The following is a 144,179-nucleotide window of genomic DNA, read 5'->3' on the forward strand; positions in this document are numbered from 1 at the left end:
AAAATAAATAATAAATAATTCTAGAATTACCAACGTTATGCTTCTTAGGCGGGCGCTTTACCCACTAGTCTATTGCTTCTTACGAAAGAGATAGGCAGATTTTCTAATCTTGAAGCCTGCTGTGCTAACTGCACTTCACTTCATTGCTACGGAGCCACTACATCCCGAGAGAGCAGAGCTGACCTTGTCGTGTGGATTACTTTGGACCTGGAGGGGTATTTTTGGGATTAATAAAGGGGTGAACCAGGGTTGTTTTTTTGTCTTTTATTCCAAATAAAGGATTTTTCGCGGTGTGTGTTTCTTTACTTTCACTTACAGTTTAATCATGGAAGGTATCTCGGGGAGACGCCTGCCATGATTAAACTCATTATTACCCCAATTGCCACTGCACCAGGGCAATTTGGGATGAGCTGGGTAGAGTCCCAGGACTGTCGCACCTAATGGATGCGGCAATTGTGGGCGGTGATATTGTTAGGGTGGTGGGCTCCCCATACCATGGCGCTCTCCATCCTGACAATACCAGCCTCCAGCCCATGCGGCTTTATCCTGGCTGGTATCAAATATGGGGGAAACCGCATTTTTTTTTTATTTATTTATTTATTTTAATGCACGATATAGACCCGACCACCGGCGGCTGTGATTGGTTGCAGTGAGACAGCTGTCACTCAGCTTGGGGACGTGTCTGACTGCAACCAATCATAAGCGCCGGTGGGCTGGGAAAGCACGGAATAACTAATTGACTAATGAAGCGGCAGCCATTTTCTAAAGAGGAAAATACGCCGCAGATTTCTGACAGCCGGGGAGCGAGACGCCCGTGATCGGTGAGTAGGAAAGAGAGAGGGATTGTGCTGGGGACGCAGGACACATGCAGATAGCAACATGTGCACATAGCCTTACTGTGAAAAGCCACATTTATAGTGATAGAACCGTTCTCGAACGTAACTCGAGCTGCCGAACTTTTAGCAAAAAGCTCGAGTTCGAGTTCTAACTAGAACACCCCCCAAAATCACTTGAACCGCGAACTGGAGAACCGCAAACAACGAACCGCGCTCAACTCTAGTCTTAGCACAGATTCCTACAGTACCCCTCTGGTGGCTATATCCCTTTTAGAGAATGTACCATTTAAAATGACTCTATTTCTTGTCTCTTCCTTACTAAGGCTGTTATGTGATAGAGTATCAAACACCTTTGCAATATCCAGATAAATCACATCAATTGCATTACCAACTTCCAGATTTGTACTTACCTCTTCATAGAACCCCAACATGTTGATTAGACCCAACCTGTTTTTCATGAATCCATGCTTGCTGTCAGTTACTTTATTATTCTCCGTCATCTCTTATAATGTCCTCAAAAATATTGCACACCACACCACTGACGGCAGTTGCCTGGATCCACCTTCTTAACTTTCTTAAATATCGGTACTACATCAACCATTCTCCAATCTTGTGTCACCAACCCTGCTACAAGAAAGTCTAAGAAGATGAGATACAGCGGTCTGTCAATTACAGAGCTCAATTCCCTCAATATTCGTGGATGAATGCCATCTGGCCAGGGAGAATTGTCAATGGTTAATTTGCACAAACGCATAATACTTTTTATGTTAGTTATATAATGTGGTGAACTTTGATTTTTGCCTTGGAACAGTCAGTTCATTAGTGAACACTAATGAAAAGTTCCTGTTTATCAGCCTTTAATTATCTTGTCTTTTAAGGGCTGATACCTTACATTATTTTTTTCTTGGCATTCATGTATTTAAAAAAAAAACAAACCTGGGATTAATTTGAATGTCTCTGGCAATTTGGTTTTCAGTAGCTAAACTTTGTACTGTCTTTATGTCATGATTGACTCCTGGCTCAGCTGCAGCTGAGCCTTTTTTTTAGTTTCACTCCTGATGCAAGTCATGTTAGGGGTTAATCCTTTCTGCCTCGTTCTGGAGGTCAGGCTGCTTTATTAGGGCACTGTTTCTCTTGGACTTCGCCAGTGATACTTCTGGCTCTGCTGTGTTCTGCTCTTGAGTGACCTGTTGTCTGCCCTGCCCCCTCCTGACCTCCGTGTTCACCTGACCTGTTAACCTCCTCTGTTGTCTGTTTCCATCAGTGTCTCTCCCGCTGTCTCCCTGTTTGTTCCTTATCTGTTTACCTTTATTCTGTCCCACTCCCCCTCGCTTCTAGGCTCTGATTTCCCGGCTACTAACTATTTGCTTCCCTCTGACTATGTTTAGACTTTGCCCTTGTGTACTTACAAGACCTCATGTTGTGACACGGCTTTCTGACGATTCTACTGCTATCTGGTGAGCTTGACTAGTATTACCTCTGCTAGGGAATTCCCTGCTCATACGTTTCCTCCACTTTTACGCCCCCTAGTGGTTTACCAGCTAACTACCTTCTCAGATAGTTTCAGGAATCCTCTCAGTCCCACATTACTGCGCTGTACTGCTATTGTACATCTTAGAGTACAGCGTGACACTTTATTTATTCATAGTGATTTATTTTTATTCTAGGACATTTTGTTACCATCCAGTATAAGTTTCTACAGGATTCTTGTAGTGTATCCTTAACCATGCCCCATTTATGTCTGGTATCACCAGTTACCATGATATGGTGCCAGTCTACATGATTCCCTTAATTTGTTGAAATCAGCTTAGCTAAAGTTTCAGATTTTTGCATTTCCCCTTTCAATTTTATTGAATACTAGCTGTAGTACCCAGCATTCTCCGGGATAGTAAGTAAGTGTCTCTCTCACTCTCCCTCTCTGTCTGTCTCCCTCTCTGTCTGTCTGCCCTTCTGTGTGTGTTTCTCTGTGTGTGTCTCTGTCTGTCTGTCTTTCTGTGTCTCTGTATGTCTGTGTCTGTGTGTGTCTCTGAGTGTGTCTCAGTGTCTCTGTCTCTGTGTATGTCTGTGTCTGATGGTTTCTGTCTGTGTGTGTCTCTGTGTGTTTCTGTCTGTGTGTGTATGTGTCTGTCTCTGTGTGTCTGTGTGTGTGTCTCTGTGTGGTTTTGTATGTATGTCTGTCTTCTGTGTGTGTCTCTGTTTGTGTGTGTCTCTGTTTGTGTCTCTGTGTGTCTGTGTCCCTGTGTGTCTTTGTCTCTGAGTGTGTCTCTGTGTCTCTGTGTGTTTCTGTCTGTCTGTGTGTCTGTCTCTGTATGTGTCTCTGTGCATTTCTGGGTGTGTGTCTCTGTGTGTGTGTCTATGTGTGTTTCTGTCTCTATGTGTGTCTCTGTTTATGTCTGTCTCTGTCTGTCTGTTTGTGTGTCTCTGTGTGTCTCCAACTCTGTGTGCCTGTGTGTCACTGTGTGTCTATGTCTCTGTGTGTCTGTTTGTGTCTGTCTCTGTGTCTCTATGTGTTCCTGTCTATGTGAGTGCCTGCCTCTGTGTGTGTCTGTCTCTGTGTGTATCTTTCTCTGTGTCCCTTTGTCTCTGTGTGTCTGTCTTTGTGTCTGTCTCTGTGTGTCTTGCTCTCTGTGTATCTGTATGTATCTGTCTCAGTCTCTGTGTGTCTCAGTCTCTGTGCATGACTGTCTCTGTGCGTGTCTGTCTCTGTGCGTGTCTGTCTCTGTGTGTGTCTGTCTCTGTGTGTGTCTTTCTCTGTTTCTCTGTGTCCAAAGACACCTACAATATATGGCTGGAAAGGAAACTGCTAATGAAGAATTAACCCCTTCCCCCTGGCCGATTTTCTGCTTTTTGTTTTTTTTCGCTCTTCTTCTTCAGAGGGCCGTAACTTTTTTATTTTTCAGTCACTCTTGCCATGTGAGGGTTTGTTTTTTGTGGAACAAGTAGTACGTTTAAATGAAACCATGAGTTTTACCATATAGTGTACTGGAAAATGGCAAAAAAATTCCAAATGCAGGAAAATTGCAAAAAAAAGTGTGTTTGCTTGATTGTTTTTGAGATATTTTATTCACTGTGTTCACTATATGGTAAAACTGATGTGTCATTGTGATGCCTCAGGTTGGTGTGAGTTCGTCAACATCAAATATGTATAGGTTTACTTTTATCTAAGGGGTTAAATAAAATCAGAAGTTTGTCCAAAAAAAGTGGTGTACATTTTGCACCATTTTCTGTGACCTATAGCATTCTCATTTTTCGGGATCTATGGCTCAGTGATGGCTTATTTTTTTGCGTCTCGAGCTGACATTTAATGGTTCCATTTTTGCACAGATGCTATGTTTTGATCGCCTGTTATTGCATTTTGCGCAAAATTTGCAGCGACCAAAAAACGTAATTTTGGTGTTTGGATTTTTTTTGCTACTACGCTGTTTACTGATCAGATTAATTGATTTTATATTTTCATAGATCAGGAATTTCTGAATGCAGCGATACCAAATGTGTGTATATATTTTTTTATTTTATTTTTTTTCTAACCCTTTAATTTTCAATGGGGCGAAAGGGGGGTAACTTGAACTTTTAGGTTTTTTATTTTTTTTTAATTTTTTAAAACTTTTTTAAACTTTTTTTTTTATTTTACCAGTCCCTTTTAGGGGGCTATAAGGATTAGCAATCTAATTGCTCATTCTTTTCTTCTGATCAGAGCAGCATCGCTCAGATCGGGAGAAATAATCATATCTTGTAACCTGCAGTACTCGGCTGCTTGTTACAGGACCTACAGCCCACATCAGCCGGTGGGGATTAATACTATCACCACAGGGATGTAATATTACTGCCTGCGGTCGCTAAGGGGTTAAATCACATTAGAAAGTTAGGAAATGCCAACAATCTTTTTCTTAGATTATAGCGTCATACCTTCTGATTGAGCACTCCTGCTCTTCAGCCTTATGCAATTTTAATTCTTCATTTGTAGGTTCCTATACACCCATATATTGTAAGGTTTTTAACCCAAAGAGAGGCATTAGAGTTTGATAGGGACCCAACAATTAGAGGTCACCTTGGCATTGACTTTTGGCTTCACATAAAATTGGCCATTTTTATCTGTTAAGTATCTCAATTTTTATATGGTTTTCATAACAGTAATGCATATATTCCTATATTCATTGTTACACATATCTTAGCACTAAAAAGTGCAACTGTCTCTTTTTTGTTAATATGTTTCATGCTCAGTATGCACCTGTTCACATTAGAAAGTTAGAAAGTGCCATCAGTCTTTTTTTTTTATTTCTTAGGTGATTGACCACAGGTCTTAATTTACTTTCAATGAAAATACACACCCCTCCACCTTGTTTGTCTTTCTTGTCCTTTCTGAATGTGGTTTAACCTCTACGTTTGTCACCCAGTCATGGCTCTCATCCAGCCCGGTTTTCCTAATGCCGACCACATTGTAGTCCGTGGCTGACATAAAAGTCTCCTAATGTATTATTTTGTTTTCAAAATTTCTTGCGTTTGCCAGCAGACATTTAATATTAACACTTTTATAACTGCTATAAAACTCCCTACTTTCCTTGCATTTCTCAGCCTCCCTAAATCCTCTTTAACCCCTACTGTCTCTCTCTTTGTTTACTCTAGGTATGACCTTTGTCACAACTACTGCTTTTCCCCTCTGATCCCAGTTTAAAAGCTCCTCCATTCATCTGACCAATTTCTTCCCCAACAAAGCTGTACCCTTCACATTTAGGTGCAGTCCATCCCTACCACAGAGCCTGTAGCTGACAGAGTAGTCAGCCCATTTCTCCATGAACCCAAACCTTCCTTACTGCATCAATTTCTAAGCCACTTATTTATCTCCCTGAGCTCTTCACCTTCTCTCCTAGTTCCCTGTAACCATTTTTAAAGGGGTTTTCCACTTCTTTTTCACCCCCTTGCCATATACTGTATAATAGCTCTTCAAAACAATACCTTTTATAATATACTTGTATTGGATGTATAGTTTCTATGAGCGCATCTCAGCAAGGATCACATATTACTGGATTGTTATGCAGATTCTCCATCCTTGTCTGTTATTACTGATACTTCTTTTTCCGGCACAAAAATCTGATCAAATGAAAGGAATTTGTCACTGGGCTCCTGATGGTGGGTGTAGACGTTTTGGAGTGAATCACAATTAGTCTGCCTCATGGCCTCACAAGCTCTCAAATGACAGTTTAATTCAGCAGTAACAGCAGGGGCCGACACCTTTTATTTTGAAATGCAGATCGTAGCACTTCACTAGCAAAGGGTTTAGGTAATCCAATCACTGAGGTGGACAGCTGAAAAGCGGCAACATTTATATAACAAACACAGTGACAGGCCTGTACTAACAATTTGGCGATGGCTAGATGGGCTGGTACCTACCCTGCGCTGTTCTGGCACTTGATATCTCCTAATATCTCCAGCAGCACAGGGTGGAGAAGGGAGGGGGTGAGCTAAGTGCCGGATCACAGGCCACTGCAATGCATGATGTAACTTGTCCAACACCTGCATAATGAACGTTCTTGTAGATTTGAATGGAGCAGACATGTAATAGTAATAATAATAATAATAATAATATTTATTCATTTATATAGCGCTATTAATTCCATAGCGCTTTACAAACATTGGCAACACTGTCCTCATTGGGGCTCACAATCTAGATTCCCTATCAGTATGTTTTTGGAGTGTGGGAGGAAACCGGAGAACCCGGAGGAAACCCACGCAAGCACGGAGAGAACATACAAACATGTAACACTCTTTCAATCATTTAAAAGCCTCAATAGCTTTCAGTGACCAAATCTTAAGATCCACTCCCTTACGTGTGAGGTCAGTAAGAGGCTTCATAATCTCAATCTAAGAAACACCGCTAATGAATTTTCATTTCATTTCTATATTATTGAAGGAAATTATTATTATTGTTATTATTAGCCTGTGAGAAAAAGATTATCATTGAAATTTAGCTCAGAAGGATACAAATAAAGAAAGAGGCATAAGATTTTTATTTTACTTTATCTAAGAAATGAATACAACAGATGTGACTTTTATTTGATATTTCTTTTCACATATGTTTACAGTATTAAACTTTGCTTAATCCATATTCAATGTTTAAGCAAAATTTGAGTTTGTTTCCAAATGAAAACATTCATCGTTATACTTGATGAGAAGGAAAATCTTCCTAAATTGTAGAATTTTTTTTTCAGTTAATATCACAGTTTGTCCCTGACTTTGTCCAAGTTTTTAAGTTTGGCCCATTGTGTATGAGTTTGACTGAGTGTGTAGCTGAGAACAAAGGGATTTTCAAGGATTTTGCCTCTTCTGTCTGTTTCTTGTATGTCAGCGGAGATTGATGGTCCCAGTAGAATACATAAATACTCAAAGCAACAGAAAAAAATGTATTTTATTCCATATTAAACGAACAAACTCAGTTACAGAGTAAAAATGTAGAACATATTAATAAATTTGCAATTATTCTAGCTTAAATGGGTATAAAGTATTTGTGAGCTGAACATAATTATTGAAGGTTTTCTCATCTTTGTAAGGTATTTGGAAAGCTCTAGTCACTTATTTTAGACTTAGTCATTCTAACTATTTTAGTTCGATTTATTCGTAACAAATCCGAAAGCTTCAAGAAAAATGCTCTGGTTCCCCATTGACTTTCATTAGGTTCAGTATTCGCGACAAATAACAAAATAGTACTTTGGGATTCGTTGCAAATAATCCAAATCCGAATAATTAGTATTCGCTCATCACTAGATATAATGTATTGTACTGAATAAGCAAATATTGGGATATGATGAACAAAGGTTCCTAGACAGAAAATGTAAACTTCACCATATACTATTTTTTTTTTTCAATGTCCCTCTGTACAGGAAAGTGTAGTAGGCTACAATAATCAATATGATGAAAAAAAGGTGAACAATGTGAACTGAGCTTTAGCAGTGAATGAGAGCACTCTTATTTTCACAGGCCTCATCCTGCGAGAACCTTTCATTACTTTTTACATGGTAAACTGGCTACATTATCATAAAAGGGGCTGAAGAGCTAAATAAAACTTACTTTTCATTTATTTATTTCTCACCACTGTTGAAGAGATATTTGCTAATTTCCAACTCACCCAGGGGGAGGGTAACAGAAATTCTCCTCTGGGGGAATTTTCTTTTTCTTCTGCCCATACCATACACATACCACAGTCAGTTGTGATAATGTGGCACCCTGTGTCTGAGTTGCCACAAAGAACGGCTGCATGTATATTACAATGTACACTGTGTGCAGAATTATTAGGCAAATGAGTATTTTGAGCACATGATAATTTTTATACATGTTGTCCTACTCCAAGCTGTATAGGCTTTACAGCCAACTACCAATTAAGTAATTCAGGTGATGTGTATCTGTGTAAGGAGGAGGGGTGTGGTGTAATGACATCAACACCCTATATAAGGTGTGCTTAATTATTAGGCAACTTCCTTTAGTTCGGCAAAATGGGTCAGAAGAGAGATTTGACGGGCTATGAAAAGTCCAAAATTGTGAGATGTTTTGCAGAAGGATGCAGCAGTCTTGAAATTGCCAAACATTTGTAGCATGATCCCCAATCAATCAAGCGTTTCATGGCAAATAGCCAACAGGGTCACAAGAAGCGTGTTGGGCAAAAAAGGTGCAAAATAACTGCCCATGAATTGAGGAAAATCAAGTGTGAAGCTGCCAAGATGCCATTTGCCACCAGTCTGGCCATATTTCAGAGCTGCAACGTTACTGGAGTATCAAAAAGCACAAGATGTGCCATACTCCAGGACATTAAATCGTATAGACCTGGCTCACTAATATGTATTCGGGTGCTCTGGAGAAACAACCAACTGTAATCCAAAAATATCTCCGGCACTCCAATAAGAAAGGAAACAATGTCTGGGTATCTTTGATGTTTTTTTATTGTGTAATAGTCTTATCTCAACGTTTCGGTCACACCTTGACCTTTATCAAGAGAATATATCAGACTATGAGGCAAAGGAATCAATATATGAATAGTACCCAAAAGGAGCGATACGGGTCACCACTTAAATGGAGAGAGAATGGTTGGTGCGTGTGAGCACTGTGACTAAATGATTGAAAATCGGGGTCAGCCAGTCAGTGTCTTAAAGGAATCATATAATAGTATTCTACCGGGGTAGGAGGCCACATGTCAAAGCTGTCCAATAGAGGTAAAGAATTTCAGTGGCTACTATATAGGTAAGGCGCCAATCTCATCCAGGAGGGGACCGCCTGTCAAACGGCATGGAAAGGTGCACAAGATATAATGCGTATCCGGAAACTGGTGGAACCAGTCTGGAATTGGCACAAATTGTCTAGTAGGTAGTTCAAGTCTCCTATACTTGCTTTAAAACATATAGCCCCAAAATGGCAAGGGTTAATATTAATCTGTAAACAGCTTTGAGGAAGAACAATCGTATAGGAGTCCTTGCTAAAGGAGGTAATGGGGTAGCAGGAGTTATCCTGATTGCCAGTACCAGTGTCCTATATTCATTGCGGACTCTAAAATGGAACAGCTAGTGTGAGGACAATGCCCTGTGCGGTAGGTTATTCCCAAAGGGATTACTTGGAAATGGAGCGGTCAAGGAGACCCATGAGGAGCAAAGGGAACCTGTGTTCAGTAGGAATAGTGGCTGGCTGCTGCGCTCTTAATACTTAATTAATTAATTCTTAATTAATACTCCAGGACATGGCCAAGGTAAGGAAGGCTGAAAAACAATCACATTTGAACAAGAAACATAAGATAAAACGTCAAGACTGGGCCAAGAAATATCTTAAGACTGATTTTTCAAAGGTTTTATGGACTGATGAAGTGAGAGTGACTCTTGATGGGCCAGATGGATGGGCCAGTGGCTGGATCAGTAAGGGCAGAGAGCTCCACTCCGACTCATACGCCAGCAAGGTAGAGGTGGGGTACTGGTATGGACTGGTATAATCAAAGATGAACTTGTGGGACCTTTTCGGGTTGAGGATGGAGTGAAGCTCAACTCCCAGACCTACTGCCAGTTTCTGGAAGACAACTTCTTCAAGCAGTGGTACAGGAAGAAGTCAGTATCGTTCAAGAAAAACATGATTTTCATGCAGGACAATGCTCCATCACATGCATCCAACTACTCCACAGAGTGGCTGAGCAGTAAAGGTCTAAAAGATGAAAAAATAATGACATGGCCCACTTGTTCACCTGATCTGAACCCCATAGAAAACCTGTGGTCCCTCATAAAATGTGAGATCTACAGGGAGGGAAAACAGTACACCTCTCGGAACAGTGTCTGGGAGGCTGTGGTGGTTTCTACAGATCAATTAACTGACAGAATCTATGGATGGTAGACTGTTGAGTGTCATCATAAAGAAAGGTGGCTATATTGGTCACTATTTTGGGGGGATTTTGTTTTTGCATGTCAGAAATGTTTATTTCTAAATTTTGTGCAGTTATATTGGTTTACCTGGTGACAATAAACAAGTGGGATGGGAATATATTTGGTTTTTATTAAGTTGCCTAATAATTCTGCACAGTAATAGTTACCTGCACAAACAGATATCCTCCTAAGATAGCCAAATCTAAAAAAAAACCCACTCCAACTTCCAAAAATATTAAGCTTTGATATTTATGAGTCTTTTGGGTTCATTGAGAACGTAGTTGTTGATCAATAATAAAAAAAAATCCTCTAAAATCCAACTTGTCTAATAATTCTGCACACGGTGTAAGAAGGTAGCATGACACAGAAAAAAAGAAAGGAAAACGAGAAATTTAGAACTAGCTCTCTGATTGTGATATGATAAGACTGTTGTGTCTAGTCAGGTTACACTTAGATCTCACTGTCGGGACTAAGGCGGGCTTTGCACATTGCAACATCGCAAGCCGATGCTGCGATATCGCACGCGATAGTCCCCGCCCCCGTCGCAGCAGCTATATTTTGTGATTCCTGGCATAGCGAACATTATCGCTACGCCAGCTTCACATGCACTCACCCGTCCTGCGACGTCGCTGTGGCCGGCATCCCGCCTTCTTCCTAAGGGGGTGGGTCGTGCGACGTCACACGGCAGGCGGCCAATCAAAGCGGAGTGGCGGAGATGAGCAGGATGTAAACATCCCACCCACCTTCTTCCTTCCGTATAGCCACCGGCGGCAGGTAAAGTGATGTTCCTCGCTCCTGCGGCTTCACACACAGCGATGTGTGCTGCCGCAGGAACGAGGAACAACATTGTACCTGTCGCGGCAATGTAATTATGAAAGCTTTCACTGATGATACGATAACGACGCTTTTGCGCTCGTTCATCGTATCATCTAGAATTTACACACTACGATGTCGAAAATGACACCGGACGTGCCTCACTTTCGATTTGACCCCACCGACATCACACGTGCGATGTTGCAACATGCAAAGCCGCCCTTACTTAGTGACAGCATTGGTACGAGGGGCTGCTGATAAGTCTTTGGCTTTGTGATTTTTTTTGTTTCTATGGTAACAAAAGTTACCTCACATGAAAGCCTTATGTGTATAATATATGTTTTCAAATACTGTGCTTGTTGCTTCTAGCAACAGTGTTCTTCGCACCCGGGAAAACAAAATGTTTAATGCGATATTCACAGCAACTGAGAGCAGAAGAGTGATAAAATTCTTATATCTGCAAGGAAAGTCTGCGAAGGATATTCATAGTGATATATCGCAGACATTGGGATATCAATGCCCTTCATATTCCACAGTTAAGAACTGGGTTGCCAAATTTAAAACGGACCACTTCAACACCAATGATAATAATAATAATAATAATAATAATTTTATTTCTATAACGCCAACATATTCCGCAGCGCTTTACAATGATGAGGAATGTCCTAGACGACCGAGAATGGTTGTTGTTGCGGAGATCGTCAATGCTGTGCACAACCTCATACTGGAGAATTGATGAATTTCAGCTAAAGCAATAGCAGACATCATGGGGATTTCCTGTGAATGTGTTTGTGTCATTATCCATGAACATTTGGACATGAGGAAGCTATCTGCAAAGTGTGTCCCCAAATGTTTAATAACAGATCAAGCATGCGAGTGAAAACTTCCCGGTCCAATTGTCAGTGTTTTTGGACTGATAAGAACTTCCTGGATCAACTGGTCACTATGGATGAGACCTGGATTTATTTGTATGACCGTGAAAACAAGGAGCAGTCAAAAGAGTAGAGGCACAATAGTTATCCTCGCCCAAAGACGTTCAGGGTGCAAAATCAGCTACTAAGGTGATGGCGTCTGTGTTCTGGGAGGGTCTGTGGACTACATTCAAAAGGGTTCCACCATCAATGCAAGGTATTACATTGAACTTTTGGACCAATTGAAGGCAGCTCTGAAGGCCAAAAGGTGCGGCAAGCTATCCAAAGGAATCTTGTTCCTGCAAGACAACAGCTCTGCTCACACTGCACAAGCCACCACGGCAAAACTGGCAGAGCTGGGCTTCCAGCTGGTTGACCACTCACCTTATTCACCAGATATAGCTCCCTGTTACTATCATCTGTTTCCAAACCTGAAGAAACACCTCAGGGGTATCAAATTTCACACCATTTCTGATGCCATGGATGCTACTTATGCCTGGTTTGAGGCACAACCAAAATCCTTCTTTTTGCTAGGCTTACAGAACTTGGAATATCGATGTAAGAAGTGTGTTGACATCAGTGGAGAGTATGTGGAATAAATGTAAAGTTTCATCATCCTATCTCGTTTCTTTCTGGGTAAAGCCAAAGACTTATCAGCAGCCCCTCGTATAGGGTGAGGTGAACAGCTGCACTGAGAGTCATTACATAAAATGCTCTGCTCTACATCTATCCCAGGCATCAGGGAATAAAGTACTGATATCTGGCTTTGATCCAAAGCAGTGTAAGTGACATCTTGCTCTCACAATGCTGCTCTCCTTTATTATTACATCATGACTCCGGAATGTCTGACTGAAGGCCTGTGACCTTCCCCAACAACACCCTACCCCCTAGGGTTCTTATCTAAAATAAACACAAACACTGTGTGACGTTGGAATATAAAGGCCACAGCAGCCCCATTTATTCATAACATAAACATCAGCCATGTAACAATACAACTCTTCATTGAAGAACCCGAAAAGGAAGGGGGGGGGTACCTGAAGGTTAACCAAAATGTTCTTTGCAACATCAGCCTGTCTCCTGACCCTCAGCCGCAACACACCGACTCGAGAGCCCAAGCCAGATGTTGCCCCCACTACGTCCCGCTGAGACTCAACCCAGCAAGGACCCGTTTACCAAACAATTGCACCGCTAGAGGTAACCCGCTCCGGCACTGGGTTCCGTCCTCTCCTCTGTGCAAACCCCCACCTTCAGACACCCCCCTCCTTTCCGCCGCTGCGACAAATACGATCTTCCTTCTTTTCTTCATCGATGTCGAATCCACAATTAGGGCGGGCGGGCGGGAACGATTCCAGTCACGTCCAGGTAGGAATGGCCCACCCCCCTCTGACCTGCCCTATATACGACCCCCTATAGCCACCACCCCCTGACCAATCACACTGACCCCTGATCCTAACTGCCCCTTAGCACCACCCCCAAATTTCGCGCCCAAACTGACTTTCTCCATTAACCCCTTATTAACCCTATGGCCTGGCATCCCTCCTAGTCATGTAGCCCTCCCTTAAGCCCCTTCGGGTCAGCAGTCCGGGCTCTTCCTTGACTCCGGAATGTCTGACTGAAGGCCTGTGACCTTCCCCAACAACACCCTACCCCCTAGGGTTCTTATCTAAAATAAACACAAACACTGTGTGACGTTGGAATATAAAGGCCACAGCAGCCCCATTTATTCATAACATAAACATCAGCCATGTAACAATACAACTCTTCATTGAAGAACCCGAAAAGGAAGGGGGGGGTACCTGAAGGTTAACCAAAATGTTCTTTGCAACATCAGCCTGTCTCCTGACCCTCAGCCGCAACACACCGACTCGAGAGCCCAAGCCAGATGTTGCCCCCACTACGTCCCGCTGAGACTCAACCCAGCAAGGACCCGTTTACCAAACAATTGCACCGCTAGAGGTAACCCGCTCCGGCACTGGGTTCCGTCCTCTCCTCTGTGCAAACCCCCACCTTCAGACACCCCCCTCCTTTCCGCCACCGCGAGCTCGCATGACCCCTTGTGCGCGCGAGTCCTCCCACACCAACAAAGCCTTCTCAAGCCCCTCCATCAGCCCTAAGGCCCAAATATCATTTCCCACCGAATTTAAATGGACCCCGTCCCGGCGCAACAAGTCGGCGGACGCCGCTTCCAACTCCGGGTGCCGAACAGAGACACCCCCAACCCGGGAAATGAACCGCCCAATCTCCCGATTCACTTTACTTCGCGCCCTGTTTACTGCCTCCACCGACCTGGCGTGCCGCCATGTCAGCCGCGCAACCATATCCGACCAGACAATTACTAGACCCGGGTGGGAAGACAGGAGCCGCAGGCAGTCACATTTTATGTCTTGTATCAGGTCCCTGGAAGCCCGGAGACCCAGGTCATTCCCACCCGCGTGTAGCAATACCACGTCCGGTGCTCTGTCCAGCTGCGAATGGTGGCGCCAGGTAGGCAACACCTCACTCCACAGCATGCCCCTGACCCCGATCCATCGCACAGTAGCCTTTTCTCTGGGAACCCCCAACTGGCGGCCGTCCGGTCGTATTCCCGCACGGAACGCCCCCCAATACACGTATGAGTGGCCGAGCACCCACACCAACAATGGGAAACCTACAAAACAAAAGGTGACAACACAACAGGGGAGAGGGGGGGGGGGGGGCACAAGGAAGAAAATGGGTAATGATTACCAAACCAATACAGCCCCCGACCCCCCCCCCCCCTCCCCACCCATAGCTCACAACAAGTTCGGCCGGACGTAAGATCGAAACCTGGCCGAGTCCCATCGTCCAATCTTACGGAGAGCCTGCGCGCCCAGACCCCAACGAGCCGCCTGAGTCGCAGCCCCAATCCGAAAGGAGTGCGACGCGAACTCAGCCTCGTTGAGACCGCAACACTGCAGGCACCTCCGAAAGATGCAGACAAATTGGTAACTCGACAAGGCTGACCCGTCCTGGTGGGACAAAAGGGACCCCGGGCGAGCTCCCCTCACCTCTAAAAACGCCGACAGCCATCTGACAGGGCACTCCGCTAAACCAGGTACACCCCATAGTTCCACCATCCGACCTCTACCCAGCTGGTCCGTCTTTGACCGTCTCAAGCAACACCGCACCACATCCATACCGCATTCCACGTCCTCCAGCAACAAACCTCCGTGACTCCTTGTGTTTCTGCTCACCAGTTCACTAATTCTAAACGCCCCAAAGAAGGCCAAAACAAAAGCGGTCCCGAACAACTGGCATTCATACTCCGAACAGCACACCCGAGGCAACACCGACAACAGCTTGCCCAGCAGCTCAAAAGATACCGGGCGCCGAAGGTCTCGGCGCGCCCCCGCCCTCCGGTAACCCTTCATCACCTGGCGCACCCAGAAATCCTTCGTAACGTCCTTCCAGCCCAATAACTTGAAAAAGAAGGAAATGCCCGCTAACCTGCCCGCCACGGCCGACCACGAAAGGCCTTCTTCCTTAGCCCTGCCCAACATGAACAAAACTAAATAAACTCTGTCACCTTCAGATACATGACCTCCCACCTCATCAACCAACTCGAGCCAACGGTCCCACGCTGAATTATAGCTGCGCCACGTACTGGGTGCCACCGAATGTCGGATCAATTCCCAGGCCGGCTGCAAACCAGGTCCCACAACCAGACGGGCCATACGGTCTCCTGCTGCTCCGCGTCCGGCGCCAGCATTCGAAAGCGGTCCCACTGGAAGCGAGATAAAGCATCAGCCACAGAATTCAGCACCCCCGGCACATGTACAGCGCAGACCCACAAGTTCAACTCCAGACATTTCAGCACCAAGTGACGCAAGAGGTCCACTACCGGGGGGGAATCAGCTGTCAACTTGTTAACACACTGAACCACCCCCAGGTTGTCACACATGAAACGCACCTTCCTGTCTTTCAAATCCTGTCCCCAAACCTCTAAGGCCACGACAATAGGGAAAAGTTCCAACAGGGCCAAATTCCTAGTCAGACCGCAAACCCGCCACGAATCAGGCCACCTGCCGACACACCATCTCCCCCCAAAATATGCGCCAAATCCACTGGATCCCGCCGCGTCCGTATACAGCACCAACTCCTCATTTGACACCACCTCACGAAGCCACAATGACCGTCCATTGTACAGCTGCAAAAAACGGGACCACACTCTCAGGTCCGCCTTATGCTCCACCTTCAAACGCACAAAATGCAAAGGGTGCAACACACCGGTGGTGGCTTGAGCCAAGCGACGGGAAAAAACTCTCCCCATCGGCAATATTCTACACGCAAAATTCAACATCCCCAACAGGGACTGCAAGTCCCGTAAACGAATCTTCTTGGCCTCAATGGCCCCTTGAACACAACGCCTCAAATCCACCAGCTTGTCCTCCGGCAAGCGGCACTCCATGGCAACCGTATCCAGCTCGATACCCAGGAATTTCAAAACCGTAACCGGACCCTCCGTCTTCTCCGGCGCCAACGGAACGCCAAACCGGCGAGCAACCTGCTCCACTGTCCGAAGCAAAAGGGAACACTGCGAGGATCCCGCAGGCCCCATGCACAAGAAGTCGTCCAAGTAATGCAACACTGAATCTAGACCCGCCTCCTCCTTAATTACCCATTCCAAGAAACAACTAAACTTCTCAAAATAAGAACATGAAATTGAACAGCCCATAGGCAAACAACAATCTACATAAAACTTGTCCTCCCACCAACACCCCAACAGGTGAAAACTGTCCGGGTGCACCGGCAACAGGCGGAAGGCCGCTTCTATATCCGTTTTCGCCAACCGCGAACCACAGCCCAACTTCCTTAACCATTCCACAGCCTTATCAAAACGGACATACGAAACCGAAACCAGCTCAGGATCAATACCATCGTTCACCGACCGGCCAGTAGGATAGGACAAATGGTGGATGAGCCGGAACTTGTTAGGTTCCTTTTTTGGGACCAACCCCAACGGGGACACAACCAAGTCCGGCAATGGAGGGGCATCGAAAGGCCCCGCCATCCGTCCTAGCTCCACCTCCTTCCGTAACTTATCCGCAACAACCTCACCATGTAGGCGCGTCGACTGCAAATTTTTTAAACGAATCTCTCCCGTCTTAACCACTGACGGTATCTTGAAACCAAAACTAAAACCGTCACTCAACAATTCCGCCGATCCCCGGTCCGGGTATCTACTTAGAAACGGCGCCATCCGATCTACCCTCACCGGGGTCCTCCCTTTTTGACGAAGACTCCGCGGCCTTTCCTTTTCCCTTCCGGAAGCACTTAAGGTGACTGTGGGCGCCACCACAGCCCGAACACTCGTGCTTGAATCGGCAGGAAGACCCAAACCGGCATTCCTTCTCATTAAACTGCCAGCAAACGCCCTTTTTGGGCCCCGACGAGGTGCCAAATGATCCCCCGCCGGTGCCCCCTGGAAAGGACTGTGATGCCGACTTCGGCGCAGCCATCAGCCGCATCCATAGACTAATTTCTTTGTGGTCCCACCGTAAACTGGGTCTGACCGCCTTCCTCTGGCGAAACTGCTCGTCATATCTTAGCCAAGCAGTCCCCCCATAGGTCCTATACGCCTCACAGATAGAATCCAGATAACAGAAAAGCGCTGTACAGTTATCCGGAGCCTTTTCCCCCACCACACCGGCCAGTATCACAAAGGCCTGCAACCAGTTCTGAAAAGTGCGGGGAATAAGGCGATAACGCCGCCGTTCTTCCTCGTCCTTTTTGCTCTCATCCGGTTTAACCCGATCCAGATTAAACTTTTCCAACGGAAGCAATGAGAATATTTCAACATATTCATCCTTCCATATTTTTTCCCTGGTCTCCTGCTTCAGATGCGCCCCCAACGGGCCATCAAAGCAAACATACACTTCCCCTCTCGCCTTGTCATCCAATCGAACAATGTCCACTGCAGCCGCAGCTGCGGCAGCGGGAGCCGCAGCTGCGGCAGCAGGAGCCGCAGCTGGGGCCGCGGGAGCCGCCACCACCGGCTCACCAACCGCATTGCCACTAGCAACCCCTCCAACCGCAGGAGTCGCAACCTCCTGCCCCGTCGCTCCCTGCCACACCAAGCTAGGGCCCCCCACAGGGGCAAACAAACCCCTAACCAACCTCAACAACTCGGATGCCACACTGCCGTCACCCGTCACCACATTCACGACCCGCCCGCCACTCGGGCCACCAAGTAAACCACCCGTACCACCAACCACATTCACGCCCTGCACGCCATCCGTATCACCAGACACCCCATCCATAGCCAAACCAGGTGCACGAGAAATAGAAGAAACCGTGGTCTTACCAGGCTGACTCCGAGAAGATCCCGAAACAGCCGTCACATGTTCTCCGCGTCGCACTCCAGCCGCCTCGCCGACCTCCACGATCTGGTCCCCGTTGCCGTCCTCCGCGACGTCCTCCTCCAGGGTTGCCTCCTCGTCCTCACTGGACCCAGGCCCAGGGAGCCCGCCGTCCGGCAGACTCGACCTTAGGCCCCGTCCGCCCGCAGCACCATCCATCCTCCGCGACGATCCAGACGCTGGCTCCGCCACATAAACGCCGCCTGGGGCATGCCGTCCGGCATCCCCGCGTGCTCCAGCTGATCCCGACGCCGTCCCATCGTTGTCCCTCCGCTGCGATCCCAGGCCGGGCCCCGCTGATCCGGGCCGTCTCCGTACGGACTCCCCCGCCGCCACTGGGACCCCATGCTCCTGCATGGGCCCCGCTCTGCTCCTAGACCTTGCCGCCGCCGCCACTGTGGCCTCATCTGCGCCCCGCGATCCCGCTGGCCCACGCAACCCAGCTGGCCCCCATGACCCCGCTGGCTCACACGACCCCGCCGACCCACGCGACCCCGCCGACCCACGCGACCGCGCCGGCCCACGTGACCGCGGCGGGTCAGGTGACCGCACCGGGTCAGGCGAGCCTGCCGGATCGCGAGGACGCGGCGGGACGGGTGAGCACGCGGGGTCACATGACCGCGCACGGTCAGGTGACAGCGCCCGGTCAGGTGACATCGCCGCCCCACGTGACCACGCTGCCCCACGTGATCGCGCCGCCCCACGTGACCGCGCCGCCCCACGTGACCGCGCCGCCCCACGTGACCGCGGCGGGTCAGGTGAGCGCGCTCGGTCAGGTGAGGCCGCCGGAGCACAGGGGGACGCCGGGTCACGCGAGCGCAGCGGGCCCCGTGACCGCGCCGGGTCAGGTGACCGCGCCGGGTCAGGTGACCGCGCCGGGTCAGGTGACCGCGCCGGGTCACGCGGCCGCGACGCGCGCGTCACTGCCGTGCGCCGCGACCCGGAAGAGGAGGGGAGGCCGGCCGTGTCGCTCACCGCCCCGTTGCCTTGGCGCCCGCGGCCCGACTTCCGGCCGGGGCCTCGCGACGTCCCGGCTCCCGGATCCACCGCCGCACATCCACTCGGGCTCCGTCTCCGCCGCCGGCTCCTCGGCGTCATCTCCGGGCTGAGGCGCTCTGGGGGCCGGGTTCTTCGCTGCCGCTTCGGAGGCAGAGGGGTCCCATCTTCCTCGCCGACGCCGGACCATCGCTGGAGCTGCTCGTCCATCCAACGCTGTCCACGCTGCTCCGCCATCCTCTTCATCTGTGCCATGAAGTCCTCCATCTTCGGGATCCAGCCACAACGATTCCAGTCACGTCCAGGTAGGAATGGCCCACCCCCCTCTGACCTGCCCTATATACGACCCCCTATAGCCACCACCCCCTGACCAATCACACTGACCCCTGATCCTAACTGCCCCTTAGCACCACCCCCAAATTTCGCGCCCAAACTGACTTTCTCCATTAACCCCTTATTAACCCTATGGCCTGGCATCCCTCCTAGTCATGTAGCCCTCCCTTAAGCCCCTTCGGGTCAGCAGTCCGGGCTCTTCCTTTATTGACAGGACAGAGGAGAGCAGCGATGTACCAGCAGTTTGTCACATAATTTGCTATAAATCTATGCCAGATGCGGGGGGGCATTATTTCTAGATGCCTGGAAAAGATGCAGAGAATTGTATGTAATGACACATAGTACAGGTTTCCTCCTGTCCTTACTCTTGTACTGTCAGTAAGCATTAGTAATGAGATCTCAGTGTGACCTGGTTAACAGTATGAGTCTTACCACATCAAAGGGACAAAGCCAGTTCTGACCCTCTCTAAAGATGTTCCCATGTTTACCCTGTATGACTCTACCTTATTGTAATTGGGTAATGTAATACAGAGGGAAAATTAAACACGCCCAGAGACAAATCTCTAAATTTTACAAGTTAATACCTCAATAACGGAGATGAAAAAGTAAAATATAAAACTATATTTTATTCTGCTTTCTAATTTTCTATCATGATGTTGTCAGTTTAGCATCGAAAAATTCGTGAAAGGTCGTTTTAAGAAGTGGCTATTACTAATCACTCCAGTCTAGGAAATACTTTGTGAGAAAACAGCCTGAACACCAGACACACATTATTTCACAAGGTCTTTGCATCTGCTGCTCATCTACTGCACAGAAGATCTAGACTAGGCTGAACTCTATCTATTTCTCACCTGCTAGCTTGTGTAGGTAATAACGGCTTCACTACCTCTGAATGTAATTCCAGTGGCTTCGTTCACTGATGGCAAACATTGTAAAAATAATAAGGAGCTTCTGATTATGCAAACATTGGGTACCAAAACCTTTGTGAAACTTTACGAATAAGAAACAGAAGTTATCAAGCAGAAGGTTCCCAGAAGGAAGAGTTGGGCTGTTGCCATTCTTCTCCCATAATCCATCTTAGGTGAAATTCTTTGAAATACTCCAGACGATGACTACAAAAAACACATTGATAAATAGTTACCGTAAATATATACAGAGAAACAGATAAAAATAATATAAAAACCTATTCCTGCTTGTAAAATTCAGATTCTGTTTGGGATTTACCATTCAGATTCTTCCTTTTGCCCATTCTCCTGCCTCTTTCCCTCAAGCATTATATTGCTTCCAGTATCAGAGACCAGTCTATGAATATGGTACACTTTATGGTTATTCATCATGGTGGAAGATAATATGGTAACTTCCAAAGATAGAAAGATGATGCACAAAACTTGGCCTCATAACTCTGATCATATTACAGATGTGTTTGGAGCCAGAACAAGGCGGCTAAGGAAGTGCAATGGGGAATTCGTAGCTTCCAATCTAAATTAAAGGGATTGTCCGGTCATTTTTAATGTTACAAACTGGCCCACAACAGTCTAAAAATAAAACAAAAAAACCCTTCCATCATCTATCCATCTTCCATATCGCTGTCCAGGTCCCCCAGCGCTTTCCTCTTGTCTAGAGTTGAGTGGATCGGTCATAGTTTGGATCCGATCCAGAATCCGCGGCCATATAAATCAATGGGGAATGAGATCCGGAACAAGAGAGAGAGAGAGAGAGAGAGGATCGTGCACCCCGGATCCCGGGTACTGGTCGGACTCGGATCGGACCCTCGAACCATGCGGATCCGGATTTTTCAGATCCGGGTCTGCTCAACACTACTCTTGTCCTTTTTTTGGCAGGATCGGGGCAAGACCACTGTAGCTAATCAGTATATTTTTTAGTAGACTACGCTGGGCCTATTGTAACATGAAACAGATTCCTCTGAGCTGTGTGCTCTTGAAAAGAAAGAGTTAAAACAACATTCTAATGAGGTTAACGAGCCCATTAGTAGATTCACCTGTCTCCAGGGTTTCAGTGTTCTTAACCTTTTTTTAATTATTTGCAGAGCTCACAGCTTACAGGGAACACATTTTAACAACTTTAAAGAGGATTTCTATCAATTAATCAGACGTTAAGGTAATATTGAGAATGCAATGATCATGTTTTAGCTTTTATTTTATTTTCCATTTCGATATTGTAATCATCTTTGCAGAAGTGACAACAGGAAGTGCAGCCATATTGATTGTCACGTTTAAATGAACTTCTCAGCAAGCAATGGTTCATTCTATCTTTGCTAATGAGGTAACAAGCTGAGAAAGTGACAAGTCGCCATTCGTTTCCAAGAATTACTTAAAAGCTCTTTGCTGCACATTGAAGATGTAAAACCTTTTCCGCTACTTTATTTTTGTCTATTATTGATAGGCGTTCTATTGCTACTGCTGCTTTACTCCATGTTTCCCACGACCTCAGTAATGTGCACATACTACTAACGTGAATGGTGTTCGGTATTAAGATTGACATTAATATTGTATCTTTTGTAAATATCAAACATGAACTACTTGCTCTGTTACCCATTTCTATAGCCTTCTTTGTGGCATAGAATAAGTCTTGCTGCACAACTTGCAAGCAGTTCTTTGTAGACATGGCAATGAAAAGCAACTCTATGTAAAGCATCTTTAATAGAGAGAGAACAAATTACTAGCAAGCTCGATCAAAGGCCTGCAACAGTGACAAGAGGCACCCTCTGTCTATTGGAAAGAGAGTTGTATCATAATCACAGATGCAGATTATTTACTGTAAGAGCAGTGAGATTAAGGCCCTCTCTGCAAAATGAAGTTGCCATGGTTGATTAACTACAAAACTTCAAGAAGGGACTGGATGCCTCTTTTGAAAAATGAATTACAGTTTATGGTTTTCTAGATTCTGTGATGGGATATTGATCCAGGGAACTAGGCTGATTGCTGTATACAGAGTCAGGAAGGAGTTTTTCCCATAGTATGGATTAATTAGCATCCTCCTACCTCTGGATCAAAATGTTAGGTTATAGGTTGAACTCTAAAGGGTACTTTACACGCTGCGATATCAGTACCGATATCGCTAGCGAAGGTACCTGCCCCCGTCGGTTGTGCATCACGGGCAAATCATTGCCCGTGGTGCACAGCATCGTTAACACCTGTCACATTGTCTTACCTTCCGTGCGACGTCGCTCTGGCCGGTGATCCGCCTCCTTTCTAAGGGGGCGGTTCGTGCGGCGTCACAGCGACGTCACACAGCAGACGTCCAATAGCAGAGGAAGGGTGGAGATGAGCGGCCGGAACATCCCGCCCACCTCCTTCCTTCCTCATTGCCGGTGGACGCAGGTAAGGAGATGTTCGTCGTTCCTGTGGTGTCACACATAGCGATGTGTGCTGCCGCAGGAACGACAAACAACATCGTACCTGCAGAAGCAACAATATTTGGGAAAGGAGCAAAGTGTCAACGAGCAACGATTTTTCACGTTTATGCGCTCGTTGATCATCACTCCTTGGTGTCACACGCTGCAATGTCGCTAACGGCGCCAGATGTGCGTCACTAACGACGTAACCCCGACAATATATCGTTAGCAATGTCGCAGCGTGTAAAGCACCCTTAAGAATGTTTATCTACCTTTCACCTTAAATACTATGAAACCCTACAAGTAAATAAAGTAGTCACAAAGAGTCTAATTGTAAAATGTGGGATACACCTGACAGCGAGTGTTGAAAAGGAACCCTGTCACCAGAATTTTAGTGTGTGAACCAATGCCACCATCTTTCCAAGTGCCTGTAGTGCTTTACACCACTGCATTCATCATACGCTAATACCCACCTAGTATACCACCAAAAATACCTTTTTATTTTCTCCCACACTGTATATGTAAATGCTTTTGATTCGGTCTAAAGGGCATCATTTCCTCCCCCCATTGAAGCCCACGTGAAACCCACGTAGGGGTCTTGGAGAGACAGAACCTTTCATATCTTCGGGTATTATGGGTGAGTGTTGATAATTTTCTATGAGCCCAGCACCTTATCTGTTTTAGGCACATGCATATTACATTTTGCAATTGGGTCTGGACTTCATATTGGGTACCTTCTGCTGCTACTATGCACATGCACTTTATATGCACCCCATATTGACATTGATCTGCAACACTGTAATCTCCCCACTTGTTTTCCTCATTGTGCACCTGATGTTGTATTATATAGTTTGGTTTCTTTTTTATGATATGTCTCTAATAAATTAATTGATTCTATTTATATTGGTGGATTTATGACTCTCTTAATTTATAGGTTGGTATTGCTTTTTAGTAACTACCTAATACCTTTCATAGTCCTATGCTTCTTCAACTTTTTGGGTGCCTGGACCCAATTAGTGGGTCACCATTACAGCCCTTTCCTTTTGTTCAGATGTTGCTGACAAAATATCAAGAAGGGACTGGATGACTTTTTTGAAAAAAATATTACAGTTTATGGTTTGCTAGATTCTGTGATTGGATGTCGATCCAGGGAACTAGTCTGATTGTTGTATATAGAGGCATATAGAGTCAGGAAGGCGTTTTTCCCATAGTATGGATCAATTAGCATCCCCCTACCTCTGGATCAACATGTTAGGTCATAGGTTGAACTCTAAGGACGTTTGTCTACCTTCAACCTTAAATACTATGAAAACCTACATGTAAACACAGTAGTCACAAAGTGTCTCTAGCTGTAAAATATGGGATACACCTGACAGCGAGTGTTTAAATGGAACCCTGTCACCAGAATTTTAATGTGTGAACCATCTTTCCGAGTGCCTGTAGTGCTTTACACAAATGCGTGCATCATACGCTAAGACCCACCTAGTATACCACCAAAAATACCTTTTTATTTTCTCCCACACTGTATGTAAATGCTTTTGTTCCAGTCTAATTGGCACAATTTCCTCTGTGTTTGTGCTGCCTCATCCAATATAGCCAAAAGAAATCTCGATCCTGTGCATTAACATGCGTCCCATCCACATCTTTCCAGCTTCTTTTGTACTGGAACCAATTCGGGAATGATCTGTCCCGGGTGCATGCTCAGTTATGTTTCATGCTCTGTTTGCAGTAGAGCAGAGTAAAGTGTGCCTGTGCGATGAGACAATGTTTATGCACAGGCGCAAGATTTCTTTCATATATGTGAACGACACATCAATCAAAGCCAGAGAACGGCTTTTGGGGGCAAACAAGTAGCACAAACACTGAGGAAATGATGCCCATCTCAATGGACTAAATTTTTTATATACAGCACAGGAGAAAATATCAGGGTATTTTTGGTGGTATATATGGAAAGTTAGGGGATGAAGGACACAATGTGCAATTCCGTAGAGGCGCTCAGAATGGTGGTTGCATTGAATCAAGCACTGAGTGATGTTGTGTGAAGCTAAACTCTTCCCTGGCCAATATATGAAGCTCCTGAATGAGTCTCATCTGATATTAACTAAGAATTCTCTAAAATATTGTTTAACCCCTTCACGACATCCGCCATTCATGTACATGGAGCATGTCGGAAGCAGGTGTATGGAGCGAGCTCAAACAGCTGTGTAATACAGCCAGGACCTGCTGCTAACAGTCATTAGTGGAGCAGAGTTCCACCCATGATAGTTAATCTGTTTAATGCCAGTGTCAAACTCTAATAGTGAAATTTAACATGCATCGACATAGGGGCATGCCATTTTAAGCGTCCATCAGCACACGCGTGACTTGATTACAGGTCATCAAGGGGTTGCAATGACAGCTAAAGACCTATGTGCTTGTCATAGCAGCACTCCTTTGAAAGCCTGCTTATGGCAGGGCTTCAAAGAAGACTGTGATTTCTACAATATACAGAAATACTGTTATTCCTGTATATAGCACAAGCAATCAGAGAATCGTAGGTTATAGTCCCCTAATGGGACAATTCAAAACCATGAAATGTATAAAAATCAAAGTTTTAAAAAAATATGAAAACTGTTTTCAAAAAACAAAATATCAGAGCATTCAGAAAAGTCTGAGATATCAAAATATAACAATAGTTACACGATCAGTTAACACTGTAAATAAGAAAATTCAAGAACGCCAAAATTAAGATTTTTTGGTCACTACAATAGCACAAAAAATGCTGCAATGAGCAATCAAAACTTCATATCTATACCAAAATTGTATAAACAAAAATGATATCTCGCTTTGCAAAAAATAAGCCATCAGATACAGTAGCTCCATCGCCAGGAAAATGTAAAATGTTATGGGTCTAGGAAAATGGCGACACAACCCCCAACATTTTTTTTTTTGCAAACTTCTGATTTTATTTCATTACTAAAATAAGAAAAAAACTGGACATGTTTGGAATCAGCAGAATAGAACTGATGAGGAGAATCACATTGTGAGGTCAGTTTTACCACAAAAATGTACACCGGAAAGACAATTCCCCCCAAAAATGGCAGAATTCGGTATTTTCCCAATTTCTCTATATTTGGAAAATTTTCCTCGTTCTAAAGTAAACTATATGAAAAAATGAATTGTGTCATTGTGAAATACAACTCGTCCCACAAAATATTAAACCCTCATATGTCTATGTGGACCAAAAAATAAAAAAGTTTTGGTTTTAGGAAGCAGGGTAAAAAAAGCCGAAAACACAATACGGAAATTGGCCCCATCGTGAAGAGGTTAAAATGGGCTTCCTAATTAGGAACCTCTTACATGTCTCATATCTAATGACAGTGACTTAAAACCAAGTCTTGAGCACTGAACTAAACCATCTGAAGCAAAAGTTACTAAGCTTAACACACGTATTTAATAAAATGATTACACTGAGTTGTTAACTCGTTTACATACAAATGACTTTATCAACAAAAAAGGCCAAAGTAAAAAATTAGTTTAAACAGTAAATGTAAAGTTTAGATATTTAAAATTATTTTTTTAAATGTTATACCTGCTTTAAAGGAATCTGTCAGCAGAATCTCAGACTTAAAACTATTTATATGCATAGGTAGCTCTTTCATAGACAAGTCTAGCAATACCCTTATATGTCCAGTCCATTCCTCCATTACTGAGAAATCAGTATTTTAATTGATATGCAAGTGAAGATGTAAAACGGAAGCCTCTGTCGCTCCAGCTCTATTCCCTGCTCAGAGCCGCCTCTTTCTACTTGTCTGACAGCCTTTTTATTTACCATGTTCCTTATATGGTAAAAATAACCAACAATTATGGTTCCCCAGGTCAGTACAAGTTCGTAGATACCAAACATGTATAGTTTTACTTTTATGTAAGTGGTGAAGCGAATTCAGAGAAGAAAAGAATGGCGCTTTTGTCACCATTTTCCGAGACCCACGGCGTTCTCATTTTTTGGGATCTGGGGCACAGTGATGGCTTATTTTTTGTGTCTTGAGCTGATGTTTTTATATAATTTTTTGATAGATACAACATTTTGATTGCTTGCTATTGCATTTTAATGCAATGTTGCAGCATTCAAAAACCTGTATTTCTGGCGTTTCAATTTTTTTCTCACTACACCTTTTACCGATCAAATTAATTGATTTTATATTTTGATAGATCGGGCATTTCTGAAATCAGCGATACGAAATATAGTGGAACCTTGGATTACGAGCATAATTGGTTCCGGGAGTGTGCTCTTAAACCAAGTTACTCTTATATCAAAGTGAATTTTCCCATAGGAAATAATTGAAACGCAGACAATTCGTTCCACAACCCAATAATATTTACTGTATTTATACAAACTGATTACAGTAACACAAAATGTACTGTATTCATATAAACTTATTACAGTACACTAATACAAAATACTGTACAGTAAAGAACATATAAAGCAAATTAAACTGCACTTTAGCCTACAATAAAATTGTTGGTGTGTGGGAAGTACAGTATAAGCAATGTGCTGTACTAGTTAGCAGAAAGAAAGTACAATACTATATCCACAAATGCAAATTGATAGACACGCTATAAAATATATACTGTACTGTACAATGGTATACTGTATACAGTACATATGGACAGAAAGTTACCTCCAGAGCGGATCAGAGCATGGTGAAAGGACGGAACCAGAAGTGTGCACAGTGAGGATTTGCTCTTATTGCAAAGCATTACTCTTAAACCAAGTTACATATTTGTAAAAAGCTTTGCTTGTCTTGCAAAACACTCTCAAACCAAGTTACTCTTAATCCAAGGTTGTACTGTATGTGTATTTTTTTTAGTATTATTGTTTTATTTTCAATGGGGCAAAAGATGGGTTATTTGAACTTTTAGTTTTTTGGTATTTTTTCATATTTTTCTAAAATATTTGCTTTAACATTTTTTATTGATTTTATTAGTCCCCCTAGAGGAATTTATACCTGCATTGTCTGATCGCTTCTCCTGATTAGGGTGATGCTTCAGCAGGAGTGCTGTGTTCCTGTGAGTGCAGGCACTCTGCCGGCATTCACAGGAAACGAGTAATGGTAGCGACAAGCATTATCATCTGAGCCCATGCTGCCATGGCAACCCATTGGCGCCCCGTGATCATATCACAGGGTCTCCAATAGTGTCGGGAACAGCAGAATCCTCACCGGGGTGCGTTGGATTGCGTTGTCAGAGTTTGACAGCCAGGGCACGTTAGATCACGGTGTCAGAATTTGACAGCACAATCTAAGGAGTTAACAGGCGCGGGTGGATCAGAGATCCACCCTCACCTGTTATCAGCACATGTCTGATGATCACGTCAGAATGCATGTGCCTGGAATAGTATGGGCTCGCCACATTAAAGGGACAGACACAGCTCAGGACGTAGCGTCCTTGGTTGTGAATCGGTTAAACATTTTGTTTTATTCAACAGTACTCTGGCTCTACAATTTGTTACTTCTATACGTTATTTCTATTTTTCAAAGTTTTCTTAGTTTAAAATCTACTTTATTACACAGTCAGGATCTGGCATTCAATGTCTCTTGCTTGTTATATCCTTCCAAATCTACTGCGCAGTTGATTCATCCGTGTTTGCACAGAAGCTGTCTGGATAGTCGGTTTACATAGCATTAAGCGGCCTTGATGCACTCAGTAAGAAAGCACTTCTTGTGTATTGTTATTCAGTATTTAGTGCTTGATTATGTTCAGTTTATTTGTTTCTTGTTGTAGTTTAAAAGGAGGTGCCAGAGAAGGATAAAGCAAACAAAAAGCAAGAAGCGAAGGAGTAAAAGAAGAAGTAAAGTAGGAAAAAAAATAAGTGGATGAAGCGACAACCAGATGACAAGGAGCTGAATGACAAGGAAAGATTAAAAAAAAAAACATAAGGGAAGACGTAGGAAAAAAAATGAAGAAGACAAAGGCATTATCATATGAGAAAAAGATAAGCAAAGACAAGGAAAGGAAAAAGAGCAGAAGGCAAAAGCAAAGAAAAGCAGGGGAAGGAAGGTAGGATGGAAGGTGCCAAGGAGATAAAGAATATGACTATGCACAAAGAAGGAATAAGGGTATGTGCACACAGTGTGTTTTTCGCGGTGTTTTTGCGAGTTTTTTAGATGCATTTTTGTGCATTTTTGGGCTCAAAACTGCATGACTTTGCTTCCCCAGCAAATTCTATGAGTTTTCATTTTTGATGTCCGCACACAACTTTTTTTTTAAGTTGCGTTTTTGAGCTTAAAAAAAAAATGGACATGTCAATTATTTCCTGTGTTTTTCTACGTTTTCCCCCCATGCAATGCATTGGAAAACCGCAGAAAACGCAGAGATCAAAAACGCAGCAAAACGCAGCCAAAAACACACCAAAACGCTGTAAAAACGCATGCGTTTTTACTGATACTTTTTGCGTGTTTTTGCCGTGGGTGCGTTTTTATGCGTTTTTGTGCATTTTTAGCGGCCAAAACGCACAAAAACGCAGCGTCAAAAAACGCAGCGTGCACACATAGCCTGAAAGAAAGAAATCTAAAAGAGAATATAGCAACAAAGAGGGAACAAAAACAGAACAAAAAAAATAAATAGACGAAAAGAAAAGAGAGAAAAAAAGAAGAAACAGAAGATAAAAATGGAATAAAAAGATGAAGAATAAAACTAAAGGGAAGGAAAAATCAATGAAAGTTCCTGTGTTGGTTGTGCTATAAAGATGATTGAGAGGCTGATTACACTGTGTTGTTTGCTATAACTGAACAAGCCCAAGAATCAGTCACTCATCAACATACATAGCAGACTACGAGAAGCTATAGGAGGTCACTTAGTCCCATCCAAACCTATATAATCCCATTTCCCATGCTCACTTTAATATCACAATAACAAATCTTTTTAAAAGTGTATGATTTATGCAATCATTCCATGTTGAGGTTTTTACCAATGTGCATAAATGTATTCCATTAATTGTACACTTCAATACACGTCACACTATGAACTGTTCTGTGAATAGAAATAACAAGCCCATGCCCGTCTTACTCCATAATAATAGAATATGAAAGGTGGAAGTCTTTAAATAATAGCATTAGATTAACACGAAATGTATTCTATTGATTGTACATGAATAAAGTGGAAACATAACTAATGGGAATCTGCATGGACTTAACACATTTTCAGTTCCGTCTTTCTCCTTAGAATATTTATCATGCCTCTGGTGAAGGCCGTCCATGAACGCTAGGTCTCAGTGGCCAAAAGTAAAAAAGAAATAATTTTCTGGTATATAAACTGGATGTGGATGTTGGTGATTGTAAGCTGCGGACAATCATCACGAGGATGACAATAATATCCAGCGCTACTATGAAGAAGATTGGCATTGTGAAGAGATTCTAACACACAAATGTCAGCATGAACGTCCTAATGGCAAAGCCTGATAAGTGACACTGCTCTGCCAGTATGAGACAAGAAAAGTCTGTGTCACTGAGTGGAAAGATGTTGTGGAGTTTAGGAAGTATATTGACATCTTCATCTGCCTGGCTCCAAAATGCTGTCGTCACTCCTTTGCACATTATAGGCCACATTTCTCAATCAGATTATGCCTGTAAAGCCACACTAAAGCGTGCTTTACACGCAGCGATATCGCAAGCGATATCGCTAGCGAGTGTACTTGCCCCCGTCGGTTGTGCGTCACGGGCAAATCGCTGCCCGTGGCGCACAACATCGCTTACACCCGCCACGCATACTTACCTCCCTAGCGTTGTTGCTGTGGCCGCTGAACCGCCTCCTTTCTAAGGGGGCGGTTTGTGCGGCTTGACAGCGGCGTCACTAAGCAGCCGCCCAATAGATGCGGAGGAGCGGAGATGAGCGGGACGTAACATCCCGCCCACCTCCTTCCTTCCTCATTGCGGGCGGCCGGAGGTAAGGTAATGTTCCTCATTCCTGCGATGTCACACGTAGCAATGTGTGCTGCCGCAGGAACGACAAACAGCCTGCGTCCTACAGCAGCAACAATAATCAGGAATGGAACGACATGTCAATGATCAACAATATGGTGAGTAATTTTGATCATTAACAGGTGTTCATGCGTTTCACACGCAACAACGTCGCTAACGAGGCCAAATGTGCGTTACGAATGCCGTGACCCCAACTACATCTCGTTAGCGATGTCGTTGCATGTAAAGTGGCCTTTAGGCCTCTTTCACACGTCAGTCAAAAACACACGTTTTTCACTGATGTCTTAAAGATGCATATGGCCCGCTGTCTGCCGTGATTTTGGCATACATGTGATCTCCGTGATAGCACAAGTAGATCAGGCACTTATAAACTCACCTGTCCACGCTCCTGCTGTCCGCAGCGCTGATGTCTCCGGCTCTCCTGTCTACGACCCCTGCTGTCTCACCGCTGCCATTACTTCTGGGTCTCGGTGCAGTAAATTATAATAATTAGCTGGCCTGAAAGCAGGGGACAGCAGCGGCTGGAGAGAGCAGCGCTGGAAAAGGTGAGTATAAAAATTATTTTATTTCAAAGTTACGTGTTTTCTCTGGTACGTGTAACACAGATCACACCACTGTGTGGTCCGTGTGACATCAGTGATGCCAAAGAAAAAGTGACTCATCTCTGTGCAGAACACACGGACACGCGTGTATGCCGAACGGAAACATGTTCAGTGAGAAATCACTGATGTTTGCACAGACCCGTTGATTATTATGGGTCTGCGTATGTCTGTGATTCTGGTACATATAAAAACTGTAACATATGTTGCGGGCGGGGAAGGACGCCACTGCGCTGCGCTCGCTAATGCTCAGGTCCGGCGCTGCTGCGGTGGCGGCTCGGTGGCTCGAGCGGTGGGCCGGACGGGGACTCGAGCAGCGCTCCTCGCCCGTGAGTGAAAGGGGGTAGTTTGGTTTGGGGATTTGGTTCGTGACGCAACCCACAGGTTGTGGGGAGGTTGGGCACCACCGCTGCTGGTGACGGGGATCCCGGGAGCGATGGCAGGGAGCAGCTGGGATGTTGTTTTCCCCCTCCATGGGTAGGGGTTGGTGGTCCCGGGGCCCGGTGAGATGACGGGGAGGCAGGGTTGGATGGGTGCAGGGTCACCTGGACTGCGCAGCGCAGTGCCAGCTGGCACGGTTGTACTCACTCAGCCACAAAGGTACGCAAAGTCTCTGGTAAACCAAACGGCTGGATGGACGGGTCCCGCAGCCGGCTGCTGTAGTCTCTCCCGGACGGTTAGTGATGGCTGCCTTTCCCTGCACCTTTGTGTATGTTCGGTCCCGATGGATTCCCACCGGTATGGATTTTATCTTTTTACTTCAAGACAATTCACTAGAACAATTTACTTTAAACAACCTTTTCTTATTTTTAATTTTTATTTAATCACCCCAGTCCGAATGAATCTGCTCCTTAAAGCATGTCCGTGGTTTTAATTTTTATTTCATAAATCAAATAGCACACATGGAAATATGCAACTTTTTAATATGTTGTATCTGACAAATCTGCTTCTTTTTCCTCCTGGATTGATCTTTCATTCTTAAATTCTCAGTTCTTGGATAAAATCTGTCTTCAGTGAACAGTGATTTTTATATTACTGAGAGGAGATGACAATTGCTACTGAGAAGATTCTATTGTAGAGGCAAGCGGAAGGAGGGAGTAGGAGACAGGAGGTGGAGTTACAAGCAGAAAGAGGTGTTCGAGGCAGAGGGATGAGCTAGCAGCAGAGGGAGGAGCTATCAGCAGAGGGAGGAGCTAGAGGCAGAGGGAGGAGCTAGAGGCAGAACTCGTTCTTCCCCCTCTTCCTCTGTTCTGCATAGAATCTTATAAAAAACAACTGTCATCTCAGTAATATAAAAATCTGCAGTCACTGAAGACTAATGTTACCTGGGAACAGAGAATTTGAGAATGAAATATCAGTGTCACAGTGACATCAGATGCTGTTCATATTGCAGACCCTGACACTTTACCCTATGGTTTCTCTGGTGCTTCTGAACTACACAGGCAGGTTCAGACGTCGACCAGCTGTGGACTCATACATAATGAGGCTAGCAAGACTTAACCTTTGCCTGCTTGTTACTTCTGGGATCACATGTTATTGGAAGCCTATCACATTGGCTCCCTTCCTATTTAGGATGGGGGAACCTGTCCTCTCATGCCGACTATAGTTTATTGCTGTGTTGGTCTGTGTGCTGTTGTGTCCCAGTCCTGTTGTCATTGTATTGCTTTGTGCTTGGAGTTGCTGGGGAGTTCTACCGTTTGTCTTGTTGTTTCCTCCCTGCTCTTATTTTCTTCCTAAGCTCCTACTGTCTTATACCTATGTGTGAATGTGCCGAGTGATAGAATTTTTGTTTCCCCTATTTCTCTATTTCTGTTGGCTAATCACTCCTACCCCAGCCCTCCCCTGGGATTAAGTGGAGGGGGTATAAGATCAGGACTGGTCAGGAGCAGGGCCAGGAAGGCGGCTCAGACATACTCACCTTCAAAGATAACGAAGATCAGGGATAGCAAGGGTCCCCTAGCATGAGGGCCAGGCTAGGAGCCCCTATCCCCTGCTTTCTCCGGAATCACTGTGACAATTTGCCCAGACGGAAAAAGAAACAAATTTGTCTGATAAGATATATATACATTATATTATAATGTTGCTTATTTTCATGTGTCTTATTGATTTATAAAATAAAAATTAAAATGACGATTATGTTTTAATCTTTTATTTAAAGGCAGAAAAGGTTTGTCCCTATAAGTGCCCTAGGGTGAAGGGGACCTGCTGTATGAATCATTTATCTTATAAGACAGCATACTCATTTGTAAATTATTAATTGTTGTGTACTTTACAGTGCAGTGCAACTGGAAGGAGGATGGCCAGGGAGCGGTATTCAGCTTTAATTTGTATGAGCAGACCAACATTCGTAAGCTATATATGACTTAAAGGGAAATTGTTATCAAGTTTTTGCTCCCCTATCTGAGAACAGTATAATGTAAAGTCAAAGACCATGATTCCCGCGATGTGTCACTTACTGAGCTGCTTGCTGCAGTTTTGAATCTTGAGCACTGTATAAACCTACCCACATTACTGATTGCCAGATTACACTGTGCATAGGCAGAAAGTTGGCACTCACTGGTGAGGACAGAGATCATGAATATGGAGGACTACTTGTCAGCAAGTTTACTACTCCGGCGGTTATCAACTCTTAAAGTTTTGATTTTATTAATACTAAAACAAGCAGGCAAGTAAATGACATCAGTGGAATCAGGGTCTCTGCTCCTACATTATGCTGCTGTCATGGCCCTGTCTTGCAGTGCGGCTCTTGCGCTGGGGACTTCTGCTGTGTCCTCCTGCATGCGGTCATCTTGTTATTATTTATCCTGTGTCGGGCCGTTCCCTGCATTTGGTCTGTTACCGGCTGTGGGAGGGGCTTGCTCTCATGCTCCATTTCTGGGTAATTGCTCTGCTTTATCTTGAGGCATCCGTGCCTAGCCAGTCGTATTCTCTGGCTAAGTTATGGTAATCTCCCTGCTTCTGGTTTTTGCTACTGATCTTGGCTCTTGACCCCGGGCTGACCCCTGACTTGAATCCGCCTGTTTCCTTCCGGAAAGTGGTGACACAACCCTTTAAGGCCCCCATACACATTATATAAGTGTGACAATTTTGACAGGATTGGCTGACCATACAATGTCTATGGGGGCACTAATCAGTGCCTACAGGTTCCTGGGAGGGAAAGCCTATACTTCCCATATTAAAAATATTTTTTTTGGAACAGCAAATTCTAGATTATCTGCAATATAGGGTGTTCATATTCTAGACATGTCACTGAATATTGACAAGTTACAGTAAGGTGTACTTTGCACACTGCGACATCGCTAACCGATGGTAGCGATGCCGAGCGCGATAGTACCCGCCCCCGTCACACATGTGATATCTTGTGATAGCTGCCATAGCAAACATTACCTGCCCTGTGACGTCGCTCTGGCCGGCAACCCGCCTCCTTCCTAAAGGGGCGGGTCGTGCGGCGTCACAGCGACGTCACACGGCAGGCGGCCAATAGAAGCGGAGGGGCGGAGATGAGCGGGGCGTAAACATCCCGCCCACCTCCTTCCTTCCGCATAGCCAGTGGAGGCAGGTAAGGAGAAGTTTCTCGCTCCTGCGGCTTCATACACAGCGATGTGTGCTGCCGCAGGAGCGAGGAACAACATCGTACCTGTCGCTGCAGCGAAATTATGAAAATGACCGACACTATACAGATCACCGCTTTACGACGCTTTGCGATCGTTTATCGGTGCATCTAAGCTTTACACGTTACGACGTTGTTACTGGCGCCGGATGTGCGTAACTTTCGATTTAACCCCGACGACATCGCAGTAGCGATGTTACAACGTGCAAAGTACCCCTAAGAAGTAGTGAACAACCACTTTCTGTACCTAAAACATTAGTGTTAGTATTAAAGGGTAAAGTGGTACCTTTTTGTATTCAGATCTTGATAAGGGTACACGGGGGCGGGCTCTCTGGTGTCCGTTAGTCAGCCTCCCTGTCAATTTCAAAGAGGTGACGTAAGGTAAGCTGGCCAGCGCTTGCGCAGAACGGTGGAGGCAGCGGTGGAGGCGCGAGCACGAGATTATGGGTGGGTACTTGGTCATGAAAATCACAGTGCCGCCCATAATCTCGCGCATGCGCCGTGCCACTCTCGAGGGGACTGTGCAATGTGCACAGTGTGACCGCTGGTGACATGTTGCGCATGCGCGAGATTATGGGCAGCGCTGTGACTTTCATCAGCAAGTACCCGCCCATAATCTCGTGGTCGCGCTTTCACCGCCGCCTCCACCGTCGCCTCCACCGTTCTGCGCAAGCGCTGGCCACCTTACCTCACGTCACCTCTTTGAAATTGCGCGATGGGGGACGGCCTAAAGCGACAGGGAGGCCGACTAATGGACACCAGAGAGCCCGCCCCCGTGTACCATTATCAAGATCTGAATACAAAAAGGTACCACTTTACAAAGTCTTTATTTTGGTCAGAAAGGGGGCACATAAACAACAGGAACCTCTCCAGAATGCAGCCCAGGAGCTGCAGAGGGGGAATCTTTTAGGTTTAGTGCAAAATTTCTGATGACAGGTTCCCTTTAAATGTTAAAAGCATTGACTAAAACTCAGTCCTGTCTGAAATCACAGTCGAGAGATCCATAGACATAGTCATACTTACAAATTGGGGCCTTGCCCTTCAGCTATTTCCAGTGGAGGAATTGGATATAAGGATTCATAAACCCGGCCAATCCCATTGCCGTGAATAGCATAGGAATTCATCATGTTAACACCGGGAGGAAAATAGGACCAGGGTATTAGAGCGGTGCCGTGCCATTTGCCCCATTCTGATCTGGTATCTGCTGCGAATTCCAGTGGTAACTCTGTCTAATAAATGTTACAATAATAGAATTACTACAATGATCATCACTGACACATTTTTATACATACTATATATGGTATATATATATATATATATATATATAAGACATTTGTTGTGAAGATATTCCCTAATGCATTCCTATTATACTAACTGGAATATGTTTTCTGAAAGATGCCCTAACAAAGGGGGGGTCTTGGTAATGTTTCTCACTAATGGTTTTGAGAACCATTACAAAGAAATTAATGCAGCAAACAAAGATAGCTGGCAAGGTTAACAGCAAGCGCCATAAAACATACGGGGTCATGTATGAGACATAGAGAACAATTAATGTGGATTATGGTACTTTGTTAAGAAGTCGGATTTTCAATGTTATGCGATATAAAACGTATAAAGGAATAGAATTCTTACATGTTGGCGGTTATGAATTATATCTGCACATACACTGCAATCTTAGAGCAAAATCTCCAAGGGCCCTGCAAGGTATGCGTAATGTATGGTGGGCTGTGCATTAACTCTATCAAACATGAAGAATACTATGATATATGATTAGCATAAAACTCGTGAATATTTTAATTGCATTTGCAATTGTAGGATATGCTCAATAGAAAAAGCATGCAAAGTAGCCATCCTCCAGATGGAAGAAAACTACTAATTATTTGGTAATTGATTGGAAAGATTGGTCACAAGGCCGGTCTCGGGGGCGGGTGAAGCAGCGATCACCCAGCTCCAGCCAATGATCAGTGCTATAGCTGCACTGATCATGGCTGGATTTCAATGTTTCAACCATTTTCAATTTATGTCGGATATTTAGCGATAGATAGTAGATATTAATAGATAGAGAGTGCAACAAACATACACACACAAAATACTTTATTTGAAAAAAAAAAAACATTCCCCCACACTTTCCCTGGTTCACCATTTTATAAAAAGACTCCATGCATGTCCGCCTTAGTCTAGAGATTCCGACATAGAACACAAATGGAAACGTGAAAGACATTGAAAGGATGTCTCAGGGAGTTTGTTGTTCCATAAACGCATCAGAATGCTGGGCACTATGTGGATCAATATTTTTTAATTCACGTTTCAATAAAGAACATATTTTTAGATTTTATGGAGGTGTTGGCATTTTTCTTTTTCTTCCTTAGATTTAGCCATAATAAGGAACATTTATGAAGAATACCTTTGCTGAAAATTGAATTTCCCAGGAAAATCCAAGCGAACAGGAGAACTCACATTTTTATCGTTAAGGAGACCTACAATGGGTCTGGAAAGTATTCAGACCCCTTTAAATTTTTTACTCTTTGTTTCATTGCAGCTATTTGGTAAAGTCAAAAAAGTTCATTTTTTTCTCATTAATGTACACTCTGCACCCATCTTGTCAGAAAAAAACAGTAATGTAGAAATGTTTGCAAATTTTTTAAAAACGAAAAACTGAAATATCACATGGTCTTAAGTATTCAGACTCTGCTCAGACACTCATATTTAAATCACATGCTGTCCATTTCTTTGTGATCCTCCTTGAGATGATTCTACTCCTTCATTGGAGTCCAGCTGTGTTTAATTAAACTGATAGGACTTAATTTAGAAAGGCACACACTTGTCTATATAAGACCTCACAGCTCACAGTGCATGTCAGACCAAATGAGAATTGTGAGGTCAAAGGAACTGCCCAAAGAGCTAAGAGACAGAATTGGGGCAAGGTACAGATCTGGCCAAGGTTACAAAAGAATTTGTGCAGTACTCAAGGTCCCTAAGAGCACAGTGGCATCTATAATCCTTAAATGGAATACATTTGGGACCACCAGAACTCTTCCTAGACCTGACCGTCCAGCCAAAATGAGCAATCTGGCAATCTGGGGAGAAGAGCCTTGGTGAGAGAGGTAAAGAAGAACCCCAAAATCACTGTGGCTGTGCTCCAGAGATGCAGTAGGGAGATGGGAGAAAGTTCCACAAAGTCAACTATAACTGCAGCCCTCCACCAGTTAGGCCTTTGTGGCCCAACAGAAGCCTCTTCTCAGTGCAAGACATATGAAAGCCCGCATAGAGTTTGCAAAAAAACACTTGAAGGACTCCCAGACTATGAGAAATAAGATTCTCTGCTCTGATGAGACGAAGATAGAACTTTTTGGGAATAATTCTAAGTGGTATGTGTGGAGAAAACCAGGCACTGCTCATCACCTGCCCAATACAATACCAACAGTGGTGGTGGCATCATTATACTATGGGTGGTGTTTATCAACTGCAGGGACAGGACGACTGGTTGAAATTGAAGGAAAGATGAATGCGGCCAAATACAGAGATATCCTGGAAGAAAACCTCTTCCAGAGTGCTCTGGACCTTAGACTTGGCCGAAGGTTCAACTTCCAATAAGACAATAACCCTAAGCACACAGTTAAAGTAGTAGTGGCTTAAGAACAACTCTGTGACCATTCTTGACTGGCCCAGCTAGAGCCCTGACCTAAACCCAATTGAGCATCTCTGGAGAGACCTGAAAATGTCTGTCCACCAACCTTCACCATCCAACCTGATGGAACTGGATAGGATCTGCAAGGAAGAATGGCAGAGGATCCCCAAATCCAGGGGTAAAAAATTAGTTTCATCATTCCCAAGAAGACTCATAGCTGTACTAGCTCAAAAGGGTGTTTCTACTAAATACTGAGCAAAGGATCTGAATACTTATGACCATGTGATAATTCAGTTTTTCTTGTTTAATAAATTTGCAAAAACTTCTACATCTCTGTTTTTTTCTGTTTAGATGGGGTGCAGAGTGTACATTAATGAGAAAAAAAATGAACTTTTTTGAATTTACCAAATGGCTGCAATGAAACAAAGAGTGAAACATTTAAAGGGGTTTGAATACTTTAATTATATATTTTATTATAAATGATAAATTAGCCATTTTACAGAAGTAAAAAAATGCCTCTATAGTGTAACAAATTAAGGCTAAAGACAATTTGCCCAAAAAGCAACTAGAGATACCGTAAGGATCATTAAAAATTAACTTTTATTATTGTCCAAATTAAATGCCCAAATTTAAAAGTAGCATATAGGATGAAAGATTAAATCTTCTCAGAAGAGGTGAATCATTCAGCCGTCGCTCCTATATTGTATGATTGGAGGGTTTATTTTTTCTTAAAGCCAACATCATTGGTTGACCCCTGGATGACATCACTAACCAAACCTTTAAAAGGAGTTGTCTGGCTTTCGACTTACCATAGCCTCAACCCCCTGATGAAGCCAGTTATGGTGAAACATGCTGGGGAGGCTAGTAGCTGAATGGTTTTAAATAGGCAATGTAGGGTGAAATTGATATGTAATATATAAAATAATAGGATACTAGTTTACATTATAGTGAGCTTCGGTCCGTGGTTGAATGATTCACCTCTTTTGAGATGATTTAATCCTTCATCCTATATACCACTTTTAAATTTGTTTATTTAATTTTGAAAATAATAAAAGTACATTTTTAATAATCCTTTGTTAGGGTACCTCTAGTTGCTTTTCGAGCAAATTGTGTTTAATTTAATTCTCCGTACGCTGTTCATGGTAATAGATTGAGGTTGAGTGTGCAACAAATTAAGGCTAGCCACCCTAAAAGTTAACAGCGGACATTTTAACAAGTATCATAACATGGTTAGGAATGTAAGCCTAGGTAGAAACCCATCTGTTTTGGGGTACTTCCTCTCTTTAAGTCTCCATACACTAGATGAGTCTCACCTATTCACCAAAACTGCATCAAAGGCATCTCATTCAGGACAATTCAGCACTAACAAGTACCCAAAATAGCTCTCAAAAGATAAATTAGACTTGGCTCATATGTTTAGGGCTCAAACATTGAGTTCTAGAATAACTCCAAAGATGGCCCAAAAAAAGACAATTATATTAAATATACAAAAATTGGAGCCACTACATGTTTTGGAGCCTAATATAAGAAAAATGTGTATTGGGGATAGGACTATTATGGTGAAGATCAGACTGGTCTGTACTGGTCAAACTGTTACAAAGAAACATTTACGCAGCATTATGCATATCATAACTGTTACTTGTGGTAAGCACATAAAGTTTTTATAGAAAACTTTATAAGAATAGAGGATAATTTCCATCACTGCAGCTGAAAATAAAATAATACGCCTAGGTCTGTATTCAAAGTCCAATCATCAATAAAAGATACAGCTCAGGTCAAAAAGTGACTACAGCTCCAGTTTTGCATTAAAGACGAAAGATTTCAATTGGGCTTTCAGACTATGCTTCTGCGGGAGTTGATGACAGTCGTACTACTAAGCTTATAATAAAAGATACAGTGGTCGGACATTATTTCTCAAAATGCAGATCACTTTAAAATTATATCAGCAGTCAGATCCTCAAAGGAATGTTGAAATCTGTTCAAGAACACAAAATGATAATGTATTTTGGCCCCAGATGAGAAGAACTTATAAAAGTGATTGGATTTTTAAGAAACCGAGGGAAAAACTCTGCTCTTGAAAGCTTGTATTTAAAATATATTCTATTAGCAGGGAAATGTATCACCTGCTATTGAAGTGCATGACTTCTTCATTGCTTCATGCAGGGTATGGGTCTGAAATGTCTACAGTCACAGATCGTATTTTGTGACACTTCCATTTTTCTTGCATTATTCTCAGAACATATTATATTTTTTTTTTATTAATACCTTTCTGCTATCTACATGGGAATATTTTCCGTCTAACTTTTTGTGCACCTAAATCCAGCTCATATTTTATTAATAAACTTTGCTAGCCCTGGAGCTGGTTTTGTTAAGCTATCAGAACAGAGGCACACAGCTCCCGAAATGGTTTGCATTCATGCAGGACTTCGTTGATATTGGCAGTTTTTTTTCTTTAGTGTTTCCTATGAATCATAACACAGGTTAATATTCCATACTGAAATAATGCTACTCATTGCTTTCCACATACTCAGTGGAAATCTAAATTACCATTTGATTTCAAATGTAATGTTTCCTACAGAACAGAATGGTAAAGTAATCAGAATCTCTTAACTTTGATATATATGCTATAGAGCAGGCATTGAATTAGTGTTCTGAAATTAAAGAGGATCTATTACCAGGTCAATGGTGGACAGTTATTGCTCTTCTTTTATTGCTGCTACTCCCCAGAGTAAACCATATTGTCATGATCCGTGGTGGTCTGCTCTGCAGCAGAGCCAATGGTCTGTATTAAACTCCAGGTGACAAGTTTCTTCTCAGCCTTCAGGTCCTGTGCTGGTATGGGGAGGGGCCTGTGTTCAGGCGCCTTGTTCATGAGTGTTCGGCTTCATTAGAGAGCAAATTTACCTGGAATTCTGCCAGTCTAGTTCCTGCTTTGCAGTGAGTTGTCTGGGTCCCGTGAGTGTTGTTCTGATCGTGTCTCCCTACCCCAGACCTTTGTTACCCTTCTCTACACGTGGCCCTGACTTTGACATTATCCCTCTGCCTTCTGACCTCCAACTAGTAACCTGACATTGGTTCTGCTCGCTCCCTGTGTACCTTATCTGACTTCCTGGCTTCTGACCTCTGGATTGTGCCCTGACCTTGGATCCACTCAATCCCTGTGTACCTTCTTTGACTTCCTGGCTTCTGACCTCTGGCTTGTACCCTGCCCTTGGCTCTGCTCGCTCCCTGTGTACCTTTTCTGACTTCCTGGCTTCTGACAACTGGCGTGTTTGATTTTACTGGTTCTAGTAGCTTCTAGTGACACCTAGTGGCATATCGTCACACATATTTATTTGAATCCACTGTACTATTCCAGAGATATGGGCCATTTTATTTAGTGCCAATAATTATGGTGTTTACTAAGGGGGCAGTGCTAACAGGATCCTCGAGGGTGTGTATTTAGAATTACCTTGTGACTCATGCCTCTTGGTAAAGATTATAAAAATTTGCAGAAAATACTATTTCTCTGGTCTGTACATTTATAATGTAGATATAAAAATAACAAAAACCAGAATACTCACATGGGGAGCAGAAATAAATTTTAAACAAAAAATGACAACTAGTTACAGTTCCCCTTTAAGTATTTTGAAATATTTAGCAAAACGAACATTGGATAAACATGCATAAAACAAAACATCTATATTAAATTGATAAAATTCCAGGTCACCCCAGGCAGGCAACTTCTTTATCTATGTCCCCAAAAGCTAAAAAGTACTCTTAAGTTATGGAGACATCTATTGTTTCTATTAATAAAAGGTATTGGTGGACATACAGTTGAAACCAGAAGTTTACATACATTATCTAAAAAGACACATATACATGTTCTTCTCATTATCTGACATGAAATCAGAATAAACCTTTTCTATTGTAGGTAAATTAGGATTTCTAAAATTATTTATACTTGCCAAATGCCAAAATAATGAGAGAGAGAGAGAATGTTTTAAGGCATTTTTATTACTTTCTGTGAAGTCAAAAGTTTACATACATGTCATTAGTATTTGGTACCATTGTCCTTAAACTATGATTTGGTTCAAACGTTTTGGATATCCTTCCACAAGCTTCTCACAGCAGTTGGTAGGAATTTGGGCCCATTCCTCCTGACAGAACTGGTGTAACTGAGCCATGTTTGCCTTGCTCGCACCTGCCTTTTCAGCTTTGCCCATAGATTTTCAATAGGATTGAGATTAGGGCTTTATGATGGCCACTCCAAAACATTGACTTTGTTATCCTTAAGATACTTTGTAACCAATGGAAGATCCATTTTCGCCCAAGCTTTAAGTTTCTAGGTAATTTCATGAGATGTTGCTTCAGTATTGCCACATAATCTTCTTTCCTCATGATGCCATCTATTTTATGAAGTGCAACAGTCCCTCTTGCAGCAAAACAACCCCACAACATGATGCTGCCACCCCATGTTTCACAGTTGGAATGGTGTTCTTAGGCTTCAAAGCCTCTCTCTTTGTCCTCCAAACATAATGATGATCATTATGGCCAAACAGTTCAATTTTAGTTTTGTCAGACAACAGGACATGTCTCCAAAAATGAAGGTCTGTGTTCCTGTGTACATTTGCAAACATTAATCTGTTTTTTTATGTTTCTTTTGGATTAACGGCTTCTTACTATCAGAGTGGCCTTTCAGGCCATGTTGATATAGTACACGTTATACAGTGGATAATGACACAATCTTACCAACTTCCACCAGCATCTTCACAAGGTCTTTTGCTTTTGTTCTTGGGTTGATATGTGTGTGTCTGACCAAAGCATGTTTATCTCTGGTACACAGAACCCATCGCCTTCCTAAGTGGTATGATGGCTGCACATTCCTATTTTGTTTGTACTTGCGTATAATTGTTTGTACAGATGAACAAGGCACCTTCAGGTATCTGGAAATTGCACCCAAAGATGAACCAGACTTGTGCAAGTCTACAATTCTCTTCCTGAGATCTTGGCTGATTTTGTTTCACTTACCTATGATTCTACACAAAGAAGCAGTGTGTTTCAGGTGTGCATTAAAATACGTCCACAGGTGTGTCTCTAATTAACTCAGATGTTGCCAATAAACCTATCATGGGCTTCCAAAGACATGACATTATATGGGCTGTCCTATATTGTTTAAATATAATAAATATATTAAAATAGAATACAAAAAAGCCTTAAAACATTCTCCATCTCATTATTCTGGCATTTGACCTAAAACAGGAAAGATTTATTGTGATTTCATGTCAAATAGTGAGAACCACAGGCAAATGTGTCTTTTTAGATAGTGTATGTAAATCTTCTGGTTTCAATTGTAAGTGAAATATACATTTTAATGCTATAAAAAAAGTTAAATAAATGTATGGCCTATCTAATGGATTATAGCTTGGGAATCCTGGAGCCCCAATCTGCTATTTTGTAGCCCCTGCATTTATCATAAGCACCAATGGAGAAAAGGATGAGTTTCCTACTATGAATTTTACAGAAAAAAATGATGACAGTACAAAAAAGCCCCTATTCTTGTAAAGATAGGGTACAATGTACTGGTTGTGTCCAGTAGACCTAAATGAGTTAGCACTGAAGCTTGGAACCACAGTAATAATAATGGAAAAAAAGATCTTTCAATAGTTGATGTTTTTCTCGTATAGTCTTGGGATTTTTCTAAGGGGATTGTTGACCTTCTAAAAAGGCTTCATCTACTCCCATTTATCAATCAGACAAATGTAGTTAGAATCCCATAGAAACTGCTTAACATTATTGCACATTCTGAGTGCTTTATCATCAATTTTCATTTTAGGAAATAACCCTAAAAAATGCATGTCCTGCAGACAAATAATAAATAAAAAATATTAATTGCTTTTTCATTGTTTTTCTTTTGTTTCGGCTGAGTTAAAATCGAAAACACACCTGTGAAAAGTCACATAAAGGAAAGTGACATTGATTGCTTGGAGTCATTCAGAGCTGGGCGCCTGCTTTCCCTCCTGAAGCCATAATATCAATGAGACACTTGGGATGAATTCAATGCCTCTGATAGGGAAATCTAATTCCACTGATCTAATCCTTTAACACTGCAATCAATCCTGAGGTCTGGTGGCCCTTATGTATTGAAGGATGAAGACAGCTTCAAATGAAAGTTTATTCATATTTTAATATCAAAGAAGACTCCCGTGATGGCTGCAATATGTCACCACACTTTCAATATAAACCTCATCACTGCATAAAATCTTTGACATAAAAAATAGATGTTAAGAAGACAGGCTGGCATGGAAGGAAAATCCGAGATTCTTTGCTGGTTCATTTTCTATTTCACTTTGCTTTCCAGGGCAAAAATGACTAATTCATGCATACATTTGGAAAGCACAGACAGTCGAAGGGACTCCTTATTATCCACTAATATCCAGTGGATATTTGAGACAGGTTTCTATACTGCTGCTTAAAGGGAATGTGTCACCAGAAATTACCTACTGTGTAAAAAAAAATACATTTGTATGTTCAATGTATTTTTTTCAAAATGTTTACTATTTTTTTTTTTTCATATCATGATTTATTTAAAAAAATTGGAAATCTTGCAATTCTTACACTGGCCATTGGAGCCATTTTAGGCTCATTCTTTTGGAAAATTCCCATTAGCAGCAATAAAATTATTCAGATCCTCTGCCTTTGTTTTGAAGCATATAATGAGCATGTACAAAGGCCATTGTGAAGTGAAAGGAACCACAGTCAGTTGTGATAATGTGGCACCCTGTGTCTGAGTTGCCACAAAGAACGGCTGCATGTATATTACAATGTACACTGTGTGCAGAATTATTAGGCAAATGAGTATTTTGATCACATGATAATTATTATAAATGTTGAACCCCTCCAAACTGGATAGACTTGAGAGCCAACTATCAATTAAGTAAATCAGGTGATTTGCATCTCTGTAATGAGGAGGGGTTTGGTTGAATGACATCAACACCCTATATAAGGTGTGCTTAATTATTAGGCAACTTCCTTTCCTTTGGCAAAATAGGACAGAAGAGAGATTTGACAGGCTTTGAAAAGTCCAAAATTGTGAGATGTCTTGCAGAGGGATGCAACAGTCTTGAAATTGCCAAACTTTTGAAGCGTGATCACCGAACAATCAAGCGTTTCATGGCAAATAGCCAACAGAGTCGCAAGAAGCGTGTTGGGCAAAAAAGGCGCCAAAATAACTGCCCATGAATTGAGGAAAATCAAATGTGAAGCTGCCAAGATGACACTTGACACCAGTTTGGCCATATTTTAGAGCTGGAACGTTACTGGAGCATCCAAAAGCACAAGATGTGCCATACTCAGGGACATGGCCAAGGTAAGGAAGGCTGAAAAACGACCACCTATGAACAAGAAACATAAGATAAAATGTCAAGACTGGGCCAAGAAATATCTTAAGACTGATTTTTCAAAGGTTTTATGGACTGATGAAATGAGAGTGACTCTTGATGGGCCAGATGGATGAGCCAGAGGCTGGATCAGTAAAGGGCAGAGAGCTCTACTCCAACTTATATGCCAGCAAGGTGGAGGTGGGGTACTGGTATGGGCTGATATCATCAAAGATGAAGATGAACCTGTGGGACCTTTTCGGGTTGAGGATGGAGTGAATCTCAACTCCCAGACCTGCTGCCAGTTTCTGGAAGACAACTTCTTCAAGCAGTGGTAGAGGAAGAAGTCAGTATCGTTCAAGAAAAACATGATTTCCATGCAGGACAATGCTCCATCACATGCATCTAACTACTCCACAGTGTGGCTGGCCAGTAAAGGTCTAAAAGATGAAAAAATAATGACATGGCCCCTTTGTTCACCTGATCTGAACCCCATAGAGAACCTGTGGCCCCTCATAAAATATGAGATCTACTTGGAGGGAAAACAGTACACCTCTCGGATCTTGGCTGCTGCACGCAATGTTGCTCGTAAACAGATCAAGCAACTGACAGAATCTATGGATGGTAGGCTGCTGAGTGTCATCATAAAGAAAGGTGACTATATTGGTATTTGGTTTTTATTAAGTTGCCTAATAATTCTGCACAGTAATAGTTACCTGCACAAACAGATATCCTCCTAAGATAGCCAAATCTAAAAAAAACCACTCAACTTCCAAAAATATTAAGCTTTGATTATAATGAGTCTTTTGGGTTGATTGAGAAAATAGTTGTTGATCAATAATAAAAAAAATCCTCAAAAATACAACTTGCCTAATAATTCTGCACACAGTGCATATATCTGTATTGCCAGCCTTAGTGAGATTTGGTTTCTCTTCTGAAAACTGCATACACATATTTTCCTGCATTCCCTTACTGGATTGTGCACTGATAACTGAAGACAAGGCTTGTGCACAATCCCTAGAAGGAGAGGGGAGGTGCTTGGAATGCAGGAAGAAGTGAAGATGAAAATGGAGACAGTCTTGGAGAGAGGTACTATGTGCACTCTGTAGGAATTAGCTGAAATGAGGCAGGGTATCAGTCCCTAGATGACCAAGACTTTCAGGTTTAGTGGTAAGCTGAGAGACTGCTTCAATCCTTTTTATAAGGAAGAGTAAATTGCCCAGGAGCTCAGCAGCTGCATAGAATCTGGAAATTGCAGCCAGCAATAAGTAGTAAGTGTTCCAATAAGATTCAAGCTGCCTGCTCACTGGAAGTGATCAGATATCCAGTACGTGTCTGTCTTGAAATCCCAGTATTCCAAGATACCTTTTCCCAGAAAGGGAATTAGCAGTAAGACGACTATACTACATCACAGCAGAGAAACTGAACGCTGATTGGGCAGGTCATACTGAAATCTGAGTGTGAGCTTTATGTAATGTTCTGGAACTGTTTCCAGAGCATCAGTAAAAGGTAAAAGTTCCCTGTCCTGTCTCTAGTTGATTATTCTTGACTGCACCATCCTTTACTCCAACTTCCCCAGGAACCAGCCCTAGTTGGGGGTGAGAGGGGATAACCCTCTGGCACTGTTCATCACTACCTAACTCCTGGGGGCTTTCCGCAGTGCCCGGCTATACCCAGGCCAAATAACCCGACTGGTGTACCAAACTGTTTATTTGTTTATTTATGTTTCTCTCCCTTTTTAAATTATTTTTAACCCCATCATAAAGCCTGGCGCATGTGCCCAGTCAGGTCAGATCACCACTTGGACCATCGTGACCCAGCTCTATCCCATCAGAGGCCTACCATGATGGCACAATATCGCCTATCATGAATGGTGGATCCTTTTTTATCAGCTATTTACAGTTATGTTTCTTACCTGTTATTGTAACCCTGCATATGATAATAATGAGGCTTCTCTAAATTGCAGTAAGAATGAGACTAAAATAGAGCCAGTGACCAGAGATAAACTACACATTTACAATTTTTTTTTTTTTAACAAATTTGGATATGAAACAAGATATTGCTAAAAATATTAAAATATTGAGGACAGGAGACTGAGATGGCCACTCCAGAACCTTCACTTTGTTCTGCTGTGGTCAATGACAGGTCGACTTGGCCATGTGTTTTAGATTGTTGTCATGTTGGAATATCCAAATACTTCCCATGCACAGCTTCCGGGCTGATGAGTGCAAATCTGCCTCCAGTATTTGCTGATAACGTGCTGCACTCATCTTTCCTTCAATTTTGACCAAGTTTCCTGTGCCTTTTTAGCTCACATATCCCCACATCATCAGCGATCCACTTCCGTGCTTTACAGTAAGAATGGTGTTTCTTTCATCATAGGCCTTGTTGACACCTGTCCAAATGTAACGTTTATGGTTGTGGCCAAACAGTTCAGTTTTGGTCTCATCACTCCAAATTACCTTGTTCCAGAAGTTTGGAGGCTTGTCTCTGTGCTGTTTGGCGTATTTTAGGTGAGATACTGTATGGCATCTGCGCAGTAAAAGATTTCTTCTGGTGACTCGACCATGCAGCCCATTTTTCTTCCAGTGCCTCCTTATTGTGCATCTTGAGACAGTCACACTGCTAGTTTTCACTGAGTCCTGTATTTCAGCTGATGTTATTTGTGGGTTTTTCTTTGCATCCCGAACAATTTTTCTGACAGTTATGGCTGAAATTTTTGTTGGTCTACCTGATCGTGGTTTGTTTTTTTAAGAGACCCTGATTTTCCATTTGTTAATAACAGTTTGAACACTGCTGACTGGCATTATCAATTCCTTGTATATCTTTTTGTATCCCTTTTCTGTTTTATACAGTTCAACTATCTTTGCCCATAGATCCGTTGACAAGCCACTTTTATCCAGCCACTCACAAGCCAAAAACGTTAGTGGCTGGATAAAAGAAGCAAGAGTCTGTCTGGATCCCAGAAACTCACTTTTCATGATACAGGACCGGTATTCTCCTCTCCATAGTTTCCCAGACCTGGCCTGGTCATGTCATTGGTTAACTCCCATCAGCCTCGTTCTGGTTTCAGGAGACACTATATCTGGTCTCTGCACTTGCATTCCTGTGCTGGTTATAGTTTTGCTCTGCAGCCTGTGATTTGCTCTGGTGAGATTTCCTGTTTGATCTGACTCCTTGTTACCGTGCCCTGACCTGTACCCTCCCCCGTTTGTCCTTCTGTCCCAGTGCCTGACTTCCCACTCCTATCTGTTGTTTGTGTTTCCCTCTGCATTCCTGATCTCCCGGCTTCTGACTCAATTCTGTTTTCTGACATAATTTCGATCCTCCCATTTCGGTGACTTGACTTTCCTGGTTAGACCCTGACTTTTTGATTACTCTATTGCCCCCTGGTGGTTCGCCTGTTAACTGCCTACTAAAGTTACTCTGCTGTACTTCAGCTGCCTTTTTGTTACAGTGTTACTTTGACTCTCCACTACTCTGCTGCCACCTAGTAGGGAATATACTGTATGACATCTTACTAGCCCTTTGTGCAGTGTGACATCACTCAGCTTTTATGCACACACACTGATTACAAGCAAACAGGTCACAGGTGAGGAAGTTACCTTTATTCGCCATTCAAACCCATTTGTGTCAACTTCTGTGCATGTTATCAGACCAAAATCACCAGGGTATGTGAATGTTTGATAAGAATCATTTGGATGTTTTTGGTTGTCATTATGATTTAAAAAAAGAAAACACAGTAGTTTGACAATAAATGGCTTCACCCAACCACTAACCATGAGTGGAAAAAAAGATTTTGTGTTAAAAAAGGCCAAGAAAGAAAAAAAAAATCTGCCAGGGTATGTAAATTTTGGAGCACAACTGAAGATATTCAAAGTTCATAAGTTTATAATAAGCAAGAAACTCTTGCTTAGTATAAACTTATGAACTTTGAATATCTATGTATATTTTAAACTTGAATTAATAAAATATTTGAACTTTTATCACTATGGGAAAATAATTTTGCTATTTTCTGGCTATTGATTCTGATTTGAGTTGCGCTTTCTAAGATATATGGTGCTTTTTTAATAATTTTGTACTGATTATACATTTTAAGTACTAGATTAGGTAATGAAGTTCCACCTTTTTGAATTTGAGGCCAGATCACTTACAGCCTACAAAATCTGATGGGCTGATTTATGAAACAGTTTTTTCAGAATTAAGGAGTATGGATAAGAGCAGCCAAAAAATTAATCATAATTTACACCACAAACACCCCTGACACTAAAAGAAGGGGTAGGATGCATGCTCAATTGTAGTGCACAGTGTTGGGAGCAGTGAAGAGGGTGCCTATAGTTATGATTGGTGGGCATTCTAGTGATGGGGCTCCCAGTCTTCAGATAGGGGTAGGATAGGTAATAAATAAGCTAAGTTGTAGTTTGTCCATTGCATATGTATTTCTAGAAATTCAGAATAAGTTTTAGTAAAAAAAAAAGTTCCCTTTCCCATCTATTCTAAACTACCTTATAATCTACCGTTGCCTATATAAGACATTTTAATGCTAAAACAGCATTAAGGAATTAACTTTGAATGTAAAATTCCATAGTTTCATCTACAAATACCCAAAGGCTGTTTTTTCACCACTTTTTCTTTCATTTGAAGTGCTTCGACAGGATATTCAAGCTCGGCGCATTTTTCACTTCTGATCTTGAGAAGAGATAGAAAGTGTTTCTCTTTTGGAAAATTATTTCATCTTAGTTTACTGAAAAATAACATTAACACAACTGCAGCATTCCCTGTGCTCTGAATCAAACCCGAAGTGTAAGAAGTCCAGGACTATTGAAAGCCGAGCTCCAGAAGCGTGTCTGCTGCAGGGTTCTGAGGAACGCCTGTGCTCTTCGCCAATATGAAAGACGTACCGGAGTTATTTCAACACCAGTCAAACCTAATAGTAGTTTTTGTTAACCAGTGTGACATTTTAAGTGATTTTAGAAACTCTCAACTGCTGTCATTTTTTACTTTTTTTTCTTTTTCTTAGCAAAAACAGATTCCATTCTAATTTCTGTGTTTGATTGCTTGACTGCATGCTACGAGCTAAATTCATCTTACTGCCAACACTAAACAATCACTTCTACTCTAATGCTTTGCGTTGGATGTTTGTCAGCATCTGCAATGCATATTGATCAGATATTTGCCCTAACCCTTACGTCTAATCAAAAAAATGAAGTATTAATATTCTTCTGGGCAACAGGAAACATTATTGCCATATATTAAAGGAATACTTTAGTCTGAGACAAGCTCCATTACATATTCTATAATATCTTATGCAGAATAAATTACTCCATTATTCAAAACATGATGTGGCCTGGGGGGAGGAAAGGGGAGTTCAGATGCTTAAAACAGGTTCTTGCTCTATGGAAGAAAATCTATATGACGTGTCTCGGGTTCGCTATTCAGGTGGCTTGTTGATTAATTTGATTGAAGAAAATCTGTGAAACCAATTTACGAGGGATTTGAAGACTTTGTGGAGTTATTCTAACAAATGGTCCACTATTAAGAAGATATATGTTTCAGGCAGCGGCATAAATAATCAGAGAAATTTACTATCCTCGGCAGCAAACAAAATGAGAATAAAGAGCTGATATGCAGTACGCCAACTGCCAGCAGTCCGCAAATGACAGGAAGTGATAATGAAAATTACTCAGAGTAATGTTATCAACGCAATTAAAATGATGACCTTGAGAAATTACATAACGTATCAATGATATCACCTTCTCCATTCGTATTTTTTCTTCCCTGACAATCCTCCACTGTAGAGCTCGCTCATTCTCTATCAAGCCCCAAAGCTCAATAACATTGTCTTAATATCTATTTCAGTTTGCTACCTTTAGCTGTAAGGCAGAAAAGATAGCTCTTCTGAGTTTAATTGGCTTTGAAAAACATTAAGCAATGTCTCCGAAAAAATAATAATTATACTGGAGAATCAGATGATTTGCAAATGATTGTTATTACATTTTTATGCTGAAAGATTGTTCAGTCTTTACAACGATGGCATTTACTACATTAGTCGGAAATATCCATTAACATAAATTAAAATAATTTCAAAAGATTATGGAATCACTTACATTCTGATGTTCATATTCAAAAACGTGGGAGCCACTGGGGGCTGACACTTGTCTTTTTGGTGGAAGAACGGGGGAGAGATTATTGAATATCAGTATGAGGATATTTGTATAAAACTGATATACAGTTAAAAAAATAAGGCTCATCTCAGCAACAGGTAGCTCACCTGTCTGATGTTGCAGCAGAATCAGGAAAGAGAAGAAAAAAAGAATAATAAAAAGGAGATGCAGAATGAGGAGGAGAAGAAGACGAAGAAAAAGGAAATTGAGAAGGAGAAGATGAGAAAGAAGTATAAAAAGAAGGAGGAGGAGGAATGGAAGGAAGGGAAGAAAGAAAGAAAGAAAGAAAGAAAGAAAGTAAGAAAGAAAGAAAGAGAGAAAGAAAGAGAAAAAGAAAGAAAGAAAAAAGAAAGAAAGAAAGAGAGAAAGAAATATCAAAAAGAAGAAAGAGGAAAAAAGAATCAGAAGGACGAAAAAAGAAAGCAGAAGGAAAAAAGAAGGTCAAGAATAATAAGAAAAAAAGATAAGAAAAATAAAGCAGAAGAGGAGGAGGAAAAAAATGAAGAAGGAGAAGAAAAAAAAATAGTAGATTTTAGGTCAATAGTGACATGTAGTTTTTCAAAGTATCCCCCATTTCATCAATATGAGTAGTATGGTTAATCCATTCCCTGTGATAATTTAGCTGTCCACCTCTGAACCAGTTCCAAATTTCCTAAATCTTTATTGTACACTGGTGCAAATAGTTGTATATAATGCACTATGTATAACTAATAGTGATGGGTGAACCCGGACTGCAAAAGTCCGGATCCGAGCAGGATACCTAGTATCCGTGCACCAACCCGGGGCCGGAGTTCTCAGGAAACTCCTGGAAACTATCCAGATCTGGACATATGGTTAATTAAAAAAAGAAAGGAGAAAAAAAAGAAAATAGGGGTAAGAAGGAGCGTTATACTTATCGAGTCTCTCGTGCGGCTGTAACACTACTTCCGGGGCCACTCATTACCCTCATCAATATTCACTGCTTCCCCCGCCCACTGGCACGCCTGGCGTGAATGATTGGTTGCAGTAAGACTGCGCCCCCACCCTGCGTGACAGTGTCTCTAACTGCATGGAATCGCTCATGCTGTCTGCGCATCTATAGTTTGTCAAAAATAAAGAAAGAAATAAATTGGCTACCTCAATTTATTTGTTTTTACACAACTATAGGGATACAGACAGCGAGCGTGATTGCAAACAGTCAGACACACTGTCACACAGGGTGGGGGCGCAGTCTGACTACAACCAATCAGAGACGCTGTGACTGCCAGTGGGTGGGGGAAGCAGTGAATATGTATGAGGTAATGAGTGGCCCCAGAAGTAGTGTTACAGCCATGTGGGAGACTCAGCAAGTATAACATGCCTGCTCTAATACCCCTAGCCCTTTCTACCAACATTTTAAAGAGCATGATTTGGGTCCCCATACACTTAAATGGGAATCGGTGTCTGGGCAGATATCTAGAATTCTTGTCCCGAACCAGGTTTTTTTTAAAAAAAAAATGGTTGGACCCGACGATTCTGGATATCTGTGGGTTTACCATCACTAATAACTAGTTATTTTTAAAGAGGCAAAAATATATTCGTGCCACCAAGGTAAATATGGCCTTCGGTAGCTATAGTACATAGAGTATATTGTGCATACGACAGCAATGAATATCTGTGTCATTTCTAGACAACTTGAGACACTGTCTTCTTTGATGTTTATCAACTAAAGGGTACTTTCTCCCACAGATGTGATGTATACAGGATTTGTATTATTCTCTTTGAACTTCTTCTGATTTCCTTCATCCACCCCATCTGGCAGCATCCATCTCTGCACAGTCAAACTCACTCACATGACTTTTCCTCCTAGTTCTCATGTTTAGTCTGAGCAATGACTGAGTATCTTGGCCAAGTTTAGAACCTACCGTATATACATTCATGGTTGGCTTCTTAGATATTTGCATTATAATTCTCCATTAAAACCTAAAAATATAATAATATTTTATCCTGCCTGATTCACGGATTCACCATTCCATAACATAAAATGGGTGCACTTGTTCCTTTTTTTAATTTGTACAATGCAATCTTATAGCCAGTGAATCGCATAACCATTTCACAAAATTTGTCATCTCCAGTTGTCACTTATGAATTAGCTGCTCAGAAACTGATGACCCGCTGTCACATTGTCATTAGCAATACATGCTGAAAAATGCCCGTTGAGAAGCTAATCTAAAAGTGACAACCAATAAAGCATCAGATATTATTGTCATTTTTGCATATATGACAGGCGACATGGAAAACAAGTCCCAGAAAATAATAACATTATTAAAAAACTTCAGTTTTGTAGATCCCAGGCTTACGGGCTATTCCACAGCCGCTTTACCTGCACAATTACCTGTGGGTTTCAGTTATTATATTGTACATGCTAAGCTGCAATGATTAGGAATAACACCAGACCGTTCTTTCCATCAATTCATTTTAAACTATTAGAAGTCAATCAATAAGTTCTATGTACCCCAAATGGTGGCACAGAAAGCTATAATTTTTCCCAAATGAAACCAAAACAACTACCCCAATGAAAAAGTAAAAAAACATTTTAAAAATGCATCCAATAAACAATTTTATTGACAGTGTCTGAAAAAGTATTCATACCCCAGGAACAGAGCTCGGGTTCAGAGTTCAGATGCTTTACGTGTGAACTTATTTTGTGCGAGCAGTGCTGAGCTCAGGTACGCTCAGTGCTCAGCCCTGTGTGAGCCGCTTGCAGTATTTGATTGGCTTGCACTTTGAGTAATAACTGCGTGATTAGATATAGTGTGATGCCCTGGCCTATCAGGTCATCACAAGGGTGCCGTGCAATCTGTCCTTCTGCATAGTACCCGCTCCTCCTTGGTTACGGTTCCTGTCCCTTTGGTGTTGCTAAGAACAGGTGTACACAAATCCTGAGGAACACTCTGCACCACACCCACCAGACACCCATTGGGCAGCCTGAGGGGAATAGGGCCACGCAGATAGAGGGATGGTAGAAGGAAGGCCAGAAGTGTCAGTCAGTAGTCAGTTTGCGTGCAGCAGTGACAGTGAAAGGTCACACTGCGGAGCTGGGCTCCTGTACCCATCCCAGGTGCCAGACGTTGGCCTGGCCTGGAAGGAGCTGGAACCCCGGTCGCAGGGGGTAGTGACAGGGGGCACGGTACTGCCAAGGAGGGCAGTTCGGCGGCCTTGTGCTACAACCAGGTAGGAGCCAGGGCACGATGGGGCACGTGGACCCTAGGCTGGGAAGTAGATTTACGCAGCCCAGTAATTCACCCGACCCACTCCAAAATCGGGGTACTAGCGCAACGAGGGGGATAGGACTTCCCAAAACTGTCCAGAAAATCTCAAGCGTGAACACTGAGAGCAAGCTCACTCCGCTAGCCAAGCGGGTGAGCGGGACCCAAGTAGTTTCAGGCAAAAGGGATCCACAAAGAGTAAACACAATGCCAAGGGACAAGGCTTCAGACCAACCAGCAACGCCAAAAGGGCACGGACCCAGCGTGCTCCAACAACGGCTACAGTGCATTCAGGACTTTGGTTTACTCATTGTCTGTGTCAGAATCTCTGGACTGTGTGAGTATATTGTGGCCATCTCCTCCCGAATGGTCCCCAACCTTCCATCACCGAGCCCCGGGACACCTGCCCATGGAGGGGTTGACATCACAAGCTGCCATCCCATCGCTCCCGGGCGCTTCCCCAAACGCAGCAGCGGTGGTATCCCACATTACCACGACCCATGGGTGGCGTCACAAACTTTATTTTCTACATCCCATGTAAATATTAACCCCCTTGTTCATTTCGAGCGGCCGGGCGACACCGCCTCGGGTCCGGAGACCCCTCGAGCCGCTGCGGATCCGTATCTGAGAAGCCCGTCAGCTGTCGCGGGGGCGGCACAGTAGTGTGCAACAACAAAAAAAAAAATGAAAAAGCCCGCCATTCTCCCCCGGAAGTGATCTGCTTATGGCTGGCTGTATGTGGGCGGAGACTGAAACTACCAATCAGAGATTCCGAACCTCCCTGGCCAAGTTCAGAGATGTGGAGGTTCGGTTCATTTGCTCCCAGTGAACCAACCTCCAAGGTTCTCTCACCTTTACACTTGACCTGTGTTAACACAGACTGATGGGGAAAATCCAATCTGCATCCAGCGATTGGGACTGCGGTATGTATATTACAGGAATAAGAGGACAAGACTACAATGGAAGAGGGGAGGGAGGCCAAGTTGGAACAACTTAGGTTAATGGGTTGATGGCATGGCTTTGAGTAATGAAGCCAGACGATATTGCTGAAAATATTAGCATAAGATGAAGGCGGACACTGCTATCAATCTTTGACTAATGCAAGAAAGAGGTTCAGTGTAAAGAAACCCAAAAACTAACGGGGGGGGGGAGGGGATTACCAAATTAACTTCTTGGACACTCTTGTAGACAGAATAGAAAAAGCCACTATGAAGTTGATCATTTCCAAATTTGACTCGGCCATTTGGAATCCGGATTGCAATCAGATTCCTTAACTTTCATGTATTGGATTTATAATTCATACTATATTGCCTATCCTACGTGTTTGAAAATATTACTTTTACACACTAAATATCCTATTGTAAATGTTCCCCACTTTGCTGGATATACAGTAGCAATCAGACTATCACCTATTATCTTCCCTGATCCATGGATATATCTTTATACTGCACGGTAACAAAGAACAATAAGAGTGATGCTTGACGGGTGCCCACGCTGCGCCATGTCACCTTTAGTTACTGGACATTACAAAATATTGGAATTTAATGATTTGTATGACTTTAGTGGTTACAATCATCACAGGCCTTTCACTGCCTTAGGTGACAATAATATTACACCTATCATAGCTGAGACATTCTTCACACTTCTGACTTGGCTAGATATTATTCAATGAAAGATTAATCAAACACCCTTATATTCAGATATGTTTCAAAGCAGAAATTCTCTGGAGACTGGATCTGTGGATACTCCATTTTGTACTGGTATAAAAAGGTGCTTTAATAAAGAAAATAAAAATCAAAGCAAATATAGATCTATTCACACACTTTTCTAAATCCCACAGAAACTTTTATCAAATACATTATTAAGTTCTCCACACTCACTGACTGAGCAGCAAGAGATATTTGACGTTCTGATCACCAAATCACTCCTGAAAGTTATATTTTCTGCTTTCCCCATAAAGAGGAAGCGGTCACCAGGTCAAAAGTGGCCTTTTTTTTACTTATTTTATTCCTTTTTTACAGCTTGTTTTGTTTTTTTTTTAAATAATTCTGCCAAATGGTTCCAAAGATATGGGCCTTTATATTGAGTGCAATTTTTTGGGGTCCTTACAAAGGGAGCAATGCTCACAGCACAATTACGCAGAGCAGCCTGAAGACATTCCCACAGTGAATCCTGTAAACCTCGCCGACTTAGTAAAGACCATCAAAATTTACAATAAAGAAAAAGACCGGGATCTTCGGAACTGTATGTTGGATTAAAGAAAACAAAGAACAAAATATTCAAAAGAGCATCGGGAATTCAATATAGGCAAAAACTGGTCACGTCTGACCTGGTTGCTGGTCCTCTTTAAAGAGCCCACAGTTAGGGTGTCATTACTCTATATAGTTGATTTGTAAGTAATAACCTCCAATTCTAAATATAATTTTTTTTGCCCATTTGCCATCTTCATTTTTTTCAAGTTCCATATCTCATAACTAGTGAATGTAAAAGTCCAGATCCACGCGAGTTCAAAAGAACCTGAGTACCGACCTCGGGCCCAGAGTTCTCAGAGAACTCCAGGTAATGATCCAGATCCGGTCACCTGGGTAATAAAAACAATCAAAGAAAAAGGAAAGAAAATAAGAATAAAGCAAGCGCTTTATACCTGCCGGTCTCCATGCGGCTATAACTCTGCTTCCAGACTGCTCATTCAACTTCCTGGGCCGCTGATTATCTTCATGCATAGATAATTTTGATACCCAGGTATGATAAAGCCGACAGTTGGTGGCTGGTATTCTCAGGCCTGGGTGACTTATGGTTATTGACCCCCCCCCTCTCCACCTAAAAATAGCAGCCTGCAGCTGCCCAGGATTGTCGCATCCATTAGATGTGACAATCCTAGAACATTACACGGCTTATCCAAATTGCCCTGGTGTGGTGGCAATTGGTGTAATAAGGGGTCCCGATGAACCCCGCTCCCCCTCACCTGCACCCCATTCCCCAGTGATTTTATGGATCTTCAATAAAGGATACTTGGACATAAATGGTTAGTGCAACTACTTCTTTTCTTTTTTCTGATGTTATATGGAACTTTGCTTGTTGCAGCACACTACTTAATAGTCCTATCCTGAATGATTCAGTATTATTGCTGCCTAAGGGGAATTTTCAGTAAGCGAGTGGTGCTAAACCTTGACATTGTTGCTCATTTAGGATTTCAGGAATATATCACTGTCAGTATCCAATAAAATCCAGCTTGGTTCTTTAGTGAGTGAAAATTAGTCCTGATACACAGGTTACCAAAAGCGCATCCACCCCACTATTGGTACACTTCACTGTGAGAAAATCACCCTCCACTGCCATGACGCAAATTTCAAATGTATAGATATTAATATGAGACGTTCCTACATGCCATGCTTTTGGCCAGCTGGCTGACGTAGCTGCGTGCCTGGAGGAACTCCATACCATTGTATGGCTACTGGTATACTTGTGGTCCGTCAGTTGAGCAGCAGGTTTTTGCTAAGCGATTCAATGGCCCTTGATGTGTGATGGATAAAATGATTTCTCCACAGTGTCCTACTTCATGGACATACATGATCATGCTGCACTGAACTAATCCGACATACGTTTCGGAAGCTGATGGTTTCCTTCCTGAAGAATAGTCCACCTTCCTGGTCTTTACCCTTTTATGTCCTCATTCACAATTTTGAGATATTAAAATTATACCTTTTTCTTTCTCCTTCTTCTTTACAAATAAAGTTTCTTTTTACCTGACGGTGACTACATCCATGGTGTAGTCTATTTTACTAAAACCCTGGGATTCCCCTAGAGAACTAACATACAAGTCATTGGTTTAAGAGCATTATAATCATAACACAATTAATGATATGTAAATCTGATTTTTAATACATGTAGTTGTTGGCTTAAACAGGCAGTGTCATCTGAAATTTTAATACCTAGTTTGAGGGCAGGATCAGTATTTTAAAATTAAAAAAACACTCATTCACCCCTTTATTAACCCCCAAAACACCCAGGTCTAACGTAATCCACACAAGGTCCCACGCCAATTCCAGCTCTACTTCATCTAAAGTGACAACATATGAGCATAGAACATAACCACTCGCTGTAAGCTTCAGGCAGAGAATGAGCCGCAATGATGAATCAGTGACATCACTCAGTCAATCAGTTGTGATGTTACTGATACATTTCAAGTCTAGTTGACTCAGTGATTTAGTTGAATGGACTAAAAGTCAGGTAGACTTGAAATGCATCAGTAATATTTTTTGTTATGTCTCCATCACATATTTTAATGAGGTTGCACTAAAGATTCTTTTACTTTTAATCTCATGCTGGACGGGATAAACTTTTTATGGCATCACACGCTTTAACTATAATAATAATTTTATTCATTTATATAGCGCTATTATATGAATTTTATTCATTTATATAGCAACACTGTCCCCATTGGGGCTCACAATCTAGAGTCCCTATCTGTATGCCTTTGGAGTGTGGGAGGAAACTGGAGAACATGGAAGAAACCCACGCAAACACAGGGAGAACATACAAACTCCTTGCAGATGGTGTCCTTGGTGGGATTTGAACCCAGGACCCCAGCGCTGCAAGGCTGCAGTGCTATCAACTGAGCCACTGTGCTGCCCTATGCTAAGAAGTGTGGATTGCCCATACACCAGAACAAGCAACATATACAAAATGGAGAGAGTGAGGATCTACACTATGTGCTATTTTCTATTCTACCACTTGGATATTTTTAGGAACCATCTTCATTACAACAGTAAATTTGGGCCTGGCTTGTTGAATCTGTCGTTTGACATTGATATGGCTTCTCATCCTTCGTAATAGAAGGCTCTGATAAACATCAAAGGAGATATGGAGCTTTACCCAGCACCAGAACAACTGTTTTGACAATGGGTGCGGATCCTATCTCATGGACTCTCACAGATGTTATCTTCTAACATCTGATTCCCCTTTAAGCCTTGTGACAAGTGCTGATCTGTAAAAACAACTGTCTTCCCAGCACTGCTCCTTCGGTTTTGATCTCCCAGTTTGATATCTTTCAACCAAACTGACCAACTATTTCACAGTATGAGCCCTGTTTTATGTGATCAAAAGACCATTTGATCAAGCTGGATTTGGTTGGATAAACTCCAGAATCGTCTACATACTGAAACTATTTGTGAATGTAACTTTTGGCTCTTTTATCTGAGACAACTGCAATTTTAGGCTTAGCAGTCCTTTAAAAGGCTCTCGGTGAGCCATTTGTATACATTAACAGTTCAGACATCCTTATCTATTTTTCAAGTCCAAGAGGGATGGCAACTGCGTGATATTGACCATGTTGTAAAGTACTTCTAATGCAAGAAGAATAGGAACACCATTATATACCAGCAAAATATCTATTAAAACTATTAAACTCCTTAATAAGTCTATGAATTATTTATAATTACCAATTAATTATCATTATATAAGTAGAAAAAAAAGAAGATTGCACTTTCTGCATAAATTTCCCACGTTTTGGGGGGGAAATCATCTTAATTTAAAAAATACATAGATGTGAAGTATTTCCCCCCTTCATTTTATAGAAATAATAACTGAAGAAATGTGTCATATTTGTCATACAACAACTGTACGATCATATGACCACATCGCAGAGTGTGGGACAGTGTCTATGTCACAAGGACAACATGTCACAGCACAATTATTATTTTACATTGTTCAGGTCATGTATTAACCCTTTCGCGCCAGAGCCTGCTTTTGTCTTCGTGACCAAGCCATTTTTTCATTTCTGACCAGTGTCACTTTGACAGGTTATAACTCCGGAAGGCTCCAACTGATCCCGGCAATTCAGAGACTGTTTTTTCGTGACATGTTGTACTTCAAGACAGGGGTAAAATTAAGACGATATATTTTCCGTTTATTTGTAAAAATATCGGAAATTTGGCGAAATTTTTGAAAATTTTGTAATTTTCATACTTTTAATTTTTATGCATGGAAACCAAAAAATTATGTTACCTAAAATAGTTACTAAATACCATTTCCCACATGTCTACTTTAAATCAGTGTAATTTCTGAAACATAACTTTTTTTTTTGTTAGGAAGTTAGAAGGGGTCAAAGTTCATCAGCGATTTCTCATTTTTCCATCAAAATTTACAAAACTATTTTATTAGGGACCACATCACATTTGAAGTGACTTTGAGAGGCGTAGATGACAGAAAATACCCAAAAGTGACACAATCCTAAAAACTACACCCCTCAAAGTGCTCAAAACTACATCCATGAAGTGTATTAACCCTTTAGGTCAGTGTTTCTCAACTCCAGTCCTCAAGACCCACCAACAGATCATGTTTTCAGGTTTTCCTCAAGCAGGCTTTCAGGATTTCCTTAAGGTTGCACAGGTGATGGAATTATTCCCTGTTTAATATCGAGGAACACCTGAAAACATGATCTGTTGGTGGGTCTTGAGGACTGGAGTTGAGAAACACTGCTTTAGGTGCTTCACAAGAACCAAATCCATGTGGAAGGAAAAAATGAAAAGTTTATTTTTTCCCACAAAAATCTTACTTTAGCGTAAAATTTTGCATTTTCACAAGGATAACAAAGGAAAATACACCATAGTGTATTGTGCAATTTCTCCTGAGTACACAGATACCTCATATGTAGAGGAAATCAATTGTTTGGGCGCACAGCAGGGCTCGGAAGGGAAGGAGTGCCATTTGAATATTTTAACGTAAAATTGGCTGGAATCGTTAGGGGAAGCCATGTTGCATTTGGAGATCCCCTGAAGTGCCTAAAAAGTGGCACTCCCCAACAAGTGACTCCATTTTGGAAACTAGACCTCTCAAAGAATTTATGTAGATGTTGTTGAGCCGTGAAAATATAAAAATACATTTTTGCAACAAAATTGTTACTTCAACCAGGTAGCTTTTTTTTTTTACAAGGGTATCAGGAAAAAAAGCACCATAAAAGTTATTGTGCAATTTCTTCTGAGTATGCTGATACCTCATATTTGGTGAAATTTTACTATTTGGGTGCACAGCAGGGCTCGGAAGAGAAGGAGCACCATTTGAATTTTAGAGGGTATAATTGTCTGAAATAGATTGTGGACGCCAAGTTGTGTTTGGAAAGTCATTCATCTGAGGTCTTGTTTTTTGCAGGACAAGTTGATATTTCTATTGGTACCATTTTCGGGCGCATAACATTTTTGGATATTTTTTTATTTTCATATTTGGTAGGTAAAATTAACATGAAACAGCAATTCAGGAATTGGGTTTTGCGTTTTTTTTTGTTATTCACTGGTTAGTAAAAGTAACAACACAGGTTTATTCTTCGTGTCAGTACGGTTACACCAATACCACATTTACGTCATTTTTTTATGTTTTGCTGTTTTACACAATAAGAACAGTTTTCAGAAAAAATATTTTTTTTTCCATTGCTGTATTCTCAGAGCTATGACTTTTTTATTTTTCCGCTGATGGAGCTGGGTGGTGGCTTTTCAGTAATACGATTTTTGTTTATGTTTCACTGTTTTATTGTGTTTTATTCCACTTTTTTTCCACAGTATGATGAAAATCTATTTTTTATGCACTTTTTTATAAGCTGTTAACTGAAGGGGTTAAATAGTATGACAGTTTTATAGATCAGGTCGGGCCGGATGCTGCAATACCAAATGCGTGCACTTTTTTGTTTATTTTTGTTGTTATAAAAAATAAATGTATTTTTGAGTAAAAATGTTTTGTGATTTTTTTGTTTTTACATTTTGCAAGGGTTTATTTTACTTTTCTTAACTTTTTTACCAGGTCCCTACATGGGACTTTAACTTTTCCTTGTCTGATCACTGGTATAATGCATTGCCATGCAGCAGGAGCATAGCAATGCATTATACTGTCGGGCTGAGTTTGACAGGCCACCGTACATGGCAGACTCCTGTTGCCATGACAACCCTCAGGTCCTCCGTAATCGTGACACAGGAAATCCGGGAGAAGTAAGAGAAGCAGCTCTCTGTACCTCTGAAACCTCTAAGTGCTGTGATCACTATTGATCACAGCACATACAGTAGATGATCGCAAAGAGTTAACATCACCAGAACCTGATCCATTCAGATCCTGGTAATGTCTCTGGGCAGAACTACGGTTCTGCAATGGAAACCTGGTGATGGCAGTATGCAGGGGTTCACGATCACCTCCTGACCGCAGACCATTGATAAATGTCCATTATGCACAAAGCCCAACAGAAGCCGACGTTTATATACCATCGCACAGTCCTAAAGAGGTTAATGGCAATCTGTCACCAGATTTTTTGTATGTAATCTCAGAGCAGAGTTAAGTAGGGGCAGAGACCCTGATTCCATGAAGTGTCACTTACTAAGCTGTTTGTTTTAGTTTCAATAAAATCAGTGTTTTATCAGCAGGAGTTTATCACTAGACGACTAGTTGTCTCATGCCATGTAGTCCTTTTGCTCTGTCCAACCCTGCCCCAACCACAGATTGGCAACTTTCTGCTGCCTATGCACAGTGTACACAGAAAGCTGCCAATCAGTGGTGTGGGCAGAGTGTGACGCCCTGGACCCCAGGGGTCACAGGTTACAACATCACAACATACACCCCCACACTAGAAAGGTACCATCAGTCAACCATAAAGACCTGATTGCCTCCCTCAGTGTTAGACAGGCACACCAGGTGGGTGGAGTCAGGTGGAAAGACACGCCCCCCGAGGAGTCTGCTGGCCTGAGGCAGGAAAACACGACGAGTTCAGTGCAGTTGAGTCTGTAGAGTGCAGCACAGTGGAGTGGAGTGAAACAGTCAGGCAGGCAGACGGCAGTGACCGCCTGCAGGAGACCGGGAGCATGACCAGCGGAACCGTAAGGGACCGGGACAGGGTAGTGGCCTGCCGGAACCGAACCGGGGAGCTAACAGGATACCGGAGCACCAGGCAGGGTACTCAGACCCGGAACTAGGCTATATGCCACCACCATAGACGAATTAACTGACTGCGGTCTGGACCTCAGGGGTTCATTCCCACAAAACTCCCGTTAGAAGGCAACAGCCCAACCCGTCCGGATAGTAGCCACCGCCAAAGGCCAGAGATCCAAGGGCCAGCGCCTGCGGGCAAAGGAGCTCCTCTGACATCTACAAGCCGGGTAGCGGACTACCAGTGCTCAGGCACAGTGGTCAAATTACCACATAGGTGCAGGAGAAAGGTGGACATTGCCAACCCGACTAGGAAGCTGCAGCTGGCTGTGGGCACCCATTCATACCTTCATTTGGTTTACCAGTGACTCTGTGTGGTTTAATCGTGAGTACACCAGTGCCCTCAGGCACCGCACTGCGCGGCTCCGCAACCCTGCATCCAGCACCCCGGCCCTCACACCACCGGGCCCCGGGACCGACATCCCCTACCCACGGAGGGGTCAACACCTAGCTGCACCACTACACCGCTCCCGGGATTTCCCGTACCTTCACAGCAGTGGTGGTGTCCACCATCACCACAACCCGTGGGTGGCATCACGAACAATCATCCCAAAACCAAATACCCACATTCCCCCCGTGTGCAACGCCAATCCCCTTGCAGAGCGACGTGACCCCCGGGTCCGTGAGAGGCTTGAGCCACCACCCGTAGAATGCGAGCACGGATCCGAGCGGATCAGCGGCGGCAGCCGAGGCTGCGGGGCAGTACAAGAGCTCAGCATTCAGAGAACTGCTAGATCTACAGCAGAGAAAATCATGATATTTATCAAAACTATAACAAGCAGCCCAGTAAGTAATACATCGCTGGAATCAGGATCTCTGTTTTTACATTATACTGCTCTCAGATTCAGGAGTGGAACCACCGTTGGTGCAACCTGTGCAGCTGCTCAGGGGCATCGAAGAGGTAAGTGGGCCTACATACACCTCCAAGGCTGGTGGAATTGTGCATTATAATGACTACAAAGGGCCTACCAGTATATAGGCCTCTTGCATTGGAACCCTCTCCTGCCTGTGACCGCCCCCGCTAAGATTACATAGCAAAAACCTGGTGACAGGCTCGTATGGGAAAGTCTTCTTTTTCCCCTTTAAGATAGCTAATGCATAAAAAAATCATGAATGTTAATGAATTACTGAGATGATCATATGCATATTAAACATCCACTGGTATCACTCTCCCATGTGTATCTGCCCTTTCTAGCACCGAGGATTAGTATATTTAAAGCTCATGTCCCATATACCTAACGTTGACTGCTTTATGAATTGCATATGAGTTTTACAGTTTCTAAATATGTGTGACCTGAATACATCTCATGTTTTTTTGCCAATGGCAAAGAGGTGTTAAAAGGGAATGCTGCTGCTCACTGTTTCACCCCATGAAGGAGCAATACATGGTCTAATGTCCCTTTGAATTACCTCCATACAAGCAATGCTTATTCGGAGATGGCAGATTCCAGTTTTAGGGAACTGGTAAATCATAAGCGATTAAGAATCAGACTCTCCTATGGCATTCTCAGTGTGATAATGCCAGGTTGAGATGTCAGTGCCAATGCACGCCTCTGTTTACTAAACATGATTCCTTCTGAGATGATTTATTTTCTTCTGTAATCATTGTAAATAGTTGCATGCTCCAGCATTGCCGTACTCACCTTAAAAGCATTTCCAACTCCAGAGAGCAGAAGAACCAGATGCTGCCCGTGCCTAGAAAAATAAAAATGTACAACCGTGAACAAAAGATTAAAAATAGTCTGAAATGTCTATTGTATTGAATGGAAATGGACTCGAGTGCCAAAATTTATAATGTGTATCTTAAAATTATAAAAGAACTCTCCTGTCTACATTCATTCACAAAGTACCCAGCAAGGGGCATCCATTAGTGAAAAACACATACCCTACTAAATTAGCTATAAAATCCTAAAAGTCATTCATGTACGATCTCTACATTGTCATGTTCCAGCATCATCCACCATTCATGATACATTAGCTTGGCCAGGTATCAAAGCAATAGTAAGTTCTACATAAAGATAAATGAATGCTACCAAGATTATGTCTGACCATGAGCCTACAGAGACAATCCATGTTATCAGTACATAGTAAATACTGTTGCAAAATAGACAAAAGTCCATCAAGTTCAACCAAATGAGGTGTTGGTAAATGGTAAACGGAAGGAACCACATTGCATGGTGTAGCCTGCCCTAAAGAAGCTAATTTTTCCCTCCTGATCCTAATTTTCAATTTACCAGACCAATTATTCAGAACAGAACTTTACACATTCACATTAACATTTATTTTCTTCTAAAAAAAGCATGTAAGCGTTTTGGTGAACCATCACCGGTTCCCACTCTGTCCAACTCATGATGTAGACTATTCCACAGATTACTTATGACAAAGAAGCCTTGTCTCCTCTGGAGATTGAACCTTTCTTTCTCCAGGTAGAAGGAGTGTTCCCTTGTTTTTAAGGGGGTTTTACAGAATACAGAAATATGCTAGAGGATAAAGTATCAATGTAATTCATGAGCTTGAGCCATTGCTTAATTTCCATGTAAAGGGATCCATACTTAGACACTTCAGATTTTGAGTGGGAGACATATGTCTCTGGGATTCAAACAACACCAAAGAAAGAATCCCATCACCTCTCAAGTCTAAAGGGGGCTTTACACGCAATGACATCACTAACGAGATGTCGTTGGGGTCACGGAATTCGTGACGCACATCTGGCCTCGTTAGTGATGTTGTTGCGTGTGAAACGCACGAATGACCGCTAATGATCAAAATTACTCACCATATCGTTGATCGTTGACACGTCGTTCTAATCTCAAATACCGTTGCTGTTGCAGGACGCAGGTTGTTCGTCCTTCCTGAGGCAGCACACATCGCTATGTGTGACACCGCAGGAACGAGGAACAACAGCATACCTGCGGCCGCCAGCAATGAGGAATGAAGGAGGTGGGTGGGATGTTCCGGCCGCTCATCTCCGCCCCTCCGCTTCTATTGGGCGGCCACTTAGTGATGCCGCTGTGACGCCGAACGAACCTCCCCCTTAGAAAGGAGGCGGTTCACCGGCCACAGCGGCGTCGCTAGCCAGGTAAGTATGTGTGATGGGGACTAACTATGTTGTGCGCTACGGGCAGCGATTTGCCCGTGACGCACAACCGACGGGGGCGGGTGCTTTCACCAGCGACATTGCTAGCGATGTCGCTGTGTGTAAAGTGGCCTTTACACTAGATATAACATAGTGCAGCAGAGGAGACCAGTTAATTGATTTTGGGAGCGATCTCCACTTCTGTTGTGACCGCACACTCCCGCAGTCACAACGAGAGCTGTAAGAATCACCCTCACATCGCACATCCATCAGTCCTATGAAGGAATACAGAGTCTTCATAAAGATGGCGCTGGAGATAGCGCTATGCGCAGGATCCAACTCAAACGCCATCTTACTAAAGAGTTTGCTGCAACAGTTGTACAGTAAATGCTAATGAGCAGGCGCCAGAATTAAAGTCTATGATGGCGACAGGGGGAGGAAGGCCAGGCAGGCAGACAGGGGCGGGCATAGATAGCAAAACCTGACCCCTATATTCTCGCCCCTGTTGCATCTGTGAATCAAATAACAGTGCATTTCTGTACCTTTACTTGCAAATATTACTGTAATAAAACATCCTAATGCAAAACAAAAGGTATGCTTAGAGTCAGCATCTTAGCACCAGTAGAACTCTGGCTTTCCTTTAGACATGAAAATCCTCCTGGTTGGTTTTCTTTAAGGAAGATTAACCATTAAACAAATAATTCATCATTGACCAGGATTTATTGCGAACCTGCTCTTTCATGGCTTAATGGATGGACATATCATTTCAGTGCTGGTAGGGATATGTGCAGGTATGTCCACATGATATATATCTCTTTTTAACATGTGCAGACATTTTACATTTTGACTGACACATTTCATACTAGAATTACATAAGCTCCATTTTCGAACAGACATGACAGCCTATTCAATGTACTAACATCAACGAGGAGCTGTATGATCTTTACCAGTGCAAAACATTGGAATAGAAGTATGGTAATTTGGTTATTTTATGCTCGTTTTGTTACACGTTTTTGTTGCGCTGCCTTAATATTTGTGAATACCAAAGAGCAAGTCAAGTTTCCTTATACCCGTGTGGTTGTAGTTTTTCATATCAGTTATTAAATTTTAGAAAATAATTATTTAAATAAATGCTATAAAATGAGTCCACCAGACATATAAAACTGTGGTTATCACAGGCTAATCATTACTGGCTGTGAATATTGTGATAGGACGTCATGAGCAAGCTATACTGTAAGGCCAGGGCCACACGGGGCACTAGTGCGATGCTCGCATGACACTCGGCTCGCGCTGGTAGCGCAGCAGGAGGCGAGTGTCATGCTAGTATCCCTGTGACTGAGGTCCGACTGTGCGAGCGGACCTCAGCTGCGGGGGGCGGGCCGGCATTGAGGAGGGGCGGGAGGGATTTCTCTCCCTCTCTCTTCCGTTGACGGCTATTGCGATTCTCGCTCTACACACGTGGTACCCTGGTGTACTGCGAGTGCAGTGCGATTTTTCTCTCGCCCCATTAACTTGAATGGGTGCGAGAGAAAAGAGTCTCGCATTACAATCGCAGCATACTGTGATTGTTTTCTCGGTCCGATTAGGGCTGAGAAAATAATCGCTCATGTGCGCTGATATACAGGCTAATATTGGTCCGAGTGGAATGCGATGTTTTATCGCACTCCACTCGCACCGATTTTCTCACCGTGTGGCTTAGGCCTAAATCCAACTTTAGCAACTGTATCAACAAGAATTAAAGTCTGCTTTCTCAACATTTTTCATAGTAAATCAGTCATTTAGCATTGCAAGTGTCAGGGCTTATCCAACAATCCAGAAAAAAAGCTGGTTTTGGGCAGCTTATGAAGCTGTCGCTCACTTTGGCATTGAATATTGGGAATTGTGCGCATAACAGCTCCCGTAATGCGTTTATCTGTGTTGAGCTGCATTTGCTTGTTTTCTTTCACAATCATATAATATGCAGTTTTTCGGTATACAAACAAGTCCTAGAACAGGAATCATCTCCAAACAACCTCTGAGCTCAGCTGCCTACACAAATAGTACAAAAAAGTAAGTTACTCCAAGATAGAGAACTTCTCAAACACGTTTAATAGGGAGATCATTAGGGAGAAATAAAAACAGTTTTCACTGCAACCAAGAAACCACAGCAAACAGTGCAGACCCCTGTGTGAGCTTAAAAATCGACTTCTTTTTGATTAACTTAATATTCTCTGGAGCTGTATAACAGATTCTAACAGGGAAGCCTGTGTCACTACTGATGCTAATCGCGAGCAGAATGCAAGTATCTGTGCCATGCTGTCTATAAAAAATGTATCAACTGGAAACATGTCCAGCCCGAAGATAAAAAATACCAGGCTGAACCTTTTCTAGCTCTTTTCTACACAGAAAGTGGAAGAATATTTTAATAAACAAGTTATAACCAGTACCACACAAATGACTTGCCTACTTTCCCCAACTCCATGAATATTGCACTTCCTATTTTTCAATGTATTTACACCTAATAAAATGCATAAATACAGTATATCACATTTTTGTAAATATTGTATTGTATCTTTTCATGGGACAACACTGAATATATAACACTTTGATACAATGTAAAGTAGTCAGGGTACATCTTGTATAACAGTGTAAATTTGGTGTGCCCTTTAAATACCTCAAGATAGAGCCATTAATGTCAAAACCGCTAGCAACAAAACTGCTTACACTCCTAAGTGAAAAGTGTCCCTAAAATGTCAACATTTTGTGTGACCACCATTATTTTCAAGCACTGCCTTAACTTTCTTGGGCATGAAGGTCCTAAGAGCATCACAGGAGCCAATGGAATCCTCTTCCACTCGTACATGAAGACATCACGGAGCTGGTGGATAGACCTTGTGCTCCTCCACATTACGTTTGAGGATGCCCCACAAATGCTCAATAGGGTTCAGGTCTTTATCATGGTGGAATACTGCCCTGTGGCCAAGCTTCCGAAGGGATGGGTTCATGCTCTGCTTCAGTATAACACAGTACATGTTGGCATTCGTGGTTTCTTCAATGAATTGTAGCTACCCACAGCAAACAGCACTCAGTCCCAAACTATTACCCTTCCACCACCATGCTTCACTGTAGGCAAGACACACTTGTCTTTATGCTTCTCACTTGGTTTTCGCTATAAATGCTTGACACCATCTGTACCAATTATGTGTATCTTCCCTCGCTGAGAACAGAGAGTAGTAGAGAATGGGTTTCACAGCCGCGCCAAAAGACTACTGGATTCTTCTCAGATTAATGTTTCTTTTATTTCATAACAGGTCAAGTCTATGCGTTTCAGGAGAACACAGCTCCCTTCTTCAGGACAAACCAGCAAAGAATCATCAAATCATCAAAGCGATTTGATGATTCTTTGCTGGTTTGTCCTGAAGAAGGGAGCTGTGTTCTCCTGAAACGCGTAGACTTGACCTGTTATGAAATAAAAGAAACATTAATCTGAGAAGAATCCAGTAGTCTTTTGGCGCGGCTGTGAAACCCATTCTCTACTACTCTCTGTTATCTGCCTCATGGGGACCGCTGCCGGGACTTGGTGTTACATGCTGCTATAGGTGTTGTGACTGTCACAACCCGAATTGGTGAGTAGGATTATTCTTTGCTTCACCCTATATATATTGGGGTAAGACCCTATTGCGCTTTCTTTTTCCACAGTTTTCATTCCCTCGCTGAGAGGCACTTGGTACTTAAGGCACTCTACCACTAAGGGAGGGGCCTGAGCCACATGATTAGTTAGTTAGTGGTCTGTTCCATAGCTAGATAGTTGTCAGGTCTCCTTGTCTACTGTTTCTACTGTGTCCATGCCGGTGTACATTTTTTTATTCCTGCTTCCCACTCCAGCTCTATGCCTCTGCCTGAACTATACCATGAGATGCCGCAGATGCCTGAAGACCCATCTCTTCCAACAAGCCTCCAACCTACAATAACCCTCAGTCCAGTACACCACTGCGCAACCAGCTCTGTCCTCACCTATTATACCCTCCCCCATTCCCTGTAGACTGTGAGCCCTGGCGGACAGGGTCCTCTCTCCTCCTATACCTGTCTGTTTTGTATTGTTAATGATTATTGTTCGTATACCCTCTTTCACTTGTAAAGCGCCATGGAATAAATTGCACTATAATACTAAATAATAATAATAATGTGGGAACAGCAAAATCAAATTCTGGCCCACCTATGGTCTGTGAATGTCCACTTGAACACTCCAGCTTCTGCGCCACTTGTATCCAGGCCTCATCTGTCTACCCCATTTCACTTTTACGGCAACCCCTAGCAACATCGAGGTTTCATCAACCAGTACACCCTGCACTTTGAGCTGTTGTTCCACCAGTTTTCTTCAGATCAATCCAAAGTGACATTCCTGATGTCGCACCACAGTGAAGAGGTTCTCACTTGGACCAATTCCCTATGGGAGAGAAATGACCCAATTACCACTGACATTCTGGAATTTCTGCAGGCCGTCCGGAAAGTTTTTGATGAGCCAGGCCGTGTCGTGTCTTCTACGTCCTCTATTCTGCAGTTGCACCAAGGAATCCAGACTGTGACACAATATGCAGTTAAATTCTGCACTTTCTCTCTTCTGAACTAGGATCAAAAAATAAGGCGGTGGTGTCCAACTTTAGTAAGGACAAACGGGCCAGTCGCGATATTACCGGTACTCTGGATGATCTTATCTCCTTAGGCACACGGGTCGATTGCAGGTCGCAGGAACGATCCAAGGAAGTATGTCGTGAAAAGAAACTTATGCGCCTGGCTTCAGTCTTCCAGAGACCGTTAGCTTCTCAGGCTCCAGCTTTCCCTACAGTTCCTGAACCAGTGCAGGTGGATAATATCAAGATGGGTTGAGTTTCAACTGTTTAGGAGAAGAGAACTTCATCCAGGCTTGTCCTTTGAGTCCGGGACTCTCTTGTCTTGGCTCAGTAGGAGGGATAACCATCGGCAAAAGCAGTTTCTCTTCTTTTTTGACCTTGTCTGTGTTGTATGGAAGAGTTCAATTCTCTAAAACAGCTCATCTGGACTCCAGTTATGTTGGCAGTTTTGTTAAGTGAGCTGTGGTGGATCGTTACCAGATCCCCATCTGACACCTTCTGAAGCCCTTGGTGGTGTCGTCGGTGGATGGAATGCTCCTGTCCGATCCCATATGCTTCCTTTCTGAGCCTGTGGAACAATGCATGGGAGATATACATTCCGAGAAGATATCCTTCCTTGTTCTTCCAAACTGGTCTTGCTCGTTTCTTCTAGGTCTTGCTTAGGAGCTCTTTGTCTGAGGGGGCTGCAGGTTTCAGCTGAGAGAGAGAAGCTGTCCAATGGTGTCTCAGGTAGAGCGTGTCTGTGAGGTAGATGCCCATAGCAAGTAAGATAGAGAGACTGTCTAAGTGAAGTCTGCAAGAGTCAGCTGAAAGCTGGAGTAGTCTGCTGCTAACCAAAGGAAAAAGTCTGTTTAATGTTGGACAGTCAGTCCTGTGTCTGAGCGGTCTTGGAGCTGGGAGGAAACCAGAGTGTCCGTACAGTGAGTATCCCACTGCAAGAAACCATAGTGCAGTGTGAACTAAGAACATATATTTTTAGACTGGCCTACCGTCACTTTTCACTAATATTTCCTGTTCTCTTTTCTTAACTATTCCTCAGACATTGCTCCCTCATATTATCGGTTTACACACTCTTCATGCACTCACTAGCACTATATAGATACTGGCAAGTGATCGGTTCATGAAGCTTTTTTTAAGTGCCTCTATTTATTATATTGATGGCTGGACCTTACACAACAAGCACTTTTTACCTTTCTCGTCAACCCTATGTCCTCATAGATTGCGAGCATGGCCCTCACTCCTCTTGGTATTGTGTTGACTTGTGTGTAACTCTGTAATGTCTTATTTTGTTTGTAGATATCTGTTCTGAAGTATAAATGTTGCTGAATTTGTTGGCACTAAAGAAATACAATTAGTATTATTATTATTACTGGAGGAGATGTGAGTGAATTTGGTAACTTCAGCAGATAGTAGGGCAAAAAAAGAGCTTGAAGATTTGACCTTCTGTGACTGGGTGACTAGGTCACAGATGGTAAGTGAACTGGATGAAGTGTAGAGTGTAGAGATGATGATGGTAATGGTGAAGTAGATTTGTTTGTCAAGGCGAAAAACAGAATTATACTGTATTTTTAAAGAGGTTGTCCAGGTTTATGATACAAGAATGCAGTCACTCTATATTATTGCAGACTGATGAATCATGACAGCATTGACACACTGTCATGATTCCCCAGTACTCTTTGTGCCAGTTAGTGGTCACATGACCACTTGTATGTGATTTACATACGTAATGCAGCCAGAGGCGGTAGTCATGGGAGAGGGATACAGTCCTGCTCTCGCCCCAGCACTCTACAGACACAGGGGGAGTGGATGGATGGTGGAGTGGGTGTGGATGTGTTACCTGGGATCAGTGGTGCTTCTTGGCTACAAGCTGGCTTCTTAGGGTCTGGTTAACACTGTATGATTCTACGTGCATGGTTACTAGAAATGACTTCACACCGGTTAAAAACTGCATAATGTTTATTTGCAATAGATTTTAAACACTATTTCACTTCCCTTTCAACAGGGTTAACACTCAACTTCTCATCAGGCATTTTCATATCAGCACGCTTTGGCTCTTGAATTATAGCTGCAGGTAGAGTCCCACCAGCTACCAAGGAGAATGAGGGTTTGGCGTTTTTCTGTTGGGTGCTAGCCCCCCTTCTAGCTAGGTAGCCCAGGACCAGTGACACCTAACTGGTAGTACTGTGTCAGAGCCACACATGGAATATTTACACACCCTACCATTACTTATACATACAGTACAGACCAAAAGTTTGGACACACCTTCTCATTCAAACAGTTTTCTTTATTTTCATGACTCTGAAATTTGTAGATTCACAGTGAAGGCATCAAAAATATGAATTAACACATGTGGAATGAAATACTTAAAAAAAAAAGTGTGAAACAACTGAAAATATGTCTTATGTTCTAGGTTCTTCAAAGTAGCCACCTTTTGCTTTGATTACTGCTCTGCACACTCTTGGCATTCTCTCGATGAGCTTCAAGAGGTAGTCACCGGAAATGGTTTTCACTTCACAGGTGCGCCCTGTCAGGTTTAATAAGTGGGATTTCTTGTCTTATAAATGGGGTTGGGACCATCAGTTGTGTTGTGCAGAAGTCTGGTGGATACACAGCTGATAATCTTAATGAATAGACTGTTAGAATTTGTATTATGGCAAGAAAAAAGCAGCTAAGTAAAGAAAAATGAGTGGCCATCATTACTTTAAGAAATGAAGGTCAGTCAGTCCGAAAAATTGGGAAAACTTTGAAAGTGTCCCCAAGTGCAGTGGCAAAACCATCAAACGCTACAAAGAAACTGGCTCACATGAGGACCGCCCCAGGAAAGGAAGACCAAGAGTCACCTCTGCTGAAAAGGATAAGTTTATCCGAGTCACTAGCCTCAGAAATCGCAGGTTAACAGCAGCTCAGATTAGAGACCAGGTCAATGCCACACAGAGTTCTAGCAGCAGACACATATCTAGAACAACTGTTAAGAGGAGACTTTGTGCAGCAGGCCTTCATGGTAAAATAGCTGCTAGCAAACCACTGCTAAGGACAGGCAACAAGCAGAAGAGACTTGTTTGGGCTAAAAAACACAAGGAATGGACATTAGACCAGTGGAAATCTGTGCTGTGGTCTGATGAGTCCAAATTTGAGATCTTTGGGTCCAACCACTGTGTCTTTGTGCGACACAGAAAAGGTGAACGGATGGACTCTACATGCCTGGTTCCGACCATAAAGCATGGAGGAGGAGGTGTGATGGTGTGGGGGTGCTTTGCTGGTGACACTCTTGGGGATTTATTTAAAATTGAAGGCATACTGAACCAGCATGGCTACCACAGCATCTTGCAGCGGCATGCTATTCCATCCGGTTTTCATTTAGCTGGACCATCATTTATTTTTCCAACAGGACACTAACCCCAAACACACCTCCAGGCTATGTAAGGGCTATTTGAGAGGGAGAGGGATGGGGTGCTACGCCAGATGACCTGGCCTCCACAGTCACTAGACTTGAACCCAATCAAGATGGTTTTCGGGTGAGCTGGACCGTAGAGTGAAGGCAAAAGGGCCAACAAGTGCTAAACATCTCTGGGAACTCCTTCAAAACTGTTGGAAGACCATTTCCGGTGACTACCTCTTGAAGCTCATCAAGAGAATGCCAAGAGTGTGCAAAGCAGTAATCAAAGCAAAAGGTGGCTACTTTGAAGAACCAAGAATATAAGACATATTTTCAGAGGTTTCACACTTTTTTGTTAAGTATTTCATTCCACATGTGTTAATTCATAGTTTTGATGCCTTCAATGTGAATCTACAATTTTCAGAGTCATGAAAATAAAAAAAACTCTTTGAATGAGAAGGTGTGTCCAAACGTTTGGTCTGTACTGTATAAATACACACTTATATAACAATGACGTCTTCTGGAGGTTGTAGGTCTCAGTCCACTCTACACATACTTGCTGTTACATGCCGATAAAAAGTATAATAGAAACACAATACCACTTCTGCATTTTTTACCAACTCCTGGATTTGGCTTACAAATATTGAGGTAAAAAACTCACCAAATACTCAATGTGTGAAAAAGACCTTAATATTAATAAAGATATCTCTTGCATCCCAACCTCCAAACCCAATTCATCCCCGAGCTGAACAAAGCTCCTGGTGCCCAGTCATCCACGCTGATTTCCTTGTAAATTTTAGCGCTTCTTTCTAATCAGACCTCGGTCACAGTGAAGAGGAGCAGCCTGAAGCTGATTTTACTCTCATATCAGAAAGCTGAGCCTATATTTACCACGTACCTTTGAGCCTATGACATTAAATGTCAGAGCACACTACCTCAGAGAAGCACTGATGACTTCTTCTTTTTCTACAGTCTGTCTTAAGTGCAGGACTCTGAAGGAAGGGTGCACTATTTCAACACTCCTTAGTCAGGAAAAAACTGTTAAAGTTACTATCGAGCAAAATATTAATAGTACAAGTTAGCCCAAATTCCGAATTCTATGTATTCTCAGTATGACAATAAATTATACATGTGGCAGGTCCTTGAAACTTGTACAAGTGTCACTAGGGGAGAATGTGACGGCACTACCGTAGAAGCGTCTAGGCCTTGACATTATTTAGACAAGTAAATGAGCGGTTGGGTGTCGGTAAAAATGATAACCGTCCAGCGACAGATTGCCAAACATGTTTAGCTAATTCTCTAGAGGTCTAAAATGTCTTTTTATGCTTTAGGTTTTGTTATGCATATTAGCCTGGAGATTTGCCAGAGGCTGTTGCTAAATAAATGAACAGAAGCCATCCTTTTCATACCACATATCCCACATTGCACATGCACTAGAAAACTGATATGAATGGACTAAGTGTTAACAATAAAGAGCATAGAAACCAACAATGTTCTCTAGGGTCATAACAGAGTGTGGGAAGCTGCCGTATTACAACTAACACTCAGTCAATAACAATGTACACAAATGAAAAGCACATAAAACGCGCGTTACATCAGGACAACAACAATCGGTGGTGAATTATACAAAGATTACAGAAGATCTGTCGAATATGCTGCTATTTGTAAATTCATGATATACTGTCCCATTTTTTAAAATTCCTTTATGGAGAGTTGCATGATATGTGCAATGTTTGATGGATGTTTTTATACACCGCGCATTTCAAATCACCCAAAATATTTTGGCTTGGCTAATCAAGAATCCTCCATTATATTTTAGCCATTTGTTGGTGGACTTACTGGCATGTTTATGGTCATTTTTATGCAGAAACAGAAGTTCCAGGCGGCACACAATCCTTGAAGGTGCACGTGTCCAAGGAAGGCATCCACAGTATAATTAATACAAAGGACCGGCACTCCAAATCTTCTGAAATATTTTTGTAGTTTATTCCATCATAATCATAATATACAGGCGTAAATATTTATTTATTTATTTATATATTTCAGTCAGACGGCCAGATCCTGGGAAGGTGGCGTGCAGAAGGAAAATATCCACCCCACCAATGTCTAAAACCTCTTCCTCCACATGAGAGAAGTCTGCAGGAGCCTTTATCAGATGGTGTTTATATACATGTTCTCTTACAACCACCCAAATGTCTATGTGATCCACATGAATATATATAAAGATAAAAGCTGGAAATCTCTTCCATTGGAATACATGTACACGAATTCCTTCCAGCCAAAGGAAATCTAACCTGCTTCTATACTTCATCCTCTGGAAAATCTTGTATCATAAACTATTCTTGGTGGTACTCCTTCCATCCTGCTCCATTATTTTCTACTCTTCTGAAACAGCCCTCTTGTGAAGCGACTATACATGATAAAGGCCGTTGGGCCGAAACGTCCACCATCTTTTGTCGCCATCAAATAAATAATCACTTTTTTGCAAAGAAAAAAACTTTTTGTCTTCATTTTATCAACAAGAGAGTGCAGTGTCTATTATATAATACGTTCTGGGACTATTGACCCCACACTAGCACCTCTAATGAAACCATACTCTAGCTGAGTGCACAACAATACCCTATAACTCGGACAAAATGGGCACAGCAGGGGTGGAGCAGGGCATGGCTAAACCACCTGTGTAATTTATAAAAAATGTACACCATTTCAATGAGATAAATTTCACCAGAAATGTACTACAGTCCCTTACTTAAGTACATTCCTGAAGCAGGAGTCCGCCACTTTAAAGACAACCATAAATTTATTAAGTGGCGCTCAGTGCTTGATGAGTTAGACACCTCTTACTCTAGCACATACCTTTATTAGGCCTGGTGTGTACAAAACTGGTCTTAATGAATCATATCCAAAGTGTTCATCTTTAGAGATGAGCAAATTTGAATAGTAAAGTGTTCAAGATCGGAGTTCGGATGCTATATGTATGCAAACCACTCAAGCGAGCATCACTGTGCTTGAGTACTCTTGGTGCTTAGCCCAGTGTGAGCCGCTTGCAGTGTTAGGCCTAAGCCACATGGCGAGAAAATCGGAGTGAGTGGAATGCAATAAAGCATCGCATTCCACTTGGACCAATATTAACCTATGTGCCAGCACCCGTGAGCAATTATTTTCTCAGCCCTAATCGGACCGAGAAAACAGTCGCAGCATGCTGTGGGTGCAATGCGATCCTTGTTTCTCTCACACCCATTCAAGTCTATGGGGCGAGAGAAAAATCCCACTGCACTCGCATTACACCGGTGTAATGCGAGTGCAGAGCGAGAATGGCAATAGCCGGCAACGGTGAAGAGAGGGAGATAAATCCCTTACTCTCCTCCTCAGCACCGGCCCGCCTCCCGCAGCTGTGGTCCGATCGCATGATCGGACCACAGTCACAATGACACTCGCATGACACTCGGATCCCGTTGTGCTGCCAGCGTGAGCCGAGTGTCATGCGAGGATCGCAGTAGTCCCCCTGTGGCCCCAGCCTTTGAATGCTCGCACTGGGGGTAAAATCAGCATTATCAGATGTTGTGTGTGCAAGAAAAAGAAAGACAATGGAAAAAAACCCTCCCTTCCAAGAAAGTGCTCGGTTTATGGTTGGCTGTATGTGGGCAGAGAGCAGAAGATCCCAATCAGTGACTTCCAATGAGGTTCAGGTCAAGTTTGGGTCCAGAACAGAACTTTAGCTGTCGACTCGTTTGGCTAAATGCACAGAACTCGAATTTCAACAGATCTGCTCATCTCTACTCATGATAGTTAGATACGATAGCGTAGAGTTAAAAGTTAATCAAATATATAAATTTGATTAAAAAAAACTTACAAGGGGGGGACTGAAAACGATACTAAAGTCACTCAAGGGATAGTATGTCTTACTCATATTCACTATCCTATTCCCTAAAACATCAACATTTACAACGGTTGGCTGCCACAGACACTGCTGCGTGTGGATAAAGAAGTGTGTATATGTCATTCAGAGTCTTTCTCGGTAGCAAGATTTAAAGACTTCACGCTCGCTTGTACATCAGCCAACTAAAACATGTCTTAATCCAAAATGCTTCCCTCTTGGCTGAGTTTCACTGACAGTGTAAAATAGAGCCATTTTTTTCTGACTTACATTGACAAAGGGTCAGGGCTGTCAAAGCTTAACAGTTTATAGAAACTCTGTACATTTACAGTCAATGTTGTACCTGCTCCATTGCTAAATGTCTATAGCATTCACAGTTCAGTGCTGTCGGCTTTAAGTCATTGTTTTCATCACTTAAAAATGATTTTGTACAAAGGCAGAAATGTACTTACGGGCACAGCTCCACTTCCAGATATTGAGTGGTCTTTCTGTTCAGAAAAAAAGATTCAACCACTGAAAGTAAAAGGAAAAGAAATGAAGATTTATTAGTTTGATGGAGCTTAAGTGACACATAGGAAGAAGCCATTTTTGTAAAAATCCTTTGTTTTCATAGCATGAAGAAAAAGTAATGCCTCTGAGAGATGCCCACAGTTCTTGGACGGACATAATCTCAGCCTGCTGTTCTTTAGATATTTTCCTTATGAGGATAAAAGGATATTATGCTCCATTGCCAAGCAATGATCCAGACAGTAAAAGTGACATCTTAGGCCATTGGAGTTATTGACTTTCTCATCAGTCTTTGCCACTGGCATCCATCAATAATATCTGGATGATAACTATGTCCCTAAGCAAGATGTAGCTAATATAAATTGATGCCTTTGAGATGACACAATAAAGCTTAGGCATGATTAAAAGTGTGGTCAACCACAAGACCATGAGAAGTTCACTATATGGTAGGCCAGAAATGTCGAAAGAAAATCATAACCGGGAACGTTATCTAATAAGATCTGATACAAAGGTAACCATGCATTATAGATCCTCAGGTATCTGCATTATTATCTACTAAGCTGATAGTAGACCAGAAAATCCTACACAACATGATTTCACAGAAATACCAATTTGAGTATAAAAATATTCTACATGAGCCTTGCAAATATAAATGTATTCAATCTATGAAAAAAAAATATCTTATTTCTGTCGGCTTTTAATCTGGTCTTTTCTGGTAAGAAGTTACCTATTATACATTTCAATACAAGACGGTATAACCAAGAAAATTAGATTACAAAAAGGAGAAAAGCAATTATATTAGTATTTGGATGGCATTATGTATGGTAATATATTTTAATATGTCATAGAATACAAGAAAGAATCTTGCGGAAGTATTAAAAGAATACGATCATATATTTTTTAATCTTTTTTATTCATTATATTTGTATAAAATATTATCCACTTCCTGGAGGCAGTGCTCAGTGTCACACTCCCTAACATAAGACGTATACTTTACAGCAGACTAGGTTTTTACTGATAGAAATTAGGGTAAAAACAAATGAGCAAATATCCCACAGTAAGTAGATAGTGGTCATTCATGTAAATTACATAGGATACTTAGCTGACACTATTTTGATTAAAAGATCGTAAAAGCCATCCCACCACGAAAAGGTGTACCCCAGTTAGGATGGAGCCTAACTCTTGAAGTGCTAAGTGTCAGCAGACGTCAAAATAGACGGGTGCAGAGCAGGAATCAGACCTGACTGTTCAAGCACCTGCCCATGGAATGGTATATAGACTAAATGGACAGCCCAAAAAAGGAGAGACATGCCCCTTTATATACAAACAGTTCTGCTTATTGCACATACATGTATATACCCTTTGTTGTCTGTAGTGCTCACGCACTTTCCCTGAAGAAGCCACTGCCTGTGGCGATACGCGTGGGCATTACCCCCGGGACTCTTCTTTGCTCCCCACAATTGTTCTCTATGCTCCTCTGTACACAGAGTTCTCTTTGGTCCATGCATTATACATGAGAAGATTACCTGACCATATTACCATGACTATTTGGTCACAGGTCTCCTCTGGGTCTCATGTTTTACCATGCAATTGATTTGGCCCCCTATTAGAAGCCTGGTATATTCTTTTGTAAGTATGTTTTGTCACACTGGTATTTACATTTCTGTTATATTCATTGATGGCATTTATACGACACAAATCCTTGTATGTGCACATGGCTGTACAGTTGGATTTTTGGATTTTGTGTACATGTTTATAGAAATATTCTCTGTGTACAGGCTTGCGCATATATATATATATATATATATATATATATATATATATATATACAGTTAGGTCCAGAAATATTTGGACAGTGACACAATTTTCGCGAGTTGGGCTTTGCATGCCACCACATTGGATTTGAAATGAAACCTCTACAACAGAATTCAAGTGCAGATTGTAACGTTTAATTTGAAGGTTTGAACAAAAATATCTGATAGAAATTGTAGGAATTGTACACATTTCTTTACAAACACTCCACATTTTAGGAGGTCAAAAGTAATTGGACAAATAAACCAAACCCCCAAAAAAAAATTTTATTTTCAATATTTTGTTGCGAATCCTTTGGAGGCAATCACTGCCTTAAGTCTGGAACCCATTGACATCACCAAACGCTGGGTTTCCTCCTTCTTAATGCTTTTCCAGGCCTTTACAGCCGCAGCCTTCAGGTCTTGCTTGTTTGTGGGTCTTTCCGTCTTAAGTCTGGATTTGAGCAAGTGAAATGCATGCTCAATTGGGTTAAGATCTGGTGATTGACTTGGCTATTGCAGAATGTTCCACTTTTTTGCACTCATGAACTCCTGGGTAGCTTTGGCTGTATGCTTGGGGTCATTGTCCATCTGTACTATGAAGCGCCGTCCGATCAACTTTGCGGCATTTGGCTGAATCTGGGCTGAAAGTATATCCCGGTACACTTCAGAATTCATCCGGCTACTCTTGTCTGCTGTTATGTCATCAATAAACACAAGTGACCCAGTGCCATTGAAAGCCATGCATGCCCATGCCATCACGTTGCCTCCACCATGTTTTACAGAGGATGTGGTGTGCCTTGGATCATGTGCCGTTCCCTTTCTTCTCCAAACTTTTTTCTTCCTATCATTCTGGTACAGGTTGATCTTGGTCTCATCTGTCCATAGAATACTTTTCCAGAACTGAGCTGGCTTCATGAGGGGTTTTTCAGCAAATTTAACTCTGGCCTGTCTATTTTTGGAATTGATGAATGGTTTGCATCTGGATGTGAACCCTTTGTATTTACTTTCATGGAGTCTTCTCTTTACTGTTGACTTAGAGACAGATACACCTACTTCACTGAGAGTGTTCTGGACTTCAGTTGATGTTGTGAACGGGTTCTTCTTCACCAAAGAAAGTATGCGGCGATCATCCACCACTGTTGTCATCCGTGGACGCCCAGGCCTTTTTGAGTTCCCAAGCTCACCAGTCAATTCCTTTTTTCTCAGAATGTACCCGACTGTTGATTTTGCTACTCCAAGCATGTCTGCTATCTCTCTGATGGATTTTTTCTTTTTTTCAGCCTCAGGATGTTCTGCTTCACCTCAATTGAGAGTTCCTTAGACCGCATGTTGTCTGGTCACAGCAACAGCTTCCAAATGCAAAACCACACACCTGTAATCAACCCCAGACCTTTTAACTACTTCATTGATTACAGGTTAACGAGGGAGACGCCTTCAGAATTAATTGCAGCCCTTAGAGTCCCTTGTCCAATTACTTTTGGTCCCTTGAAAAAGAGGAGGCTATGCATCACAGAGCTATGATTCCTAAACCCTTTCTCCGATTTGGATGTGAAAACTCTCATATTGCAGCTGGGAGTGTGCACTTTCAGCCCATATTATATATATAATTGTATTTCTGAACATGTTTTTGTAAACAGCTAAAATAAAACTTTTGTCACTGTCCAAATATTTCTGGACCTAACTGTATATATACACATACTGTATATATATATATATATATATATATATATATATTGTACATGTCCATGTTGTGTCATTACCTGACATATTTTTGATATTACATATCGGACTGTTTATAATAATGTGGGGGAGGGAGCATCCTGTCCCATCTTTGTTGTTGGGTGTGTTTTTGTTTTAGTGTTTTTCATTTTTGTATAATAAAGGTCATGTTTTTACCTTAATTATCTTGTGGATTGTGCCTCCCATTTATGTGCAGTACTTTTTCTTTACTCTACATGTTGTTTCCATTACTGTACGGGTGAGCACCCACCGTCTACAATTATTTATTTATTGCCGGTGCACCCTTTTTCCCATATTTCTATATGTACAAACTACAAAATATCTAAAATTATTTTTGGTGATGTCAGGTTTAAATGTACAGAAAAAACTAAAAAAAATAGCAAATATGTGACTAGTTTTCACATTTTTTGCTTCAATTTATTTTATGACCACAGAGGATCGCTAAAAACATTTTAAATTGTGTTCCCTTTCTTTAGAATTTATTTGGACATTGGACATTTACTCACTATACCCCCACTATATAACTAGAGATGGGCAAATAGTGAAATTGTCAGGTTGGGCTTACGCTATCCGAATATCCGAATACAGATATGTCCACCTGTAGTTGTGCTTGCAATATATCCCACCCAAGTTGTTAAGCTGGATAAGATAAAGAAATCCTGAAACGTTGGGTTTCTCAGCAACACTAGTTAAGAGAGCTCTTGATAAGTTATTTATCAGTTTCGGCTGCCATGAGTGGCCAGTAGATTATTAGGGTATGTGCGCACGTTGCGTTCTGTGTGGTGCGGAAAAGAACGCACCCTCTGGCAGACAGGACAAATGTAAACACTGCGTTAGTAAAAAAAAATGCTTCCAAAATGCATGCATTTTGGATGCGTTTTCCATGCGTTTTGGATGCATTTCTAACAGTGCATTCCCCCGGCAATTCAGCTCTGTTACATGCCCGCTGACAGCAGACACAGACAGAGTCGTGTGATGAGAATGAACACGGATGAACTTCACCCGACTTCATTGTCATCCCGCAGAAAGCGGTCGTGGTCTGTGGCCGCTGGCTGTCAGCTTCATGTAGCAGAGCTGAAAGCGTTGCGGAACCTCGTGTGGATTAAGTCGGACCTGGAGGGGTATTTGGGGATTAATAAAGTGGTGAAAGAGGGTGTTTTTTTATCTTTTATTCCAAATAAAGGATTTTTTCGGAGGTATGTGTTTATTTTCTGTAAGTTACAGGTTAATCATGAAAGGTATCTCGGGGAGACGCCTGCCATGATTAACCTAGGACTTAATGGCAGCTATGGGCTGCAATTAACTCCTTATTACCCCGATTGCCACCGCACCAGGGCAATTCGGGATGAGCCGGGTAGAGTCCCGAGACTGTCGCATCTAATGGATGCGGCAATTCCGGGCGGCTGCTAGCTTATATTGTTAGGCTGGGGGGCTCCCCATAACGTGGAGCTCCCCATCCTGAGACTACCAGCCTTCAGCCATGTGGCTTTACCCTGGCTGGTATCAAAATTGGGGGGGGCCACAAGTCATTTTTTTAATTATTTATTTATTAATTTTACAGCAAGATACAGACCCGCCCACCAGCAGCTGTGATTGGTTGCAGTGAGACAGCTGTCACTCAGCGTGGGGGCGTGTCTGACTGCAACCAATCATAGGCACCGGTGGGTGGGGAAAGCAGGGAATACGAGATGGAATAATGAGCGGCCTGCATTTTCAAAAGAGGAAAAGCCGCCAGAGCTTTGTGACAGCCGTGCAGCGCCATGCCAGTGATCGGTGAGTATGAGAGAGGGGGAGAGACCGATCGACGGACAGAGAGAGGGACAGACAGAGAGAGAGATCGACGGACAGAGAGAGACAGACAGAGCGACCAACTGACAGAGAAAGAGAGCGACCGACAGACAGAGGGAGATTGACCGACATCGACAGACAGAAAGAGATTGACCGACATCGACAGAGAGAGACTAAAAAGACCTGAGTTTTGTTTGTTCAAAAAGCATGCGGAACGCAACAAAAATGCAGTCCAAGTGCATTTTGGCTGCGTTTTTACCCACATCATTGATTTCAATGGGTGGAGAACGCAGCTACAACGCACAAAAGAAGTGACATGCTGCTTTTCTTTCCGCAGCGATTTTTGGTATCCAAAACGCTGCATTTAAAAACGCAGAGTGCACATTGAATTTTCGGACTTCTCATAGACTTTACTGGGGAAGCAGAACGCATGCAATTTGGCACCGAAACGCTGCAATTCAAAACACAGCGTTAACGTGGGAAAAAACGCAACATGCGCACATAGCCTTAGTGGACCCTATCATTTCCCTACATCCAGTATAAGACTTCTACATGGTCCTCAGCTGAGGTTATCATAGTTTTAGCCATGAAGGTCACATGGATCTAGCGTACGAAGTGTGACCTATGGACATGCAGTGCTTTTGTATAGGTGAAGTAACAGGTTTTGTTTATATGTAGTGGGAAGTATTTATTTTGTTCATTTTGATGAAAATGTGTCAGCTGAAAAGCCTCTATAAAGTTAAACTATTACAAAAAAGCCAAGTTTGGACTTTTATAACTGGATTGTTTCAGAAATTTGTCATTGTCAAACTCCTCCAACACTAGATGCAAACAATATTTTATGGTTAAAGATTACTTATATTTATATGCTCCATTAATCTCTGCTTCTTATTTCTAGTAAACATTGTGGGGGCTTTAGTAACAACAATTATAGATTTGGTCTATAAAACAATATTACTAGGGTCATAATGGAACAAATTAATATTATAAACCGAGTATCCAATGTATTTCGACATAAATACCCGGTAAAGATGGACTTGTGGCCTCTTTCAACCTATCAAACGGTAAACTGTTACAATTCAAGATGCAGCTTACCTTCGTAATCCCAAAGACCATTAAAGGGTTGACCAGGTTTTCCACTTGGTGCTGCTGGGTCATCAAAGAAAAGGGCATACACTTCCATGAGCAGGCCATCTTGATGTGGCTTAAAAGTTACTGTGACTGGCTCGTGTAATACTGGTTTGCTATCCCATGTTGTAGTTATTCTGTAGGTAAACTATATGAAAACCATTGAAATCAATGAATTGGTCTTAGGGAATAGATAGATAAAAAACAAACAAACATGCATTACACATACTGCACATGAATCAAAAAGTTCTCAAGGCACAATCTACCTATATTTACAGGTGTATTATATTAAGTCAAAGCCTGTCATTTCAGCATCCTCTCCTTATCTTATCACTGTTTTTGAGTATATTTAAATTACCTTGTAATTTATATAATTTTTTGTAATATGTATATCGAAAAAGTGATTTCTGGTTTAGTTTTTATTTACATTTTGTATTCATGTTACATTATATCAAATGACCTGTTGAATTAATTCTCCGGGTTATTACAGTTGCTTAGATAATCCAGAGCCATAAATTTTCGATAGCATGGGGTTAAAGGTCAGTAGTGGACCAAGAGCCTTAAATTCATGGCACTCTGTCATTATGATGTGAAAATGATATTTACCTGCAGATTACTACAATTGCTGCAGGTAAATTCCTACAGGTAAATTTTGTTTGCTGACTGATTAACTTTAATTATGTCAATTATTGTGGTAAGCAAATATACACGGCACTATTCGTTACTCTCAGAGTATTAGGTTATTCGGGATATTTGTTACTAGTTGAGTATTTTGGTATTCACCTCGTGAGTTTCGAGTCCTCTCCCCACATGTTTGGCACTTGATTTTCAGCCACTAAACATGCGGGAATTGCCTGACAATCACATTAATGCTGTAGCCATCTTTGCTACTAGCATTACTGTGATGGACATGCACAGTGAAAAAAGAAAAAAAAAAGAAGTACAGTCCCCTGCCTATTTGTGATAAGCAGTGCATGTAAAGGAGACAGCTGAGGACAAGGATTCTCAAGTTAGGAAGGTTCATGGTTATTGGGCCCTCCTCAGCCTAAAAGTAGCAGCCCGCAGCCACCTGACAATTGACGCATCCATTAGATAAGCCAATTGTAGCACTTTACCAAGCTTATCCCGATTGCCCTGGTGCAGGGGCAATTAGGGTAATATTTGGGATCTATTTCAGCTGTGATTTGTCAAAAATCACAGCTGCTATCAAGCCCTAGGTTAGTAATGGAGAGGTGTCTATGAGACCTTCTCAATACCAAGCCTGTAAGAAAAAGGTAAAAAAAACAAACACACAAAACTCCTTTATTTTAAATAATAAAAAAACACCCTCTTTCATCAATATATTAAACCCCAAAACACTCCTGCATGTCCAATGTAATCCCCATGACGTCCTACAACGATTATGACTCTGCTACATCCTAAGGTCACAGTACACGGTCACATTAAAAAACAGGACCGATCACTGCAGCTACTGCGAAACACTGAGGATAGTGGGTACTAAGTGTTACCACTGATGAACCCGCTGCCGGATTGTGAGACACAGTGGCATAGCAGTCAGATAACCAGAGTTCACACTGCCCTTAGTGAGCTCAGTTGAACCTGCTGCCAGATTAATGAACTGCTGTGCAGCAGGTTCAACAGAGTTCACTGAGAGCATAAGGGAAGCACCAGAGTATGAACTCTGTTGGCCTGATTGTTGGACTGCTGTGCGAGCGTGTCCCACAATCCAACAGTCTGGCAATCCGGCGGCAGGATTCTATTGAATTCACTGAGAGCAGTGGGGTAGCCCTCAAGTGTGAAATTTGGTGACTTGACTGGCAGATTTCCGCACTGTGAAATTGTGGGACACGGCAGCACAGCAGTTTGACAGTCCGGTAGCTGTGAGTCCCAGAAACCTTAAAGGAGTCTTTAAGGGAGCCTTTAAGATTCCTGGAGGCTATAAAGTTTGATAAGAGTTCACAGCCTCCAGATGTTCCAGCAGCTGGGAACTAAAGGAATGTTAAAAGCTCCCTTAAAGTTACCAGGTTGACAGCTGGCACGAGATCCGGTGGTCTCCTGGAAGCTGTGAGGCCTGGAAAACTTAAAGGAGACTTTAAGTTTCTTGGATTTCCTAGCTGTTGGGACACATGGAGCCTGTGAACCCTGGTAACTGTTCACAGCCTATAGCAGCTGGGAACTCCAGGAACCTTAAAGGCTCCCTTAAAAGCTCCTTTAAAGTTTCTGGGCCTCACAGCTAGCAGACTGTCAAACTGCTGTGCCGCTATGTCCCAAAATCCAACAATCAGGTCACCGGAGCTCTCAGTGAAGTCAGTTGAATCCGCTGCCGGACTGTTGAGTTGCTGGACATGGCTTCAAAGCTGTCTAACAATCTGGAAGCAGGTTCAACTGAGTTCACTGAGGGCAGCAAGGGAGCCTTTGAGTTTGAACTCTGGTGACGTAAATGCTGGATTCGACTACTTTGCCACCATATCTCAAAATATGGCAGTTCGGCAATCCAGCAGAGGGTTCACCGGTGGTCACACTTGGTACCATGGGAACCCTGCTGTGAACACTGCTTATCTGACTTATGTCACCACTTCTCACAGCCGGGTGCCACGCTGCCCTCAGTGTATGCCAGGAGCTGCAGTGATTGTTTGCATTTTCCATCACCGCAGCTGCTGGATGTAGCAGAGCCAGAATAGTCATGGGATGTCATGTGGATTACACCACACCTGCGGAGATTTTTTTTGGGGTTAATAAATTGATAAAAGAGGGTGTATTTTCATTATTATTATTTAAAATAAAGGATTTTTGTGTGTTTGTGTGGCTTCTTTTTCTTTTTACTTACGGAGTTGGTAATGGGGGTGGGAGGTCTCAAACACCTCTCCATTAGTAACCCAGGGCTTCATGGCAGCTGTGATTTTTGACAAATCACAGCTGACATCAACCCCATATATTACCCCTATTACCACTACACCAGGGTAATCGGGATGAGCTGGTTAAACCATCACAAATGGCACATCAAATGGTGTGGCCAATTGTGGCATGGCTGTGGACAACTATTTTTAGGCTGGGGTGCCCAATGACCTTGGACTGTCCCATTTATTTCAATATATATATATTTATTTTTTTTAAACGTTGTGGGGGAGTCTCTATTTTTGATAACCAGCCAAGATAAGGCACACAGCTGAGGGCTGCAGCCCACAAGTGTCTACTTTACCAGCGCTGGTCACCACAAATAGGCAGAGGACCGCATGTCAAAGTGGCATGATTTTCTGACAACATTGCTTCCAGAAGTGACCTGTGTTTTAGAAATGCATCTAGGCATCTTTTCCATACTGTTCCCATTCAATTTCAGCATTTTCCATCCATTTCAGCATTTGTACGACCCCGCCAGAAATCCTGGGATGGTCCACTGGAAAATTATTTGCGTATCCCATTGACTTGCGTTAGATTCGTTATTTGTGACGAATACACAAATAGTGCAAAATATTTGAGACAAATAATCCTGACCCGAAAATTTCACTATTCGCCCATCGCTAGTCAGTTGGTTTTCTTGTGGCTGTGCAGCTGCATAGAGGTCCAAGAGGTTAGGAGGACCATTTTTACCTTCAAAGCAGGTGGAAGTGAGTATTTTGATGAGCTATTGGACTGCAAAGGGTTAAGATATTATTTTTACGCAGGGTTCCTTTTCTATATGTGTCAACAAGTGCAATATTCCATGTCTGTTCTAACTAGTTATTTATGTAACGGTAAAACTATATCTATTTACGGTCTTTTGATATTGCGATAATTCAGTTTTCACTCCATTATTAAGAACATGTCCTTCTCCATGTCAGTCTTATATTTAGTCTGTAGAAATGATATTTATGCTGATAACCTTTCCTTTTATTTCAGGAAATCCATATTTACTGACTTATATAGCGCTATTAATTCCACAGACATCATCATCGCTGTCCCCACTGGGGCTCACAATCTAAATTCCCTACCAGTATGTATTTGGAGTGTGGGAGGAAAAAGGTGAACCAAGAGGAAATCCACGCAAACACGGGGAGAACATTAAACTCCTTGCAGATGTTGTCCTTGGAAGGATTTAAACTCAGGACCCCAGCGCTACAAGGCTACAATGATAACAACTGAGCCATCGTGCTGTCCATCCATTAAATCCGTTTTAGTCCTATTTTAAGAGAATTCTGCTTTTTGAAAGTTTTATTTTTTTTATTATATATAAATGGAAAAACAGGCCAGCGCATCGTTCTGCCTTGGCCTGGGCATTTAGATAGAGTAATAAATAACCTGAATCTTTGCTTCAGTTGAAGAAAAGTGCGTCTGACACTCCTGGTTTAGTCACCTTTAAGTTTGTGCTGTATTTTGCTGGTCAAACATCTTATAGTGCCATTCAGCATGCTGGGTTAATCAGATCACAGCATGCAGTTTGAAACAGTCAAAGAAAAAGAAAAACAACAACTTCAATTCCAAAAATGTTGAGACGCTGTGTAAAAATCACTAAAAATAAGAATACAATGATTTGAAAATCTCTGATAAGCAAATTTTAGTTTACAGAACATAGAACACAGATGTGAAGTTGAAAGTAAGACATTTTTCCATTTCATTTGAAAAAAAAATAACTAATTTGAATATTGATGATCACAACACATCTCCAAAAAGTTGGAACAGGGTTAGCAAAAAGACTGGAAAACTAAATGGTCCTAGTGAAATGGTAAATGGTGCTAATGAAAAACAGCTGGAAGGGCACCCCAATCAGTCAGCTGTAAAAATAGCATGTTAGAGAGGCAGAGTCTCTCAGAAAGATGGTCAGACGTTCATAGACATGTAAACAATTGTGTCTAAAATTGTGAAAAAATGTCAGGAACATTTCCTCAACATAAAATTTACAACTACTTTGAATATCCCACTATCTATAGTACATAATATCATCAACAGATTCAGAGATTCTGGACAAGTCTATGTGCACAAGGCCGAGAGTTAATATAAGATGCTCAGGATCTACAGGCGCTCAAGCAGCACTACATTAAAAACAGGCATGGTTTAATTGTCAAAAATCACTGCATGTGCTCAGGAATCTTTCCAGAAATCATTGTCTGTGAACATAGTTCACAGTGCAATCCATAAATGCAAGTTGAAGCTCAATGATTCAAAAAAGAAGCCATACATCAACACAATCAAGAAACACTGCTGTCTTCTCTAGGCCAAAGCTCATTTACCCTCTTTGTGACTGACATATAATCTACTGCAATGATAGTGCATTGCAGTGGATTATATGACCGATCAGAGTAGTAAATCGTAATGTCTCATAAAAGGGACTAAATACAAAAGCAAAAAAAGAGTTTAAAAAAAATCTAAAAATAAAGAACAAAAAAAAATATTACAATCAATATGTACATTTATGTAAAGAAATTAACAAATAAAATACAGATATTTGGTATCTCCGTGCCCGCAACAACCTAATCTATAAAATTGTCACAATAGTTAACGCCTTCAGTGCATATGATTAAAAAAAAGTAGCAAAAACTATGTTTTTTCATCATACAGCTGACAAAACAGTGGAATAGAATGCGATAAAAAAGGTCATATATGGACAAAAATAGTATTACTGAAAACAACATCTTGTCCTGCAAAAAACAATCCACCATACTACTCCATCATCAAAAAGTAAAAAAAATTACAGCTCTCTGAATACAGCAATTCAAGAACTATTTTTTTTCTATAAAAATATTTTTATGGTGTAAAAGCAGCAAAACATTAAAGAAAACTATATACGGTAAATGTGGTATCACTGTAATTGCACTGACCTGAAGAATGAAGCAGTCTTATTATTTTTATGATAACGTAAAAAAACCCCATCCTGAGTTGCTGTTTCGTCATGATTTTGTCTCACAAAAAGCGAATGCAATAAAAAAAATTATGTGACCCAAAATGGTACTAATAAGAACTCCAATTCATCCTGCAAAAAACGAGCCCTCACATGACTGTCGTCAGAAAAATATAAAAACTACAGCCTTCAAAATTCGGTGATGCAAAAAATCTTTATTTTGTAAAAAAGCGTTTTTTAGTGTAATAGTCGCAAAACCTAAAAAAACTATATAAACCTAGTATCGCTGTAATCGTACTGACTCAAGGAATAAAACTACCTTATCACTTATACCGAAAAGTGAAAGGCATATAAATATAAATAAATAAATAAAGCCAATTATTCAACTGCTGTTGGTTTGTTTATTCTGACTCCCAAGGATCCTAGTAAAGAGTGTAGAACTGCTGATATATATCCTGCGCTCTATGTTGAGCGCTTACCCCGGGGAGTATGTGTAAAGCTCGGAAAAATGGGATTCAGACAAAATTTCCAACAGAAAATTCACTGTAATTAGGCAGAGAAAGTTACTTTGAACTCCCGTTTGGCCTGTTGTGTAGCTATATCCATCTTTTTAAGCATCTTTTTAGGCATGCGCAAAAGTGCGTTCACAACACTAATCCAAAATGTTCTGTACCAAAATCGCCACCAAATAGCATTCAACTCAACCCATAAAAATACAAGTCCCCACTCAGGTCCATCATCTGTGGTGGAAATATTGTGGGCTTCCCTGTTACTGGTAGCACAAAGGTTCCGGAAAAGTGCTATGGCTCCCCCACTCAAATAAGAAATCCAGCAAAATTTGTGCTCCAAATTCCAAATGCCCCACTCCCTTCTGAGCCCCACAATGTGCTTAAACTACATTTAGAATCCACATGTTTGGCATTGTTGGAGTGAGGAGAGCCCACTTAATATATAACATGCATGTCTCCAGAAGCACAAGCTGGGCAAAACGTAAGGTAACTACAATGTACTGGGAACGAGAAAGGCTTATTTGCAATTTTTAAAACAAAAAACTAAAAAAAATCCAGGAACTCACATTGTCTGACTTTTAAATAATTAATTTGCATTTTATTGCATGAAATAAGTATTTCATACAATAGAAAAACAGAGCTTAATACTTGGTACAGAAACCTTTGTTTGTAATTACAGAGGTCAGACGTTTCCTGTAATTCTTCACCATGTTTGCACACAATGCAGAAGGGATTTTGGCCCACTTCTCCATACAGATCTTCTCCATATCTTTCAGGTTTCGGGGCTGTCACTGGGCAACATTGAGTTTCAGCTCCTTTCAAAGATTTTCTATTGGGTTCACGTCAGGAGACTGACTAGGCCACATCAGGACATTAAAATGCTTCTTACGGAGCCACTTCTTAGTTGGCCTGGCTGTGTGTTTCGAGTTATTGTCATGCTGGAAGACCCAGCCACAACCCATCTTTAGTGCTCTTACTGAGGGAAGGAGGTTGTTGGCCAAAATATCACAATATTATTCCTCCCTTCAATACAGTGCATTCGTCCTTTCACCTTTGCAGAAAAGCATCCCCAAAGTATGATGTTTCCACCTCCATGCTTCACGGTTGTGGTTGTGTTCTTGATGTTGTACTCACCCATCTTCTTCCTTCAAACATGGCAAGTGGAGATCAAACCAAAAGTTCTATTCTGGTCTCATCTGACCACATGCCTTCTCTGGATCATCTAGCTGGTAACTGGTGAACTTTAAGCGGGCATTGACATGTGCTAGTGTGAGTAGGGAGACCTTCTGTGCCCTGCAGGATTTTAATCCATTAAAGTGTAGTGTGTTACTAACTTTAAACTTTTACACTGTGATCCCAGCTCTCTTCAGGTCATTGACCAGGTCCTCCTGTGCAGTTCTAGGCTGATTTGTGACCTAACTCAGAATCAATCTAACCCACGAGGCGAGATCTTGCATGTAACCCCACCCAGACTGCGTAAGATTAACAACCACCTTATGTTTCTTCCACAGTTGTTGCCTTCTTACCAAGCTGCTTGCCTATTGACCTATAGCTCATCCCAGCTTATGCAGGTCTACAATTTTGTCTCTAGTATTCTTAGACAGCTCTTTGGTCTTGGTCATGGTGCAGAGGTTGGAGTGTGATTGATTGAGTGTGTGGAAAGGTGTCTTTTACACAGATAATGTGCTCAAGCAGGTGCAATTAATACACAAAATAAGTGCAGAGTAGGAGGGCTTTTTAAAAGAAAAATAACAGGTCTGTGAGAGCCATAATTCTTGCTGGTTGGTAGGTGATCAAATACTTATTTCATGCAATAAAATGCAGATTAATTATTTAAAAATCATACAATGTGGGTTTTCTGGATTTTGCGGGGGATTCTGTCTGTCATAGCTGAAGTGTATCTACAATAAAAATTACAACCCTCTCCATTCTTTGTAAGTGAAAAAACTTGGAAAATCGGCAGTGTATCAAATACTGAATTTCCTCAATGTATCCCCAGATCACTAGAATACGGGTTCCATTCTTCCTCACTACAGGACTGCATTGAGAACACCTTTGAATCGTTCAACAGTTCAATTAATTAGACTGACGGAGACAGCAGAGTATTGTTTTCTTCAGCCCTGTACATATTGAATGAAGCAGCAAAGAGTATGTTCATGTTTCTAATATTTATATATTGTCCTTGCTCATATAGAACCAACATATTCCGTGGTCTTATTTAGAAATGGAAACCAAAAAACAGAAAAGTGAACATAGAGAAACCAATTTTCATTTTCTGTTGCACATTACCAAAGGCTGACAGCCATATTAAGATCCAATACATCTTATCGTCTCAATACATCTTATCGTCTCTCTGTTCGTGGGCTACCCGTTTTTTTAACAGATAGATCATGGACCCATTATAATGTTGCTTGTCTGCTTAAAGCATCACTCCATCTAAGTCCCCTATCTGCGGTCTTAGGGTACATGCACACGATCAGGACTCGCTGCACCCTGGACGCAGAGGGTCCTGACCTGTGGGCTCGCAAGACTCCTCCAAAGGGCTGCTTCTCACTTGCGAGTTTCTCGCAGTAGTGCAATGCGAGAAAATCTCGCATTGGAATCGGACACATGTTAGTGAATGATTCAGCTCGCATTAGCGATTTTTTTCTCAGTCCAAATCGGACTGAGAAAAATATTGCAGCATGCTGCTTTTTTGCGAGTTTCTCACACCATTTTTCTCAATGATTTCCTATGGAAGCGTGTTTAAAGAAGGATCACACACGCGCACTAGCGTTCCAATTTGCGAGTGTGGCAGTAACTTCGCTCATTCATTATTCAACAGATGAATGTGACATCACATTTCCAAAGGTTAATTATCTGACACATGTGTAATCGAATTAATTTTGTTAAGATGTTGCAGGAAACATGCATCTCAATCGCATCACACGCGAGTCAAATCATTAAATTATTCAAAACAAGCATCGCACTTGCGTTGCACTCTGACCTAACGTGAACTAAAATCAGCTGAGTTTTTGCCAGCCTAGTCGGACCGATTTTACACGCATAGGTGTGTTTCCAGCCAAAGAAGAATGCAGGAGACCAAAGCTGCCCATACCCATGATCAGGGTTCAGTGCGCTGCGGTCTTTCGCTTGTGTTCTACCTATGGAGGATACTTGCGACTCGGCAGCAAACAATTGATATGCTGCAGCTTGGAAAGTTGCACCACAGGTCAGTGTTTGCTGCGGGAAAAACAAGCACAGTGGGCACAGGATTTCTAGAAATCCCATCCACTATACTTGTACTGTACAACGCAGCATTTTGGATGCAGCTGAAGCATGCGGTGTCCAAAACACTGTGAACACTGTTCGTGTGCACACAGCCTTATACTTACCCTCCAGTGTTTTTACCTTTTTTGGTGGCACTTCAGTCCCGATGTGCCATCTTATGTCTGTAACTTCTAACTGTCTGGAGATCAGAAGTTACGTTATTAGTAGTGTTGAGCGAGTAATTAACTATTCGTACTCACTATGCTTTTAGCGAGTACTGTCTGTTACCGAATAGTACAGCTTTCGAGTTACTCGCTACTTAGCGAGTATTTCCCATTGGCTTACATTGTGCCTGCTACTCGTAACGAATATGCGAGTAGCGGACAGTACTCGCTAAAAGCATAGTGAGTACGAATAGCTAACTACTCGCTCAACACTAGTTATTAGCTCTTAATACAAATCTATGAGAGCCATAATGAGGCTCCCATAGGCTTTTATTGAATTGTAACCTCCGGCATGCTCAATGAAATACTGGAGCTGCTGGCAGGTTACAAATCACTGGAGACTGGGTGGAAGTGGAGCTGTAAAAAGATGAAGACGCCAGAAGGTGAATACTGTATAAGACGGGGATCAGGGGATTTATTTAGATTTAAAGCACCACTCCAGTGTTGAAATAAAAAAAGAATGGAGGAGATGTCCTTTTTTGATCTGTGTTGATGATAAAAGTCACCTAAACAAGTCAATGGCTCCATGAAAAAACAAAGAATATCCCACGGATATCATTGGTACGCTGTCCGTATTTTACTGTTTATTAGGTAGGATTTTTTTTTTTCTCAGATATGAAAAACTTATATAAAGATTGTAAAAGATGACATGTGGATTACAAGTAACAAACGGACAGATTTTCACATTCAAGAGTGAAAAAAATAATGAACCCGGCCTTAGGCCCCCTTCACACGTCAGTGAAAAACAACGCCCGTTTTTCACGGACGTGTCAGAGCTGTGTTTTGCTCTCCGTGACCCGTGTTTATGGGCTACGTGTCTTCTCCGTGTGTTATCCGTGATAACACACGGAGAACGGGAACTTTCTGCTCACCTGTCCCTGGTGTCGCTGTCCGTGGTGCTGAACTTCGGTCTCCGGTCCTGCCAACTCACCATTGCTGCTACTTCCGGCCGCAGTGAAGTGAATATTCAATGAGCATAATGAGCGGCGGTCGGCAGCAAGTGACAGCAGCGGCAGAGACAGGAGGGCAGGAGAAGGTGAGTAATGTTTTGTTTTTTTTTCTCACAGACACATGTCTTCTCTCCGGTCCGTGTCACATGGAACACATCCGTGTGTTCCGTTTGCATTACGTGTGACACCCGTGATACCGGAGAGAAAACGGACATGTCGGCGTGAGAAACACACGGACACACGTAAGTACGGAACGGACACGCGTTCCGTGCACACTTACGTGTGTCCTACACCATAGGAATACCTAGGTTTACGTGTGTACGTGTCTCCGGTGCATGAGAAAACTGCCAAACACGTACCGGAGACACGTGCGTGTGAAGGGGGCCTTAGAAAAGGTGCAGCCAGAGAGTATAGAAATGCACAGCACGTACACACGCCATTTCCCACTCTGATAAATAGTCTTTGCAAATGTGTACTAATGTGCTCCATTATCCTTTATGATGGATGCAAGGAAACAAATCGATGGACATTCACCTGTTTTTCTGCATCTTCACTGCTCAGCCCGGTCTGGAGAACTCGTCCCCTTTGATAGAAAACCAAAAGACATAGTTACGTGTTACATAGTAAGAGGCTGTCACTTATTTGCTCCTCCACTACGAATTATATGCAATTGATGATGTGGAGTGTACACAGATACGCCATGCTTGAAAAACGAGCCGGCAAAACCTGGGTTCAGCCTCATATCTCTGCTAAAGATGGATGCTTCCTTAGAGCTGTCACATTACACAGATTTTATTGCAGCCAGTGGATTAGGGAGGCTTAGAATGGAAAAATCCGTTTAAAGGATCTCTTAAAGGTCCATAATTACTCAGCATGGTAAATGAGATATTGCTCGGCTTTAAATGTATTTCATGAAAGTTTAATAAACTATCAGAAAAATCTGGCTTGTCGGATATTAAATGTAAACTATTCACCGCCGCAGAATATAATGCTGCCACTGAATATGGGCCCCCAGGACGGCAGTCAGGGGCTCACGGATGTGGGCTTGGTTTATTCCAGAAGTGTTATCAGGTTGATACATGTAAAAGAATATGGCTGATGAGAAAAAAAAAATATTCAGGCTTCTATATTAAAAAAAAAGCCAATAGCCTGGTTGACTTGACAGTTCAGTGACATATACAAGTGATTTCTGTATTACTTCAGAAATTGCATTAATATGCAGCTGTTATAGGAAGTAATTTTTAAAAAGCACAAATAAGAAGCAGATTTATTTTTTTCCCTGAGCTGCTTCTCCCATCTAGTGGTGGAAAGAGGTACTACATCCGGATAATTGCCTACATACAACAGAACCTGCAAAGATCAAATGCACTAAAAAGCAAATTATGTACATTAATATGAGCAAAATAAACATGTTTTTGATGTGAAGGGTGAAAATGTTAATGCTCATAAGCCACTATATGAAAAAATCTACCTATATTGCCAATAACCCTACTAGCGAGGATTACTCGGAGCTTCAGAATAGGATGTAAACAGGCAGGTGTCTCCAGAGATCAGTGCCAGGAGACCCAACGGATGCAAGCTCTTATTATTACATGGTAAGCCTGGTGCTGTACAATCGCCAGCTCGGATTCTCATTTTACCAATAGGATTCTCAAACAAGACCTTTACATTTATTCACATGACCCAAAGCTGGCACTGGAGTATGTCGGGATAAAGTCAGCAGAAGTCCTGGCATAGTTTATTATGGTATCAAGTTCTTGCAGGCAGCTAAACCCTATATAAGGGCTACGACTGGGGGAGATTTACTGGAATATCATCCAAGTGGTGTGCGAGCCGATTCCAATTATTTTACCATCCTCCATATTTCTTGGCATACAATTATGTTGGACTATACAACAGCTGCAGGCTTATTCTGGACTGTGTTGAGCAATGCTCAATGATTGTGCTGAAAGCAGAAATCTGCAACAGGTTTCATGGGTTTTCAAGGAAAATATTTAGAAATTAGTTGTAAATAGGAAAATAACCTACCAATATAGTGTAATTAAAGCAGGTGAACTGCTAACTGCCTATATAGGGCTACCTCATAAGACTGGGGGAGATTTACTGGGATATCATTCGAGTGGTGTACGAGCCGATTCCAATTTTTGTACTATTCTCCATATTTGTCGGCACACAATTATGTTAGACTATAGAACAGCTGCAGGCTTATTCTGGAAGGACTGTGTTGAGCAATGCTCAATGGTTCTGCTGAAAGCAGAATTCTGCAATAGGTTTCACGAGTTTTCCAAAAATACAAATATTTAGAAATTACATAACCTACCAATATGTATAATTAAAGCAGGTGAACTGATAGGTCCTCGCGGCTCATTTTCTGGCTCTGTGCCCGATACCGGGTAGCATTTCTGCACTGTCAAATGGAGTCTGACTGCTGAGATCTATACCTAAGCCAGTCCCATTGTGAACGCAAAGGTATACTAAAAATAGTGATTGCAGCACACTCTTATAGATTGGAAAAGTGATATTTAATAGATTTACAACACACACTATGTACAATTTCAACAGGCAAATGTGCCGCCCCTGCAGCAGATCGAACCGCTCGGATCCGTGTGATAACTTGTGGCTCGAGGGTCTCCGGACCCGGGGGCTTGGGGCCACTTCTCAACGTAAAAGGGGAAGTTATTTACAGTGGAGGTATAGTTTGTGATGCCACCCGTGGTGTACGGTAATGAAGGGATACCGCCGCTGCCGATGGGAGCACCCGGGGTGATGGAGTGGGGCAGCAAGGTGTTGTTGCCCTCCACGGGTAGGGGAAGGCCCCGGGACTTGGTGGGATGCCGTAGGGTGCAGGGATCACTTGAGTACTCACTCAGTCAAAAAGCAGACGCTGACAACCGGGTAAACCAAATCTCGGGATATCGCTGCTGCTTGAGGGGAGTTTGTCCGGGTCCCGTCCCCTACAGTGTTGCCTGGTGATCCGTGACCTGCCTCCTGTCACTAGGTTTAACTTCAATGTGGTGGCCCAGTAGTCTGAAACTTGCCGGGCCCCACTGTGGCTAAGTGTGGGAGCCTGCTCTCAGGGCTAACGCTTGGGATTTTCTTGGACCGTTTGTTTGGAAGGCCCTATCCCCCTCGTTGCGCTAGTGCCCTATTCTGGAGTGAGTAGGAACAGATCATAAAGGCTCCGTTCTCCTCAGATTAATTCCCGGGTTGCCTGAAGCTTCTCCCCGACCTAGGGCCCATGTACCCCGCCATGCCTCCGGTCCCAGACCGGTGACAGTGCCAGGCTGCTGACCGTCCTCCTTGACAGGTCCAGGCACCTTGCCGCAATCCCCTGCAACCGGGGGTTTGACTCCTCTAGGTCCAGACCACCGTCTGCAACCTAGACAGCTTCTCTTGGGAGCCACCACTCCCAACCTCCTCTCACTCACTCCTCTCTTACTTTACTGACTACACTACTCACCTCCCCTCCCTGACCCCCCCAGGTGGGCGACTCTATTCTACTCAAGCCGTCCACTGGTGTGTCTGGTGGGTGTGGTGCAGTGTGTATCTAGGATTTGATTTGCTGTTGGAGGCAACACCGTAAGATAGGGACCCAGAACCATGAGGAACTTGGAATACTGCATGGAAGAGCAGTTTGTGCAGTACCCTGTGACGACCTGCTAGTCCAGGGGCATCACACAAACTGCGACTTAACTGTGACGTTTCGACCCAATTGGTCTTTATCATACAGTTGCTCTGTTGTATGTGTGTTAAATGTTTTATTATTTGAATCAATAGGATGCCACAAGAAGAAAACTAGTTAGCTGGTAAAGAAGGCGGACTGGTGCTTATAGTGGACCCGGGATACTACAATGCCAATTGTCCATACAGGGGCTTGGATACAAACAAGGTGGAAGTGTGTGTCAGCTTCTGGGGTCGCTTGCCATGAGGCACATTGAGTTCATGAATATGTTATATATGGGCAGCACGGTGGCTCAGTGGTTAGCACGGCAGTCTAGCAGCGCTGGGGTCCTGGGTTCAAATACCACCAAGGACAACATCTGCAAGGAGTATGTATGTTCTCCCTGTGTTTCTGGGTTTCCTCCAGGTACTCCCATTTCCTCCCACACTACACAGACATACTGATAGGGAATTTAGACTAAGTCCCAATGGGGACATTGTTGCTTATGTATGTAAAGCGCTGTGGAATATGTTGGCACTATATAAAGATTATTACTATATGGTTTTCAATCTATTTATGCCAGACACTGCACCCATCTCCTGTTAGCAGCCAGACCAAATCTCAGCAATAGGCTTTATTCTATGCAGATATATTTTATAGGCCATCATTAATAGGGGACATGTGGACAACATTGTCGTAGTGATCATACGTGACAAGTCATCTTTCCTTCACGTAATGAGCGCTTCTGGAGGACATCTGACAGCCACTAATCGGGCATTATCAGGACATCTAAGCAGGTCCTGATGGAAGCGGGGCCTGTTTTGGTTCCCTCTAAATAATTAAGAAAACATTGGATCCAGCCATTCGGAATTCAATGTTAATATGATCATCCATCTGTTACCTTCAAATGACAGGGTCAAATGAAGAGCAATTTCATCCTAAGGGTTAACGGTGAGGATAGGGTCGGTGTGCTGATGTTCCAGATAGCAGAACCATTAGCAGGCGTTGTCTAGGCCTTGTATGCAAAGGGAAGAGTGATTCATCTCCGACGCTAGCGAGAGACTGGGAAATAAACACGCAATCCTGTTTGTGCAGCTACAGTACATTAATTAGCAGTATCTCGGCTCCAGGCAGAGTTTGTACAGGACAATGCTGCGATTCCTCTTACCGGAGTGATATGAACTTCATGAATCCGAGCAGCACAGATATGAGTTGGAGACATGCACAGAGCCAGAGCGGACTGATAACGCAGAGAAGCCCATGCATACTGATAGACACGCCACTCGGACTTCACCGGCTAAGATGGCTGACTGCGATACAGAAATAATTAGTCGTCTTCAAAAATTAAAGATATTCCCTGTTTCCTGAAGTCATCTGTAATGTGCGCTTCATCTGCACTACATGGTCCTTGTACGCGCTGTATATATGGGATCCTATCATCACCCATAATCGGGATCTGTCACTCCATACAGTAATGCATCCAGCAGACAAATGTACAGCCTGCTTCCCTTCTTTGTTCTCTAATATCAGCAGAAAGATTTCCATTAAATATAAAAGCAGAAGGATTCTTACGAGGATATTAATCCCTAAAATTATGGTTGTTCACACTTAAAGGGAATCTGTCACCAGGATTTTGCCACCTAATCTAGAAACAGCATGATATATGGGCAGTGACCCTGATTCCAGTGATGTGTCACTTATGGGCTTCATAGTTTAGGTAAAATCACAGTTTTATCAGCAGGAGCCTATATCTAGGTCCTCCATATTCATGAGCTCTGTAATACCCCGCCCCCACCACTGACTGGCAGCTTTCTGCCTATGCACAGTGTACACAGAAAGCTGCCAATAAGTGATGTGGATGAGTTATATGGAGAATGGCATTCAGAGATCTGGTAGATCTGCAGTAGATAAAGCTGTGATTTTATCAAAACTGCAGCAAGCAGTCTTGTAAGTGATACCTTGCTGGAATCAGGGTTGTAGCCCCTACATCATGCTGCTAATGTGGAAATACTTTTGATTGTAAATGATGATCTGAATCTCTTCAAGTCAGTGATCTTGCATCTGACAAAGATCGGAAGGGGATGTGATGTCTGTCATCAAGATCTATATTTAATGCAGTCTACTGCTCTAAAATTAAGAAAGTATGCTCATGTTAGTAAATCACCATTGCTATTCTTCTAGTGCTGCCAAGGATCCCCATTTGACACTATACTTTCTCTTTCCTCTGGAAGGGCATGTGACAGCTACAGCTGATCATTGGCTGCACCGATCACATATTCATCCAACCAGAAGTAGTAGTATGAAAAATGTCAAAACCCTTGGGCAGTGCAGGAAAAAGAGCAGCAGGAGATCAGCAAGGGAAGCATACTTTATTTTTGAGCACGCTTGCATGTTTTTGAACAAAATGTTTAAAGGTGGAAAACTCTTTTAAAGTCTTTTTTTTTCTCTTTTAAGACTTGTTCCAAACTTTCCTGATGAGAAGCCTCCTGTTGCACAGCCTGACAACTTCATGCCAGTGTGGTGGACGCTCTTCCTTGATTGACAGACAGTTCAGGCCAGAAGACTCATTACATCATCGCTCATGCTCAGCAATGGCTGATGGCACACAGCGATGAATGTATTCACTGGCATGAGCTATAAACAACCTGGTAATTTAGTAATGGATGTTGGAAGAATGGGGTGCTTTGGCAACCCTCTTTAAAGGGACTCTATCAGGACATTTTTGCTATGTAATCTTAAGACAGCATGCTGTAAGAGTTAACATGCAGTTTACAGCCAGCTGTCTCTTATCTTAATGTGTGTTTTTGTTTACATGAAATGTTAGTTTAACCCCATAGCGACGGCCTAACGTCTCAAGACGTCGGAAAAACAGGGTACTTATTCTGTTCCGACGTCTTGAGACGTCAGGCCGGAAAAAGCTTGTAGCGCCCCCCAGTGACGAAAAATCTCGGGGGTTTCAGCTACCGGAGGTAGCTGAGACCCCCAAGATTATGAATCGGGGTGTTTTTTTTGGACCCCGTTAATGCGATCGCCGGTATACACCGTATACCGGCGACAACATTAAAAAAAAACAAATGGCCGGTAAAATTGATTTATTTCTCATCTGACGTGATCAAACATGTCAGATGAGAAATAAATATGAGCCCTTAGTGCCCCCAAAGCCCCCGGTACCGGAGAGTCCCCCCACCACCCCTACCCCCCCTCCGGAAAATCCAAGATGGCGCCGACGCGCGCTGAAAACTCCCGCCGCCGCCGGCTCTGCATTCATTTCCCTCCGATCTGAAATGATCAAACATTTCAGATCGGAGGGAAATGTCCTCCCCCTGACCCCTCCTCCGGTCCACCGGAGATCTCTGGTCCCCGGAGCCCCCTCCGGTCTCCAGAGCCGCCTCCCCCCTCCCCCCTCCGGAGCGTGGAAGATGGCGGCCGCATTCATCCTGCACTTTCTGCCGCATGTGACACGTCACATGCGGCAGAAAGTTGTCCCCAGGTCCCGCCGTCGCCGTCGCCCCCCCCCAGCCCCCGGTTTTACGTTACCTGGCTGCTGGTGCTCCTGCTCCGGCCCCGCGATCACAGCACGCCGCCTCCTTCTTGAAAGCTGACGGCGCATGCGCAGACAGCGGCTGTCAGCTGGATCCCTGCAAGCAGGGATCCTGCTGACGTCGCTACTGCACAGGCTACTCCACTGTGGACCGGGGGAGGGTGAGTGCGGTAATCTGCAGTCACACTCCTCACATGGAGAGACTGCTGTTCTAGAAAATGGGGGGTACGTTCTGTGAGCGTGCCCCTCATATTCTAGAATGAGGTTACTGCAGGTCACTCTGCCCTAGGTTGGACCGGGGCAGTGTGAGTGCAGTATTCTCAGATTACTGCACCCACACTGCTCATGGAGAGCTTGCTCTTCCAGAAAATGGGGGATACGTTCCCTGAACGTGCCCCCCATATTCTAGAAGATCCAGAGTCGGCGTGGGACCTCCAAAATGGATTACAGCGACCGAAATTTATTTATTTTCAATAAATTGGTAAAAGAGGAATGTTTCGGGGAGTTTTTTTTTCAAATAAATTTTTTTTTTGTCTTTATTTTTTTCTATTACTTGACTGGGTTAGTAATGTCGGGTATCTGTTCAGATGCCATGACATCACTAACCCCAGGGCTTGATGCCAGGTGACATTACAGCTGGTATCAACCCCATATATTACCCCGTCTGCCACCGCACCAGGGCGCGGGATGAGCTGGAGCGAAGCGCCAGGATTGGCGCATCTAATGGATGCGCCACTTCTGGGGCGGCTGCGGCCTGCTATTTTTAGGCTGGGAAGAGTCCAATAACCATGGCTCTTCCCACCCTGAGAATACCAGACCCCAGCTGTCCGCTTCACCTTGGCTGGTGATCTAATTTGGGGGGGACCCCACGTTTTTTTTTTTTTTTAAAAAACGCCTGGGGAGCCCTCCAAATTGATCACCAGCCAAGGTGAAGCTGTCAGCTGTGGTTTGCAGGCTACTGCTGTCTGCTTTACCCTAGCTGGCTATCAAAAATAGGGGGGACCCCACGTGGTTTATTTTAATTATTAATTTTTTGGGGGGCTAAATACAAGGCTAGGCAACCTTTAGTGCCACATGAAAGGCACTAAAGGGCGCCAGCTTAGAATATGCAGGGGGTGGGACGTTATATTTGTTTGACATCTATCCATTCATCCATTGTAGCATTTTAGGCTGTGTGCCCACGATCAGGGTTTGCAGCGTTTTGGGCGCAGAGTGTTTTCCCTGCGTCCATAACGCTGCGTTGTGCAGTAGAAGCACAGTGGAAGGATTTTTAGAAATCCCATGCCCACTGTGCTTCTCTTCTCCGCAGCATACACTGACCTGTGGTGCAGCTTCCCAAGCCTCCGCATGTCAATTTATGCTGCGGAGATGAGTGTTCTCTGCAGGTAGCATAGAGCTCCACAGCGGCCTGAACCCAAATCGTGGGCATGGGCAGCTGCGTTCTCCCGTGGACAACACTCACATCTCTGCAGGAAGGCTGACACTGTGTACTAGACGCCGTGTCGCTGGATCATGGCCACATAGCCTAAAAGTGAGACATTTGTTGCTACAGCAACATTTTTGTGAAGTACCTGTGGATTCAAAATGCTTACTATACTCCTGAATAAAATCCAGTTTCCAAAATGGGGTCACTTGTGGGGGGGTTTCTAATGTATAGGTACCCAAGGGGCCCTGCAAATGTGACATGGTGCCCGCAATTTATCTCAACTTTTCCAGAATTCAAATGGTGCTCCTTCCATTCCAAGCCCTCCAATTTATCCAAACAGAGGTTTTTGGCCACATGTGGGGTATCCCTGTGCTCATAAGACATTGGATAAAAACCTGTTGGGTCCACGGTTTGTTGTTGTCTCTTGAAAAAGTGAGAAATTTGATGCTGAAGCAACATTTTTGTGAAAAAAATGAAAATTTTCAATATGGCAACCTAAGCTTATCAAATTCTGTGAAGTATTCATGGATTCAAACTGCTCACTATACACCTAGATAAAAGCCTTGAGGTGTCTTGTTTCCAGAATGGAGTCACTTGTGGGGGACAGCCACTGTTTAGGCACCTCAAGGGCTCTCCAAATGCAACCTGGCGTCCGCTATTGATTCCAGCCAATTTTGCAGTCAAATGGCACTCCTTCCCTTCCGAGCCCTCCCATGCGCCCAAACAGTTGATTTCCACCACATATAAGGTATCGCCAAACTCAGGAGAAATTGCACAATAAATGTTATGCTGAATTTTTTCCTTTTACTCTTGTAAAAAAAAAAGCTACCTGGTTGAAATAACAATTTTGTGGTAAAATTTTATTTTTTTTTTTCCATGGCTCAACGTTATAAAATTCTGTGAAGCACCTGGGGGTTCAGGGTACTCACCAAACATCTAGATAAATTCCTTGAGGGGCATAGTTTCCAAAATGGGGTCACTTGTGCGGGGTTTCTGCTGTTTAGGTACCTTAGGGGTCCTCCAAATGTGACATGGTGCCCGCAATCTTTTTCAGCCAAATTTCCTTTCCAAAATTCAAATATTGCTCCTTTCGTTCCAAGCCCTCCCATTTGTCCAAACAAAGGTTTCAGACCCCATGTGAGGTATCACCGCGCTCATAAAAAAGTGGTTAACAAACCTTGAGGTCACATTTTTGGAATTACCTCTTGAAAAAGTGAGAAAATTGATGCTAAAGCAACATTTTTGAGAAAATTATTAAAATTTTCAATATGACAACGTAACGTTAACAAAATCTGTGAAGTACCTGTGGATCTAAAATGCTCACTATACCCCTAGATAGAAGCCTTGAGGGGTCTAGTTTCCAAAATGGTGTCACTTGTGAGGGGTTTCTTCTGTTTAGGTACCTTAGCGGACCTGTAAATGCAACATGGTGCCCGCAATCTATTTCAGCCAAATTTGCTTTCCAAAATTCAAATATTGCTCCTTCTGTTCCGAGCCCTCCCATTTGTCCAAACAGAGGTTTCTGACCACATGTGGGGTATCATCGTGCTCATAAGAAAGTGGGGAACAAGTTTTGGGGTCCATTTTGTTGTGTTATTTCTTCTAAAAGTGAATAAATTTGGGTTAGAGCAACATTTTTAGGTAAAATTTAATTTTTGCTTTTTTTCATTCCACATTGCTTTTGTTCATGTGAAGCACCTGAAGGGTTAATAAACTTCTTGAATGTGGTTTTGAGTACTTTGGGGGGTGCAGTTTTTAGAATGGTGTCACTTTTGGGTATTTTCTGTCATCTAGGCCTATTGAAGTCACTTCAAATGTGATGTGGTCCCTAAAAAACTGGTTTTGTAAATTTTGATGTAAAAATGAGAAATCGCTGATAAACTTTGAACCCCTCTAACGTCCTAACGAAAAAAAATTTTGTTCCCAAAATTGTGCTGATGTAAAGTAGACATGTGGGAAATGTTATTTATTAACTATTTTGTGTCACAGAAATCTCTGGTTTAACGGTATAAAAATTCAAAAGTTGAAAATTGCAAAATTTTCAAAATTTTTGCCAATATTCAATTTTTTTCATAAATAAACGCAAAAAATATTGTCCTAAATTTGGTACTAACATGAAGTCCAATATGTGACGAAAAAACAATCTCAGAATCACCGGGATCCGTTGAAGCGTTCTAGAGTTATAACCTCATGAAGTGACACTGGTCAGAATTGCAAAATTTGGTCTGGTCATTAAGGTGAAAATTAGCTCCGTCACTAAAGGGTTAAGCCTCTTAGCTTTATCATTAGTAAGTCAGAGGAGCATGTGAGCTGTACTCTACGCTGCCCCCTTCTCTCTATGGAAATGTACACTGAAAGCCTGGTGTGAGTGTCAGAACGGCTGCACCCAGTAATCTAAGTAATACATCGTTAGATTCAGAATCTCTTTGCCTAAATCATCCTGCTCTCAGATGAGGTTTCAAAAACTTGCTGACAGATTCCCTTTAACTAGAAAGTTTATTTTTAAACAATATCTACAGATCTATTAGCAAGATTGTCGCTAGGTGGACAAAACTGAAGCAGATTTATCAATTTGTCAACTATAAAACTGGGAGGAAAAATAGTCAGGAGACTTTCAGAAAGGTTTTGTGGTGAACCTTTGGTTTCTAAAGCGGGCTTTACACACTGTGATATCGGTCCCGATATCGCTAGTGTGGGTACCCGCCCCCATCTGTTGCGCGACATGGGCAAATCGCTGCCCGTGCCGCACAACATCGCCCAGACCCGTCACACATACTTACCTGCCCGGCGACGTCACTGTGACCGGCGAACCTCCTCCTTTCTAAGGGGGCGGTCCGTGCGGCGTCACAGCAACGTCACTGAGCGGCCACCCAATAGCAGCGGAGGGGCGGAGCTGAGCGGGACGTAACATCCTGCCCACCCCCTTCCTTCCGCATAGCGGCCGGGAGGCAGGTAAGGAGAGCTTCCTCGTTCCTGCGGTGTCACACAGAGCGATGTGTGCTGCCGCCGGAACGAGGAACAACCTCGTTACTGCTGCAGTAACGATTTTTGAGAATGGACCCCCATGTCACCGATGAGCGATTTTGCAAGTTTTTGCAACGATGCAAAATCGCTCATCGGTGTCACACGCAACGGCATCGCTAATGCGGCCGGATGTGCGCCACTAATTCCGTGACCCCAACGAGTTTGCATTAGCGATGTCGTAGCGTGTAAAGCCCCCTTTAACCTCAGTCGTATGATGTACAGACATATCCTCCCTTGATGTTTTCTGAATTTTGATAAGAACTCCAGTTTTTCCTTGCACAAATCCAATACATTATTGCAACATGGTAGCAAAACTCTCAACAGGTTGCAAATGTCATCACTACCACTGGCGGGCTAAACATAGAGGATAAACCACTCTCTACTGAATATCACAAAATTATGTTTTGTTTTTATTTTTAAAGAGAATCTATCATCAGTTTTTACCACCTAATCGGACATAATGTAGGGGCAGAGATCCTGATTCCAGCGGTGTATCATTTACTGGGCTGCTTAGTGTAGTTTTGATAAAATCACTGTTTAATCAGCAACAAATTATATCATTAGAGGACTAATTGGCATGATGCCAGGTAGTCCAGCATATTCATGAGCTCTGTATAACAGCTAGATCTGCAGCAGAGAAAACATATATTTTATCAAAATTACAGCAAACAGCTCAGTAAGTGACACATCGCTGGAATCAGGGTCACTGTCTCTACATTATGCTGCTCTCAGATTATCTAGCAAAAACCTGGTGACAGATTCCCTTTAAGCTTGTCATCTTGTTACTGTCCTTTTCTGGTGTCATGCTGGGTGCTAGAAGACACCCAGCAAGCTACACAACACAAAGGGAAAACCAGGGAAGAGGTACAAGGACCTAGTGATACAGAGTAGAAGCGGGGGTCACCTCTTAACACTCATCTGAGTCTGATGCCTACACTCCTCAACATCCCTAGATCGGTCCTTCCCCTGTGCACAGTCACATGCCTAGGCCTTAGCTTGCCCTGAACTCACCCTGACTAGTGTGAAGGCCAGCAAGACAATAGTCTCAATACTGCAATAAAACAACACGATAAAGGTAAGACAAATGGGTGGGGAAAGACACAACAAATAGCACTCCTTGGCTTCTCCAGCAAGAAACTTCTCAGCACCTTAGTTTCTCCAGAGACAGGCTCCTTCAAAGCGATCAAAATAGAAGCAGAAAAACCGTCATGAAGTGAGACCAGGAGTGGGTAAATATAGTGGAAGGGAGATGATAAGATGCTGCAGCTGTGATTAAGGCTATGGAAAATCTCAGCAACAAGGGAAAGGGACCTTAAACCCTTCAGCATCAAATGAAAGGGAATCCACTCGCATACAAGATAATAGTCAAATGGGCTTCAAACAGGACCGGCGATCAATTAAGCACTGAGACGTCCTGATTCCAGATCCCCAAGAGGTAATATGCTGACCTGACACACTCATGACATCTGGCTTCCAAAAGCTGCAGAAAAAATAACTGTAATACCATGACACTAAAAATGTTGAAAAAAGTGTTTTTGTACTTCACAATCATCACAAGCCACCTGTAATGACATATAACTCATGTTCGGTGCGAAAGTGAAGGAAAGGCTTGTATACTTACTTCTCTATGCATGCACCAGATGCCCCTGGAGACAACTCTTTTATTTTATTTTCTTTCATTTTTCTTCCATTTTTCAACCCCTTTTTATCGGACCGACCCCCAGGGTCATGGGACTGGGCATCGGCCGCGACCATGACTGATCCCCCTGCGCACTGCGCGCCCGGGACAGAGTACCCCACAGGTCCTGGGGCATCACAAAGTCTTCACCAGCACCTCAGATGGTGAGGTTGGACTTGGCTGATGATAGTCACCAGCTACCACTCTGGGTCAGCTTCTGGTTGATGCTCTCCACCAAGGGGCTGGTCGATGTAAGGTGTGACGGGAGGAAGGGTTAAATTGCCATTAGAGTAAAATAGGGAAGAGCATGATTGCCATCTTTGCCTCAGTCTTAATTTTGTGTCTGTCACAGTGGCACCACGATGGAGAGCAGCCTCCTCTATTTCCAGTATCAGAAGATAGCTTGGACTGGTTGGATCTGCTTTGCTTTCCAGTTAGCTATGTAGATTTTCATTGGTCCTGTGCTGCAAGGGTTAAGCAGTTCTTTTGGTCTCCTTGGGCTTTATGTCCTGGGCTACTGCAGCTGTTCTGATTTTTTCCACTCCCCACTGCTATAGTACTCACGTCTCAGCTAGGGTAGTTGCCAGAGATAGCATGCTATTCCTTGGTCTTGGTGTGGAGGTGTGAACTTGGACAAAAGTCATTTAAGGAGCCATATATAGAGATAGCTGATTGGAAGTTTGTTTGGTGTCTTCCCATCCTTTATTCCCTTTTTGGTTTGCCTAACTAATCTTTTTTCTTTACTCCTTCCTATAATATTTTTTTACCCTTGTCTGTCTTTTCCTCTTTGTGTATTTATCCTAGAGCAGGATTAGTGTTCCTGCTCAACTGTGCACTAGTCAGGGTTGTGCTCAGGAAAAGACAGGGATAGGAACGTGATTGCCACAAGGAGTGAATGAACCCGTCTAAGAACATCATGGAGCTCAGGGTTGCTCAGGGTAAGTGTCAGGGGTTGCTCTATCTTATTTTTCCCTAATGGCAATTTTTCCCTTCCTCCCGTCACACCTTACACCAACCAGCCCCTTGATGGAGAGCATCAACCAGGAGCTGACCCAGAGTGGTAGCTGGTGACTATCATCAGCCAAGTCCAACCTCAGCATCTGAGGTGCTGGTGAAGACTGTGTGATGCCCCAGGGGCTGTGGGGTACTTGGTCCCGGGCGCGCAGTGCACAGGGGGATCAGTCATGGTCGCGGCCGATGCCCAGTCCCATGACCCTGGGGCTCGGTCTGATAAAAAGGGGTTGAAAAATGGAAGAAAAAGAAAAGAAAGAAAATAAAAGAGTTTTTCGACTACGCCACTTGTGGTGTGCAGCCAGGTTATTGAAGCCGCTGCTGCAGGGTCCTGCTGGGTGTCACGCTCCCCGGGTCCTCTGCTCCGCTCCCCGGCTCACCTGCCACGCTCCCCGCTCTCCAGCCTCCAGTCCCAGCGCTTCCCAGGCCCCCTGGTCCCCGCTCCCGGCGCCCGTCGGCTTCCCAGTCCATGGCCGGCTCTGCTGCGTCCTCCTCTCAGCTTCCTGTGTTGGCTTCTGGCACCCGGGCCCCCCTGCAGGGGGTTTATAAACCAATGCTCCCTCCATTTCACGCAGCTGCCACATTTGTTTGCCTCCAACCAAGCCAAGGTCGCCTTCATCATGTCTCACCTAGAGGGCGAGGCACTGGCGTGGATGAACCCCTTGTGGGATAAGGAGGACCCTATGACCAAGAACCTCCAGGACTTCCTACAGGCCTTTCGCAGCACCTTTGACGAACCCGGATGCGCCTCCGCGTCTGCTTCATCTCTTCTCCGGTTACGTCAGGGAACTCTGACGGTGGGTCAATACGCCATCCGTTTCCGCACCTTGGCTTCAGAACTCGGGTGGAATAACGAGGCCCTAACCGCCGCCTTCTGGGAAGGACTCTCGGGTCGAATCAAGGATGAGCTGGCTGGACGTGACGTACCGTCCACCCTGGATGCCCTGATTACCCTAGCGACTCGAGTGGACATACGCTTCCAGGAGCGGTCCAAAGAGGTGTCCCGTGAGAGACGTCCGGTACGGCATTCCTCTCCTCCACAGAAGCCCGCTGTACTCCAGTCAATGGCCTCAGGCGTCTCCGTCCATGAGCCCATGCAGATCGACCGTGTGCGACAGTCGGAACAACGTCGAGCAGAGCGGCTCGCCAAGGGTCTCTGCTTCTACTGCGGAGAGAGCACACACCTGCTACGCGCCTGTCCTGAGAGGCCGGGAAACTCCAAAGCCTAGGGTTGGTAGGAGAGGCCACCCTAGGTGCTGGGACTCTCTCAGACCCGGTTACATGGACTGTGCAAGTGACAACGGGAGAGACGCGGTTTACGGCTGAGGCGTACCTCGATTCTGGGGCAGCAGGCAATTTCATCCAGCAGGCCACGGTGGACAAGTACCAGGTGCCTGTTACTCTACTCGCCAAACCTCTTGTGATTGCCTCTGTGGATGGGAGACCCCTCTCTGACACCATCTCCTGGATCACCAAGCCGCTTGAACTGCGTATCGGTGCTCTGCACACCGAGAACATCGCTCTCTACGTCCTCCCACATATGTCACATCAAATCCTGCTGGGCCTTCCCTGGTTGCGGACACACGAGCTTTCAGTCAGCTGGGGCACTGGCGATATCACTCGATGGGGGTCTTCTTGCCATGAGAAGTGTCTGAAGACCATACAACCTATCCGGCGACCTCCGGTTCCCGAGTCCCTACCGGGACTGCCTTCAGCCTATTGGTCCTTCGTGGACATCTTTGATAAGAAGGAGTCCGAAGTACTTCCGCCACATCGTCCTTACGATTGTGCCATTGACCTGCTCCCGGGAACTACACCACCTCGAGGACGGATATATCCACTGTCTCCAGCCGAAACAAGAGCCATGTCTACGTACATCACAGAGAGCCTGGCTAAGGGATTCATTCGGAGATCCTCCTCTCCTGCTGGAGCAGGCTTCTTCTTCGTAAAGAAGAAAGAGGGCGACCTACGCCCATGTATAGACTACCGGGGATTGAACCTAATCACCGTAAAGAACAAGTACCCCCTGCCGCTCATCCCCGAATTGTTTGATCGGCTCAGAGGAGCTCGTGTGTTCACCAAGTTGGATCTTCGGGGTGCCTACAACCTGGTCCGTATCCGCTCAGGGGATGAATGGAAGACCGCGTTCAACACTCGCGATGGGCATTATGAATACTGCGTGATGCCCTTCGGCCTGTGTAACGCACCAGCAGTCTTCCAAGAATTAGTGAACGATGTGTTCCGGGACCTTCTACACGTTTGTGTGGTGGTATATCTGGATGACATCCTTGTCTTCTCTCCGGACCTCCAGACCCACCGAGAGAACGTGCAACTGGTCCTACAAAGACTGAGAGAGAATCGTCTGTACGCCAAGTACGAGAAGTGTGTCTTCGAACAGTCTTCTCTCCCCTTCCTGGGGTACCTCATCACCGACACCGGACTGCAGATGGATCCAAAGAAGGTCTCTTCCGTTCTCAACTGGCCTCCCCTTTCTGGACTGAAGGCAATCCAGCGCTTTCTGGGATTCGCCAACTATTACCGCCAGTTCATTCCTCACTTCTCGGCTCTGACTGCTCCTCTCTCCGCCTTGACCAAGAAGGGGGCTAATCCAAAGGACTGGTCACCTGCGGCCGACGCCGCGTTTGGCTCTCTAAAGCGAGCCTTTGCCTCCTCTTCTGTACTCCACCGTCCAGAGTTAAACCGCCAGTTCACCTTGGAGGTGGATGCCTCCTCCTCGGGAGCCGGAGCAGTACTCATGCAGAAGTCCTCCTCCGGGAAGATGGTGACTTGCGGTTTCTTCTCCAAGAGCTTCTCAGCGCCTGAACGCAATTACACCATCGGTGACCGAGAGCTATTGGCGGTCAAACTGGCTCTGGAAGAATGGCGCTATCTTCTGGAAGGAGCAGTGTACCCCGTCATTATTTACACGGACCACAAAAACCTGGAATACCTGCGGACTGCTCAGCGACTGAACCCACGGCAAGCCAGGTGGTCCTTGTTCTTTGCCCGGTTCGACTTCCAGCTTCATTTCCGACCCGCGAACAAGAATGTACGCGCTGATGCCTTATCTAGGTCTTTCATGCCCATGGAGCAGGAGGAAGAGACATCTCAACCCATCATCTGTCCAAGTAAGATTATTCCAGTGGCTCCTGTCACCCTGGCCCAGATACCGCCTGGGAAGACCTATGTCTCTGAGACTGACAGGCAAAAAGTGTTACACTGGGGCCATGCCTCGAAAACAGCCGGTCATGCAGGTCATGCAGGTCAGAAGAAAACATGGACTGCGATTGTGCGTCATTACTGGTGGCCATCCCTTCGCACGGACGTCGCCTCTTTTGTCTCTGCCTGCTCCTCCTGTGCCAGGAACAAGACTCCCAAACACCTGCCATATGGCCGTCTTCTGCCTCTGCCCATACCCTCAGTTCCCTGGCAACACATAGCGATGGACTTTATTACGGACTTGCCATTGTCCTCCGGACACACAGTCATATGGGTCGTGGTGGATCGGTTCTCTAAAATGGCCCATTTCGTTCCTATGGCTGGACTGCCCTCTGCCCAGGAACTAGCGGACGCTTATATACATCACATCTTCCGCTTGCATGGCTTTCCATCACACATCGTGTCCGATAGAGGAACTCAGTTCACCTCCCGCTTCTGGAGGGCTCTCTGTAAACATCTGGGAGTGACTTTGGACTTTTCTTCGGCCTACCATCCTCAGTCGAACGGCCAAGTGGAACGGGTCAATCAGATATTGACCTCTTTCTTACGTCACTACGTCAACGCCCATCATGACGATTGGTCCACGCTTCTTCCTTGGGCTGAATTCTCCCATAATCACCACGTCAGTGAGTCCTCCTCCAGTTCTCCCTTCCATGTCGTCTACGGATTTCAGCCGTCTGTCCCATTGCCGGTATCCTCTTCCTCGGACATCCCTGCTGCTGATGCAGTGCTCCGTGACTTTGCTACCATTTGGGACTCAGTTAAGGCGTCCCTTGCACGTGCATCCCTGCGGATGAAGAGACACGCGGACAAGAGACGTCTGGATCCTCCGTGTTTCTCTCCGGGAGATCTCGTCTGGCTTGCTTCCAAGTACATCCGACTGAAGATACCATCCTACAAGCTGGGACCTCGCTACATCGGACCATTTAAAGTCCTCGGCAAGATCAATGAGGTCTCCTACAAACTGCAGCTCCCGGCCACGATGAGGATACCCAACTCCTTCCACGTCTCTCTGCTCAAGCCGGTTGTCCTTGGTCCCTTCTCCGCTGCCGCCAGTCCGGCTCCTCCCCCTATTGCTGAGGACGACATCTATGCGGTAAGGGATATCGTGGCCATGAAGACCGTACGAGGTCGACAGTTCTTTCTGGTGGACTGGGAAGGGTATGGTCCTGAGGATAGGTCCTGGGAGCCCAGGGAGAACGTGGGCACTCCTCTGATCCGTGCCTTCCTGTCCCGGTTGCGGGGAGGGGGGCGTGGGGGGGGGTACTGTCACGCTCCCCGGGTCCTCTGCTCCGCTCCCCGGCTCACCTGCCACGCTCCCCGCTCTCCAGCCTCCAGTCCCAGCGCTTCCCAGGCCCCCTGGTCCCCGCTCCCGGCGCCCGTCGGCTTCCCAGTCCATGGCCGGCTCTGCTGCGTCCTCCTCTCAGCTTCCTGTGTTGGCTTCTGGCACCCGGGCCGCGCGCATGCGCATTAGGGCGCGCGCGCGGTCACTGACCCTTTCTTAAAGGGCCAGTGTCCACGAACAGGAAATGATGCACACAGGTACAGGGTATATAGGGGGTTAATGTCCAAGGGAGCGGGGCCTGTTCTTCGTGTTTTCCCAAGCTAGGAGTCAGGTCTCCTTGTGCTCTGTGAGATACTTACCTCTCTGTCTTCTAGAGCCGATCCTGCATCGCCATCCGGTCCTGCTGTATCTCGAACCCCGAACGCTGCCCATCTGCCATCCTGACAGTCCACACCATCTCGGTTCCCTGCGGTGACCCATCATCTCGCTCCAACGGTTCCGGACCCCGCCTGACATCATCACGGCTTCCGAACCTGAGCTCCGTCACCCGGACCACCATCAGTGACCTCGTGGTCCCAGGGACTTCTCCATTGTCTTCCAGTGCACGGACTGTTCTGCTACCTAAAGTGCTCCAGCTACCGGACTCCTTTCCCTCATCGGGGAGTTCGGCCCAGTGGATCCACCTCCCGGGTCTGCCCGTCCATCTGGCCCTAACACTGGGGCTGGTGAAGTAATGCAGCTTAGGTGTTTTGGGCCCTCCGAAAGCAGTTCTAGGCCCCAGCAGTGGATGATGAGGGGGAAATAGTAGGGGACAGTCAATGTATGTGTACGGAGGCGAGAAGGAAACAGTCCACACCGGTATTGCAGTTTTAACTTGCATTTTTACTTTGGCTTGGTAGCTGGACCCACTGGTGGTGGTTTCAGGTTGCCCCTTGTTCTCCGTGCCAGCTGTGACCTGGGGTAGCGGTCCTCCATGCACACTCGTTTTTATTGGGCTCCCGTGGCTTGGAGCTTCTGAGGGAGCCCCTCTGTTTCAGTCTTGGTCCTATTGCAGGCAGCCTGGACTATTTAGGAGGTTCAATCCCTGGTCCCCTCTTTGCTGCTGATGCTTTAAACTCTTTGGGTGGTGAGGGACCCTGGAGATCCCCTCTCCTGGCAGATTTAACAGTTGACCATAGTGTCCCGTTGTCCTAGGGTCTGCACTCCGCCTTGTGCCGAGTCCTGTGAGCCTAGGTTCCAGACTTCCACAGGCGCCCTGAGGTTGCTGGAGTATTATACTTCCACAGTTAACCCACGGTTCCTGGAGTCCTGGTTACTTACTCAACAGTCCCTCACTCATATTACAGCGTTCTGTTGTTACTTCAGATTTTTACACTTTTTCCTTCTTTACGTCACTCTTTCACTCCTCCCTCCTTCACTTCCAAAACCGACAACTTCCACTGACTAAACACTTCTTCCCACCAACTTCCCAACTGATCACTGGCCCCTCCCCTTGCTGGGTCTCTCCCTACAGATTGGGTGGCAATTAGCCAATAAGTACCCATCCCTTTTACCTGTTACTAGGCAGTCTCCCAGTGTGGAATTGGGGTTGTGTATGTGGCCTGAGGGTGCTGGTGTGTTGACTGGCATGGATATTCTGGGGTTTGGCTTTCCACAGGTTACATTTTGTGGCACCTGATACCTCAGGGGTGCTACAACTGGGTAGGCACTTAGTCACATCCCTCTGGGGAAAGCCTAGTTCTGGGAGGGTCTACATCCGGCTCTCCCTTCCATCTTGTAGCGTGACCATGTCCTATCATGTGATTGGCCTTACATATACACATATCATGATATAGAATATATTCTAGAGAGTTGTATCAGATACAAATCTGAATGGAAAAGCTATCATTCTTGTATGGCTTCTAAAAGGTTACAGTATTTTGTGCACCTTTGTCTATATATAAGCACGCCTGTAATAACTAGAAAAAGCCACAAATGTTAATGCAATCTATTTTACTCCAATTTCTAATTGCTTGTTCTTTAACCTTGGCACGACCTTTACTTTTAGATTTGATAGGGTCACAATGCCTTTTTTTATCATTAGTCTTTTAACTTGATTGTCGGATTTCACTCAGTATTCAAATTAATACAGAGTGGAAATATGTAGCCATCATTTTTTTTATTATAAGACTTCAGTTGTCAATGAGAACATCTTAATATGATTTTATAATTGAGCCCCACATCCCCCTGCCCTTATGAAAACCATATTACACTTTAGAGAAGATAAACTCTACATAAAAGTTTCAGTGACCTTTTAAAAAGATTTATGTTAGGTATCTCGATCACTGATACCGAAATGTGTTTATCAAGAGATTATTAGTATTCTCCTGTTTGATCGTGGACTAGTGCTCCGTGGTTACCAGAATTCGTGTCATTGTCAAGCAACTTTTTCTTCCATATAGAAAGATGATTTTGTTGCTATGATCACAAAACAGAAAAGTGCCATCGAGCCCTAGCCTTACAAATAAAACCATTCACTAAGATTCTCCATAGTCTGGATTTTTTTCCTTTATCGTTAATTTCTGTAAACAACTACTTAATACAGCCGCCTAGACCTTCATAAAACAAATCAGTCGTGCTTGTTCTCCATAGACCCTGAACCAGGAGGGTTTACAGTGTTAGAATATTCTACATGCAACGAGCATGAGTTATGGACCTTCAGTGAGCCCGGTGACGTCTTTGTTCTTAGTTTGTAAGATGTCTGTGTCTTCCATATACAGGAGAAAGGTACATTTTATTCTGAGAATATTTAGTTGATATTGGTTGATCTTTTTTTTGCGGACCAATAGTTCACGTAAAATATGGTGGTAGCATTGTAGTCTAATTTGTGATCAAACTTGCCCATTTAAGTGAAGAGGTCTGTGGGAAAAAAAAATCACTGCGCACAGATACCATGAGCAATTTTTTGGGGGAACAAAATTGCTAAGACTTTAGGTTTAGGTGTTACAACACTGTAACACATAGTCATATAACTAACTGGGTCATGTGGAAATCGCAAAGTGGGATTCCCCACTTGAGACCACTCTAAGTCAGATATACAGTTTTTAGCTGATTGCCATGAAAACGCTATTCTTAGTGGTGCTGTCTGGGGTGTGACAACCACTTTAAGCTTTAGAGGCCAGAAGGTATATAGAGAAAAAAAAAAGGTCCCAATTAGAGATGAGCGGAACAAAGGAAGTTAGGTTCGATGTGACCCAGACTTGACCTGCACCCCAATTGAAGTAACTAATTGAGCAGTTTGGGTCTCTGCCCACAGGCATCCAGTCATAAACAGATTACTTCCAGGCAGGTTTTGCCATATTTTGGGGGGGTGAACACTACATCCGATCACGCCGTTGTTACCTTCAGTGTTAGCAAATAAAAAACACTGCAAGCGGCTCGCACTGGGCTGAGCATCAAGCGTACCAGAGCATAGCAATACTCACCCGAGTGGTTTGCACATGTAAACCACCCGATCTCCGAATGCCTATAATGCCTAAAACAACACAAAGTGAGTTCAGTGTCCCCCTCCCCTGTCAAGTGCCGATTCCCTGCAGCAGCTTAGGTCCCAGTGTTATGGCTGTGCCACTGACGTCATGTGACAGCTGCAGCCAATTACTGAACTCTGTATCTTGTCCCTTCTACCTAGGCAGAGGCACTGAGTTTAGTGATTTGCTGCAGCATTCATGCGCACTGTTAACTAGAGATGAGTGGACCCGTGGAAGTTTGGGTTCTGTGGGTTCAGCTGGACTTTACATAAAGTTCTGTTTGAGACCCGGACTTGACATGAACTTCATTTAAAGTCACTAATTGGGCAGTTCGGGTCTCTGTCCACATGTAGCCAGTCATAAATAGATTACTTTGAGGCAGGGTTTTGCCAGTTTTTTGGGGGGTGCACACAACATCCGATCACGCTGTTGTTACCTTCAGTGTAAGCAGATCAAACACTGCAAGTGGCTCGCACTGGACTTAGCACCAAGCATACCTGAGCATAATGATGCTCGCCCGAGTGGTTTGCATCTGTAAACCACCCGATCTCTGAACTCGAAGTGTGTTTTTTTTTGTAAAGTCTGTGTTCGGTACGAACACCGTACCTCTGGTTCACTCATCTCTAGGCCCAATGCTTAGCTAAAAGAAAGAGCTCTCCTATGGATTTTGTCAAGGTGCAATGGTATGGTGTTCTTGGTATTATATCTCATAGTGAGCAAATTTGTTGCAAAAACTTCCCAATTTAGTCTCAAGCTCATCATCAAGGAATATTAACATACCCATTAGTTTGACCCAAACTGTCTCAAATCTGATCAGGTTAATCTCAGCTTCAGTTGTCTCTACAATATTGCTGATGATGACAAATCTGTCTGTGAGTGGTACTTCTGAAGAACAGAGCTCCAGTTTTATGCTTTAAGTAACACCACACCCAAGTCCATGAGCTATACGCCAGACAGTATTTGCCATATTCTTCTCAATTTCTCTGTATACCTCAGTGAATATAACATGTCAGTCTATAAGTGCCGTCCACCACACTTACGGACCACAGTCCACCACTGTCCACCATACTCTGTTGTCAATGTCAGCTGTCATCGCATTGCCTGATCTACACTGGGGCAATAAAGTTCCTTGGAAAAGGCTTATTATTTTAACATACATTGATCAAAAATATATTTGTGTCATCACCACATATGAAATGATATCCATAAACAAGGTTTTAAGCTTAAATGGGTTGTCCAGGTTTAGCACAAAAGTCTCTGTGAAAGCAGACTTAGGCCTGAAACACACATCCGTGAAACACGTGCGTGTTTGGTCCGTTTCCGTGTATACTGGAGACACGGCCAAACGTGCACCAATGTTACTATATCTCTGCGGTTACAATTGCGTTTTTGGTTATGTCCGTGAGTCCGTCTCCGTGATGCGTTTTTTGGTCCGTGTCTCACGCCAGCATGTCCGTTTTCTGCACGCAACACGCAGCACAGACCCAATGAAAGTCAATGGGTCTGTGCGCACGTCCGAGTGACACGGACGCATCTCTGTTTGCTCCCTGTACGTTTTGTGCTTTTTTCATGTGATGTCGGTCTTTTTTCTTTTTCTGTTTTGTTCTCTCCCTCAGTCCGTCGGTCTGTCTCTATGTCTGTCGGTCGGTCTCTCTGTCTTATCAGTCCCTGTAGCTGTCTGTCGGTCAGTTCCCCCCCCCTCTCTCATACTTACCGTTCCCCGATCTCCGGCGCGGCGCTGCACGGCTGTTATAAAAACTCCGGCGGCTTTTACTATTTTGAAAAAGCCGGCCGCCCATTAATCAATCTCGTATTCCCTGCTTTACCCGCCCACCGGCGCCTGTGATTGGTTGCAGTCACACACGCCCACCACGCTGAGTGACAGCTGTCTCCCTGCACCCAATCACAGCAGCCGGTGGGCGTGTCTATACTGTGCAGTGAAATAAATACATAATTAAAAAAACCGGCGTGTGGTCCCCCCCCATTTTAATACCAGCCAGATAAAGCCATACGGCTGAAGGCTGGTATTCTCAGGATGGGGAGCTCCACGTTATGGGGAGCCCCCCAGCCTAAAAATATCAGTCAGCAGCCGCCCAGAATTGCCGCATACATTATATGCGACAGTTCTGGGACTGTACCCGGCTCTTCCCGATTTGCCCTGGTGCGTTGGCAAATCGGGGTAATAAGGAGTTATTGGCAGCCCATAGCTGCCAATAAGTCCTAGATTAATCATGTCAGGCGTCTCCCCGAGATACCTTCCATGATTAATCTGTAAGTGACAGTAAAAAACACACACACACACCTGAAAAAATCATTTATCAGAAATAAAAAACAAAAACAAATTCCCTCATTACCAATTTATTAACCCCGACAAAGCCCTCCATGTCCGGCGTAATCCAAGGACCTGCAGCGTCGCTTCCAGCTCTGCTGCATGGAGGTGACAGGAGCAGCAGAAGACACCGCCGCTCCGGTCACCTCCACGCAGCTAATGAGATGAATAGCGCGATCAGCTGAGCTGTCACTGAGGTTACCTGCGGCCACCGCTGGATCCAGCTGCGTGGAGGTGACCGGAGCGGCGGTGTATTCTGCTGCTCCTGTCACCTCCATGCAGCAGAGCTGGAAGCGACGCTGGAGGTCCGTGGATTACGCCGGACATGGAGGGCTTTGTCGGGGTTAATAAATTGGTAATGAGGGAATTTGTTTTTGTTATTTATTTCTAATAAATTATTTTTTCAGGTGTGTGTGTGTGTTTTTTTACTGTCACTTACAGATTAATCATGGAAGGTATCTCGGGGAGACGCCTGACATGATTAATCTAGGACTTATTGGCAGCTATGGGCTGCCAATAACTCCTTATTACCCCGATTTGCCAATGCACCAGGGCAAATCGGGAAGAGCCGGGTACAGTCCCAGAACTGTCGCATATAATGTATGCGGCAATTCTGGCCGGCTGCTGACTGATATTTTTAGGGTGGGGGGCTCCCCATAATGTCGAGCTCCCCATCCTGAGAATACCAGCCTTCAGCCGTATGGCTTTATCTGGCTGGTATTAAAATGGGGGGGGACCGCACGCCGTTTTTTTTAATTATTTATTTATTTATTTCACTGCACAGTATAGACACGCCCACCGGCTGCTGTGATTGGGTGCAGTGAGACAGCTGTCACTCAGCGTGGTGGGTGTGTCTCACTGCAACCAATCTCAGGCGCCGGTGGGGAGAGAAAGCAGGGAATACGAGATTGTTTAATGAGCGGCCGGCTTTTTCAAATTAGAAAAAGCCGCCGGAGCAGTGTGAATGCCGTGCAGCGCCGTTGATCGGGGATCGGTGAGTATGAGAGACGGGGGGGACACTTCAGTCACTCGGGGGATTAGCGGTCACCGGTGAATCCTTCACAGGTGACCGCTAATCAGTACACGGCACAAAGACAGAGCCGCGGCATGACAATGAAGTCGGGTGAAGTTCACCCGAGTTCATTCTCATCCCGCTACTCTGTCTTCCGACATGTAGTAACGACATTTTGCATCACACACGTACATTTCACACGGACAACACACACACATGTCAGTTATTTCACTCACGCACACACGGACATTCCACACGCACATACGGCTAGCATACGGGATACACACGCAGGCCACACATACCATAAAAACGGACCTAAAAAACGGAAAACGGACCCGAAAAACGGCCCGTTTTACACGGACGTGGTTTGCACGGATGTGTGGTGGAGGCCTTATGAATAGTTACATCGAGGACACTATCATGGTTCTCCAGTGTTGGGAACGAGCGGTCATGTGACTGCAAGTATGTGATATACATACTCTTGGCCACTTTCCAACTAGACGTGAGCGGCCTTGCTCAATACACGTGAATTGAATGAGGCAGCACGTCTAGTCAGAAAGTGGCTGGAAGTATACTTGCAGTCACATGACCACCCAGTCTCTCTACTGGCATTGAAGAATCCAGACAGTGTGTGATATGTGTGTTGTGAGAATGTATAAGTCTGCAGTATCAGGGTGAGTGTAGACTTTCGTGCCAAACCTGGTCAACCCCTTTAACTGCATCCAATTATAGAACCTTCCTCTGACATCAGGTTATTCATCGGAAATGTACATAAAAAAAACTCTAGTCTACCATCTACAGCTATTTACGCTGTCACACACAGCTCGAAAGAAAGCTTATTTGCCCACCTCATCAAGCGTCTTGTTTTAATCTACTAGGAATTGAAAATTCCATATTTATAGGATGGCGGCCGTGTAAGCAGAAATCAGCGATACAGAAAAGTCACAGCCTAAACTTTCTAATCATCACTCTCCAGGAGGTGTGCCATTTCACCTATCAAAGTGAGACTCCTGCCAGTGTCAAGTGACGGGCGGATGATAAATAGGGTAAATGAATAAGCAGTGATTTACATCTGCATCATAAACAACTCGTCCTCCTACTCTTTAAGCAAACGAGATTCACTCCAACTAGTTTGTAATTACAATTCTCTGTTACTAGATGAAATGGAAGAAAAGGACTATTAAATCCATGTAAGTGACAACGTGAAGAAGGCTGGTGGACTGAATTGTACGTGGCAGAACAACCTATTAACATCCAGATTTCATTTCATGCACTACATGAGACTGCTGACAGGGACTTAGATGTTATTGGTACCACAGACTTTTTTTTGGCACGTCCATTTTTCACTGCCTGCAAAAATTAATCTGTTTATACTCGAGTCTATTGCTCGGTATAACAATGATGAATTAGGCGACCAAACCAGATGACTTTCAAAACGCTATTTATCTTGACAAAATAACAATAAATTCAATTAGATGCAGGTAGTGATAGTGAATTCGACTAATTGCTTGGCAACTGATTAAAGATGCTAGTGGCTCTTTTGACAATTCTAATGAAGAAATTTATAGCAGCTGATTAATACTGCGCTAAGAAGATGTTCAGGAGCAATTTGCAGTCAGATATTTTTGATTTAGGATGCGCGGCGGTGACAGAAGGTCCTTCACAGTAGTCTTTTTTTATTACAATAAATTTGGAGCCATTTAGGCTGCTGGTTAATATTTAATCTAGATATTTCATAAAGAATAGCCCTGGCTGAGAAAGCGTTTAGTCTGCGGACAATATTTCATTTCTATTGCTCGGCACAGTTACGATCGGTAAATAAATAGATTAAAAATGGAATAAAATGTGTCCATTTTACTAACGCAGACAATGTCCAAACCGTTGGCGGCCAAAGGATGAAAATCTCATTTTCTTCATTATTCCGGCTGATAATAGCAGCAATAGACTGGATGATCATTAAAACTATTACCACCACAATCATTTGGAAATGGTGAAAGGAAAGTGACAGGACCCAATGTGCAGGTGCGAATTTAATACTTAAACATTCAGCATTCTAAGTAATGTGCCTTTTATAACTTCCATTTGTCATCCTGAATCTCTACGTTGCATTTAGCGTTGATCTCATTACCTATGCAGGTATGGCGCTGAGAAAGTATGAATTGTGGTGTTAACTAAGATTCCTGACACATATTTATTAGCTGGAAAGGTTTCTCCCACCTCATGCATGACAGATGTTTTGACCTATTTAAAATGGAGAACATGCAAAGTGAATGATTAAACTCCTTAAACCCTATGGAGATGCTAAGTAAACTCATTTACATTTATATTTCTAGAATTCTGAAAGAGGAAAGTAGCCTGGGTTTTTTCCACTTATTTGGGAATAAAGCAAATTGGGTTATTTATTAGGGAGACATAAATCTAACTACTATCTATTATACTATTTTACTCATGTCATCTTTATCTACCTCCCTATCATCTACAGTCTACATATATATCTATGTCTATTAAAAGGGAACCTGTTAGGTCAAAAAAGCGTTCTGACCTACAAGCAGGAGCCTGTGTGAGCTAGTAACCCCTTCCTACCCATCCCTGTGTTGTTATATTGTGTAATATGAAAGTAATAAAATACATTTTATTACTTTCATATGTCCTATGTAAATAACACAGGTCTCTAGCCCCATGGGCGTCTCATCGCCCTGTGGGCGTCTACATGCTTTCCATGGTAGCACACCCCTGTGGGCGTGATACCATAGATACACATAGGCAACGTGACCGTCGCTACTTCAGAATTTCGTGCATGCGCACGCTTACCATTCTCGCCGCCTCATCCTGGTGTTTGTGTGTCGGTTTCTGCACATGCTCAGAAGATGCCTGCGGTTACGGTCATGCGCAGTTTGCGTCAGAAGCCAAGAAGCAAGCGCCAGTATGAGGTGGCGGTGAGAATGGTAAGCACGTGCACGCGAGATTCTGAAGCTGCAGAAGTGACGTCGCTGATGTAAATCCATGGAATCACTCCCACAGGGGCGTAATGCCATAGAAAGCATGTAGACGCCCACAGGGCGATGAGACGCCCATGGAGCTAGAGACCTGTGCTATTTACATTGAGAATATGAAAGTAATAAAACATATTTTATTACTTTCATATTCAACAATATAACAAGACAGGGATGGATAGGAAGGGGTTAATAGCTCACACAGGCTCCTGCTTGTAGGTCAGAACGCTTTTTTGACCTGACAGGTTCCCTTTAAAGGGGTTTTCCACTTTTAGGAGAGTGAACACCAAACATTGTACAACAAAGAGTGAGTAGTCGCCCTCCTCAGGTCCAGCACTTGCTCCCTATGTCTGCTTGGGTTTTGGAGTTTTAACTGCAGGGGTGATGTTATGACTTGAGATGAGTGAACCCGAGGTTTAGTGTGCATACCGAACAGAGACTTTACAAAAAACAACAGAGTTCAGGTTCAGAGTTCAGGTGCTTTACGTATGCACACCACACTCGCGAGCATCGTTATGCTCAGGTATGCTCGGTGCTCAGCCCTGTGCGAGCCGCTTGCAGTGTTTGAATGGTTCACACTGGGATTAACAACAGCATGATCGGATGTAATGTGCACCATGCAAAAAATAATCTAGAATCCCTGCCCTCGCTCTCCCACAAGTGATTTGTTTATGGCTGGCTCCATGTGGGCGGAGACCCAAACTGCCAATCAGTGACTTCAAATGAAGTTCAGGTCAAGTTCGGGTCCAAAACAGAACTTTTAAGTCCAGCTGAACCCACACTTCAACGGGTCCACTCATCTCTAGTTATGTTGACAGTGCGCAAGAACGCTACAGCTAATCAATGAACTCAGGTAGAAGGAACAAGCTGCTGAGTTCAGTAATTGGCTGCAGCGGTAGCATGACGTCAGTGTAACAACCATAACACTGGGACCTAAGCTGCTGCGGGGAATTGGTACTGAACAGGGGAGAGGAACACTGAACTCTCTTTGTGATGTTTTAGGTATTATAGTGTTTTAGGTCTACTTTACTGAAAGTGGAAAACCCCTTTAACTACCTATTATCTATATTCAATCAATCGAATCCCTCAACATACCATGGCACACAGCGTTAGTGTGCTGCTCTGACATAGTTGAAATCACTCCCCAAGGCAGATACTTATTACAGCACGGGATGGAAGTGCTGGTAATGGATGAGAACGGTGCAGAGGCACTGGCGCCGCTATTCATAGCACTATACTATCTGCAGGGGGTTCAGCAGGACACAACCTATGGAAATCCATAGAACACAGCACTGAATAAAATGCTGCTATCATTCAACAATAGAGCAGGAGATGAGAATACTCTCTAGGTTAATGCAAGTGTGATATGTAAATTAGTCATATCCTATAATAAGAGAGATGAGGATATGAATTACATGTGTGTGGGCTAGATGAAGTCTCGCTGTGACTTCTATTTTTACTATAGCAGTAAAGGTTAAGTTTTATGGGTATTTAATCCCTTGTTCAGTGAATTGTTGATCTCCGGGATTTATAGACATTACAGTCGAGCAACAGTGATTATTTCTATTATCATGGCAGAACTTCTAGAATGTTCTTATTCAAGAAAACGTAACGGGGGGACAAGTAAAGCATGCCATAACTTGTGCCCAGTATTGTATTGGGCCGGAGATGTATTGACCACTGTGCCAAGTATTCTGAGCAGGATATTGGCCATCCGGATTGTAAAGGTGACAGTCCTTGCTACTGCTGTGTTCTGGCAAACCTCTGACCATATTCCAGAAAACCCTGGTTCGGAAGCCATGTATCCAATGGTCATGCACAATGCATTTGAGTATGTATTAAAAAATAAATAATGGGGAAGATCGATTATCTTAGGATAAATAAAATTAGGGCTCCGAGAAATTGGTGCAAATTTCCTTAAATGTATCAAATTGGTGTGTGTGGCATCTCAAATTTGTCTCCACTAATTATGGTAGTCCTGTTTCTGTCTTATGCCAACAAATTTACTCCACACTCCTGGAGTGATGCAAAATTAATGGCCACGATTCATCAAAGTGATTTATTCAGAATTCTGGCATAAATGGCTTTGAAAATTTGCAAAATTTTGTTAATCATGGAGGTGCACAAAAATGTTGTGACTTTTCAAAGCTAGTTTCATCTAGTTCTGACAAATTGGGTGAAGCTGGGGTGTGATGGGGATACGGCATGCGGCGGGGAGTGATGCCACAGCTCATCTAATTCCTGACTAGCTGTGGCGTGCCAGAAATCTTACTCTAGTCACTGACTGGAATACAACTTGTGGCGAGGCACACATAACATATCAGACACAGCAGATGCATTAAGAGGTGTGCACCTCCTAATGAATCAGTAGTGTCTGACTCCAACATGTCCACTAATCCAGACCATTGTGGTTCACGCTGGTCTTTATTAATTGGGGCCATGTTGCAAAAGTTGGACCTGGGCCCTTCCCTGCACTCAGGGTATAGGATGATTACGCTTACACTTGGCTCTTTCTCTCAGTACCCAGCTTTCCCATGCACTGATATCCCTATTTCCCTTAGTACCCAGCTTTCCCATGCGCTGATATCTATCTTTCCCTCAGTACCCAGATTTCCATGTTCTGATATCCATCTTGCCCTCAGCATCCATGTTTTCAATGCTCTGCTATACATCCTTCCCTTCCTTGCCCTTGAGATCAGAACATGGAAACGCTGGGTGCTGAGGGAAAGATGTGTAGCAAAACATGGGAAAAGTTGAGTTCTAAGAGAAAGATGTATAGCAGAGTATGGGAAAGATGGGTGCTGAGGGCAAGCTGGATATCTGGGTCCCAGATAGGAAATATGGTTCTGAGGGATATCAGAGCATGGGAAAGCTGGGTGCTGAGGGAAAGATGAATAGCAGAGCATAAGAAAGCTGGGTGCTGAGGGAAAGATAAATAGCAGAGCATGAGAAAGCTGGGTGCTGAGGGAAAGATGTATAGGACAGCATGGGAAAGCTGGGTGCTGAGGGAAAGAGCCTCTTTCCCACAGCACCCAGCTTTCTCATCCCATGCCTGTATCTTTGTCCCCCATCCTGGTATATAGTCACATCCACTTTTTTGCTGTATAGTATATTTGCGATATAAACAACATTATAGATATTTTTTAATGGTACACAAGTTTTAGTAGTTTTAAGAAGTTTTTAAGGCACTTTTAGTATTAATGATTTTTAGTATGTCTGAATTTTATCACTAAAAATGTCACATATGTACACATTCCCACAAATGCAGACATATACACTAGATTTATTTTTATATACTGTATATGTCTGCATTTTGTACATACTGTATAAACAAAAGAAAAAGGAAAGTTGAATGTCTGACAGAAAACTCCAAGACCCGGCCACCATCACAGGACAGCAGTGAGGCAAGATATATTATCAGCTACAGGGCAGTGGGGGAGGGGAAGGAGAGTGCAGCTGTAAGGGCAAATAGGAGGATAAAAGAGGGGAGTGGGCCTTGAGACATCATTCAGGTAGCTCTAGTACTCACTTCAAATCACATTGTGCTTCTCTGAAGCCTCCCCTCCTGCTAGTGCCGACTACAGAGCTATGGCGGTGCAGGAGAGGGGAACTCCGTTTTCTCAGAAGTTTCTTCTATTTCTGCAGCACTCACTGCACAGAAATGCAGGTAGGCGGGGCTTACTTCTGTGAGGCTCCAGAGCAGTGAGTGCAGTGCAGAGTATGGCTGTGCTGAGGAGGATAGGAGTTTCTCTCCTCTTCTGATGGACGGGGAGGGGCAGAGCGTCTGAGCTGGAGGAGAGATGTGACGCCCTGGGCAAGCCAGGGGTCACAGGTCATAACACCACCACACCCTACACCCCAGTTAGGAACACCAAGGCTAACCAAAAATCCTTGTTGCCTTCCTCCAGGGGCTGATATCCACACCAGGGGGTGGGCCAGGCGGTTGGCTCCGCCCACCGAGGAGTTCACAGCCCTGGAGGCGGGAAAACCAGGCAGATGAGTTGGGGAGTCAAGCTAGGGAGGAGGAAGGAGAAGGAAGTGAAGTGGTAGAGGAGCTGGAGAGGAGTAAAAGTGGAAGACTAAGTGAGAGTAGAGACAGTTAAGCAAGCCTGAAGTTGGTCCGGGTGTGTGCCCCGGACTGAGACAGCAAGGTCAGCAGACGGCGGTGACTGTCTGCAGGGGAGACTGCTTGGAGGTTGCTGGAAGGACCGCGGACGGGTGGTGGCCCGGCGGTACCGGAGCGGTATACGAAGAGCAGTCAGCACCATTGGCAGGGGCCTTTCGGATCCCGGCAAGGCTAGGAGTCGCCGTGAATTTGCCAAATCCGTCAGTGAAGGGGACCTCTGGGTCTCCCAACAACCAAGTTCCGATTGAAGGCAACAGTCCGACCGTTAGAGAGAGACACCGCCACCGCCAGGGCACCAGTTTCTCAGGGCCAGCGCCTACGGGCAAAGTAGGGCTCCTCCGGCCCATATCCAAGTCGGGGAGCGGGTTACCGGTGGGAACCCATCGCTACCATCATCATCTTAGGTGCAGGAAAAGGGACCGTCACCGTCAACTACTGGGGAAAAGCAACTGCAGCCGTCCGTGGGAACCGTCTTTCCAGCCGTGTGTTTTACCGAGAACTGTGTCACCGTCTCAGGCTGAGTGAGTACCACAGTGCCGTGAGGCACAGCGCTGCCCCCGCAACCCTGCACCCCACCAAGCCCTGCACCGGCCCTGCCATTCAGCATCCCCCACCTCATCACTGGGCCAACTACCCCCTACCCACGGAGGGGAGAACTAACAACTTTGCTGCTCCCTGTCACCGCTCCCAGGATCCCCATACAGAGCAGCGGTGGTGTCCATACAATCACCACAACCGTGGGTGGCGTCACGGACAATAAACTATCCCAAAATCCAATCCCCTTTCACTCACGGGCGAGGAGCGCCGCTCGAGTCCCCGGGATCCAGCCCATCGCTCGAGCCACCGAGCAGCAGCAGCAGGCCGCAGCAGCCGCAGCGGCAGCCGGACCCGAGCAGTGGGAGAGCGCGGTGTCCCCTCCTCCACCCGCGACAGAGACTGTCAGATTCAGGAGCCCAGCGGGGGAGCCACAGATTTCCTGATAGGATGGACACCATTGCCCAGCAGATGCACAAAGCTGAGGGCCAGTGATCACTGTGCTGCTATTACTGCTCTCCACGCCCATAAGCCCGCCCACCTCTTAGCACTGGCTTCAGTGGAAAGAGGTGGGCGGGATTATGGACGTGGGGAGCAGTGAATATGTATTTTCTTAAGTAGCTGGGACATGTGTTAACCCTAGAGCCGACTGCTTCCTCCTGTGACTTCGCAATTTGCAGTGCAGGCACCAGACAGGTGTCTGCTGCAATACATTTCAGCTTGATGTCCACACTTCAATTTACATCCACTGAAGCAGGCGCTGAGTTCCTCGGGCCCCCTAAACCACCGGACCCGGTCACAGTGGCGACGCCTGCGACCGCAATTGTTCCTCCCTTAGCCATAATGTTTTATTTTTACAATTGTTACATCACAAGGTTAATGGAAAATAATTCAGTGCTTCTGGTGACAGTAAAGAGACATTTCGATTGTACCGAGTCTTTATCAAGGTGTCACCACACGGTATTACTACCTTGGCTGACACCAAAGCTTGCTAGGTGTTGTTGATACATCACGCGCAATACAAGTGAGTGGAATCACTGCAACCGCAACAAACAAATCACAAAAAAATCTAATGATGCGTTTCAAGGTTTCCTGGTAAGTCTACTACAATTATACTACATTTCTTGATATTTTACTTAGTAAATTTCCCCAAATGGGTACAGAGGAGTGGGAATACAAGTGGATGTTGGTACATACAGTACAGACCAAAAGTTTGGACACACCTTCTCATTCAAAGAGTTTTCTTTATTTTCATGACTCTGAAAATTGTAGATTCATATTGAAGGCATCAAAACTATGAATTAACACATATGGAATGAAATACTTAAAAAAGTGTGAAAAAACTGAAAATATGTCTTATATTCTATGTTCTTCAAAGTAGCCACCTTTTGCTTTGATTACTGCTTTGCACACTCTTGGCATTCTCTTGATGAGCTTCAAGAGGTAGTCACCGAAAATGGTTTTCACTTCACAGGTGTGCCCTGTCAGGTTTAATAAGTGAGATTTCCTGCCTTATAAATGGGGTTGGGACCATCAGTTGTGTTGTGCAGAAGTCTGGATACACAGCTGATAGTCCTACTGAATATATATATATGTATATATATATATATATATATATATATATATATATAATATAAACTTTACAGAATTCTGTGCATAGAAATGGATTATAGGTATGTAATGAAAAAGTGATATATCCTGAGTTAGCGCTATGTCTTAACAAAGCAAAATTAAAATGGTTATTTCCTACACAGGGTAAATGGGTAAATACCTGTCTGATAATAGATGATGTGCGTAGCACTCAATGATAAGGCTTAAAATCAGCAGAGCCTTCATTTTCACCCCTTCTGATGAATTTTAAGTTCAATACATGCGATTCTTGTATTTATACTCAATGTGCTTTGTTATAGCCAAGAAACTGTTAATATTCAACTGCTTCCAACAAAAGAAATGATTAATGACACATATACCCTTGAGTACTTTCAGAATTGATAGCTGTAGCAGTGGCCGGGACAATCATACGGGTTCAAATATTAAAGCCTTTTGGCTACAGACCCTTGGCAAATGTAGCATGAAAATATAACTCCTTCGTTGTGGACGTGATCCTGTGTTATTCCCACTCACATTGTTAGTGAAGTACCATATTGATTGCCAGGTTAATAACTAGAATAATGCCGTCCAATTTCCCTATCATGGTGCCAAATCCTTTGTCATATATAACTGTTCATTTTTCTATTTAACAGAACATTACAAATTACAAAGTACGGTAAATCTTCATACCTCCTTTTTAGCATAAAGCCTCCAAAGTGATCAGTTGTTGATTAAAGATGCCGCACTACTCACTTCTTACAGAATAAGTTGTAGGTTCACACCAAAATGGTTCACTTTAAAGAGGACCCATCACTTGCTATAAATGCCGCTGTTCTCCTAAATATGGAATTGTTGCTCTTCTTTAGTTCCTCTCCTGTATAACCTGAGCTATGGCCCTCTCTTCCTGTAACTCTAGTTTTTTTAGCCAAGTGTGCATGGTCCTGAACCCTTCTCTATGAGAGTCTTCTTAAGAACCCCTCATTGTTGGATATAAAATCTATATTTTATACATAAGGAATAGAGAACCATATCTTAAGAATGTAGAGGTGAAAGAACAAAAAAAGCAACACCAGATTCAGGAAAACAGCTGTCTTTGCACCATGTAAAAAATACCTGTTTACAGAAAGTGACAAGTCATCTTTAAAGGGAATCAACCAGCAGGATTTTCATATATAAAGTAAAATCAGGGCTATACTGGCGCTAGGATGCTGAATCTAACCATATCTTTTATTCTGAGATTGGATGCTTTATTTCAGACATATGTGCAAGTAAAGTTCCAGCAATTCACTGCTATTTGATTGACAGGTGCGACAGGAAAGGAATATGTGGGTTGGGTCTTGCTATTTATTCCCCCACTGGTGTAAAGCGAGAGCAGTGCGATTCTCGCATCAGCCGGCAATGGAGGAGATAGGGAGATAAATCCCTCCCTCCCCTCCCCAGCGCCAGTTCTCCCATCCGCAGCGCCACCCCTCCCCTCTGCAGCTGTGGTCTGATCGCACAATTGGACCACAGTCGCATGACACCCTCATGGCATTTGGCTTCCGCTGTGCTGTGAACGTGAGCTGAGTGTCATGCAAGGACTCGCACTAATTTTCGTGTGACCTCAGCCTCAAAGCTGTATTGGATGGTGAGATATTGAGCCTGAAAGTCAAAAGTTTAAAACATTGTTACCCTTTTGACTGTCAGGATTCGACTTCTGAAACCCCACTGATCCCGAGAACAAAGATTGCAGATGACTTATACAGTACTGTTCTTGTTCTGTTTCCTCTGCACAGTACAAGGGAGACAAATGAATGGTACTCACTGTTAAGTCAGCACCTTGGCTTCTCAATTATCAGGACCGGTGGGGGTCCAAGATGTCAGACCTCAACAAATCATAAATGTATGGCACACGACTGAAAGATATCATCACCTGAGAAGGTGACAAGTCACAGGATCTCTGAATCCTCTTCTTTTCCTAAACAGATGTATTCTTCTGACATAGAAAAAAAACATAAAATGGATAAAACGTTAGCAAGATTTGCTGATTGATGTATGTATGTATTGGTTATTATACCCATCTGGCCGTAGTTAGCCATATTTATATTCCCTATTTAATAAAATTTATGCATTGCGCTATACTTCTTTTATGTAGGGAAATCTGTTTTCAGGCAATAGTGGTGTGAAGTTCAGCATTACACCTGATCTGAATCCTAACACCAGTGGCCATGGGAACAAATCAATTTAACTCCTTGCACCTCGGGCAATGACATTTTATTGTGAAAGATTGTGACAGCACAGTGTATATCATACAGCACACATTCAATGTCATACAAGGACAAAAATATATAATAATGTGAACTGGATATCCCATTCCAGCCTGAAATGAACAATAAAAAGTCAGTACACAACAAGTTGGCATTTATAGTGCCTTTTACAGTCCATTTGTCGAACTCCAATCTGTAAAGCTCATAAACCTATATAGTATTTGGAGCTGTCGCTGTGTCTGTCTTCTAGTTTACGTGAATGCATCATGCCATTGCTGTACAGGAATGGTAAAGGCGTGCGTTTTATATCCCTATGTATCTGGTTAAAGGGAAAAATACAGTATTCATAGAAATATAGATCTCCTATAAGAAATAGAAGACCAATGTAAGACTGCAATAATAGGAAATACAATTCGCATATATGATGCACTTTATTAATTAGTTGTGCATCATATATGCAAATAGGGAGGTTAGAAGAAAAAATACTTAAAAGAGCCCACCATTAAAGCGGGCGATATACATGCCAGTTGTAATGAAGGGGCGTTTTGGAGTAAGATGTGCCGAATTCATTAAGTCTCAGTGACATACGCCTCCATACATCTCGTTAAAAATAATGCCGCAGTCAGGGATTAGACTAAAATTTCTCGGGTAAGAAACGCAGATACTTTTCCTGAATTTGATGGGCAGACAAAGCGTTGCCCTGTCCCGCGTTGACTACACCCCAGCTCCGCGTATTTTGGCATGAAAAATGCCAAATGTTGTTACATTTTTGCGAAACTCAATATTCAAAAGTGTTTTGTGCCTGTTTTATCTGCCCTATTAATGCTAACCAAAGCTGGCACCTACTTTATTCTTTTCCAATAGTTATTCACAAACACCATTATACCACAATGGATTGACATAGCTTATTATGTTAGTAATCAGTTATGGATTTTGCCCCTATATACGGAGTAATTAAAAAAATATATATACCAGTATTATTAGACAGTGTTCAGAATTGTAATGGGAAACAATGGATCGGGACTCGAGAGACCTATAAAAAGAAAGAGTGTTGGAACCCCAACTATCGGAAAATCATGGTATATTGATGAGTGAGAATACTCCCGCACCTGTTTGATCATGAAAGTTTCCATATACTAACGGCAATGTAAAGAGTGAGTAATTGGAACACAAAGTATATTAGAAGCTGGCGTGTGATTCATTATCCAATGACTGAGCTTTCTTTTTATATAAAACCAGAAAATAAACCCTTAACTTGTTAACGTAGCAGATGCTTGCTCGCGGTTCCAATGTCATTGGTCCCTATAGGGGCAGAATGCACAAGTGATACAATGTAATAAGTTATGCCCCTGATATGCTAACAGAGCAGATGTCGTTTTACTACAAACATCAACAAGGGTTTATATGACAACTTATAGACTTCGATTTGATCTTTTACTTTACTTGATTATATTGTACCTTCATTCATGAGGCTGGTAAATGACAAGCACAACAAAAGTGTACATAATAAGAAGACCCAATTATATCATCGTGTCGTGAGTAAAGCTGTAAGCGCTCCACCTGAACAAACATACCGTGTGAATTGTTAACATGGATTTGCTGATCGTTCAAGGTAATAGGTAGAATATAGCTGTTTTCCAAAGTAAAAATTGCAAGATAAAGTAGCACAAAGCTGTCTGGGTGCCAAACCTCCTAAGAAGTTACCATGCCTCGTAAAGGAAACCGGTTATGTCAAAAAACGCTATTGATCTGCCAATATGGGGTTAATCTGCAGGTTAAAAGCAGTCACTGCACTGAAAGCCGAGCTACTGGAATTAAATTAACTTGATTCCTCCCAGCAGCCACTGGCTTTCAGTCACACAGATGTGGCTTAAGTCATCACTCAGTACTTAGTGAGCAGCAGCTGTAACCACACCCCCATACTGACTGACAGCCGACTCAGCAGTGTATCAGTCCTGAGTCGGCTGTTGGTCAGTGCCAGGTTATGGATTCAGCCACCGCTCACTACAGTGAATGAAGCTATGCTGGCCGTGTGTCTATGACTGAAAGAAAGGAGGATGTTGGGAGGAATAAAGTTCATTTCCTCCCAGTAGCTGGACTCTCAGTGCGGTGGCTGCACAGATTTACAACACTAATAATCTGCTAATTGACCCCATATCTGCAAGTTATTAGCATTTTTGACATCACAGTTTCTCTTTATGTAAAAGGAATAAATTGGGGCAGCACTCCATAAACAAGGGCAATAATTAGAGGACTTTACTGGCCCATTTGGAGACATTCAGTTCAGTATGAACCTCTCTCAAGTAGCTGAGTTTATACATCGCAAATTTTAGAGTGCATTAATTAAATACATAATTACACATCATTAGCAAATTAATGTTCATAATTCACATACAGCCATTTAACAACATGCATATAAAGAAGTACAAAAGCCGATTTACTGTGTCTCGAGTTCCATACACCATTCTTAGCGAGGGACGTGCTGGAATAACATGGGCTGAATTCATTAAGATGTGAACGCCACTTAATGAAGTCAATTGTTATAGCAGTAGTAACGCCACCACTTCATATGAATTTGATGAATGGCAGTAGTGGCTAATTGTCCTGCCTCTTTCCACTGCTTGAATCTGGCATGAAAACAGCAAAAAGGGCAACATTTTTCCTCAACTTCACATTGCACAAAAATGTTGCTAATATTGAAAGTGTTGTCCAACAATTTTCTGGTGAAAACGCTTTGATGTATCGGCCCCATAACTTTTCTGTCAATCCTGCAATAAACAGGTAAAACTACATGATAATTACATAATTCTGGATATAAGAAACTGCACAGTGAATAAGTGGATAATAATGGCGCCCATGTGTATGAAGAATTATGATTGCTGGCGCACTTGCTCTATTATACTGTAGTCAGATAGCCTCACATTAAGCCATGTTTGGCGTTCTAAAAATCCCACTATAGTAACCGTTATAATAACGAACATGGAAGTAAGAAACAGCCCTGCGATCAATGAGCATGTCTACACATGTGCAGGATAATACTAAAGGGTGGTCCAAAGAATGAAGATATTTCTAAATTCCTATCTATTTATTGCCCCAGTGTAAACAAATTTTTAATATGGCCGCATTAAAAAAAATCCCTACCTTTCCCTGATTAAACAATCTACTATTAATTTTTTTCTTCCTATTTCCTGTCTGATGACTCTTAGTTTGAGAATCCCAGAGCATGCTGAAATACTCAAAGCAGAGCATCATCAGGGGGCAGAGGCTGCGGTCACTGCCACAGCCCCTGCCCCCTCTGTCCCTTCCTGAAACAAAGCATCATCAGTCACAGTTGATTCAGGTGCTAGTTTGATCCCTGCACGCTGTCATTGTGCAATTTGCATAGTAACAGTGCACTCTGAGTTGCCAGCTCAGATTAGTAGAGTCGGCAACAGAGCAGAGCGCACTGTCAAAGTACCCGTTGACGTACAGAAATCAGCGGCATCCCTGCAAATGTCTACACTGCAGGACCGGTGCTGGTCTTTGAATGCCGATGTGTACTCTGACAATGGGCACTAAGTGGGATTCTCAAATGAAGCATCATAAGACATGAAGTAGGAAAAAAAAATTAGTAGTAGTTAAATAGTGTAGTCAGGGAAGGTAGGAAATTTCTAATCCAGCCATTAAAAATTAGCTTAGACTGGAGCAATAGATAGAGATATAGACTGAAATTTCTTCAGCCTTCAGGCCACCCCTTTAAGGTTACAGGCACAATTAGTGTTGGGAGGGAGCTTAGATATCACTAAAGAGTGCATATGTGGACATGCACCTTAAAAGGGGGAAAAACATCTGTCATGTAAAACAAAGCTATTAACCTGCAGATATGGGGTTAATTTGCAGGTTAATGGTGCACTGAGACCGCAGCTATTGGCAAGAAACTAACTTTATTCCTCCTGCCAGCTTTCAGTCAAAGAAGCGTAATTTCAATCATTGCTCTCTGCATAGTGAGTGGTGGCTATAATCACGTCCCAGCACAGTCAGTCAGTCAGTGTTGTGCTAAAGTTACTGCAGTAGCTTACATTGACTGAAACCTCGTTGATAGTTCCTCTATGGCTGAAAGCTGGAGGCTGCCAAGAGGAATAAGGCCGGCGTCGAATCGGTGTATGTCAACTGAGTGCAGTGCGATATACGCACAGGCTAACAATGGAGGAGATGGAGAAATCACTTTCTCCCTGTTCTCCGCAGCTGTGATCTGATCACAGTTGCAAGACACTCGGCTAACACTTACAGCAGAGCCTGAGCAGAGGGTCATTAGCATAGTGTGTCAGATGCTTATCACGGAGTATGTACTGACAGGTCAGGGGTCCCTAGGCTGGCCATAAGACTCGAGACAATGCGCTGTCCCTTATCTCTGAGGTATGCTTGATGGTAGCCAGGTCCGAGCCCCCATCATGACACTGACTCCTGTCCGAGCCCTGATCTTACTTTGCCACCCTCAGGGCGGGCCTGAAAACCTAATAATAAAACCCTACAAAACGACACGGACAACAGAAACTTGTACACACTGCACTCAAAACACACAGGAGAAACAATATGTGTACAAGGGAGCAAATAAAAAGGGCATGAAGTAACACACCATAGGGGAATGTTCACACCACTCAAAATCGTAACAAAGATCATCATTAACAGGTTCACCAACAAGACCGGTATCGCTTGGAGCAGATGCTGAAGCTATAATTGGCGCTGAGTAGTGAGATCCAGGATATTATATAGGAAGGAAATGGCTTTGATTGGCAATTGGCAACCTGAGCTCCTATCAGAGTACCCAAGGTCAGCAGGAATAAACTCCTGCAGGACTGAGAACAGAGCACATTAAACAGCCGACATCCAGCTCTGGCTGAACAACTAGGAGACATCAGGTTATCTGTCAGGCTCTGCAGTGTGAACAGACCTGACCTTTAAACATTAAAATTCTTGGGCGCCATACTGATAAACTTACTTTGCTATTCTAGATAATACAAATTTTTAGGTATATCTCCAAAGTGGTGAGATCCAAAAACACAATGCAAATCCAAAGTTTACAGTTATTTAGGTAGATTCAAAGCTAATGTTCAAAGTAATTAATGTACATATCAATACAGTCACATCCCTCACATTATGGTTCACAATTTACCAATCAGCATGGGTTTCATCACTGTGTCCACTGCCAACCACTAAAGGGTAGTGATGCTAAAAAAGAGTTGTGGCACTTCATCTCCCATTGGCACTACTGAAAAAGCTAAGCTCTTCGTTATGGTAAATGACAATGGACACAGCAGCCACTGCCATTTATGTCCATTTTAGGTCCATTAAGGGGTTACCCTTAACTAAATCAATATAAAATATAAAAAATGAGCATGGTCAAAGTTCAGTAGGTTTTTTATGCTATCTTGACCACTGCAATTTTGGCCACCAAAAAAAAGTTAAGATCTTAATTGTAGCATAAAACAAGGCTCACAGCAGCCAGTGCCATTGATGTTAGTTGTGAGATAGTCCCATCAGCAAAACCATATATAATACAGAAATGAACACGGTCGAAATTCAATGTTTTGGTTGGTGGTTATTCACGAATTATCTTAAGCACTATGCTTCTATATATGTAAAAAAAAAAAAAAAAAAGCTGAATTAGAGGGGAAAGGCAGGCGATCCTGACAACTATTGATAGAAGTACGGCCGTGATTGCCGGGCAGGGAAGACTGAGAGACCTCTTAAAAACACATTAAGCCATAAAGGCATTCTTATTCATCGATTTTGACCAGTCATCAATTAAATTTGTTCATACGTGTAATTACAATTTTGAGCAGATTTTTTTCTAGTTCTGATCATTCGAACAACTAGGGAGCCCCGGTGCACACCATTTATCAAGTACTTGCCCTGTCTATAGCTCAGGATACAGTACATGTTAATTATTGATCTTTAAATGGATATTCCATTTTCTATTTTATTTATTCATGAAATAAGAAAAAAAATGCTATTTTCTAATATTTATGAGCATAAAATACTATTCACAGAGCATTCCTATACTGTCTATGCACAGGATATAGCTCCTATATTAGTGCAATGTAAGGCAGCCATGGGCTACTAATAAGGACTAAACAATTAATTACATGACCTCTAAACATAATGTGAGCCCACCTAGCCTTCAGTTAGGAAGAGGGTTATATTCGATGTGATGGTCAATAATCAGGAACCATCCGTTGGGCCACTGAAGGGCACGAACATTAAAATAATGGGGCAGATTGATCAATACTATATTTGAGATATGACAAGCTTAGACTAGACGAGATTTATCGTAGTGGTTTATGCTGTTTGATAAATATGGCATAGTTTACACTGTCCAATCTATTTTTGCACTATCTATCCAGAAATTTGCGCCAAAATGTTGGTGCATTTTTCACATGGTGTGGCACGTTAGGCCATACCACTTTCACTAGATTATGTCCCCTTTTCTATTGTGACCACAACTCTTGCTGAACATGACACTAAAAAGGTCTAAAGCCCATCAATGTAGTGTGTGAAAGGTATTTGTCACATTTAGTACAATAAATTTCTAATGTGTCAAGATTACTTACTGCTACTGTTTGCTCCCTGGACACCGCCAAGCTTCTCATTCAAAGTCTTCTGATGGATTTCAGTCATGGCCTCCAGCTGGTGCCTCAGGCACTGCCTTCACTGTGTACAAAATGACTCTTGGCCTCCTAAAGAGTCAACATGCTCCAACATTTTTATTCCCTAGCTCAGTGGTCTTCACAGAGGTCGTCTTCTACATTCAACTCTGAGAAAGGATCACAAGCCACATCCAGTGCACTCCTTCACAGTAGCGACCATCAGAGCCCCTCATTACTGGTGTAATGAAAGCCCAAACTTCCCTACAGAAAATGACATGTTTGTTCTCCTTCCAAATATACAACGTAATTACATCCAAGGATCCCCAATTTGGTATTCCGGAACCAGGCACACTCAGCACACTATTACATCCAAGCACACCTCTGACTAATAATGTCATTATATCTCTAGATGACAATCTTTGTTTCTCTCCCATCCACCACCCCTCTGGGAATCGCATAGATAGTCAAACATCACAGGCCTGTGAGCAACATGTGGCTCCCGAGCTACCGGCTGCAGATCCATACTCTAGCCAATTTACTCTCACTGCTAAGCAATATTGATTCTAGGTTTCTGCTATGTTAAATACAGTATGTATCTCTAGATTTGCTATTCTTGGTTAAGACCTGATCAAGACCTCGCTAGCTTCCTGACCATGATTCCATAACTATTGCCTTATTACTTGTGTTGCAGGAACTCCACCAGCGATGAACTACTGCCAGTTAAGCTCTGCTGTTGTCTCTTTGATCATGGAGTATGCATTCTAACTTGATACTACAAATTGTGACATCTGTCCATCTTCACAAAGTCATCTGCAGCATACTTAGTAGTCAATTTAAGTTATGCAAAGGATGGTAATTTCACAAAGTCTTCTTTAGATCCAAATGAACTTTGTAATTTTATACCCTTAAACCAGATAATTATATCACATAAAATCAATAATAAATAACATTTCCCACATGTCTACTTTACATCAGCACAATCTTTGATAATTGTTTTTTGTTATGAAGTTAGAGGGGTTAAATGTTTATTAGCAATTTCTCATTTTTCCAATTACATTTACAAAACCAATATTTTTTTAGGGACATGACATTTGAAATGATTTCCAGGGTCATTTGGGATAGAAAATTACCCAAAGTGACACCATTTTGAAAACTGCACCCAACAAAGTGCTCCAAACCACATTCAGGAAGTTTAGTAACCCTTTATGTGCTTCACAAGAGCTAAAGCAATGTGGAAGGAAAAAATTAATGTTTTACTTTTTCCCACAAAACTATTGCTTAAGTTCTAATTTTTTCATTTTCACAAAAGTATCTGTAGTGCCTCTGAGGCTTCAGTAGCCACAGGGTACTGCATCTCATTTAAGGTGCAGTATTCATCTCGGGTGAGGAAGAGGTTAATTACCGGTGTTTCCACATTTCACCTTACATATAGCTTAAGTACCTTCCCAGAGGGACTGGACTAGGGTAGGCTGGGGTGGCCATCACGAGGCATGGAACTTTCCGGGTCACTAGGACAACCACCTGGGGGGTGGGTACCACTTAGGGTAGAAGTAGGAGCAATCTTTTCACAATCTTCAGTCAAGTCGGGACTGCAGTTCTGGCAACACGACACCACTTTCTTCAACTTCTTCTCAGAGCCTGAGGATTGGAGCAGGAACCTCAGCCCGGGTTCTTCACTACATTGAGGGGCAACCCTTGAGAAAAGGACACACTCTGACACCGGTGGTGACCTCTGACTTACCCGGGATCGGCTGTGGCCCATCACGGCAGAAACCGGCACTCCATGGGCGGCTATCATACAGTGAGTAAAGACCTTGAAATGCAACCACTGTGTCAGCCCGTCCTTGCTGGTGCCATCGCCCCGCACTTCGGCGCCAACGGCCACTACCACCACCATCATCCTCCCTGGAGCCTGCCTCTACCTGTGGGGAGCTGAACTATCCGAGCTTCGTTACCATCCGCCCTAGAGGACAGCACCCGCAGGGGTGGCTAATCCCTGGCCGCACACCACAGGTGGTGTCATGAGACAACTACGCCCAACATCCCCACCATCATCCCATCATTCATCCCTTTTATCGATACCGACGGGGTCACGAAACAGGGCAGGGCCACCCGTGACATGCCCTGACCATCACCGGCCCGGTGACGAGTATTCCCAACACCCCGTGGGGTCCATCATATCAGGAGAAAATGGATCATATAAATTGTTGTGCAATTTCTCCTGAGTGCAGGGATACTCAATATGTGGTGAAAAATAACTGAAGCGCTATTAAATAAATAGATTGCGGACGCCATGTCACATTTAAGATCCCCTGACAAAACAAAACAGCAGAAACCCTCCACAAGTGGACTCATTCTAGAAACTACATCTCTAAAGTAATTAATCTAGGGGCATAGTGAGCAATTGCAACAACACTTAGGGGATTGATGAAATTGTATAACATTGGGCTGTGAAAATAAAAAAATATAATTTTTACAGTAAAATGTTGCTTTGGCCCCAAAGTTTTAATTTTACAAAAGGGTAATTAGAGAAACCTGACAGTAGAATTTGTTACACAATTACTCCTGAGTTTGTCAATACCCCACATGTGGTCAAAAACCACTTTTGAAGCACATTACAAAGCTCAGAAGGGAAGGAGTGCCATATTGAGGTACAGATTTAGTTGGAATTGTTTGGGGGTGCCATGTCACATTGACAGAGCCCCTGCCATGCCAGAAAAGCAGACCACATAAGTGACCCCATTTTACAAACTACACCCCCTCAATGAATTCATCTAAAGGTGCATTGAGCATATTGACACTACAGCTGTGCCTCACAATTTTATACCATAAGGCAGTGAAGAAAGAATAATTAAATTAATTAATTTTTTTTCACTAAAATCTTGTTTTAGCCCTAAGATTTTATTTTAAAAGGGTGTCTGTCTTTTTAAAGGTGGACAAACGGTTGTTGACTGCACTTTTGTGCATGTTTGAAAAGACACATAAAAAGATGGACACGGCCGGACCACAGTCCAGACAGGAGTTCAAAGAGACTCCCTCTGTCTAATTAGTGAATTTTCTGATGGGAATTTTGTCTGAATCATTTTTTTCAGAGATTAAGACATAAACCTCAATGTAAATGTTCAGCATACAGCACAGGATAAATGTGAGCAGCGCCTTTGGGATGTTTGGAAGGCAGACTGAACAAATCAACAGCAGTTGAATTACAGCGATACCAGATTTAT

The 144,179-nt window shown here is 43.3% G+C and overlaps 1 protein-coding gene across 1 annotated transcript; it reads right to left on the reverse strand.

Moving 5' to 3' along the window:
- Positions 1-19,948: 19,948 nt before the first annotated feature.
- Positions 19,949-97,756, reverse strand: LOC142291480 (UPF0462 protein C4orf33 homolog). Its single transcript, XM_075336040.1, has 6 exons — positions 97,683-97,756; positions 86,372-86,552; positions 79,901-79,961; positions 66,153-66,204; positions 36,195-36,400; positions 19,949-20,761 (listed from the first exon to the last, which is right to left on the reverse strand). The coding sequence occupies exons 2-6, from the start codon at positions 86,457-86,459 to the stop codon at positions 20,665-20,667; spliced, it is 504 nt and encodes a 167-aa protein (XP_075192155.1). The 5' UTR covers positions 86,460-86,552; positions 97,683-97,756; the 3' UTR covers positions 19,949-20,664.
- Between the last annotated feature and the right edge of the window lie 46,423 nt (positions 97,757-144,179).

The sequence above is a fragment of the Anomaloglossus baeobatrachus genome, chromosome 1 (assembly GCF_048569485.1).
Source record: "Anomaloglossus baeobatrachus isolate aAnoBae1 chromosome 1, aAnoBae1.hap1, whole genome shotgun sequence".
Lineage (NCBI taxonomy): Eukaryota > Metazoa > Chordata > Amphibia > Anura > Aromobatidae > Anomaloglossus > Anomaloglossus baeobatrachus.

Bases quoted from the DNA above. Each gene is read 5' to 3' on its own strand.
- LOC142291480 (XM_075336040.1), bottom strand. From the start codon at position 86,459: ATGGAAGTGTATGCCCTTTTCTTTGATGACCCAGCAGCACCAAGTGGA. The intron at 79,962-86,371 runs GTAAGCTGCATC...TTTTACTTTCAG, and splicing joins TGGTCTTTGGGATTACGAAG to TGGTTGAATCTTTTTTTCTG. The intron at 36,401-66,152 runs GTGAGTACGGCA...AACATTTATTAG, and splicing joins GAGTTGGAAATGCTTTTAAG to ACAGAGTTACCACTGGAATT.